Source organism: Emydura macquarii, unplaced genomic scaffold, assembly GCF_026122565.2.
Source record: "Emydura macquarii macquarii isolate MOO-44397 ecotype Brisbane River unplaced genomic scaffold, CSIRO-AGI_Emac_v2 contig_1230, whole genome shotgun sequence".
Taxonomy (NCBI): domain Eukaryota; kingdom Metazoa; phylum Chordata; order Testudines; family Chelidae; genus Emydura; species Emydura macquarii.
The window spans coordinates 14231038-14373564 of NW_027131367.1; the positions used below are offsets into that span (position 1 = coordinate 14231038).

The 142527-nt window shown below is 48.9% G+C and overlaps 3 protein-coding genes and 1 long non-coding RNA gene across 5 annotated transcripts; 1 reads left to right on the forward strand and 3 right to left on the reverse strand.

Moving 5' to 3' along the window:
* The first annotated feature begins 952 nt into the window (after positions 1–952).
* UBALD2 (UBA like domain containing 2) lies at positions 953–18281 on the forward strand. Its single transcript, XM_067547601.1, has 3 exons — positions 953–1506; positions 2936–2998; positions 14574–18281. The coding sequence occupies exons 1-3, from the start codon at positions 1387–1389 to the stop codon at positions 14892–14894; spliced, it is 504 nt and encodes a 167-aa protein (XP_067403702.1). The 5' UTR covers positions 953–1386; the 3' UTR covers positions 14895–18281.
* Positions 1741–26272, reverse strand: LOC137152728 (uncharacterized). The gene is made up of 3 exons (XR_010919576.1): positions 26192–26272; positions 2486–2677; positions 1741–2111 (listed from the first exon to the last, which is right to left on the reverse strand). It is a non-coding gene; the product is annotated as an uncharacterized lncRNA (long non-coding RNA).
* Positions 26273–40165: 13893 nt separating this feature from the next.
* On the reverse strand, positions 40166–89318 carry QRICH2 (glutamine rich 2). The gene is made up of 23 exons (XM_067547781.1): positions 89208–89318; positions 87528–88342; positions 80496–80600; positions 77001–77081; positions 76030–76146; positions 72574–72956; positions 72226–72458; positions 71846–72124; positions 69975–70069; positions 69000–69100; positions 67441–67555; positions 66261–66512; positions 63530–63652; positions 62775–62849; positions 61741–61905; positions 59477–59598; positions 56371–56436; positions 54128–54229; positions 52209–52421; positions 49075–49240; positions 46705–46792; positions 44450–44572; positions 40166–42663 (listed from the first exon to the last, which is right to left on the reverse strand). The coding sequence occupies exons 2-23, from the start codon at positions 88068–88070 to the stop codon at positions 42461–42463; spliced, it is 3750 nt and encodes a 1249-aa protein (XP_067403882.1). The 5' UTR covers positions 88071–88342; positions 89208–89318; the 3' UTR covers positions 40166–42460.
* A 5098-nt stretch (positions 89319–94416) lies between these two features.
* On the reverse strand, positions 94417–128914 carry PRPSAP1 (phosphoribosyl pyrophosphate synthetase associated protein 1). Of its 2 annotated transcripts, XM_067547603.1 has the most exons (11): positions 128776–128914; positions 127269–127380; positions 118378–118430; positions 116265–116331; positions 111018–111190; positions 110425–110540; positions 108958–109013; positions 108004–108149; positions 100447–100517; positions 99485–99631; positions 94417–98233 (listed from the first exon to the last, which is right to left on the reverse strand). In XM_067547603.1, the coding sequence occupies exons 2-11, from the start codon at positions 127349–127351 to the stop codon at positions 98075–98077; spliced, it is 1071 nt and encodes a 356-aa protein (XP_067403704.1). In that variant the 5' UTR covers positions 127352–127380; positions 128776–128914; the 3' UTR covers positions 94417–98074. The 2 variants fall into 2 exon arrangements, with proteins under 2 accessions (XP_067403704.1, XP_067403703.1); XM_067547602.1 differs by lacking the exon at positions 128776–128914 and having other exon boundaries at positions 127269–128329.
* Between the last annotated feature and the right edge of the window lie 13613 nt (positions 128915–142527).

Below are 142527 nucleotides of genomic sequence, written 5' to 3' on the forward strand. Positions count from 1 at the left end.
CTGCGCGCATCAAAAACGTTACGTCTGTGAGATAGGGATGTATCATTGCAGACAGGTAAACTGAGGCACCAAGTGGTAACGTCACTTGCTCGAGGTCACACAGTGAGCCTGTGGCAGAACCAGGAACACAGTCCAGCTTTGATGCCACAAAGACAGGGGCCTTGACTGTCTCTGCAGTTATGTGCTGAAATCAATGGGAATTCCATCTATGCAAGGGGTGGGCTAACAGGGCCTATGGAAAATCCCTGCATGCCAGAGTTAACTTTGTCTTAGAAGTGAGATTCTCAGACACATCCATCCAAGGTGCTGAATCTGAATCCGCCCCATGCCATCAAAGGTCGCCTAGGCGCTACAGAACAGAAGTGCAAAATGGTTGTGGCCTTCCAGATTTTGACCACTGTCCTTTTCCAGCGGAGAAGTTGGCTGCTATGGTTTGCCCTGTCTCAAAACTGATCAGAGATAAAGAAAGAAAAATAAATAACAAAAACTAGCAAGCCTGAAACCCGGAGTATTAAATAAACTGCAAGAATCGGAAGTTTCAAATGTGCTTTCTATTGTGAGAAGTTTGGTTCTCAGGATCACTAGTTCTGTCAAAGGAAATGAGTCAGAGCTGTTTCTGCTGCGGCTCAGGCGAGTCCTGCTTTTCCAGCTGAGCATGTTGGTTTCAATGAAGCTCCTGAATGAACTTGGCTTTACAAACATTTTTTTTTTTTCTCAACAAGAGAAAAATAGAAGAGGGCGACAGCCAATCAACAAGCCGGCTGGGCTTTCCGGCTCAGTTCGCACAAGAGCACAGCCTCACCCCGCCCCTAGAAAAACAGAGGCCAATGGTGGGCCTCCCCCCATCCAAAACACAGCAGCCAGCCAATGGGGAAAGAGCCCGATGGCTCATTCTCCCCCAATGAAGCATGAGCTAGGGGGGAAGGGAGCGAGAGAAACAGCCACAGCCTGGGGAGTTGGAAGATTCGAATCGAACATTCATAAATGTGAAGAACACGGCGGTGGCCAATCAGCGGGCTCGGAACGCCAGGAACGGAACGTTGAGACACCTCCGGCCTGTCTCCCCCCCCTTTCCTTTTCCCCACATGCTCCTCCCCTGCCCTGGCGGCTGTTGTTTGTGGTGCTCGGCAGCGCTCAAACAGCCGAGGACGGGGGGGAGCACAACACAACACAACCGGCTCGGTGCTGCCTGTGGGGGGGAGGAAGGGGTGGCTTGGCCGAGCCGAGAAGGGACGGGGGAGCCGAGTGTGGGGTGGAGGAGGAGAAGGAGGGAAGGGCCTTTGTGGATTTCTCCCCCCCACACACACACACACGCACGCCGCAGCGGCACCGTGTGTGTGTCTTCTGCCCCGCTCCCCTCGTTGTTGTGGTTTCGGTTCTCTCGCCATGTCGGTGAATATGGAGGAGCTGAGGCAGCAGGTCATGATCAACCAGTTCGTGCTGGCCGCGGGCTGCAAGGCGGACCAGGCGGAGCAGCTGCTGCAGGCGGCTCACTGGCAGTTCGAGGTGCGTGGTCTGGGGGGAGGGGAAGGGACACGACCCCCCACGGGGGAGCGGGCTTCGCAGGGCCTGGAGGAGCGTGGGAGCCTGGCGTGCTGCTCCCCGTGTCTGCCCTCCCCCTGCGATTCACCCCTTTCCTCCGTCCGCCTCATCGCGCCCCCTTTCTCGCGGAAACAGTTGGCCTTGGGAACAGTTGTGGGGGTGGAACGCGTGTGTGTGTGTACGCGGCTTTAAATAACAACAGAGCTGGGCCACACACGGCCGGCCGTGCAACACGGGGCCCTGGCGCCGCCGCTGAATGGGAAGCTAGGGAGCTCTGCACATAAACAATCACCGCTGGGTCTCTCTCCCAGTTACCCAGTGACTTCGGGGGCCAGGCATGCACGAGGCCTCGCACGTAGTGTCTGTTGCTGCTGTTGTGGGCAGAAGGGGGGAGGAGAATAAATTATATTCATCTAATTTCCAAGAGGAGGGAAGGAGAAACCGGCTTGCAGATCTCCTGGTGCCTATTTATATATTGCGCTGTAACCAAATCTGTAGCCTCCTCTGAGCGCCTGGACCGTGGCATGAAGCATAGAAACGTGGTCTGGTCTCTCTGCGCCCCGCTTTTTCTGGGGGAGGAGAGAATACATAAGGGAAGCTGCTCCAGAGCTGGGGAGAGGATTCACTCTGGGGTGAACCCCCTTCCCAGCCCCACCTGGAGTTGAGGAGTACAGAGAAAGCAGGGGTGGTGTAGCCACTCTAAAAAAATAAAGAGGGTGGGGGTTATGCAAGGTTAGGACTGCTTTAACTCCCTTCACATGGGGGGAGGAAGCGGATGACAAGGGGAGTTTTAAAAAATACTATTCACAGCAAAGGAAATAATTACACTTGGGGCTTTGTCAATTTCTTGCTGGCCTGCTGATGGCTTGTTTCTTCTTTTGTACATTCCTGGGGAGCCCTTACCACTGTGCCCCCTTTTCCCTCCCTGATTAATGTCACTCACGTTAACCAAACCGACATGGGGTCTTTTGGCCAGATTTTAATGGAGCGCTTTGGTGGTACTTCTGCCGGATTCTTCCTTGCAGGGCAGTGTTTTGTGTTTCTGGGTTAGGTAGGTGTGGGATCAGCCCAGTCCAGTTGGGGAAATCCTGGAGGTTGTGTTCTTGTTCTGGATTCCTTTAGAGCGTCATTCCTCCTTTTGCATGGGAGAAAATTAGCATTTCAAAGCCAGGCCAGGCTGGTGCGGAGATATGCAAACAGCTAGATCAATCATGTTTGTTTGTCTTAAATTATTTACTTTAAGGGAGGAAAAACAAGATCCAATCACTTTTGTTGTTTTTAAAAAAAAAACATTTTCAATCTCTTTACTAGCCCCTTTCCTGTGTGTTTGCATGTTCCCCTTTGCTGTGTCTGTCTGTCTGCTGGAATTAACTAATTGTTGTTGTTTTTGCAGCCTGCTTTGAGTGCATTTTTTCAAGACACTAACATTCCCAACAATCATCACCATCATCAAATGGTAAGTGACCCAAACTTCACAGACACATGCTGTTCCCCGTAGTATCTTCACTTCCTGTGGGCTAGAATGAAATTTACAGTGGCGTCTTTTTCCTCCCCCACCCTGTATATTCCTTAATCTCATGAGCAAATGAAATCTGAAAAGGTTATTTCTTATCTTGGAGAGCCCCATAAAAGCAGCTCCAAATGCTTCACCAGAGGCCACTCTTAACAACACCCCTGGCTGTTAAAGTTTTCTTATAAAAAGCCCTGTAAAATATGGAACGGAGGGGAGGGATTCCCTGTTTTGCACATGCAGCGTCTGCATTTTTAGACGCCACCTTTGATACCGGGGAGGGGAACCGGAGGCTGCAGGCAGAAGTGGTTGTGCATTTAAAACTGTCAGCTCTTGTGACAGCCATATTGCTCTGCAACAAGAGAAATACACAGACTGCAAACGTAAACAAGAGCCAAAATGTCTGCCAGGAAATAGTTTGTCTTCAGATTGATCTAGATAGTTAGAACAAGTAAAAGATCTAAGTGAATTGGGATGGGAAAGGAGGACAGGCCCTTTCCCTTGAAGGTTTCCTTAGAACTTGCAGCAAAACTTTACTTGACCTTGGTTGAGGACAAGTCTCTTTAGCGAAACAGAGGAAGTTTTTTTTAGGAAACTAAACCAGTGCTGTGTGTGAGGATAATAGCAGATGGAGGCTAAGCCGGAGTTTTTTCTTTTCCTCTATTTGCCATTGTTAAAACCTGCAGCCAGTTCTAAAAGATTTGAAATAAAACAGAAAAATGGCTCTCGGGAACTTCGTATGAAGTGAGGCAATAATAGCATTAAAACTTTTTTCTTTTGGCGCAAAATTTCTCCCCAATATTAGAGTATTATGGTAGCACCTAGGGGGCCCAGCAGAAACCGTTCCCCATTGTGCTAGGTGCTGTACAAACAGCCCTGCCCTGAAGAGCTTGCAGGCTAAATAGACAAGACTTCTAGTGGGAGGGGAAACTGAGGCACAGATTAAATTACTTACCCAAGGTCATGCAGCAGGCTAGCGGCAGAGCTGGGCATAGAACTCAGATATTCTGAGACTCAGTAGAACATGAGGAAAGCCTCTGAAAGGAACTAGATTTATCTTGTTCCTTTACTCCTAGGATAAATCTAGTGCTAGACCTATTTTGTATTTGTAAATTAGCCTGCCTGCAGTCAAGCCACCCAAGGACAATGCATGTGAATTTCCAAGCTATCACCAAGGCCAGAGGTTACAGTTACTAGTTTACAAACCCTGATCAAACTCTGACTTCAGAAAATTCATGGGCCTTCCATTTTCTCCAGTTCTAGTTGAAGTAAAGGAGAAGCCAAAAGAGGCCGACATGATTCAAGCTGTTTGAAATGCTTAACGCACAGCAGGGGTGATTCTTTACCAACTTGAATCGTTAATTACTGCCTGGTTGCTACAGGAAGCTTAACATGTTTTAATCAGGCTGGTTTACATCCAGTTCTTGTACTCTGGTGTATGTACTGAAGTGAAATTGACTTCTGAGCTGTTTTGTTTTGCTTTTTTAAATAAGGAAGGCCAAAACTTTAGCTGATAGGTCTGAATCACGTAAAAATTTCAAACTGAACACTTATTTCTAATGTTCTAAAAATCTTGAACCCTGATATAAGAGCGGGGAGATTGGCATGCTTGTCCCATTACTCATAAAATGGTTTCTGGCTCTCAGATCTAAGCAGATCTTCAGTTATGTGGTTGTCTCATCAAAAGAAAAGAGAGGGGAGCCTGTTCTTAAATGCTTTTTTTAGAACCTTTTTGTGCTGCCAAACTTTCACCCTCTTCATTACAAGCTTACACATTCTGGAGTCTCTAGAAGCGGCTTAATAGTATTTCCAAACAAAGGAAATCTTGGCTCACTTTGCAGGCTAGCTTCACCCTCTCCCTCTTTTTATAACCAGTTACACATTAATCAGGAAACTGGTGTACATGTCATGATCTGCAATGTGACCATTCCTTTTGCCAAAAGTTATTCATCTCTTTCCCAGATACTCGTCTGACTTCTGCGCTGCATTTTTGTTGTTTGTTTGTTTGTTTTTCCCTGCCCCAGTGTCCTGAGACTTCTGCTCAAACTTAAAGGCCATGAACAATTCGGTTCACTGAGAGACTGGAGATTAAGATGAGAGGTTTTAAAGTATCTTGATTGGTTCTGAAACAAAATTGTACCAAGTTAAAACTATGAGCAAACCACAACAAAAAAATCACACCACCTCACCATCTCATGGAGCTCATCGATACACCTGTTTCTCTTTAGATAACCGATACACCCCATATCACAGATTTTTACACATCATTAACCTTATAAATACGCCGCTCATGTTAAACTATCTCCACCCCTGTCAATACACCAGTCTGAAGTGGGATATGAACCTTCGAAGTGAAGAACTTCTTGGGACACCCCAGGGTAACTTCATCCATTTAAAAACACATTCTCGTGTACTGGAGAAAAGCCATGTAGTGAACGGAATTCTTTTTCGTGCCCAGTCCTGCAGATGGCTCCACGTGGGCCACACCCCGGTGGAGTTCTGCTGGAATGAAGGGGAGTCTGGCTGTCTGAAACCTCTTGCCAGATGGGGGCCTTTGACCTGGTCACTTAAGGTTCCATTTCCAGAACAGAAATTTGTAGCAGTCAAATTTCACTTGCTGAAGGATAGAGATGAACTCTAAAGTGTGAGCCTCCAGATTCTAAGGCGGCTCTAAATTGTTTTTAAAAAAAAAAAAAGAATAAAAAAATCAGGGATAGGTAAACTGACAGTTGAAACTACTCTAGCTCTTTCCTGGATCTGATTCGTTGCAGTAAAAGGTAGAGGATGTTGGTATTGATGTAAACCAGTGTGATAAAATGGCAAGCCCTTCACCTGCAACAATGAGGGCCTCTGTCCATGCATACAGACGCCTGTCCGTGATCATACCGCTTTGACTCCCAGTGCTGCTGTCTGTTCCTCTCCCTACCCCGTGGTGTGTTTGAAAAAATGGAGATAGCAAAATGCTGCCTGCAGGATGTAGACAAAATGTGCTTCCTGGTGTCACGTGTCGGGAGCTCGGTCTGGTCTAATAAGGATCCAAATGAGGCGGATTTGAAGGCCGCCTTCCCTTGCCCTCTGCTGTACAGAAGTCTGTCCTTAAAGCGGCAAGTGCTCCTGTGGAAGGAAGCTGATACCCCGTAAGGTTTGGGTCCTGCAATGCAAACCGGCTGGAAAAGAGGAGCCCATTTGTCCTTGTTGCTTTTTGTTTGTTCTAATCTCTTTGTTTAAAAAAGCAAAATTCTCCTTCTGCCCCCGGGGTGAAAGTTCAGCTCCAGACACCAAACATTTACCAGCAGAGTGCCTTTCTCTGGCTAATGTTATTGTTAAACACGGGGTGCCCAGCCAACACACAGAGATCCAGCAGCTCAGCTGCCCCCTCCCTCCAGGTTTTTCATGCTGTCATGTGGGGTAGTGTCTTCTGAGCACAAACAAGATTAACTTATTTATTCGACGTATCAAGTGGGCCTGTCCTGCAGACAGCTGGGCATCAAACAATAAAAGGCAATTCAAGTTATTGACGGTGTCCGAGTGAAAAGGACCCAGGGACATTTTGGGATCAAACCGATCTCTTTTCCTACATTTTTTCAGGCAGAAGTCTGAGTGGCAGCATCCTGTTACACTGGTGTACACCTGCAGTAACCACTGAAATCAGCTGGGACTGATCCTGCTGCCCCAAGTGTAGTTGAGATCAGAGTCTAACCTGTTAGGGAATAAGTGTCCCCTACACCATCTCTTGACATTCACAAACAAACTCAGGCTGTGCTGGTCCAACAGAGGAAGAGGAGTAGGGCTAGCATGGCCAGAGCCTGAGTCGTGATATTTCTCTCCTATTGCTCCTCGCAACCATCAGAGCGTCTGGTGACATGTAGCTAAGTACCGCGACTCACTTTTTGTTGTCTGTCACTTCTCCTGATAATTTCTTCTGCCTTGCTTTTAATGGAAGATTTAGGCACTCAGGCCCCTTTGCACATGATGTGGTTTGTCAGTTATTTGTACCGCCCTAAGCCAGGGTCTCATTCTTCCACCTTATATTGAATAGCGTCTTTCTCCACAAATAGCCCCATTCATTTAATTGGGACTGCTCAGTGTGGGTAACATGGCAGAATTGGGCCCGCTGTCTTTCAATTAAGATGAGATGAGTTCAACCCACCTGGATTCCTATTTTAGGGATACTTTCAAACCACATTATTGGATCACTTTCCATAATCCCAGCTCTCACCGAAATTACCAAAAGGGGTTACAGGCTTTTGTGGGAAGAAGACACATCCTGAAATTCTATTAATTAGTGTATTCACTGCATAGGAATAGCCAGACTGGATCAGACCCAAAGTCCATCTAATCAGTATTCTGTCTGTGACAGAGGCCGGTGTAAGAATCGCACAGTAGGTAGACACAAGATAACCTTCTCTCCCTCCTCCTTCCACCAATGATCTCCTTCTAGTATCTAATAGTTAGAGATTGTTTTAAACCTTGAAACATGAAGTTTTGTCTCTTCCAGAATTAATTAGCATTACCTACAACAACTGTGGATACTATTGTTGAGAGTCAAAGATTGGACACTTAAATGGATATGCTTTCAGCACCACTGACATCCTGTGGCAATGAGTTTCACAGTCTAATTAGGTAAGGTTAAATCTTTAGGCCAGGAAAATCCATTATTTTGCCTAAGTGGCAAACACTTTTTTTTTTTTTTTTTTTTTTAGTTGTTAGACAGAAGATCTTGAACACACTCATTCTTCTCCTCCCCAAAATGATTTGGACAACTGTGTATGGTGGGGGAATGAATCAGGTTTAATGCAATCTCACTGCCATGGAATTGGCACCAGTACAAAATCCTGCCCCCCATTCCTCTCTCCCAACACACGTGGCAGCTGTATGAAGGAGCCGGTTTGCAGGCCCAGATTTGGAAGGTACAAAGCAAGCGGCTCCGTAGAAATTTAGCATATAATATTTCACATAAGATGGATTTAATTAGGATAAGTTTTGAAGGACTCAGCTATCCTCGAGCTTCAATGACCTGAAGGAGGGTTATGGCAGCTCTGCCTCTCCGGATGAGTAGAACATACATGGAGAACAAGTACAAAATGTAGAAGTTAACTTAGGCCTGGTGTATTAACAAAGTTTAACACACAAAGTGTCTGAACTGATATCCTTAAACCAATGCAGTTCTGTGTGTGGACACCCCTTAGTTCAATTTGAACCTGACTTTTAGCAGTTGAGCTTGAAGCTGCAGTAAAGCAGGTGGAACATGAATTAAGAGGTTCCACACACTTTTGTACTAGACCGAACTGAATTAATTTTTAAACTGGTGCAGCTTGTGCGTGTGGACAAGGTTTTGGTGCAGAGCTTCACTTTAAGAGGAAGAAACATACAGTTCTTGTCTTTTTTTTAAATGCCCAAAACAAACAAAAACCGGGTCCTTTTAAAAATGTGCTTTCAGGATGGCTTTGATGTAGACTCTTGTGTTCTTATAAGGCTGTTTATCAAGAGGGATTTTTTCAGCGGGTTGGTAATGGATTCTCATGCTGTGCAGTGATCTTTTAGTGATTATGCCCAAGACTAAAACTAGCAACTCTGCTTCCGGTTGTTGAGCTACAGTATTAATTCCGCAGCTTTTGTTTGTTGTTGAATGGAGTGGTTAGGAAGGGGGGGGGGAGAGGGAGAGATGCAACCCCTTCCCTTATGCCTTCCCCATTCATTATTTTGGCCAGTGTTGGTATTTCTTAAGTTCTGGGCTTGCTGTTCTGCCCTGAGCCGCTAGAGGGGAGCAGCTGGGACGGACAATCTCCCCCTCTGGGTGTGTTGATCTTGTAGTAGAAGGGGCTGCCTGATTCCACTAGTAACTTCCTGAACCTTCTCTTTGAAACACGAGTGTAACTTTGTGGGCTGCGTTACTGACTTCTCTCTTTATCTAGGCGCAAATGTGCTATTCTCTATGGAGCCGGCTCACCACCCGTCTTTCCTCAACTCAGAGTTGACATGCTGATCTAGGCCCTAATTCAGCAAAGCACTCATCCACGTGCTTAAGTTGAGCATGTGGCTAAGTGCTTTGCCGAATCAGGACCCTAGTTACTATTAAACTGTCTGGAGCAAGGTACTGCATCTTATCAGCTTATTCTCCAGTCAAGTGCAGTAAAGTTGGTTGACCCCTGCAGACTTCAGAGCCTAATGATGATACAGGCTGCTGCCTGTTCCCGATACAGCCCAGACTATCTGTTTTTCTGCCTCTGATAGTTATGCTTTTCACTTCCATTCTGCTGTTCCATAGATTGTCTTGTGTGCATCTGTCTGTGCACTGGCTTTAGCTAGCTTGCTCTGTTTCTCATACGCTGGTCTCAGAGTTGGGTTTTTCTCTCTCCTTGCTGTTGCACAGGGAGGGTGTGACATTGATTATGAAAACATAAAAGGCCTATCATACGACTATGCCAGAGCCCGGGGAGGGCCTAGAACAGAGGGGAGGGTACTGGAGACTAAAATTAGAATGAATGCAGAGAACTATCATGGCTTACCAGGAAATGAAAAAAAAAAAAAAAAAGATAAGTTGCGTTTAGCAGTGACTGTGGTGTTTTTTTTTTGTTTATTGTGTATAAATCCACTTCTTCCTCACTTCCTTAGTATTGGGTGGTAAAATGTGACTTATGGGTGGGGAAGATTGTTAATGCATGTAAAGAGAGGATATCATCTAAATAGCCAAGAACAGTCTTGCAAATGACCGCTCACCCTTATCAACCCTGTCACCAAATTCACTCATCTGCCCTTCACCTGGATTATAATGGGTGGAAGCTTATTTGTATTACAGTAGCACCCGGGGCCTTAAGGGAGTTCTTCTTAGTTATCAGTCCAACATTGCTTGCTGGGGGCTGGTAGAATTTTGCAAGGATGACCTGAAAGAATTTAGATCGTGTAAAATCTTTGGTGCAAAGGCCTCTCACTGTTGGACTTTATGACGCCACCCCCAGCAGTGGCACTGGATACATAACTCGTAAAGATTTTACTGGCCTGGGTGTACAAAGATTGCTTCACTTCTGCAAACTGTTGCACAGCCAGCCAGTTTTTTTCACCTCCAGGCTTTGTCCCCTGAGATGGTTACAGTGATTGGCGTTCCCCTTACTCTTCGCTGTATCTGAGCTGTGCGTGGGGCTTGTTAGTCCTAGACTGTGCTTCTGAAGCCTCCCGTGTGCTTCCCTTCTCCCATTTTGAAGTAGCCAGCTTTCTCCCCTTGGCCCTCCCCAGCCTATAGCATATTCTGACCTTTTGAACGAATCGTTTCCCCGTCTATTAATAGTGGGTGGAAATGTCAGATGTGTGGGCTTGGGAGGCCTCTCTGCTTTTGCCTTTTAAAAAAAAACCCAAAATAAATCCCTCTGTTCCCCTTCTTAAATTATCCTTTGAAAGATTCACAGATTAAGGTGGGAGACACCGAGCCTATCAGATTGCACCAAGGGCATTTGTTTGGGTGCTGAGGGTAGAGACTGGGAATTGAGGAGGAGAGTTGCAGTAATCCAATCAGAGCAAAGTCCTCAGTGAGATGGCCGGCCCCATCCCGCAACTTCTGTTTGTTGTGGTAACGCTCCTGTCTCTGCTGCTACCCAGGGTCACAGGGATATTGTTAACATGAGGCCCTGAGGATTCCAGAGAGGGTACCCACAATTTGGACACTTGTTTAGCAGCAGGAGTAGCACCACCCACCCACACTCACACCCACACCCCTCTTCCTCCCCACCGGCCGAGACCTCTGAGCAGGCAGACTGTCGCTGCCATGTGTTCAGGATCTGCTTTATAGCTTCTGAATCGCTTATTTTCATTGGAACCTAGAACTCACAGTGAACGGGCAGAGCTTGGTTCTGAACCCTAGTCCGGGAGGATCAGAAGGGAGATCGGATCCCTTCCACACTAGCTCCACGTTTTTCATGGAAACTGTTTTTGGAGAGGGGGGTGAAGGAAGCTGTGGTTTGCAAGACAATTAGGCCTGGTCTATACTAGAGAGTTTTGTCAACAAAACAGTGCTGGTGTACGCATCACAGTCATCTCCCCGCTGACAAAATAAAACCACCACTATGAGAGGCGTAGTGCTTTTGTTGGCAGAGCTAGGGCGACACGGTGTCAGTGTAGACACTGTCCCCTTAGAGAGGTGGAGGGGCTGTCATACTTGTCAATTTCCAGTGAAATTGACAAGTGAGAGGGGTGATAGCCTGCTCCCAGCTGTGAGTGAGCTGACAGCTGGGACCAGGAAGGACAAGGGTGGCTGCTGCCCGTCTCCGAGCTGGGGTGCAGAAGGCTGCCACCCCTGTGGGAGCTTGGGATGCTGGCAAGCTGCCGGCTGCGAGCTGGGGTGTGGACTGCTGCCACCCAACTCCAAGCCAGAGCATGGGTGGCTGCTGTCCTGCTGCAAGCCGGAGACGTGCGGCGGCGGCTGTCCCCCCGGCTGCGAGCCTGGGACTCCGGCACGCCATGGACACTTGCTGCCTGGTGAGCCCAGAAATGGGCTACTGGAGCCTGCTCGCGGCTCAGCCACCGCTATGCTGAAAGTCGACATATTTTTCAAGTCGAGACAAGGCCTTAGTTCCTGTGAGAGCTGAAGTTTTCTTTCACCCTCTTCATTCCCCTGCTCTGGCAATAGGCAGACAGACACTGATTTGATATCTGCAACATTGACTTTTGGACTTAACCCAAAGCCTGTGGTTTAAGAACAGGGGCTGAAAACTCAGGTAGATCCGGCTTCTCTCATACCAGTAATGCTGTGCAAAAAAGAAGTGGTGGTGGATCAGAGGAAGAAATAATATTGGCCTGATTGCTTTGGAAATGAATGAGGAGGAAAACCAGGCTGTTAACCACAGAGCTGTTTTGGTCATGATCCTTTATAAATTACACTGACTACAATGAATGATTTGTTCTAAAACCCGGGATGATGGATCATTTGCTTGCTTTAGGTTCTAGATTTTATCATATGTCAATTGTGCCTTTTGAACATAACCTGAAACATGCAGAACAGATCAGAAAAGCAGACTAGGAAGCACCTTCTCAGAATATTGGGACAGTCTTTCAAAGGGGTCCCAGGAACTGGTTTGTCACCTTTTTCAGGACCTTCTTCTGTTTGACTTTTTTTAGGGTTTTTATATAGAAATATAGGGTTGATTTGACCCAAAACTTAGGCTTTTAAAAAAAGTGTTAGAAATATTTCTATGACTTTTAAAAATTCTGTTGCACAGGGTTGGGTTTTTAAAGTAAAAACTCCCCTGCGGTGTTTGCAATTAAAGCATAGCATGGGTGTGCTAGTGCCTGGAAATCAAGTGAGACGGCTGGTTTATTTTTACTGTCACAACACACACGTTTGAAAGAATGAATCCCCCTACAGGAAAGAGTGAACTAGACTTCAAAAATCTCTCAGTTTCAAGAATGTAAAGCGCTGTTGCTGTCAGGCTAATAGGACCCCTACCTCCAAATCAGATTTGTCGGGGTGGGGGGAGTTTTTTTATACCTACTGTTACAGTTACTCCTAGGATACTGGAACTGAACTGTTACTTGAAACAATCTTTTTTGGCTCCTTTATTCATTTGGCATCACTCTGTATATAGTATAGTCAGTTCCCCTCTTTGCCTGGATGTCTCTGTATTTTGCTGTTGTGTGAGAGGTTTTACATAGGAAAAGGGATGGACTGTATGACCACACTATTGGCTGGGGGGTTCAGGGACAGCCAGAGCATCCAAAATTACTTCTAACTCACAGTACCTCGTGCAGCAGGGCCCTGACCTTGGGGTCCCTAGGTCCTACCACCCTGCTACTAAAGCTCCTTCAGAACTGACTTGATTTCTTTTCAGTTGCATCCCTTTTAAATAGCTTTACATTGTTTAACTTGCCAGCGCCCCGTTAAGATCTTGATGCAGTAGCAGGATTAGGAAATGAAGTTCCGTGTACAGAGCTAGCACCCTTGTCAAAACAAAGCCAGGCAACACCCAAGCAGAACAGTCGGAGCCCAGGGCCCGAAGGCTGGCGGTGGGAAGGGGGAGAGTCTACGGCACCTTGAGCCTTTTGAAGACAATGTTGAGAAGAGGCTGTGCCTCCTCCCACTGCCAGGAGGGGCTGCAGCTTGTTGAGAAAATTCTGGTTGCGGCATTTCAGCAGCTCCAGGGGAGGGACAGACTGGAGAGATTCAGACGTGTGTCTGGGAGACGGGTGGAGGAGGGGTAGATTGGTGTCAGCCTGTTCCGAGACGGGATGGAGGGTAAATGCCAAGGTCTTCCAACGAGATCAGTGACTTCGGGATGTCCAAACAGAGATGCCCTAAATCTCTCTGGCATGGACACAGGAACATTCCCCCTCCCGTGCTCCCTGAAGGAGACTGTGCAGTCACAGGAAAGTTGGGCGTCACTGGGAGCATTCGTCAGAAGACGGCACCCTCCTTCCAAAGCAGAGCGGTGGGAACATTCTGCTGTTCCCGCTGCTCCGTTGGCTGGATGCTCGTGCTGTGCCGCAGCTAGACAGTGGTATTGGACGGGGCCAGCCTGGGGCAGAGTAGAGACCCTCAGAGGGATCCATGTGCTAGTGTCAGGTTCATCAAGTGCCCTAGGCCAGCCGGGGATGGGTATAAGTGGTAGAGGAATCTAAGTGCTGGGTTCCTTTAATACTGGGGTAGGACAAAGGACACAATCTTGTATTGGCCCCTGTGGGGTGGCCTGGAGGATGTAACAGCAACGGCTCTCTTCTGTCACTGATGTGAGTGATTTTACACCCCCTGTGTAGAGGTGGTCCTTTCAGGGCCGGGTGGGATATGGAACCAGGAGAGAGCTTGTGCTGCTGCTGCTGCTATTACCAGGTAACTGTAGCAATGGTGGGGAAAAGCTGTAGCAATCCACCAGGAAAAATGAGCCTGGCACGGGATTAAGAATACTGGGCAAGCGTGGCCCTTGCCAGCTTCAGACTGCTTTTGAAACTATGCCTCCCCGGTGAGGAAGCAGCATCCTCGTTAGAGGTGCAGAGTGGCTAAGTAACTTTTCCAAGGCCAAACCGAGCTGGTGTCACTAGTGGAATTAGAGCCCAGGAGATCCTGGGTCCCAGGCTTACAGTCAGACCATGGCAGCACAACCCCGTGGACAGGGAAATGGAGTGGGAGTCACACTGTAAGCATTGGTTGTGACTGTCTGTTGCCTTGTCTATAGTCACTTGCTAACAGCAGTTCAGCTCCGCCAGCATTAGCAGCCCTAGCGTCCACCAGCCGCCTTTGTGGCCACCCACATCTGTTAGAGCGGGTCTGATTAGGGCACAACGATGCGGTGCCTACAGCAGGGTAAGGTCTTCACTAGGGCGGCTGATGTTGCGATCACGGGTGGCTTTCCAAACTTCATCGCGGGAGAAGAGTCGCTGCTGATGCTGAGAAAGGGCCGATGTGGTCCTTCCTTGAGAAGGAAATGGCTTAGTCCAGGCAGTTCCCAGCTGACAATGACAGGATCTGCCTTTCTAGCTAGAACAGCCGGTGCATGGTGTTGTGCCGGTCTCTGATGCCCTCTCCTTTATCTCCTTACAGATGTGTACACCTAGAAATACTCCAGCCACTCCTCCCAACTTCCCAGACGCGCTCGCTATGTTTTCTAAACTGCGGACCTCAGAGAACCTACAGAGCAGCAACAGCCCCATCACATCCATGGCCTGCTCCCCACCGGGTAACTTCAGCCCCTTTTGGGCCTCCTCCCCTCCCAACCACCAGCCCGCCTGGATGCCACCGTCCTCTCCAACCAGTCACAACCTCCACCATCACCTCCACCATCAGCAGCCCATGTGGCCACCCGTATCTCAGCAAGGAGGCTCCCAGCAGAAAGCTATGGCTACAATGGATGGGCAGAGATAAGACTCGTTACCATTGAAGTGGGGGGAGGGGAGAACAGAGAAGAGATGCAGGAGATCAGGGCGGTGGGGGAGGGATGGAGGAGGGGGTTCCTGAAGATCGCACTGGAATATTTTATAATTCTTTTTGTAACTCTGCTGGGATGGTTGTCAGCCCGTGTGGTTTTTCCCTTCAGGAGAGTCAATAACTGGTCTTCTCTTTTTTTAATATATAACTATATAATATATAAATATCTAATGTATATAAATCCAGAGAGAATGAGAGCAATGGAAAGAGATTGGGCTATGGTGCCCCCTCCCCGCCCCTCCTGGCTGCCAGGTGGGCGATTGCAGGATGGTGACGACACCGCTTGGAAGAAGAGGACGTTGCTGGACACTAAGATCTTCCCTCGGATGGAGGGGCTCAGAAGCTGTTGCCATTGGCTGCACTCTCCCCGTCCCTTGTTCTTTGGCTGCTGCTGGGGTGCCCCTAGCAGATGAGATGGGCTTGGCCATCAGAAAGCTGTGTGACTCAACTCAAGGCCTGCCAGAAATCTGCCCTTTCAAAGTGAGGGAGGAGGGGAAGATGCATCCACTGAAATGTGGCGACTATGGGCAAGCGTCGCGAGCAGGGGCATGACATGCAACTGGAACCCAGTGCTCCCATGCGGCAGGATCATGCCTGGGGAAGATGATGTTCAGAAGCACATTCAACTTCCCTGCCGAAACACCTCAGCCCAAGAGGAGCACGGGACGTTGCCAATACCTCGCCAACTCTCCCCTCTCGCTAACGCCAGGCTGTGTTTTGGCAGGCCTGGGGAATGAGTATCTTGGAGAGTGAGACTGAGATACTAGGTAGACCAGTCAGCAGGAGCACTGGGGGGGGGGGGGGTGTGTCTGGATTTCCTGGACATCCTTGCTGGGGGTGCTAAAGCCCTCACCCTTTGGCCTCTGTTGAAACTCATCCAAGTCCATGGCACGTGCTCCCAAAAACAAGCTAGGCTGGGATTTGTACTCATTAAAATCTCACTGTGCCCAGACCCCAGGTCTCCCTTACCCTTGGGAATGGCTGGTCTCCCCCACCCTCCTGCACTGGGCCTGTTCCCACCCCAGACCATGTTCAGCGGGGGGAAGGCTGAGCTGGAAGGGCACTTGTTTAAAAGGTAAAGGATCTTCCCCCCAGCAACAGGGAGCGGGGGCTCCTTTCAGCCAGGAGAACAGGGACGGGCTGCGGCTTTTGGGTTTTAGTTTTCAAATCAGAATCTTGCTTAAACAGGTTGAAGGTTTTTTATTAATTTAAAAACTTTAAAAAAAAAAAAAAAAAAAAAAACACTTTTTTTAACCTAACCGATACCCGGCTTTTCTCTGTGCTGCTGTTGTGTAGTGAAAACCAACCCACTACCGCGTAATGGTTAGCTCTGCACTGGGGGCAATGAGGAAGGCCAGGGTGCACTTCCCCCACACCCTTTCCTGTGAATGAGAATCCAGACCAGAATTCACACCACTCGGGCAGTGTAAAGGGGTCTTGGGCGGCTGAAAATGGACGTCAGAGTTTAAGGCTGCTTTGTACTGCATCCTTCTGGCATAGTCTATGCATGGATGTTTGTACGGACTTCATGGTCTGATTTCCTGCTAAAACAGTTAAATCAGCGCAAGGCCTGGCGTGGACGCAGTTATAAAGGTGCCTTACCCCAACGGGTCATTCTCTTAATTGACTGGAATAAGCTGTACCGGTAGAATGGTGCCTCCTGCCTGTATATCAGCATGCACGGGAGGGGTTGCGCTGATTTAATGAGACTGGTTTCAAACATCTGGCTCAAGGGCTTCATGAACAGGATCTAGACAAGCCCTTTGCCTGGCTGACAGTTCTGCCCCCCTCACTTAACTCACTCCAGAGCTGCTCTTCTGTTTGTAGCTGCCAGTGGTAAGTCAGGACTTTCCTCAGCCTCCTCAGGGTAGGGCTTGAAAAATTTGTCAGCTGCCGCCTAGCCCGAGGCAGGTATGAAAGGCAACGCCCCGGTGAAGCAGACTGCCAGGAAAAGGGCTGGGACTGGGATTCGTGCCAGGGGGCCGTCTGAACCCTGTAGAGGATCCGTCTTTTGTATTAGTCTCTTGCCAGTGAGAGTGTGGAGAGAGGTTAAATCTACCCCTCTCTGGGTGACCTTTCCCACCCCACCCCCTTCTCCCTTTGCCCCAAAGCCTGGCCCTCCTCCAGACCCCTCTCCCTCAGTGCCCCCTGCCCTCACACTGGCCTCCACTGCTGCTGCTCACGGCTTTCCCCAGCCCCGGTTCAGGTTCTTGTCCCTTTGCTGGTGTCCACAGCGGTGACTCTTAGCCCCCCAGTTGCCTGCAGCCTGAGGAAACCGGCACCGTGTCAGTTTTGGCAGGGGAAGGGTCTTTGCAAACAGGCTGCTAACAGACAACTTAAATTCTGCAGAAGGGCTCGGCCCCGGGAGCCGAGCTGGGGCTTCCTCAAGGCCTGTGGTGAAGGGAGGAGATAGGGGCTGGTCACTGAGCAAGATGCTACAGCCGGTTCGGAGGCACTAGGTGGGCCTCCCCTCCCCTCCCCAGTGCCGCAGCATCTGGGAACAAGCCGTGGCAGATTAGACAAGCGAGAGCAGGGCAGCACACTCCTGAGAGCCTCTCCCCACCCTTGCCAGAGGCAGGGGGGCTGGCGGGGCTGTCTCCGGAGCTGGGCACCATGGGGCATTCAGAGCCAGAGGGATGGCTGGAGTGTAAGTGCCGGGCTGCCATCAAGGCCTCTCCCCGCCCAGGAAGCCCACACTTGAGGCTGGCCTGGGGGGAGGGACACCCGGTCCAGCGTCCCCCGTCCCCCCCCGAAACAGATGACAGGCCAGCATGTGAGCTGGTCTCAGGCCCCGGTCTGTTTCAGTGGGTCAGTGCACAGGGTGCAGGCTGACGAGGAGGAGGTGAAGGCTGGGCCTGGGGAGGAGGCACCTGTGTTGGAGCGGCCAGTCTGGGGCCTGCCGGCAGCTCCCTGGAAAGGGTGTGTGATGGGGGCCGCTAAGATCCTGCCCCAGGGGGATAGGAAGGTGGAACAGCGTATGCCAGTGGTTCCCAACCTTCTTGGCTTGAGGGCCACAGATATCGTTTTTACAGCCCCCCACCCCCACTGCAGTCAGATGGAAGGAGTCTCCCGTCCCCCTGGCTGCAGCAGGGAAACCACAGGCGTCCTGTAACCCCCTGTGCTTCAGCTGGGTCCCTGGGCAGTGGCTCCCTTCTGTAGCCAGGGGAACGGAAGATCACTGCTCCCCTCCCTCCGGCTCCAGCAGGGACCCAGCGCCTAGGGACCCAGGCAGAGCGCTTTGCCCTGCTCCCTGCTATAGCCAGGGGGAGGGGAGCGGTGATCTCCTGTCCCCTTAGCTGCAGCAAGGAGTCTGCACTGGTCTTGTAGCCCCACAGCAGTGAACTCTGCCTGGGTCCCTAGACAGCAGCTCCCTTCTGCAGCCAGTGGGAGGGGAGCCACGGGTCACTTTTGGCCCCCGAGCCATGGGCTGGGAACCACTGGCTTATGCTCTTCAGTAGAGGGGATGTGGGGGGAGGGGTGTCGTTGGGCTAGTGCTGCCCCATTTCCCTCCCCTCCCCTAAGTAATCCTTCCCCATTTCCATGGGACTCCTCCACGGACCACCCCAAACCCTCAGCAGGCCCGGCGCCCTGAGCTGAACTGTGAGAAAGCGCTGGGCGCAGACAGCCAGCTCTGGCAATGCTGGCAACACATCACAGAACGTGTGTGTCCTGAGAGCAGCCACAAGCGAGTGGGGCATGGCAGGGAAATAACCAGCAGAGGGATGGAGCCAGCTATTGTGTGCTGGGAGTTTGGCTTCTGCATTCCTGCTCTTCCTATTTAATTGGGCAAAACCTTGAAACTGATAAGCTTTTCAGGGGGGCCTTAAAACCCAACGGGGGGAGGAGGGGGAAGGTTGGAAAGTGCCAGTAAAATCCATAAGTGTGTAAATTGGATGCAAGCTTAAATTACAACCAGACTTCCGCTTCGCCGGCCCATGGCTTTGAGAATTAAGTCCCTGGTTTCCTCCACAGGTAGGATCTGAATTCAGAGCTTTGTGCATTCCCTGCAATTAAGCCTCTTCCATCAGGTGCCAGCTAGAAAGGCGGCGCTAACATCATTCTAATCACCATAGCTGAAGTTCGCCTCTTGGGAGAGGGCCAGCCCAGGGCCTATGGACTGCCCCCCTCCAACTTATTTGTCTTTCAATAGCACCTAAAGGCCCCAACCCAGACTGGGACCCCCCTCTCCCACCCCCCGTGCAGGGCCCTGTACATGTGTGTGGCGAGAGAACATCCTTCTTCCTAGAACTTACTCAAATCCATGCTAAAGGTCAAAGTAACAAATGAGCCGCCTGTTACAAAATTCCCTTTCTTTTCCCGAGGCTCTATTTCCCACTTTCCCGTAACAGTAATGCACTGAGACATTACTCACGACAAAAAACCTCCAAAAACCATGTTCATTGCAGCACAGTCTAGATGCACAAGCTCGATGCAAATTCTACAGAGTTTGTAGTGCAGGCACCTGCCATCTTAGTCAGCGCCATGCACAAACGGGAATCTGAATACACCCATTGCCCTCTCTGCTGCTCATGCCACTCTGCATGCATGTGCCTGGAGTCTGGCCCCTGCAGAGGCATTATGGGATAGCTGCCCAGTTTCCCAGAACCAGTTGGTACGACGACGACTGCCCCGACGCGTGTTTGTGTTGTGATAAAAAGCCGTGTGTGTTGTAACCAGTTCAGCTGGCACGTGACCAGCTGGGTCTAGAAACCTTGGACTTGCTGTGGCTTTGGGGTAGGGGTGGGGGGACTGGTAGGAATAGCCCTCCAGCATGTCACCCAGTGCCCCACGCCGCTAAACCCAGTGATCCCTTCACAGCTGCCACTAAATACTCTGTTTGCCACAGAAGCTCAGAAACAGAGTCCTTGTTGGCTAGACTTGCTGCCTGCCCATTCAGCCCCGCTATCCTGTGTCAAACGTCTGCTGTGTCTCCTGGAGGAGGGACTGTCCATCTTTCGATACAGGTGAAAACTGCCTTGCTGCATCTACCCTTGCCCACTTCTGCATGCTCCAGAGCAGTCAACCCCCTTGCACCAGCGGCAAACGGGTGTCCTAGGAGCTGCACATGAACCGTTCCTGCCAGGCATGAAGCACCAGACGTGTGCATGTTTGTGAAAGGTGATGGAAAATGAATTCCTGGAGCCAGGCAGAACCAAACTTTTCAGGAGAGCCCAGTGCACTGAGCTGCTTTGAAAAACTGGCTCCTGTTGTAGGTGCTGAGCCCTGCCATAATGTGTCTGCAGTTCAACCCCCAGACTGCTGTACCAACATGCCCTGAGCTGGAAGGGTCACCTCTACGGCTGTTCTATTTCAATCCTTGGCTCACTTGCGCAGATTGCCAACTGGAATTGTGGATTCCTGGCGTGGTTATAACCACGGCCATACTGGGTCAGACCAATGGTCCATTGAGCCCAGTATCTTGTCTCTGACGATGACCAGTGCCAGATGCCTCAGAGGGAATGAACAGAACAGGGCAATTTTGAGTGATCCATCCAGTCCCAACATCTGGCAGTTAGAGGTTAGGGAACACCCAGAGCAAGGGGTTGTGTCGCTGGCCATCTTGGGTAATAGCCATGGATGGATCTATCCTCCAGGAATTTACATAATGCTTTTTTGAACCCAGTTGTACTTTTGGCGTTCACAACATCCCCTGGCAATGAGTTCCACAGGCTGACTGTGCTGCGTGAAGCGGTACTTACGTTTGTTTCAAACCTGCTGACTGCTAATTCAATTGGGTGCTCCCTGGCTCTTGTGTTGTGCGAAAGGGTAAATACCACTTCCCCCTTCACTTTCTCCACGCCATTCATCATTTATAGACCTCTATCATCTCTCCCCCCACTTGTCTCTTTTCTAAGATGAAGAGTCTTTTTAATCTCTCTCTTTCATGCCTCTCTAATAATTTGTTGTGCTTGTCTGCACCTTTTCCAATTTTACCCTATCTTTTTTTGAGATGGGGTGACCAGAACCGCACATAGTATTCAAGATGGGGGCATACCATGGGTTTATATTACAATATTTTCTGTTTTATCATCTGTCTCTTTCCTAATGATTCCCAACATTCTGTTGGCTTTTTTGATTGCTGCTGCACATTGAGCAGATGGTTCCCGAGAATTATCCACAATGACTCCAAAGAATTCTTTCTTGAGTGGTAAAAACTAATTGAGACACCATTTTGTATGTGTAGTTAGGATTATTTTTCCCCACTGTGCATTACTTTGCATTTATCAACACTGAATTTCATCTGCCATTGTGTTGCCCAGTCACCCAGTTTTGTGCGCTCCCTTTGTAACTCCTCGCCATCTGCTTTGGACTTAACTATCTGCAGTAATTTTGTATCATTTGCAAATTTTGCCCCCTCCCTGTTCATCCCTTTCTCCAGATCATTTCTGAATGTGTGAAGTAGCACTGCTCCCAGTACAGATCCTTGGGGGACCCGCCATTCATCTCTTTTCACAGTGAAAACTGGCAATTTATTTCTACCCTTTGTCTCCTCTCTTTTAACCAGTTACTGATCCAAGAAAGGACCTTCCCTCTTATCCCATGACCGCTTACTTTGCTTAAGACCCTTTGGTGAGGGACCTTGTCAAAGGCTTTCTGCAAGTCCAAGTACACTATATCCACTAGATCGCCCTTCTGCACATGCTTGTTGACTCCCTCAAAAAAATTCTAGTAGATTGGTGAGGCATCATTTTCCTTTACAAAAAAGCAGCGTTAACCCTTCCCCAACATATCGTGCTTATCTGTGTGTCTGATCATTTTGTTCTTTACTATAGTTTTAACCAGTTTGCACAGTCCTGAATTGAGGCTTGCCAGGATCATCTTTGGAGCCCTTTTTAAAAATAGACTTTGCATTAGCCACCCTCCAGTCAGCTGCTACAGAGGCTGATTTAAGCAATATCTGCCCATAAGTCACTGGATAGAGACCAGCAAAGTCCTCTCACGTGATGGTAAAAACTATTGACCCAGACTGGATTTGATCCAGCGATTTAGAAGTAAAAAGTGACATCCTCTGTTATCAAGAGCCCAGCCAAGAGGATCATTTCACTACTGAATATTCCAAGCACAGGACACAGTTTTCACAGACATAAAGAGGCGAGATCAATCTGTAATTCCTTGCGGATCACTCACACTATCACTTGCTATGTTTGAGAGATTATGGCACATTTAAAACGTGACTTTACTCTGAAAAGAGACTCAGTAAAACAAAACTAAAAAGCCACCTTATCTCAACAGATCCTCTCCCTGGGTGGATCAGAATCCCAGCTGCTGACTAGAGATACTGCGATTTTACTACTTTCTGCTCCTGCTGCGTGTGCAGAACCAACACAGCTGAGAATGCAAGATGGATTCCCTTCCTTCTGATGCCTCCACAGATTTGTATATTCAATTTCAATCAGTTACATCTGTGCAAGGCTATTGATGGCAATAGAGAGGGCAGGTGTCACTGCACGCATAGTCTGAAGACAATGGGACTGCACACCGTGTCACTGAGGGCCTCATTTAGCCTGGAGAACCTCTCACAGGTGCGGGCATTTGAGAAGCAAAAAGCCCAGCTTGACTCTCAGCTCCCAGGCTGAGTTAGCAGGGCTGGTGGTTACAACCCTCTCCCCCTCCCCTCCCCCCCGGTATCTTTTTACTTGTGCACTGAGCCGTTTTGCTGGGAGTCCACAAGATGCGCCAAACACAGAACCTCACAGTGCTGTTCTTACAGAGCTTTCCTACAGTGTACATGGGGATTTACAGAACATGGGAAAAATGCAGTTCCTACCGCAAAGAACTTACAGCCCATAGACTCGCGTGCATGACAAAAGGTGTGATGTTGAGGCAAATTGCTTGCCTGGTCTGTGTGGATGAGAGCAAGCTGTGCTGGAACCACGTGACAGTTCCGTAAAGACGATTCCGTAACATGGGCCAATCCACAGAGATGGTCACTCTGCTCTTCCCCACAACCCTTTGCTTGTCTTGTCTATTTAGATTACAAGCTCTTCAGACCCTCTGTTCATCTGTACAGCACCTAACACAATGGGGCCCTGATCTTGGTTGATGTCCCTAGGTGCTATCATAATACAAACAACGCAACCAAAACAGTCCATCTTGTGCCCTGCCTCCAACAAGATAAAACACAGGGAAGGGAGGTGGAGACCAATGAATGAAGAATTCCCTGAAGAGAGGCCGCTGGGCAGCTAAGGTGTGGGGAGACGGAGCATAGAGTGGGAGATACAGGTGACATTTGTAGGGAGGGTTTCCTTTGCCCAGCCTAGCTGCGTCTGCATTGCAAGATGCAGCAGTGAGCTGGTGAACCTGAGCGCTGCAGTCCGGTAATGGGGCGGAGCAAGGGAAGGGGCATGGGGTGGGCTCTGTAGTGAAAGCTTTTGCTGGCCTCACTGCAGGGGGCCTAATGTGGCCGGGCTAGTGTTCCTCTGGCCAGAGCTGCTGGGCTCCATTTTCCCCTTCTCCCTCCAGCTCTGGAAGGCAGCGCGCTGAATGGGCCAGTCCAGAGAGCTGCTCCTGCACTGTGTATTGAAACCCTTTCAATGCTCTCTCTGTTCAGGCAGCGAAAGGGGCCGACAGTGCTGAAAACTGAAGTTCTCTGTTCATTCACAAGCCTTGTATAGCAGACAACACATTAACCTTTGCACGTCTCTGGGCTCTGCTGCGATCAGCTTTTCACTGATGCAGTGCCTAATAAGGTTGCCCAACTCTTCTCCTTATAAGACTTTTTGTTTTCAGTTGCTTATGACTTTGCCAGACTGTAACCTTTACATGCTGGGGGTCTGCCTCGGGCTTGGTCTTACCGGGACGCTTCAGCCAGAATGGTTCAGCCATTCCCAAAAACCAGCTTAGAGAAAAAATACATTGTTTTGTCCAGGGTAAAAAAATTCTGGGGACCTTTGAGAATCTTTAGTCCCTCCTCACCATGCTTTGGAGCAGGGACTTGAAACTTGGAAGGGGGGTGGCCTTTCTGTTGGGGATGTAACTTATGCCAGCCCTGTGAACATTCACCTCAGTTTGGTCAACGCTTTGAAAAATCTCAATTCACGCATGCTCGGTTGGCACCTGCTAGAGTGTTGCAGCTAAAAACTCTGAAGATTCTGTCTGCATTGAGCCCGCTCCAGCCCAGGACAGAGCCTGATGGCCGTCTGTCTGCAACTGCAGCCCTTGGCTGCTGCAGGCTGCGCCCGGCTCAGGCCTCTGGACTGAGAACAGGGCGCTCGTCTTTCCTGTGATCTCAACGACCCCTCCCTGCTGGCACCCAGGCAGCGTGGAAGTGAAGGGCCCAGATTCACAAAGGGCCAGAGGTGGTGCAACACGGAGCATTGCCGTACCTAACCTCCGGTGCCTGTAAAAATCACTTGGAACAACACCGAGATCCACGGAGCCCGGATTAGACGCCTAGGTTCCCTGTACAATGCCCAGGGAGAGAGAGGAACCTACAAATGCAACCCAGAAAAGCCAGCGCACTGGGCTGGGAGCCGCCTAAGCCAGCCCGTGGGAGATGCCGATAAAAGGGGTGTCCTAAGCCCATCCCATGAGGTTGGGTGCCTAAATTCAGGCTGCAGGGAGGCCCCTCTCTCTGCCAGTGATTCACAGCCGGGAGCCCCTCTCCGGGAGTCACCCAGCTGAGGAGCCTGAGCCACCTCTTGTGAGGCGTTAGGCAGGCCCCTCGCTCCACACAAAATGGCCACTGCCGGCCCCCCACCAACTTGGAGCCCAGTGCTGAGCGCGCTCACTCGGGACGTGGAGACCCTGGTTCGATTCCCCCCTCTGCACGAGGAGGAGAAAAGATTTGAGCAGCCGCTTCCTCGCCTCTCAGAGGAGTGCTCCTGCCCCCCCAGCGATGGGAGAGTCTAATGTGGGGCTCCCTCCATCTCTCGCCTTGAAGCTGTTCTGCTGTGGACAAGTAATGAGAGAGTCATTGAAGCAGGGGACCGGCCCCTGGGTCTCCACCTCCCAGGTGGGGGCCTAGCCACTGGCTACAGTCACCCCCTCTCTTGCCCAATGACTCTTTTCTTATTTACCCTCCTCCAGCCCAGTGGTGTACCCTGCTCTCTGGCGCCCAGGGGCCAATACGTGTATTTGCGCATCCCCCGTTAGCGGCAGCACCCCACGAGGGGGGGGGTCTGCGGGCCTGTTTCCCCCTCTCCCCCACCCGCTGTGGGGGCAGAGGGTGCGGCGGCAGTGGCATACCTAGGGGACCATGCCCCCGGATGCCAGCTTGGGGGGAGGGGAGCTGGCCAGGCCCTCCTCCTTGGAGCTTCCCCCCCCGCTGACATCACCAGCGGCCGCGCTGACCCGACCCCTCTGTCCCATCCTCCTGGCCCCTCAACCCCTCTGGGTGCAGCAAGGGAGGCATGGGCCGGGTCAGTGCGGCTACTGGGGATGTCAGCGGGGGGGCAGCTCCTCCATGGAGGGCCTGGCCAGTGCCCGCCCCCCAGGCTGGTGCCCAGGGGCATGGCCCCCTCAGTACACCACTGCTCCAGTCAGATTTTGAATGGAGATAGGCGGCCTCTGGTCCCGCAGGTGGGAGAGGCATTCTTCTGCCTGCCTACTGTCTTCCCCCAGGTCACAGCACATGCTGGGGCTTAGGTGGGAGATATACGTCCGGGCTCTTAGTGGAAGCAGCAGCTCGTGTGTAAAGCCCAGAGGTGTAAACTTAGGTCCCCAGAGAATTTTTACAGCAAAAACGTAAGCACTGAGTGAGTGAGCGAGCGAGTTTAGGTGCCTCCAGGGAAAGCTACGCTTCGCTACCTGCGTGGGTGGGAACTGGGCTCCTCAGGGAAGTGGTGGATGCCTCCTTGCATCAGATTCTTGAAACTAGTCAGGCCATAGCACTAGGAGATGAATGCAAGGACAGGCCTGCACTGGGCAGGAGACAGCCTCAGTGACCCAGGAGGTCTCTTCTCATCACTAATTGCTGGGATTATAAACACAGCTATAAACGAGCCAAGGCATGGAAAATGATGCAATACAAACAGCTGCTTTAAATACTAACAGGAAGAGGAACTAGACTGCCCAGCTGGGACCAAAAGGGGATCCAAAGCCAGAGAGAAACTAAGAAACAGAGAGCAGATCTGTCTGCAGCCCTCTGGCTAGCGCTGAAAAGGCCTTTACCAGCCACGCAGAGACAAGCAAGGACCCAAGGGCCTTTGAAAGACTCCCCAGGAGAAATGTTCCACGTCTTGAGCAATAAAAGGGAAGAGCCAGGAGAAAACAACATAAATGGACTCACTTACCAGGGAGAAAGGCTGGGCTCACAACCTGCCGCACTCTCCAGCAATCAGAGGACTACCATAGGGCTGCAGCTGGTTCGCCTGCCCAGATTTAAAGGGCGAGGCAGCAGGAGAGCATGCTGGGAAAAGCTCCTGGACAATGATAGCCAGGGGGGTGTTTGGGGCTGACCTACTGGGTAGTGAGGAAGAAGAGAATTAATGGGATTAGCTTTTCAAGTGGTCAATACCCATACCTGGGGCTAGGTTTTTCAGAGGTTCTCAGCTCCTCTTCTGGCACTTACATAAGGGCAGGGGGTTGCAAAGTTCTCTGTTTCCAGCGTGACACTAACGGGCAGGGTCCAGAAGTGCTCAGCCCCCAGTGTTCCTCTGAAAGCCCAGCCAGACACTGTGGGGTGTCCCTGGCCAATGAGCTCGCTGGGAAAGGAGGTTGATGTCTTATCTCTGGGGATCTTGGTGAAAGGTAGCCTCATGTGCTTTGCATAGGAGCTAATCATGTTGTCTTTGCTTAAGGTTTATCACCTTTTCATCACACTCCCATGCAGTGAACTACATGGCGCTGCCGCAGCTCTGATTACTGGAGTCAATTCGGGCTGGATTTGAGTTTGTGGTTCCAGAGAGTCTAGGGCTCTCACACCCCAGACTGCTAATCTGCAGGAATCAGGATCAGGAGACGAAGGCTACTTCTAGGCTGTGATTAAAAAACCTGCAGCACCCAGTCTCAGAGCCCGGGTCAGCTGACTCAGGCGCACGGGGGGCCTTGGGCTTCAGAGCTAAATATTGCAGCGTAGGTGTTCAGGCTCCAGCTGGAGCCCAGGCTCTGAGATCCTCCATGGTCTTAGAGCCCAGCAGGGTCTGTGCAAAGTAAAGTGCATGGAGATCTCGGGATAGGAAGTGCCACAAACGCTCAGTGAGCGAGGCCAGGACTAGCATCCCGTGGGAGAGTGTTATGAGATGAGATGCTGGTGTATGCTCCTGCCCCGGCTCACAGGGCTCAGCATCCCCGCCCCAAGGCCGGTTCCTCCGCTTGGCTTCCTGGAGCTTCGCCAGTCTCTTACCCAATCCCTTGAGGAGGAGGTGGACCCCAGGAACTCTGGCGAGGGAGTCTCAGAAACCCCTTCACTGGCAGAGCTCTGAAAACGTCTCCCTCCACCTGATCTCTCCTGCCCCTGTTCCTCTGGCGGGGCTGGAGGGGACCTGGGCCCACAGACACAGGTGCTGGGGAATACAGGGCACACAGCATTGCCGCGAAGAGGCCTCTTCTTCATTCCCCAGCAAGCGCGCCTCATGTCATGACCGCTTGGCCTCCCGGCTTGGGACCAGCTGCAGAATGGTCAGCTCCTGTCTCATGGCCCTGGAAAGGAGGGTAGCTAAATGTGATTATTGAGTTGTACAGTGGTAGTGTCTAGGGGGTGTCTACATTGCAATGCAAGCCCAGGGCTTGAACTCAGGCTCAAGCCTAACCTCGCTTCTGTCTACACACAAATCACGTTAACCCAGGGTCGGACCCATAGGCCCAGGATCCCACAGGGGTGGAGGGTCCGAGCTTGAGTCAAGCTGGGACCCAGGGTTCAAGCTCTATTGCTTTTCAATGCAGATGCAGCCCCACGGGATTCAGGCTCTGGGAGCCCACCAAAAGTAGCCCAGAGGTTGACTTTCTTTGTGCTCTGGACAGTCAACTTTGGTGGACAGTCAAGTTTTCCCACCTGCACCACAACCCAAGGGCTGGACAGGCCATGGTTTGGGAGGGCGCTAGGAAGACTGGGCTCTGGGTGGCTGGACTTGAGTCGCATACTGCAGTATCGCCATTGGAGCCACAGGCTGAGACCCAGGGTTCAACTCCTAACTTCGTGTTACAAATGAGTGTAGACACTCAAGCCGCAGGTTAACGAACCCAGGGTTTCCTAACTTGAATTCTACTGACCATGGGCTTACATTGCATGTAGACAGCCCCTAGGAGCCCTTGCCCTGGCCCAGAACCCCATTGTGCTAGGAGCTGTACACAGAAAGAACAAAAAGATGGTTCCCTGCCCAAACTGCTTTCACTACACTAATAAGATAAGGAACATGGGAGCATAAGAAAAGAACGCTAGGGGGATTTTGTTTTGGTGAATTGTTTTTTCATCAAAAAAAATAATGCATTTTTCGGAGCCCCAACATAGTCTTTGAATTTGGGTCACATTTGACACCTAGTTTCAGCAGAAAAAAAATGTGGAAAGAGTCAGAACATTTTAATTCAAAACAGCATTTCAATTTCAAACTTGGTCTATTTTTTTTTAGGGCCCCCCCCCCCCCCCACACACACAAGGTGAAAAACACCCCAAATGGCCAAAGGGACATGAAACGCTAACAAAAAAATTGATTTGAGACCCAAAAACATTTCAGTTGATGTGCAACAAACAAAAAATTGTTTTGCATTGACTTGAAATATGTTGAGTGCTTCAAAACCATTTATGGTTTTTTGATGCGATGAAAAATTTCATGTCAGTTCAAAGCCAACCTGAATTCCCTTTTTTAATTCATCTCCCAAGCTGAAGCGTCCATTCTTATTCCCTCAGTTCTAGTCATTTATTCAAATAGTTTATTTATATTGAATAAATATTATTCCTCGCTCACTTTGGATTTGCAGGCAACAGAGGGGGATAGGAGCCAGCTGGCTATAAGCAGCTAGCTGCAGTTTTGCATTACAGAGCATGTGTGTGAGAGGGAAAAACCTGGAAAGGGAGGTATAAAAAGACAGGAGCTAGGGATTAAAGAAAGGGTAGCTTGGGGAGAGCTTAGCTTGTAAGTGCTTTTGGGCAGGGATTTTGTGTGTGTGTGTGTCTGCGCGCACGCAGTGCCTCACACGAGTCCCTATCCAGAGGTGCTACCCCCGTGCACTTAATAATGAGAGGGACCAGACAGACAGCAAGTGAGCAAAAGGAGAGAGAGGAGCAAGTGAGTGAGGAAAAAAGGAACAAGGGGGAAAGGGACTTTTACTTCTCTCTCCCCGTCTGGCTGGAACAGGTGCCTGGGAGGCTGGATCCCAGGGTTCCTGCCCAAGTGTGTTGCTGTGACCGTGAGCAGGTCATTTATCCTATCTGTAAGGGGGGGGGGTCTGAACCTGGCTCAGGGGGGTGCTGGGCAGTTTAATGCTCTAATGTTTGCTCATAACCTAGAGGAACCGTGGTACCAACAATCCATGGCCGCAGCTGGAGGCTTGGGAGCTGACAAGCCTCGAAATCACCTCCCCCTGGGACTTGCAGGCGTGACCCAGCCTCTCGTTCCCCATTAGATGCACTGAGCTCCGTGCACTTTACTCTGCAGGAAGGTCTCTTACTTGAGACTGGGCTCTTGCAAGGACACTGACTCCTGAGGCCCCCGTTCCCTCAGGGCAGGCTTTGCCCGCCTCCTCCCCACCATGGAGGCAACTGCATTTCAGCCTGGAGCGAGAGCAAGTACCAGTCGGACTGTTCGCAAGGTGTCCAGGGGACGGACTTGCAGCGTGTCCTGGGGCCGGCGCTGGAGCTGCCCCCGGCCCGCGCACATCAGAGGAGAGGGAGATCCCCACCCCCTCGCACTGGGTTTCTGAGGTGTTCCATGGAGCACTGTCGGGTCTGGCCACAATCTCTCCCCACCCACTCAGTCCTGCCCTGCATCCACACACCCTGCCCCAGGAGAGGAGAAAACGAAACTTAACTGGCTCAGCCCCGCCCCCTTCCAGCACAGACACCTCAACGCCACCAGCTTCAGTCATCCAGCTGTGGATTCCCACCACAGGGCCATGGCCCCCACGGGGACTTGCCTCCCGGCTTCTAGAAGCCCCTCGCTCCTTCCCCGTCGATCCCCTCTTCCCAGGCATACCTCGCCAGCCCTCCCGAGGGATGTCTTCACACAGCCAGCTGACGACACCCTCTGCTTTCCAGGCCAGCTCCCCAGCAATGCTTTCTGGGCCACTAAGGGAGACTGGTCCTGTACCAGAAGGATGGTAGCCCCGGGAGGGGGAAGGAGGTTGGGTGAATACCAGGGCAGGGAGCAGCTCACAGAGGTTTCTGCATGCGCGGGGCAGCGTGTGAATGATTATTGCTGCACGGAGTTATCAGGCCTGGGGCTCCGAGGGGGTGGCCAGCGTATCTGAGACAATGGAGCTCACTATGCATGAGAGGGAGGTTGTAAGGAGGAACATGTATGTGTTTGTCGCTACACATTTCTGTGTGTGGTTAAGGCTTTGTCTGCATGGGAAAGCTGCACCATTATACCTGAATTCAGACTGATAGATTTCCAGCAGGGAACACTCTTATTTTCCTATCAGAATGGACTGTTTCGATGACAGCTAATCCACTTCAGATTAAACTGAAATCAACTTCTCTCACACCGACAGCAGAATGCCTTTTGCACCGTTTTAACACTATCCCTTTAAAAAAATCAATGTACATTACACGGGCGCAACTGTCCCATGTAGACACGCCCCAGTTCTAGGCCGTGTCGCCATGAGCACGTTTTGTCAGCATTCCTCTGCACGTGGGCATCTGCCCCAATGTGACACGGGGACTCGTCAGCCACCCGGGGCGAGCTGCCCGGGTGCCGAAAACCATTCCCCACCTGTCCTTGTGGTGAAGCATTCGCTCACACCCACGGGCTGCGGGCAGGAGTCCGGCAGCACGTTAGTGGGGCTGGCTGTGTGGGGTTGTTTATGTTGTACTCCGGCAGGCCAAGCCTCCAGGCGTGGGGCCAGCTGCCTTCTGTTCAACCCCTCCCTGCGCTTGCTGCAGCCGTCACTCCGGGGCTGTTTCTGGTCCACGCGCTGTGATCATCTTGGATTTCAGAGAAAGAGGAAGCTGAATTGACTGTGACCTCTCAGCCTCTGGAGGGGGCGGGGAGGGGAAAGCAAAACCAGGTGCTTTGCCTTTCGCAGAAGGACGCGCAACCCCTGGGGACTGGTGCGATGCCTCCCGTGCAGCTGGGACACGGGGGATATCCCCAGTGGGGGCTGCCCCTCTTTCCCACCCATTACACTGAACTCACTCACTTCGCACCTGCTGGTTATTCCCTCCCCCCTTTTGGGACTCCTCTGCAGGCTGCCCTCTTCCGCCCGGCCTAGAGCCTGTGAAAGTTTGGCTGGGCAGGTGCCAGTGGGGGTTTTGCTGCCACAGCAGCTGCCCTGGCTTCTGTGACATATACTCTCGCTCTCCCATGCATTCCCACCCCCCCAAGCCCCGTTTTGCCCTCTGCTGCCTGCCAGCTGAGGGTAGGAATTAGCTAAAGAGCCAGGTTTCAACAGAACCCAGGCGCCCCCAGCGTCCAGGGTTTTCCGACTGTCACGAGCTGCTGGGTGCTGAGCACTTGCAAAGCCGGCAGCTTCCTTCAAGTTCCATGACGGGAGCCGAGCTCCTGGCAAAGCTACCCAATGCTGGAGGAAGATTTCAGGAGCTTCTCAGCATCCCATGGTAAAAGGGAGGTCCCCCTGCCTCACCCTCGCTTCGGGTGCTATAAAATCATTTCTTCCCAGAGCTGACTCAGTTCTGGGGCTCATGAAGCCCCCAGGCCGCCTCTACACATTTCTACCCCACCACCTGCGTCCAATAAGCCAAAGCGAGGGCTGTGTCTCCTCTTGCTGTACGCACTGGGCCCAGTTTCACTTATATTTAAAGGCCCTTGTGCGAGGAGAACCAGGCCTGACTGATTTTCAAGGGTTCCCAGCACCGGGAAGCCTAGCGCTAGCACAGCTGCCTGGGAAACCTTTCAACAGACACTGGGGAAAAAATGCATGTCCAACAGAGCATCCAGGGGAATCTTTCATTTTTCCAGCACAAACCCGCCCGTTTCCTCCAGAGCTTTGTTTGCAAAACTCGTTTTCGACAAAGCCCATTTAAAAAAAAATGAACGTTCACCTAAAAGTTTGCGAGCAGCTGGAACCAGCAGGTTCTGTCCCGGGTCAGGGGTGTGGCAGCCTCCTCTTTTGGGTCTGGTTAGGAGCAAACAAATGACCGGCTCCTCCCCAACCACACCTGTTGTTAGTTGTGCTGCAGTAGCACCCATGAGCCTGAGTCAAGGACCAGGGCCCGTTGGGGGAGGGGTGGTACAAACCCAGAACAAAAAGCTAGTCCCTGCCCCTATGGGCGGCGTGTGAACTGCCCCTTCGGGGAGGTAGTTCCTAGCCCCAAGCCCCCTACTGTGGCTGGAGAAGCCCTGCCCAAGCCGGCTCAGGTCCCGGTCTGCCAGCTAGCCCAGACCCCAGCACTGGAGCGCTTAGTGTCCGGTCCCAGCTCTACTGGGCGGCCCCAGCCCTGGAGCGCTGGCCCCTACTCGCTCAGGGGAGAGGCTAAGCAGTGCCTGGGCTGGAGTCCCGGGGGGAAGAGTGGGACGCAGCAGGTGGGGCGGAGGGGCCAAACCTGGCTGGCTTTGCCTCCCCCGGCCTAACATACCCGCCGCCCATGCCTGCCGCAAAGGGTTTACAGTCTCGGTAGAGGACAAGAGACAACCGATGGATGCAGAGAGACTGGGGAGTAGAAGTGAACAGTGAGACCACACTGGTCAGCGTGATGGGAAGTGGTAACAGCGCACCACCAGTCTCACCGCAGTCACGGTTCCTGTAGGCCCCCCGGCACGGGAGAGTTTGGAGGAGGGGCCAGTAGGAGGATAAGGTCACTTTGCAGATGTTTATGGGCCGCAACGCCCGGGCCTGAGAGGCAGCCTGGGGAAAGGCACAAAGGTTGAATATTAGACAAGGGGCTGACGGAGGCGACATGGTGGCCCAGTTGGACGTGGGAGTCAACATCTCACTGGGCACCAGCAATGGGGAGATGAGTGGGGCTAGGCTGTGAAGGGCCTTGGAGAGTGAAGACAAGCCGGGCTCACGTCTGCTGTGACAGGGAAGGGGGAGCCCTTGGAGGGATTCAAAGATAGGCCCAGTGCTGAATGGCCTGGAAGCTGAGATATCACTAAAGAGGCAGCCCGGGCCCTGCTGACGTGGGATGTAGGCAGCACATGGTGGACTGGAGCTGCCCCTGGTGGAGCCGCGCCGTAGCTAAACGATCTCAGTCCACCCATGTTGCCACTTGTTCCCCACAACTCAGGTCACTTTAGAAGCCTGTGGAGAAGCGAAGTTCCCAGCAGCTCTGCACACGCTGTGGCTAGCTGGGCTGGGGGTGAGTAGCCCAGTCAGCATCCGCGTGGCCTGTCCCGCTAGCGCCGGGAGGACCGACTGCGTTCCCAAGCACTGCAGCACCCTGCTCCCAGCAGAGACAGAGACGGCGCCCCGGCAGCAAGGAGGCTGGGGGCATGGGGCAGCCGCCTCAGCCACTTAAGCTTTTCCACCAGCCCACTACAATCCCCCGGCAGTGACCCGCGCTGTACGCGCACCTGCGAACCCACGCTCCCCTGTACGCACGCCTGCCACCCCCTCCGCTCACCTGACCCCTGCTCAACGTCTGCACTGGGGGATGGGCCCAGAGGTTAAACAAATACTAGCTCTTGCATAGCCCCTTAGCGAGCAGTTTTGTACCATGCCCACATGTGCCCACTTTTAATTCAGTGAGCTCAAGGAGCTTCTCTTCCAAACGCCCTGTTTTGTTTATTGAGTAATGCAGCCCCTGCATTTCCAGCTAGCTTTCTATACCCATGCTCACCTCTGCTCATTCACACACAGCATCCTTGCACCATAACATGCCTACGTACACTCTAGTCCATTACATGGCCCTCAATCCCCGCCCTCTACCCCACTCGCACGACCCCCCCTCCCCTGCACACCCCTGCCTACGTACCCACACACACACCCGTTCCTGCGGCCACGTCTACCACCGAGCACACGTGGGTGGAAGCTTTGTCGTGGGAGGACAAGGCTATTGCCAGTCAACACCCTGTTCCTGGAAACGCCGTGCAGTGAGGAGCTGCACAAAGCTCCACTTATCACCTTTCAACCAGCCGCGAGTCAGCGCTTTGGCGCTGGCAACAGACTGGCTAATGCGGCTCTGCAGCAGGAGCGGGAAGAGAGCATTTCCTAATCCTCTGTGCTGCGTGGAGCGCGGCGCCCAGCCTTGGAATTCCTCTGGGCTGGGCAGGGCAGGGTTAGCAGAGAGAGAGAGACGGGGTGGGGAAAAACCAGAGGACTTCATTGCACTGAGTCCTGCTTGGAGGCTGTTTTCCTCTGATCCCGTCTCCTGCTGTCAATCACACAGAGACGCAGGCTATTGAACAGTGGGACTGGACCACAGTTAGTAGGTTTTGTAGGAGCGCCAGTGAAGGATCAGCGTCCGCTCTAAAGCCAAGTAACAGACAGTCCCTGCCCAAGAGAGCTCACAGTGAGGTGGAGGGATGAAGGGGGAAGACGCCAGAGGATGTGAATCTGCCTGACACGCTTGCTATTATCCCCACATGTGGAGGAGGTTGGCGCTACATTCAGATTTGAACTTTGCACCTTAACCCCCTTCTAATGCGTGCATGTATACCCCCCCACCCTAGTTATAGTCACTGACGCTGCAGGGGAAATGGAGGTTGATAGAATGTAATCACCCCAATCTGCGTTTGACCAGGATACTAGCGTTATCACCCCCTCTTCTTAGGAAAAGCAGAAAGGGTCTGTGATGGGCTGAGCTTGGTTTGACGTCCCCGCTGATCAGGGGGAAATAGTTGAAGAAGGGAAGCATTTTGACACTGCCTGTCTCCATTCGGTTGCTGAGTTTTCACCTAAAGCTTCCCCCCCCCTTGTGTTACACAGAGTGGCTGTGGTTGCCCTGTGGATGTCTTTCCGATAGTAACATGGTGTTCCCAGCTTGAGCGATGCAATAGGCCTCAGCATGCTCCACCAGAGCGCTTTCGAAATGAAGCAGGGAGGCGGCCGTTGGCAAAAGGAGCCTGGAGAGGCAAATTAGGGTGAGGGAGGATATGCAAAGTGATAGCAACAGCAAGGAAAACTAGAAAGACAATCTCATCCCCTCCACAGAACAGAGGAGGGGGTGAGTTAAGTTTCTTTTTCTGAAGACAGGAAACCACTTCGCGACAAGGCTGCAGACTCTGTGTGCTGTTCGTTACTGGTGCACTGGCTACCACCAGGCAGGATTCTGGGGCAGAGGCAAAGAACGATAAACCCTCCCCTTTCATTCCAAACCTCGCACAGCTTCCGCTTTCAGCTGGGGGAGAGGGAAGCAGCAGAGGGCATTTTGTAAGAGGCACAGAGAAAAGAAAGGGTTGACAGCTCAGAACTGCACCAGGCTTGAGGATAAGTGATAAATGGGAGGACAATTCACGGCTCTTTCTTCACCTTCTCAGGCACAGCTGCCAAAAGTTTAACATTTATGTGAAATAGATCCCCCCTCATGCTGAGAAATGCACCCCCCCACCAAAAAAAACCCCAACCTCATCTGAAACCCTCATCTTTTGCCTGGATTCAGGCTGAAACAGTGTGAAACCAGCTTCATTCTAGACCAACATCCTGCAGCTTCCTATAGCCAACCACGTGCTCAGCACCCACAGCAACAGCGAGGCTATTTTAGATAGATCGCAAGAGCAAGGCTGCCAGGATGGTCAGTGATATTCTCAGCACCTCCTACTGGAATTTACACATGTGCACGCTGCAGCCTGGGTTCCTGGAGCAGTTGATTTCCATTGATGCGTCCCATGGAGGAGCTTTACAGCTATAAGTAGTGCAGAGAGTTGAGATCGGGACAGTTATTCCAAGTTGATGGCATTATTTTTTCTCTAGGGCAGTGCCCCACCAGCAGAAGCATCAAGGTCTGGATTCCCTGAGCACTCTGCCCAGTTTATTATCCAGCTTCGGGACACACCAGCGGAGGTCTGTGGGTACAGGGTTCAAATGTTGGCTACGTAATGAAACAAGAAAGCAGGCAAGTAGCCCCTGGTTTTAGGTTTCATTTCACATTTTTGCCCAGCTTCATGGCTAGTGCTTTGGAGTTGTTCCTTAGAACCTGACTTCACGGCTCACCCGGCCCAACCACTTCTACCAGGACCAGAAGGCAGCTTAAGTTGGCAAACAGCTGGGTAAAATCTCACCTGGTATCAGTACCAGTCATTTCAGCAGGGGATGACCCAGCTCGCCCAAGTCAGACAGATGATTTAAAACCAAAATGGCAAAAATACTTAAAAAAAATTATTAGAGAAAAACAAAGTGCAGGGCATCCCCAGCGCTAGCAGTTTGAAAACCAACGTCTAAGCGAAGCTTCTGGAATGGCAAAATATCCCCACGCTTCCGCAGTGCTCCAGCACCAGCCATGATGACACATACAGTTCCTCTTGCCTTTTAAAGCATCAAATCAAAGCAGCTGTTTAGCGTTGCTTTGATTCGAGGCCAGGATTATTAGAAGGGCCCGTAAAGAAACCATGCAATGCACTGGGGCTGCCATCTCCCCACGCATGGAGAAGTGCCGCTGTCCCAGACAGTCTGCCATGTCACTCTCCCAGGGGCCGTTGGGGCAGAGTTTCCCAGCCTCTGCTTTGAGTACCAGCATGGAGACTTGGGGCTCCCATGACTGGTAACTCCAGGCTCTCGCTTCTGACCTGACCTTTAAACCTTGCTGCAGCCGTGCGGCTCATCTCTTAGGTGAGCTGGGTGTACTCTAACCCCGTGGCAAGCGTAGAGTAGGAATGGCTGACTGTGACGAGGCAGGCCTGGGCTGGGATTGCCCAGTTCTGAGTCTGGCAAACTGGTGCAATCGCCTGTGGTCCAATGGAAAAGTCCTGGGCACCTACCGCCAGTAGGTACAGTAGGAGTTCCTTAAGGGTCCCCTCCCAGTCTAGCGACCCCACAAGGTCCTCTTGCCTGGCTCTGCTCAGAAGGGCTCCCTCCTTCTTCCAATCCGAAGCCTCTATGAAAACCTTTTGAGGAAGACGTTCTGGGTTTCTGCAAGAGAGGCCTGAGGGATACAGGTGCTCATCTCTGGCTGATGCTGTTTAAATCCAGGCCCATGTTCTTCCAAAGGTTTCATGAAGGGTCGGGAACTTGGACTGTCTCAACAGCGCCTGCGCTTTCCACGCCGAGCCAGCTAGGCCATGTACGTTCTTCTTTATCTGACAGTACAATTCGCCTCCCCCTCTTCCCATCTCTGAATGTATTTACAGGACCAAAACAAAATGCAGCTGTAGCAAAAACCCCAGGGAAGCTCAGAGATTTATTACGGCAGTGCCCCATGGCTGACACCCATCACCCCGGTACGTTACAGATGGGCAGGTCCTGATTCATCAAAAGGGTTACTCTTGTTGATTTCAATGGTGCTACAATGGTGTCAGATGGAATGATGCAGAAGTGAATGTGGGCATGTGGGTGTGAATCTACACACAGAGGGCACATGGGGAGGGCAAAGTCTTTAAACATTCATCCGGTTTAAGAATTATCTGGATATTGGTGCCTACAAACCAATAAAAGCCTCTGAAAAGAGACTCCGAAATCCTCCTATGAAGGTGAATTGATATCCAATGCCTCTCCCTCCTCCAAGTATTATGATTTCTAAAGCGTTCTAACCCTTTCTTCATGCAAACTCCCCCTGGTGTATTTCTTTGTGCATCAGCCCCCGTGTGACAGAGTCCATCAATAGCAGCTTGCAGGTTCAAAACCTATTGAACACACGGAAAATGAAATGAAATGAAAATTCCACCACCCGAATGCAGGAGCATGAATGCACAAAAAATGCACAGGTAAGTGAGTGCGTGCAGAACCGTGAGCCAGCTTGAGGCCTCGCTGCTGATGTTCAGGCGCTTGGCATTTGCTTTGATGTCTGTGTAATTTTTTGCAGGCAGAACATCTAGACTGTAGAACCTGCAGCCTAATAAACAGGGCATGGGGTCAGGCCGGGCTAAAGAGATGAATCTGGGAAACCTCCATGTCTTTGACTGCAGTCACGTTTACGGGGTTTCCTGGAATTGGAACATTGACTTATAAAAAGGTGTGCACCACCCAATTAAACAGAGACCATGGCCCAATCCTGACCCCAGAGCATTTGGTGTCAAATGCTTGCTGATTTCAAAAGGATCAGCATTAAGGCCTGTGAATCTCTGGCTACAGGTATCTGGATAAGTAACTAATTGTCCGTGGCTGCTTTCAAGTCTTGGAGACTGACAGCCAGTCTAAAGCCTGGTCTATATGTAAAACTTAGGTCAAATTAACTACTTCACTCAGGGACGTGAAAAATTCATCCCCCCACAAGAGACGCAGTTAAGCCAACCTACACCATGCTATAGACACTGCTAGGTCAGATGGACCTGGCTACTGCCTCTTGGTGGGGGATGGATTAACTACAGATGGAAAAACCCTTCTGTTGCTGAAGTAAGCATCTATACTACGGTGCTACAGCCCCACAGCTGTGCCGCTGTAGCATCCGTAGCGTAGACAAGCCTTAAGTGATCACTCTCACGTTGGCTAAAACGCTTAATCCTATCCCTGGGAGCGGCCAAGGCAGGAAGCGCACCATGGAGACTCTGGATGAAGCATGCATGCGTTGCATTCTCTTTAAGATGAGGGCTTTGCAGCTTAGAGGCGGGGACGTGGGATGAAGCGTGAGTGAGTGTGTTCATGACAGAGCTGTACGGAGCAGAGCGAATCAGAACACACCGGCTGGAGCAGCCCATCACCTCAGACGTGTTCACGTCCTCCCCCTTCAAGCCAAGGACGATAAAATGATCCTAAGTTGTTTTGCACAGACATGCAGACCAATTTGCCAGTGGCGAAGCAGGCACAGCTCACTGCAGGGACCGGTTCGAGCTCAAACGATGCTAATCAAGTAGATAAATCCATCGCTTCGGACGTGTTTAACGGCGAATAAGACGACATGATTGACAAGCCAGGGAAAGGCGGGTCAGGCAAACATTGCTTGAAGTTGGTCTGCTTCGAGAGGTTCTCCCTCGGCCTGGGGACTCGTACAACGGCGGTGGAAGGGAATATTTGAATAGCCTGCTTCTATATAGCCACACTCCTGGTCCCCAGAGGGCAGTGCCCGTGTTCAGTGGCTATTTCCCACGCCCAGGATGCAGTGAGGTGTTTGCCTCTTTACAAGCGTGGCCCAAAACGATCCTCTCGGCTCCCGGCTACCCATCACAGCTGTGCTGCGGCTCTGCTTTCTGATGCTCGCCCACGGCAGTGCCGCTGCCGCGTGTGCCGCCAGTGCAGGCTGTGCAGCAGGCAGCCGTGGTGCCAACTGGGCAGAGCTGGGAAGGACTCACTGACCTAGCACCGGCATGCTCTCAGGCGTAAATCCAGCCCCGGATGCAGTGGCACTCGTGCAGTCCTGCAGCCTCTGAACGCGTGCGGAGGGGAGAAACCGGGGGTTTGGGGAAGCGTAAAAAGTCAGCACGCACCACGAGGCCTGGGGATGGGGATGCAGCAGGCCAAGGGAGGGCAGTGACAGTGGACCACTGCTCTCCACAGATCCAGAGGAGGCCGTAGAGAATTCCCCCTCCACATTCCCTGTGTAACGCCCCGTGGCCACTGGGGCTGGGGGATACACCGAGAACACGGGGCTGGGGAGGGTGTATCATTCTCTAAAATCAATTGCATTTTAAACTTTTGGACCGTGCAGGATGCTGATGTCTCCCTGCGACTGCAGGAAACCAGCAGCAAGGCCTGCAGACTCAGAGCAGGCAGCAGAGCCGGCCGCAGCCACACAGGTGCTGCCACCGGGCTTTGGACAGCACACGGCATAGAAGCGCAGCGGGCAGTGCTTGTAGCCACCCCCCATGCAACATGCACGGCCAGCACGTACGTGGCTACATCAGCGTAGGACACGCAGGTGCAGCCTGCCTACCGTACAGGGCATGTGCTTGTAGCCAGCTGCCGTGCAGCATCCACGTGTGCCAACGTGCTCTGTCGTGACAGGAGGCGTCCAGCCTGGGGTATTAACGAAAGGCAAAAACTCAGCGTATGATGGACAGATTGCACCCTGGCCGGGCTCTGGGTCGACCACACAGAACAGGCAGCGTGTCTGCACTGGGTTTACCTGCCACCCACATGTCACATGGGGTGTTACACATGCAGTAGACACGTCACATATGGGGTCAAATCCTGGCCAAGTTTAATTCGTTTGGGGTGAGAGATCTGGGCCTAGCCACCGTTTAAGTCCCACCCATGCCCTCAAAACAGAATTCACGTGGGCCCTCGCTGGAAGAGGTGCACAGGCCATGTGCAGGCTCGCTGCACGGGGTGAATCTTCTCCTGACGAAGGCCCTCCTGCTGGTTCCTCCCCTCTCAGCCAGCATCCGCTCACTACTGCACCATCGCGTCCTTCACGTTGAGTCGTTCGGCCCCCAGCCCTGTTCCCATCAAAGTCAACGCCCATTGGCTCTAGTGGGAGTAGAATCAGGCCCCTACTATGAAGTTCATTCTAGTTTTCCACCAACGTTTCCCTTGCAGAAACACCACTGCTTTAACTGTGCACTGTCAGGAGCTTTCAGAACGCAGGGACAGCTGTTCCGAACGGCCCCTCTTCACGGGACGCGTCCACCATTATCACAGGGGCCAACTCTCTGCAGTGGCAGGGTATTTACAGGTTAACTAAGATGTCACAACAAGTAGTGGCAGGATGTTTATAGGAGAATGCCAGGGGCCAGCCATTTAGTTACAGGGCAAGTGTCTTAGGCTGGGTGGGTATCGACACAGTAAGAGCTGAGAGATGACAGGGCAAATAGCATTACAGCATGTGCCATGTATTTGCTGGAAGAGTCTTGGTAATTTACAAGGTTGGTGTTACATTGCAAATCTGTGATGATTTCTGATACCAACATCCAATCACAGATGCCATCGGCCACGTGTAATGACAAAACAGTGTTGGAAGCATGCAAGGAAGTAGCTACAGGGCATGAATCAAGCAAACCCTGTGTAATTACTAAGTCAGGCAGGAGGCCTTACACAATATTTGTGCCCTGTGGCCTGTATAGCATCAGCTACACTGACACTTAATTCTCTACATACAGCCAGCTGCAATCTGCTGTCCCTTCCACCAGTGGAACCCTACTGGCTGCACTGGATTCGCAAGGGTGCGAGTGAGTGCAGAATTTGGATCAAGATGCATCAGCGCATCTTTACGGATCAGACCTTCCTTGACTACGAAATGCTACATGCCTCCTGCACTATGGACTTTGGTTTGTGTCCTTGTGCATTGAAAAGCATCTGCTGTGACCTAAGGCAGCATTAAAACAAGTGGAAAAACAGTTTCCCCTCTTACTCTCTCAATCCTATCTCCAAATGATGATCAAACAGGCACCACAGACGTGGACAGGGTGCAAATGAAAAGCATGCAGTTAGGTTAAATGCAGAAGGCACAAAGTGAACAAGAATGGATCACGGAACAGGAGACAATGGTGCAAGAACCTGGATGCAAGCCAGGAAGATTGCAGTGTGGGGTTTTCCTATCTGTGCCTCCATCTTCAGAATTATTTTTAACACTTCTTAGCTTTCCCTGGCATTTGTCCAATGCCACAGATCACGGGGTCTCAAGGTGCTTTGCAAATGAATGAATTAGGCCTTACAAGAGGGACTTTTACCGAAGGTGAAAATTAAGGCATGGAGAAATGGAGGGATCCACCCAAGATGACACACGGGGAGTCAGTGGCAGAGCTAGGAACTGAACCCGGCTTTGACATACAAGGCCACCCCCTCCTCCTCAAATCACACAGCACTAGCTCCCTCCCGCCCTCCCTCTCAAAGCCCTTCCTCCTCACCCTCGAAAGAAAACAAAGAGCTGGGAAGTTTAGATGACAGGTGTACAAAGTAGAGCAGATTGTGGCCCACCCTCATCTTCAGTACTAAGGTGCAGCTTCGGAGGACTACAGATCCCAGCAGGAAGCGTTCCAAGTAGCTACTGTTAGGGCCCGTAGCGAGAGCCACATCTCCCCACAGGCCGTGGGGGAGAACTCCCTGGCTGCATTCTGCTCTGGTGCTTTCCACTCAAATGAGTCATCAATAATCTGGTGTCAAAGCCTCCCCTTCACACACATGAGGTGCGTCGGGCTCTGGGACACGAAGGGCAGTGGGAGGGATCCCAGGAGCAGCTGGTGTCAAACCGGTTTACGCCCAAGGTCTGGTATTTGCAAAATCTATTTGGGCAAAGCCAGCAGCGGAGACGGGGGGGATCTGCAAAGGCAAGGGGCAAATTGTTTTCATGGCCGAACGTGCAGCCCACCTCCGCCTGTTAACAGCGCTGCTGTGTGGAAGAGCCCTGGGTCCTGCTGGCCGCAGGCACAATGCAAAAAGCTCCCCATTCCCATCGCAGCGACATGTACACAGCCTCCTCTCTGCCCTGCTCACTCTTTATTGGCTGGCTTCCGGCAGCGAGGGCCGCTTTCCTGCCATCGCAGTCACTGTAGCGGCGCCAGCTGCTCAGCCGATCGCCGGCGCAGGGAAACATCCAGCTGAAGCTCGAGGGTTTCTCTCTCTTGCATGGGAGAATCCTCTCTTGCCTCCTCAGGGGGCGGTGTTGTGGTTGATGGATGGTTCAGGTCCGTCCGGGATAGTCGACCCTCAGATGACACAGGCCTGTCCTTTAGCGACCTGGCTGTGCCTACAAGAAAACGCGGCAGATGATTTAACTGATGGATTATCCATCTGTCCGATTCTTTGTGCACTCATGTCTCTGTTTCTGCACTCATCACCCCTCCATCCTGCCTTCCCCATCCCACCGCTTTTCCGTCCATTACATCCAGCCACCATCCACGTGCCTACTTCGCTTCTATCCTTCAACTCAGTTTTTATGCCTCTATCCACCCATACATGCTCTTCTAGCAATCCATCCATCTCCCCTACCTTCCATCACATCCTAAGTTTTCTGCTGACATCCACTCCATGTTTGCTTACTGAGATCAAGATGAAGAGCAAATTAAGTGTGGAGCTTCAGAGAAGCAGAGAATTTGTCCCTCTGCGTGAAGTTCACCCCCATGCAATCTGTTATTTCACGTATCTATTTATGGATCTTTTCCTCCATCCTTGCTGCTTTCAATCCATTTAACCAATCAAACTTTCTTGCCTTCTTTCTTTTCATACCCAATTCTACCAAGCGAAACACCTGCACTTCCCGCTGAAGGCTAGTACATTGTCAAATGCTAGACGTCTCCGTGTTAATGGTGGGAGGAGGATGTCGCTTTCAGCTGTGCTGAGACGTTCGGTGCTTTCCCAGCAAGCTCTTCACTCAGTCCAGACTCGATTGCAGTTGTTCTAGCCAATTGCATTTTAAATCACTGGTCGGATCAGATGGTTATGCAGCATCACACAGCTCACCCTTACCAAAATGGACAGGTGGCTGGACCAACACAGGGATCACAAACAGACTGCAAATCAAGCCACCATTGGGGCGTGTTTACGAAGGACATTACTGAGCATTAGTGTAGAAGAGTCTGCACGGCTGGTTGTTTTCTCCCCAGCATCAGTAAGACGCCTGGAATCAAAAACACGTCTTCCCTTCTTGCTTTGGGCCACAGGCTGTCCTCAGCCATGCGGCGCAGAGGGGACAGCAGGAAAAGCTCTGCATTCCCCACATCCCATCTCCCTTGCTCCCATGTGCGGTCCTTTCGGGGGGAAGGGGGAGGGGCATGGAGCCAGAGAGCAGCTTCCCCGCAGGTCGGAGCGGATTGAATCAGCAGCGTCTCCCCTTCTATGCAGAGAGCACCCCCACTTGGTGGGGTGCTGGAGCAATGCCTGTGAGAAGCAGCACACGGCGCTGGATAGGTCCCACATGCAGAGCTCAGGTTCGGGGGGGGGGGGGGGCTCCTGAAAACCTTGGGGGGGCCCTGAAAACCTTGCATGGGACCGGGTAACCCAGCCACCTGCCTGCTGGAATGGCAGAGAGGAGGGAGGGAGCTTTGCATGTGGATGGAGCAAGTGTCGCAGTGATTCCCCCCCCCCCACCTCCCTTGTTTGCTTACAGAGCCCGTCGGTATCCCAGGGGGGCTTTTATTTCCTTGTTGGCTTTTGTCATCCTCGCTGACGTTCTGGCAAACAGCCTCAGCCCGGCCACGGGAAGCGGGTTCGTTCTTTAACTCGTGCCCCCTCTGCTGGCTGCCTCTGCGGCAGATGGACACAAATACTCACAGGGCCCTGTGCTAATTGGGGACCGCAGAGGCGACTGGCGTCTTTAGTCCCCTGTACAGGGTTGGGGGAGCCTCCTTCAACCCTCCTCCCTGCACAGAGCTCGGCATAACCTACCCCAGCTCCAGGTGGGGGGAAATCTCTGCTATGAATTGAGGGGGACGAGACAGGGGATTCTTCTAGGAACCGTGCTCTCAGTCACACGGTCTCAGCAGACAGCAAATTCTCAGGGGGCTCCATCTCCCACCTGGCCCCAAGCAAAGTACCTGAATTGCTGGGTGAAGACAGTTTGGCGCTGTGCGGGCGTGCTGGGAAGGTGGCTGCGTCCGTGAGGGTCGGCTGCCGTTGCGATGAAGACCGGGAGAGCTTGGGTTTGATTTTCAGAGGACCTGGTGGGAAGCACATGGATAAGTGGAGGGTTCAGTTCTTGGAGCCACAAGGTGATGGTCATTCGGCGACAGCAGAGGATTGCTCACTGGAGAGCTGCCGAGATCTGAGACGGGTGTTAGCCGTAGACATTCTGGACTACAGGCATCCCTGATGGAAACTCCTGGCCATGGCGGAACTCTGTTCAAGTCAGTGCCCTGAGAATCTGCTGTGCAAGGACCTTTCATAGCGGCGTCTCCGTGGGACCCCATTGTGTGTGGCCACACAGCAGGAAGCCACACAGAGAACAGGAAGCGGGGATGAGTGGAAAATAGCAGATCACACTATATGCAGCCAAGTACAGTGCATCCTGCAGAAAGGCATCTGGGAGAAGAAACATGCTGCCTGGTGGAGAGTTTACTAACGCTGAGCACTCAGGAGCGGCTAGTTCAGAGGCGGCTGCGTTCCCTGCTCACATGGGATTGGTGCTGCAATCCTGCTTGGTGCTCTTATACTGTTCTCTAGCCCCGGATCTCAAAGCACTTTACCTACATTCATGACTTAAGCCTCACAATCCCCCTGCCCCCACCCCATTAGGAAACTTTATTATCCTCCTCATTTTACAAATGAGGAAACTGAGGCAGTCAGTGTGCAATTTCCCCCAGCCTGTGGCAGAGGCAGGACAAGTTCCTGCCTTCACGTCCTTGGGGAAAGGTTTGACCTGACCTGTTTGCCGAGCCCCTTGGTGCGTTCCTCTCCTTTCATTCAGAAGGGCTCCTTCCGAGAGGGAACGGCCCTTATTCCTGGGGATTAGCACGCAGACCTGAACACGCCCATTCTGCTCTGCTCTACCCTGCCAAAACCACCACCCACCTCGGGCACTTTCTTACGTAACAGGGCAAAGTTGACAAGAGAACAGAGGCGCTATCAGGACCGAAAGGGAAGGACAAGTTCATTCAAGCGCCTGCTGTCACCCGGCAGTGATTCCCAAAGGGGAACAATGCACCAGAGATACAGGGACACTTGACTCGTCACAGTTTTCTCCCATTTTTAATAGTCTCAGTCACTCTGGTGTGGTGCCCTGGGTACTCTACAATACCCTCGGGGGGGATCCTGACTTCCCATGAGCCCCACTGGCTGCTCTCTGACCCCCCCTGGCGTCCCATTGCCTGCGCCCCCATACCCCCCCTTGGCAAGACACCACTGGCCCTACGCATTCTTGCATAGGCAGAAGTTTGGCCTATCTGCAGAATTTGGGGGCAGTTCCCACAGCAGCCGACAGGGGGCACATTCCTCACATCTTGCCTGTAGCTGCAGTGCGGTGCGGTGGTGCTGAGGCAGCAACATTTCAGTCCTGGACTAGAGGAACACGAAGGGTCAATGCATCACAGTGGGGCCAGACATTCTTCAACGGGCCAAAGCATTCTGGGTACTCAGTGGTGCTCCCCAGGCAGCCAGACTTGCCCTCTTGAATGGGGTATCCCAGAGCATTGGGGGGGCTCAGTCTCCCCAGTATTCCACGCCCCCTTTGGACCCAAGATGGGACCTACCCACGGTTAGGTCTGAGGCCAGCAGAGTGCTGAACCAGGCATGGGGGGAGATCATACATCCCATCTCCCAAGCTGTTGTTTTAAGGATAGCTGATTTACAGGGGTTGGGGAGAGGGCCAGAGATCACGTGAGCAGCAGATTCCTTCCAAGGAGACAAGATGAAGGACGATCCAGTGGTTAGCAGTTAGCCTGGGATTTGGGAGATCAGCGTTCAAATCCCGCCACAGACTTCCCGTGTGACCTTGGGCAAGTCACTCTGTGCCTCAGTTCCCATCCGTAAAAATGGGGAGAACAGCCCTGTCCTTTGTGAGGATAACAATACATGAAACATGTTGAGGTGCTTGGATACGGAGGTGATGGGGGACACATGATTACCTAATATAGACAGCTAAGGGCCTCACATCAGACAGCTGCCCTTTTCAGGGTGCCAAGTGGCCAGCAAATCCGTTTTGGAGGAACAGAACGAGGGAACACCCTTCTCTGCTCTAAATCCCACGTTCCTCAGCCTCTGGCCAGTATGATAAAGAAACAGCTACATTCTACCCACTACAGGACACAGGCCAACAAAGACGCCCCAAAGAAAACACAGAGGATCAGAGACTTACCATTCTTCATTGAAATTGATGGGAGCCTAGTGTCCATCCGCCCTTTGTAGATGTGTCCATCCATGCCCAGGATATCCACCTCTTCATGCTAGGAAGGAAACGCAAAGACGGAACTGGTATTGGCTCCAGTGGTTAAAGTCAGACTTGGGGACAGAGTTCTTTTAAAATGCCCAGTGCTTTTAAAAGAAAACAGTGAAAATCCCTGGGAATGAGCTGGGTGGCATTGGCTCCATCTAACATCCTCCATCGAAACACCACCATTTCAAAGTGGGGTGCAATGCAGACCAGCGATTCGGTAAGAACAGCATCACTGGGGCTCCCTGGCTGTTGCCTCTCAGTGGCTCCAGCTCAATCTGCTCAGTTTGCATGTAAAATGATAGCGTCTCTAACCACCAGCCCCTTCAAACTCAGCTTGGGGGCTGAGCGTCAAGCTGGATTCTTCCCATCCTCAGTCAGAGCTTCGGTCACTGTTGCGCTGATGAGACAAAAGAGAATCCACCGCATGCTGCCAGAACAGGGGTAACTGCAGTAACACCCTATTTCGGTCACTCAGGTCAGCAGATCTGACTCTGAATACACTGGTGGGCAGAGGCTGAGTCAGAAGGGGCTGTTTGTATGTAGCCACCTTCCAGAGTGGGGCCACACATAAACTGTCCCATCCTTGGTGTCCGCACGGTCTTCACAGTCACAGCACTGGTATTGGAGAGAGGGTGAGTGATGCCCAGACTCAATACACACCCGTATCCATTCTCTGAGCGGAGCCCTGCCACTTAAGACCAAATAACATTCTACAGAGACGTAAGCAGGGGCCAGAGACAGCATGGTCCGAAATGTACATGGAAGGAAATTACACCCAGCTGGTCAGATTCTGGCCTTGGAGCCGAAAAAGCTAATAAACACAATGGAGTTATTCTGGATTTCCACAGCTAAAACTGAGAGCTGGGGGTCTCAAGAGTGCCTAAACCACTTAGGAGCCTACATCATGTTGATTTTCAGGGAGCTTTAGGCACTTAATTCACCTAGGCGCATTTGAGAAGGTTACTCTAGATCTATTCCTTCAATCTTGTTTCCTCCACAAAGATCCTCCAAATCCCTCCGTATTCAGGAAGAACTCTGCTTGGAACAAAGGGCTGGATTTTTAACTACCTCGCTCCCATGCTCGGGGCAGGGATATGGGGGATAATCTAGCTTCATTTTCCCCTTATTCTGGGGCTGTGTGTGGGCCTGTCTGGTCTCCAGTATAAACTGGAGCAGCCTCAGGGCTCCTCCGACTTCTACTTCCCACAGCCTCTGGGAAACGGTGACCAGACAGTGCGGTGTACTCCAGCCAAGCCCGACACACTCCCTCTGCCAGTGTAGAAATGTCACACCAGCTCCCACCAGCTGGAAGGTCGCCTGTGCTGGGGTATTCTATGGGGGTGTTTCCAGCCTGTTTAAGGCCCCTTTACAGTGCCAGAGCAACACAAAAAAAGGCTTTCACGTAGCTAAGAACCGGGCCCAAAGGGTTTTCTCCCCCCCACGTTTCCTGACAGATAAAGCATCTCCTATTCCTGGAAGAGCTGGTGCTCTTAAAAAGACCCTGCTGATTCTACACAGCAGCCCTGATCCACCAGCGTTTCCATTCCGACAGCTGCAGATACACACAAGGTACTGGCTAAAGGAAGATTTTTCAAAGCCATACATTGCCAGACGATTACAAAGTTACATTGCCCAGCGGAACCCACAACAGCCCGTTTGTGTCAAGTTGGAAGGGGCCACATGTGTTTTTAGACTTAGATTAGCCACAGTCCTAGCACAGGCAGGTTGCAGCCATTTAAGCAGCGTCTCCTTTAGACCTGCTCTGAGCAGGGTAAGGTGACCTGGGACTTCACATTCTGGCTCAGCATTACTGCTACCGTGGAGCTGACGCTTAGCAACCGAGCGAGGTCTTTGCAACACTTCCCTGGTGTAGTCAAGGCTTACGAGGAGGATACATTTTATTGACTCAAACTGATTAACATGTACACAAGATCCGGACGGGCTCTGGGGCCACCCATCCTGGGATTGTATCTCAGGGACATTTAACTGCTTTTCATGTGATCCAACAGCTGGAAACGGGAGAACGGGCCAGCCCCATGTGACCAGACTGCTCTCTGCCTGGGTACCACCAGCAAGCGCCCTGCAGACTCCAGGGGGGAGCCTCTGAACCTGTTTCTCCCTTGTCTGGCATGGAGCCCAGTGCAAAGACAGCGTAGCACACATCTGGCGTGACCAGGTATTGTTTTACACCCACTTTGCACAGATGTCAATGGTCACACTAGGGCTGGGACAGTGCAGAGTGAGACCATGTTCCTGGTCTCTTCCCTTCCCCACCATCCCAGTCGCTGATACCTTCATCACCGTCAGCAGGGCAGTCTCCTCGGGGTGCACCGGCACACACTGGGCGATTTGCTGCAGCCGCGTGTAGCGCCGGTACGGGTAGGTGAGGGTGTGGTTGCCGCCGCAGCGCCGAGGCACGGACAGGTAGCCGTACTCCGCCATCTCTGCCATCTTGTCACTGTGGGGACAATGAACAGCAACGCTGGAAACTCAGCGAGGTAGCCCCTCCGACAGCCTGGCTCCAGTGCACACTGCTGGCCCCCTGGCAAAACCCAGCTGGCTTCCGGAGTCAAGGCTTTCTATCTACCACTGCAAAAGCCCCCTGCTGCCACGCCCCAACTGTTACCAGTGACCTGTGAGGGGGAAGGAACTCTGTGTGTGGCTTTCGTTGCTGCTTTAAGAGAGACAGAGAAACCTGAAAGGGGTATGGCACTAAAAAAAAAAAATTCTGCATGTTTGTAAACTAGAAATTGCTATCTTGCTTATCCTGTTTTTCCTGGGGACAACTGGAGACCTGGTAAGATCCTGACAGCTGAGACACCGTGAAAGTGATGCCTGATGGTTGAGAGAAGTGACTTTTGTGCAGCTTATTTATATGTGCACACTTTGTGAGCATCTATTTAACTCAAATCCTGACAAAGACTTGGGAGAAAAGCGGTCTTTGTTAAAGTCTGAACACCTTCCTCTCAGCCCTTCATTTATGCGCTGAGAGAGCTCCCAGTCCCTCTGAGATCCCCAAGTCCCCCAACAAAACCAGGGACTTGACATTCCCAATCTTTGTAAGGAGAAAGAACAACAATAAAAACATCTTTTCAGGCTCTTTCTATAAGAAAATAGTATAACAAGTGAACTAGCTTAAATGATTCCCCCCCTCCTTGCAGGTCACCATCAAAGGATGTTGAAAGTGACCCCACTCAGGGATTCTACCATGAGGATACTTCTCCCGGCTGCTACTACTGGACGTGGACACTGAGCTAGCTGGGAACTCCATGAAGATCACAGGGACAGAAAAAAGAAGAGACCTGGAGCGGGAGCTGAGGAAGGGACAGACAGTCTTGGGGTGGGAAAAACAACCTTTTAGCAGCAGGCTGTTCTTGCAGCTGCCTGCGCATCCATGAGGTGCTCTCATGATGAGATCCATGTTACCTGAAGCAGCTGGGACATAAGACCAGGGGTATTAGGCAAAGAGAAACGCTCTCTCCTCAGGACAGCCCATTGGACTCTTTGAGTCTCCCCTGACCTGTAGAGAGGAGTCCAAGCTGCCAAACTGGATCCAAATTCAAGACTTTCTCCAAAGTCTGGATCCAGGTTTTCGGCTCAGCCTGCTGGAGCTGGGGCTGTGAAGCTTGGCTCCAGATCCGAACTGCTCCAGAATCCAGTGTGTTCAGGGCTGGGTTTGGACCCATCATCTCTATGATTTAGGGCCCACCGCAGTGAGGGAGAAACCCGTTGGCTGGAGCCAGACGCAATGTGGGCAGGTGCCAAACAAGTCCCTCCCACACGCCTTTCACTCCAGACCCAGGCCTCCCAAGCAGACCCGACCAGTCATTCCAACCTTCGGGGAGGGCTCAGTCCTGCAATGTGCTCTGCACCCTCATTCCCACTAACTTGAATGGGAATCGGGTGCAGAAGGCCATCAGTCCTTGCCAGGATCAGGCCCTTCGCAAGGGACCCCATGTGCCGACAGGCCACGCTCAGACTCCTTTTCATTTGTGCCTGGATAACCCAGCCGGGGGTCTCCAGAGGAGACAGGCCCATTGTCCTAACCCACGGAGCCGTCGCCATTACAGCGCTGGCGTCCGCAAGGTTTGCTCCTCCGGCAGCTGAGCTGCAGGCACAGGAAAACACACGCACGCTGAGCAGCTCCAGGGTGAGGGAAACAGATGTACAGAGTGGGAAGGGGGCAGCCTGGGGACACACCCGGCTCACAGGCCCAGGCTCAATCCGGGCTGAAAGCGGGGTGCGCAGCACCAGCACAAACAGGACGGCGGAGCCCAAAGGACAGACACACAGATCAAGGGGCCCGGCAGCAGGGGACGCAGGAGGCGGAGGCCCCCCTTGCTGATGGTAACTGATGTTGCGGGCCTGCCCTGTGGTGCACCCAGTTAGAGGGGGGCAGCAGGTGTCTAAAGAGCAGCGCGGTCAATGCGGAGTGGGAGACTCTGGCCCGTCTCAAATACACCCGTTACCAGCACTGAGGCTCTCTCACAAGCGGAAGAGCCACTGGCTGATGTGAGCAGCTGCCATGACAACAGACGCAGAATGGCCTTCATCACAACTCAAGCCGAACAAAAATTCCCTCACCTGAACTCTTCTGGTGTCTAAAGGCCAGGGTGACTATGAGGAGCTGTTTCTATTGACCCCTGCCCCCCCCAATGCTTGGTGTGTTTATCAGCCCCACCCTCACATGCCAGCCCTAGGATCAGACTGGATCCCGTTTGTACCATGATGAGTAGTCACGCCAGCTAGGATAAAAGTCTGTAAGCGATATCAACGGTCATGCTTCAGGGGCAGAAGCCAACCGCTAACCATTCGGGGTTATTTAGGGAAGAACTGTCCCTATAGGCAGGTTATTCTATACCAGTCCTTTGTAGGGTTCTTGCAATTTCTTTTGGAGCATTTGGCACTTGCCACGGCTGGAGACAAGCTACTGGACTAGCTGGACCATTGGTTTGAGTAAGTCGTGTGTGCCTACGGTGTCGCAGAAGGCCTGGCCCCCGGCTGATCACGTTGTCTGCTTTGCTGAATCGCTAACCCTCTCGTGCAGGATGCCCGAGGACTCTCCTGCAGCATGGTACCCTCTCCTCGGGGTGGCCTGCAGGGGAGAGAGCTTCCTCAGCAGGTACAGGGCTGAGCCTGTCTGTATCTGAGATTTGCGCTATAGCAAAGTCAAGACACTCCAGCAAGGGAAGTGAGATACATCCAGCCGTGCTCCACGCCCCAGGAAAGCCCTCCACAGGCTCAGGCTGTGTGTTATGTAAGACCGGGGCCAGGCTGATGACTGCCGTCACCCGAGGCTCTCCTGGCAGGTATCACTTTGCCTTATCAGCATATGTGCCCGAGGCCCTTCTTGTGGGCTGGGATAAGAACCCCCTTCCCCCCCATCTCTCTGTCTGCATACTCACTACTCAGACCTGCTCTCCTACCGTTTGTTATAGTGGCCTGGGCTGAGACACTGCGACTGCATTATCTCCCTGATCATCTGACTGCTGGCCTTCGCCGAGCCCCCAAAGTGGATCTGCACCTTCTCTATGTCCATGAGCATCTTGGAGTGGATGCTGCGCAGCTTGCCGAGGCCTGCGCTCTTCTCCAGCTGGAGCACATCCAAGCGAGGATAGGAGCTGGGCCCTAACTTCAGACTGGGGTGGAGGAGGAGATGCAGTCAGAGGGGAAAGCAAAGGAGAAGTCGCAGGGTTACCCAGGGCTGGGACGCTGTCCGAGCCAATCCCCCCCAAGCCTTGCTCACACGACTAGTCCCATGGGCTCCGATGAGGGCTGCCCACAGGAGGGAGGGTGGCAGGATCGGGCTGATACAGTTGCACAAGGACCCGGAGGACAGGTGAGCCGGGCTGTACCAGCCCATTTGAATCCTGGGAAAGGCAGGTGAAGCCCAACACAAGAGCAAAGCCCTGCCCTCCTCAGGTGGGGAGGGGCCACAGCCTAGCTGAGTCCTAGGGCCCACCCCCAAATGAAAGTCCCCGCCCCCTCAGGTGAGGGCGGAGCCACAGACGGACAGTGCTGGAGACTGAACTCCTCCCATCTGCTAAGCAGGGCTAGAGCAGAGCCGGCTGGCCCCATGCAGCCCTGCAGATGAGCCGCAGCCCTGTGGAGCCGTGACCGCTCAGCGCTGAGAGTGCTTTTCACTCTCCAGGACATATTCAGCCCTTTGCCTCCCGGAGGAGACGTCTGCCAAACGGGACCACGGGTGCTGGGTTCTCTTGTGTGACTACATCTCCCCTGGGCTGAGACCCCACAAAACTCATTGTAGACCGGCCGAAATGGCTCGTTCTCTGCCCTAGAAAAGTGCTTTGGGTTTCCCTGTTGGCGTGACGTGGGTGTGGGCGCCACCCGGCAGCGAGTTTGGGGCTGCGCTCATGCCCACAACCTGCTACCGTCACAGCTGGAGGATTGTCAAAGGTTTCTTCTTCTACGGTTGTGAGGCTGAGGGGGAAAGGGCCAGTCAACCCCTTGCAAATGTCTGTAGGGCCAACGTCTGCTCTCACGGACACCAGCGCAACCCCAAGGAGATCAGGGAGGTTGATGGGTGTGAGATCCTAGGGATGCCCCCTCCCGATTCCTGACTAGGACTTTTGAACAACCAAAGCAATGGTCCCTAGAGAAACCACCCCCAAGTTTATAGTGAGCCCAGCCGGGGCTGGGACAGGACCGGACCTTGGGAGTGTAATGACCGCTGCATACATACTCATGCCGTACAGACACTTCGGTACCTCACCCGCAAGCCTCAGTGCCTCGATTTAAGGGGCAGTCCAGTAATCTGGGCCATAACACACAGGTGTCCCTGACAGCAGCCCAGGCCCATACGTAATTTACAACAGTGGGGATAAATTTGCCTCCTGCTCTCAATGACCCGCAGGGGTCGGCATTACAGCTCTGGGTTTCAGGAAGCACGAACTGAAACCGAGCTGCATCATAGCAGCAGCACAAGGGGTCAGCGCATTGGAGCCCCGGGCAGGACAGTGCAGTCGGCTCTTCTCCTAGGAAGAGGAGACGTGCAGTAGGGTGATACCTACCCCTGCCCCGTCGGGGAAAGGAGGGAGAATCACCCCCCATCCGCTCATTCCCAGACCGACAGAAATGGAAGGCAGGCCTGAGAAAGGTGTCACTTGGCCGGAAGGCGCGAGCTGCTGGCGTTCGTCAAACCTGGTTAACACCAGAAGCCTGCACTAGCACAGGAACCTCTACGCAGCCGCCGCTCCCAGTGGGGATGGAGAGCTCTTCACCTGGTCCCTCGACCCCCCCACCCGATCGTCCCGGCCCCGCCCACACACGTGAAGCCCAACACACAGGAGTAAAGGCCCCTCCCTCCCTCCCTCGGGCACCGTACTTGCGGGTGTGCTGCCGGATTTGCTCCAGTTCGTAGATGGTGTAGGGCCGGATGGAGCGGTGAGACGGTAACCCCGGCACGGAGGGGAGGGTCATGATGGTCCTGGTGAGTCAATAAGCAAAGGGGTCAGGGGAAGAAGAGGAATCAAAACGTCCCTAGTTATTAAATCCACTGCCTGGCCCGTCTGGGGCTGGCCATGTGTCCCGGGGTGGGGGGTGGATCTCATTCTCAGCCCCTCGTCTATATTTGGCACATGGTCACATCCCGCCGGAGCTGCCCTCCAGCCGGGGGCACACGCGAAGCCTGGAGAGTGAGAATCTTCCTAGGAGGGGAAGCCTGCCTGCACCGTGTCCTGGATTGAATCCTCCTCTCCCATCGCTGCTCCAGGGCCAGCGCTAGGAGGAGTTTACTGGGCCTTAAAGCATGGAGGATCAGCATCAGCACCACAGAGGCTCTAGTCCCTGCCCGTCATGAGACCTCAGTTACACCCAGGCTTCTTCATGCCCCTCGGGCAGGGTGAAGGGGTCTGAAAGTAGGCAGAAACGGCTCCCAGAGAAAATCTCTTGGAGAAAGGGCCTCCCTGACCTGTGAAGAGATTTTTTTGGGGGGAAGAGGGGGACTCTACGCCAGCCCCTGGCACAGAGGTGGGTCAGGATCACACTGGGGGCATAGCCATAGTGCACTGCACTAAAGCTAGGCCCTGCTTCCTAGGGACCACGGGAAGCGGAGCTTAAGTTAGAGCAGCCTAAGGGCTGCTCTCATTTACGATGGGCCGGGGCAGGTTTGTGCAAGGCTCCAGAATGTGGGAAGTGCAAAAGGTGTTTACATTTATCTTTGCCCCCGGCCCCTCCCACACCTAACCACCCCCGGCCAGTGCAGGAATGCAGTAACTACTATCAGGGCAACTGCATCTGAAGTTTACACTATTCTGGCGACTGTTCTTGCTTTCCCACTTCAGCGTCAATCACATTTTAGCCTCTGATATGTCAGAGTTAGTCAGGCTTTATATATTTGATCACTGCTCTTCCAAGTTTGCATGTGCTATGAAGCCTTCGTTTCTAGCACTGGGGATTGGAGCACCCCACAGTGAGTGTCTCACAGCAAGGGTCGGGGAGGATGAGCACCAGAGAATGGTTATTTTATAATCCCCTTTGTAGCACTTTCTGTTGACAAAGCTTCACATTCATTAACTTAATTAATTGACTGAGAGGTCAATATAATATCGTCACCCCCATTTTACAGCCCAGAACTAGGAGAGATTAAATGACTCTCCCAAGGTCACACACTGAGTCAGTGGCAGAGCTGGACGGGACCCAGATTTTCCATTTTGTGAGCAATTCCCCACAATCAACATTTTTTCTCCGGTTCCAAAATGGGGGGAAAATATTAGAAATCTCCCGCAAAGCAAAATTCCATTTTTTTTGGTTCTGATTTTGGTGTTTTAAATTTTATTCTTTTCCAGTACAAAAGAAACATCAGAACAAAAAGCTGTTCTGAAATCAAACCCAAAAGGTTCCCTTCCGAAACAGCCGCCATGGCACGTTCCGACATGGAAACGCTTTGCGCCGGGGGCTTTTTTAAACGGATTTTTTGTCAGCAACGACGTGTTTCACTGTCCAAGAATGGACATTTTCTGATGGAAAAACGTTCCACTGGAAAACATCCGACCAGCTCGACCAATGGCAGTGCTGGGACGCCAATACAGGAGGTTCTGGCTTCCAGCTGTAGGGTCAAACCACTGGAGCAAGGCTTTTACCCCTTGTACCAAAACCACCCCCTTTTCTCTCCTCAATGGTTTCTGCCAGTGAACCTTATTATTGCCCCTAGTTGCACTGGGGAGGTTTTCTGCACATCAAGGGCCAGAAACTTGCTTAAACTGAAACGTAAGCTCCACTAGGAACTTTGAGCGGCGCCCCCAAAAAGTAGCTTCCGATCCCATGTTTGGAATACCCTGCGAGGCTGCACAGGCCCAGCGGTGTGAAAACTAGGGGGGGGAGGTGGGGCATTCGTGCATTCGTTTCCCACCCCAACATGGGGGAAATACATCACTGCCCCTCTTCCCCACCCCATTTCTTCCCCCTAGGATTTAATCCATGTCACTGATACAACTGGGAACTAAGAGGCCACGAGCGGTGGCTGCTCGCCAGCCCCACCTATACGGGGCCGCAGCACTCTGGAGAGCCACAGTTACGCCAGTAAAACATTTGCATCCATGTCCTCAGGGAACACGGCCCAGTACTTACGGGCCCGGCACCACCATTTCCAGTGGTCTGTCGCAGGAAAGGCAGTGGAAATGAGCCATCAGTCTTCTGTGGGGATGAAACCAGACATGTGAATCATTGCAGGCTTGGGCATAGGGGCCAACCATTTCTTTGGATCTGTGCTAAGGACAATAGGACTGAATAAGAAGTGACAGAGCCCCAAGCCCAGAGGACCCCTGAGTAGCCACAGAGGGTACTAGAAACGGTGACCTGGAGCATTACATGGGCCATGAAATATTGTTTGACCATATCAGCAATACCCTGCCTAGGAAACTAATTTTATACAAGGAACTATGTAGGTATTTCTATGTACTGGGCCAGATCCTCGGCTGGTGTGAATGAGCACAGCTTCATTCCTTTCACTGCATCTCCCGACCCCAGTTCTGGATCTGGCAGGTTATTTTCAATAGATCATGACGATAATACTCTGAGTTACCCAGATGAAAGGGGCTATGCTTGTAAGCATGGGGACTCTCATTTTGTGCCGTGTTTGTCCAGCACCTAGCACAATGGAGTCGTGGGCATGACCAGGGCTCTGAGGCACTACAGTAATACAAATAATACAACAAGAAGAAGGGCAAAGTTGGCCCATTAACTCTTTCCACATCCCCTGTGAAGTGGGCCAATATCATTAGCCTCATTGCAGGGGTGGGGAAGGGACTTGCCCAAGGTCACACAGCAAATCAGTGGCAGGCTCGGCGGTCTGGACTCCAACTCTCCTGCGCTAACCACTATCTGATGTTGCCAGTGGAATTACGTTTTGTCGCACATGTAAATCTTGCCCCAATAACTGCTATAAAATCATTTTCTACCAGGCACTGTGTGTTACACATCTATCTATGGATGTGAAATTGACACCCATGTTCCTACTACTGTACACGTTGGCTTTTACACACCACACCTCGTCTGCAGTTCCATCAGCATTAAACACACCAGTAAAAATGTGCTTAAAAGCACCTATAACTTGGCATAGATCTGTGATGAAGGGGTGGAATTCTGCACCTACATAAACCTTAGGCAACCCTATTAAAACTGGGGGAGGGGGAAGAGGGCACAGAACCAGGACCCAGATCTGCACCTTCAGAGAGCAGGTAGCTAAGAATCCCAAGCCCAGAACAATCTTCCTCCTAATCACTTGTAACAATAAAGCCAGGAGAGGGTCATGAGTCAGCAACAGGCATTAATGAAAACCTGCCCTGAGTTGCTGGAAAAGCACAATCAGTCTGGCAGGGACTGAGTGGCAGATCTGAACTGGCCCGTTCATTTAAAGATCACCCTAAAGGCACAACTGATATCAATGACACGGACACCCCAGTGGCACTGGAATCATTTTTATAGTGGAGGTGCTGAAAGCCATTGAACAAAACTGTGACCCCTGTATAGGATGGAAACCACTTCAAGCTGCACCCCCAGCACCTGTAGTTCCACCAGCACCCTGGCACCCCTGTCTTCCCCCGACAGATTGCCTGATGCTAGCATCAGAGTTTGCTTTTATTTTCCACTTCTTTCAGTGGATCTGATGTTAGGGTCAATAAAGGGATAGAAAATAACAGGCAGCCCCTGGGAGAGAGCACACGTGTCTGTGTGTGGGCTGGAAATAGGACTCTGGATGTCAGATCCGATCAGTGTCTTAAACAACATGTGGGCCATACAAGACTGTTATTGTGTCATCTGGCTAACAGGGTTCAACTAGGATGACCGGATGTCCTGATTTTATAGGGACAGCCCCAATATTCAGGACGTTGTCTTATATAGGCACCTATTACCCCACACCCCTTGTCCCAATTTTTCACATTTGCTATCTGGTCACCCTAGGTTCAACAGAAACCACCAGTTTTCATTCCTATGGCAACTCCTGCAGTGTATGCACACGTCCCTTGGACCTAAACACTGAACAAGGGTGCCCTCTGGTGGCCCTATCTAGGGGACAACTCACAACTGGTGGCAAATCAATTAGTTGGTATGAAAGTTTCACTTTACTTCTTTCATCCTAGGATGGATCTCAAAGCACTTTGCGAACGTTGACGCAGCTTTAGGAGCAACCCCCTGAAGTTCTTATGTAAATATTACACAGGAGTAACCTGAGGCAGAGAGAGGCATTAAGGGGCTTCCCCCGAAGACACAATGAATCTGGCCAGAGCGAGGAAGAAAAGCCATGAGTCCCAATCTCCTTCTGTAATCACTGAACCATACATACACCTTCCTTCACATATTCCTCCAAATGGCTCTGTCTGAAGAGGCAGCTTTCTATCTTGTATCAGGGCTGTGTACAGCAGCCCATCCCCATCGTACCTGATGGCCTTCCACATAAAATCAGTAGCAACACTGACCCCCCAGTGCACTTCAAGAGCCACCAGCTCTTAGGTTTCAATTCTCAACCCTTTAGGACAGGATTTTTCAAGCCTGTGTAAGGGATTTAGGTGCCTGTTCATTTCCAGTCCCTTCGCCAGCTTTGAAAACCTCCATCATCGTCGTTAACAGCCTCCCTGTTCTGCAACAGAGCTTCTGCCTGCAACAGAATGACAGGCGCAAAGAAGCCGGTAACACCTTTAGGCAGGGGGTGCTGGAAATTTTTTTTATAGTGGGGATGCCATTGAACCAAACTGTAAAATCTGTATATAATGGAAACCACTTCAAACCAGGGGGTGTGGTAGCACCCCCAGCATCCAAGCCTTTAGGTCAGGAAAGTTGCAATAGTATTTGAATAGACTAGCACTAGAAGAATCCTAAGGCCTGGTCTACACACATTTTTTATACCCGTAGAGCTATGTTGGCTAGGAGTGTGATTTTTTTTTTACCAGCAGTGTACTAGTACAAGCTCTAGTGTGGACACAGTTATGCCAGTATAAAGTTGCCTTATACTGATATAGTTATTCCCCTTCCTGTATGGGAACAGCTGTAATGGTAGAAGCATATTTATATTGGTCTAATTACATCCACACTAGGGGGTTCTAGTGCTTTCACTATCCCAGTATGGTTACAGTGGTACAACTTCTGTGTAGATAAGCCCCAAGAGAAGTCTGAGACCAATCCCTTGCTCTGAAGTGTTGCTCTAAAGCTGTAGCTGTCTATCTCCAGATGTGCTTACCTCCTAATTCCAGCAGCATCATCTGCTTCATACTGTGGAGACCTCTCCTTCAGCTGTTTCCGGATGGTCTTCCAGCGCTCTTCCAGCTGCTGTCTGAAGGGATCTAATTCCATGCGGTCCAGCTGCAAGACAATGCACAGTTTGTAAAACAGCTCTGTGCGTATTTGTGTACAAATGGCTCACCGATGATTTACACGAGATATGAGATAATAATGAGACATGATGGTCTAACAAGGGTTCAAAGGCAGTGAATACCCAGGAGATGAGAGATGCTCTTTAAAGGGAGACTGGGAGATAGAAGCAGGAGCTGTTGGATGAAACTAGGCAAAGGAAACCATAGGCCATCAGATCTCACCCTGAGGACATTTCCCTTTCTATTCAGACTGGAATGGCGTCTCAAGAAAAGCAGTGGAAGCTCCATCACTGGGGCCATTTGGAATAAGATGGGAGGAAGTGCTAGGAAATGTACCGCAGAGAGCAATCTTGTATTGCTGGCAGTGATCTAACACAGAGGGGGACCTTTCCATCTTTACCTCCTAAGATTCATAGACCAGCTGAACATCCACAGATCACCCCTAAGCGATGAGACAGCAGCAGGGCACCAAGAGCAATGCCACAAGGGCAGCACATCAAACAAGAGGGGCAATTCTGCTCGGCCCACAGTCAGGCAGGTACCACAGTTTAGCGCAACTGAATCGGTATTACCACTTCATGGCCCAGTAAGGGCACCTGTTTGCAGGTTTCCAGATCCCCAGCTGTTGCTTCTCTTGGGTGGAGACTCGCCTCTCACTCCCTTCTGACCGGGTATTTCCAGGCTGGACATTCCCTGCCTTTGCTGCTTATTTCCCAGCACAGACAGGTTGTCCAAGGGCACCTGCTTGCTTTTCTCTTCCGAGACAGTGAACAGGTATCACTGCTACAGTTATAAGTGCCACACAGTTCTTTCCAGGCAAGCCTATTTGATTCTTAAGGTAAAAACCACGACTGAGAAAACATGTTAAAAACAAAGAACGTCTACGCACGCTAATAATCTTATCAGAGCTCACCCCAACTCTCACATGGGCTCTGACAGGAGCAGTCCTTTAAAACCCCACCCCAGGGGTTTCCTTGTGATTTCAAGTTCATCAGAACTTGGGCTCAGAACAAGCACCCCGTCTTATGGGGTCTCCCCTAAGGACTGGGGCCCACTGTGGACCAGGGGTCCTGATGGTTGGCTGGGTCAGGAAGAAGGCCCTGAACCAGTTTAAAACCAGGCTGTTTATCCAGAACTCTCTCTTTGTCTGTTGGTCCCTGGAGTTTGAACTGGTACACGCCAGCCTGCCCAGGGGGCTGGTTTCTCTGGAGATGTTACAACTTGAGTGAACTTGCCGAATCACTCGCTGCTGTTCTTCCCTTCACCTCTCCCACGGAAATACAGACAACCCCACTGCAAAACACACACAACTGCATTTTTAATACAACTGGCGCCACAGGAATTAACCCAAGTCAACGACCTTCATTCAGGATATTGCAGGGCATTGTTACAATTCCACCACAGGGGGCACAACGGACAGGCCTGGGCAATGCAGCGCCATGCGAAAGAGGGAGGGACTGGAGAGAGGAAAACAAAACGTCATGTCTGGCTTAGCACCAGCGGGCTCAGCATTGTCAAAGAATCCTTTGCCCCAAGGAGTGCCCGGTTTAAGGACTAAACACATAGGAGGCAGGACGCATTGGGGCACATCTCCTGCACCCTCCCTGAGGCCAGCAGCAGCTGGATGAGATCTGGCTCTGCAGGGCAGCTGTCGCAGACTTGGCTTGTAGCAATCTGTTCCCACAGCACTCCTAGCATGCATGACAAAGCCGCCTTGCTCATGAGCTCAGGCCTGGATCTATTACAGGAGGGAGAGGCAGAAGGAAGCGAGAGTGAAATACAAAACACTGCTGGCCGGGGTCCCATGTACACCAGGGCCCCTTTGCAATGGTCTGGCAGCATGAAGAGGCCTCAAAGTGGTTGTGAGAGCATAACTTTTGCTTTCTTTAAGGCCCCAGAGTGGTGTAAATGGGCTCTAGGGAAAACAGGACCCAGGCCCTGCATGAAAACATTGGTAAAACCCCAGCAGTTATCGCAGATACACAGTGCTTAGAGTGGCCCAAGTACAGCACCTTGCTTTGCTACAAACTGGGCAAAGTTCCTTCCGCCATCTGTCCTCCCTGTGGCTGGCAGCTGGCTAGCACACTGGGTGGGGCCGTGAGCCACCGCAGAAGGCACGTCTCCCGCTTACCTTGGAGTCCATCTCCAGCAAGATTTTGTCGAGCACTTTGTGCCAGTCCTGCTCCTGCCCGCTCATCTTATTCAGCAAATCCTGCATCATCTTATTAAGCTGCTCCGTGGTGGCATCAAACTGGGTGCGACTGACTTTGCCAGCCAGGGCGATCTTGTCTGCTTTCTGGCAAGGGGGAAAGGAAAGAGAGTGATGGGGGTGGGAGGAGGAATCTGAGCTTGATGCAGGGGCCGGGCACAAGAGAGAGACATGCCACACAGCATTCCCGCTCCACAGGGCCCCACGTGAGCATACAGCTTCCCCTCTCCACTCACCATGAAGAGACACCCCTACCTCCCTCCCTCCACAATCAAGGCTCAGGAGCTCCGAGTAAGGTCTCCATCCTTCAACTCTGTCCATCTTCTTTCTCCCCCTTCCTTTTGCTCATTTAAATCAGGATCTTCTTCATCAAAGCAGATGCCGCCACAGCATTTCAGAGCTCAGAAGAGTTTGCCGGCCTGGGACAGCTCCTCAGGGATACCCCAGGAGGACTCTAGCATGGATCCTCCTCTTGCATACTCTAGTATAGGTCACGGGAGTAGCTGCACTCAGCACCTCTGAAAGCTCAAGGTGTCTCATTCAGACACTGAGCAACTGAGGCAACCAAAATCAGGAGCCGCCCCTGACAATTCTGGCTTCTGCAGAGCTAATATAAGTGTAACAGTGTGTGTGTGAGTGACAGAGCGTCTCCTTAGGTAATGTTGCATCTAGAGGATGTAAAATGCTCTATGAATTCTAAATAATAATATTTAGCACTTTTCATCAGTAGATCTCAGAGCAATCGACAACGCGGGCGTCATTATTCCCATTTAAAACAGAGTCACAGAGAGGTGAAGGGACTTGCCCAAGTCCTACACAGCAGAGTCAGGACAGATCCCAGCCCTCTAGTCTGGGATCGCAGCCGGTGGACTACACCATCTCCCATTGAATAGAGCCTAAATGTGCCTCTCCTGTGCCTAGGCAAGAGACCATGTGCATCTGTCACACCCCCTTACCACGTCAATTTCCGTCTCCAGATGCTCTTTGTCTGCTTTTTCCTTTTCCAACTTCTCCAGTGACTGGAAGAGAAGCTTTAAAGAACACAGAAGAGGAGGAGATGAAAACCGGTCAGAGAATGGGAAGGCTGAGATTACCGTATGGTCCTTATCTCCCAGATCCTCAGCAGTACCTGGGGCTCAGATATCTTGAACCATCACTAAACACAACAGCAGGGTGGTGAACGGGCACATCTGGGCCTAGTCAGTCTAAGGACCTGTAGACCGGAAGGCTGTCTATGCGGATGTTCCCTGCCTGCCCGTCACTTCTTGCTCTCCAGAGGACGCTGACCCTAGTAGAGACTCACTGTGCATCAGGCCCCCCGGTGTCTGGCACCGAGTGTTTTAATGCCTGTGGTGGGCATCACATCTCTGGGGCCGGTCTCTGATTACAGGCTCAGTAAATCCCTGGTGTATCCTGATAGGCAGCTCAGTGGCATGATTCACGGTCTCCTCCACCACTGGACATTGGACTAGGAAAGTATGGCTCAGGGGCTAATGAGTCCAGAGCCACCTACCTACACTCTGCACTAGCTAGAGCCTCAGATGGGCTGGGTTCTCCCAGGGCAGGAGACAGGGGTCTTTGTCTCCTCTGCCCATCGCTTTGTTTTCCTTGCTAACAAGCATCCGTGATGAGGACAAATAGGATTAAGAGCAATCCTGATTACCAAGCAACCCAAACCCTTGGCACGGACAAGCCCCCTGCAGCCACTTACAGTGATGTCTTTCTCCTTTTGGCGATGGTCTTCTATGAGGTTCCCTGTGGTGGCATTGAGATTCTCGCAGTCTCCTTGCACCTGGATGATGGTGTTTTGGATGCGATTCAGCAGCTCCTCATCCTGATGCAAAGGCAACAGCAGGGGGAAGAAGAAGCTGCGTCATGGATAATGGCTGCCGGACACAAAGCCTTCGAACCACAGTGCAGGCATGGCACGGCAAGAGGCCTCACCAGAGCGCCTCGTCCCTCACGTGGAGGGCCCTCCTCTGCTGCTGGGGGAGCAGTTCTCCATGGCCCAGCCAGCGCTCGGCTTCACCGCTGAGACTGCCCGCGGCAAATGTGCTTTTGGCGACAGACACCCACTCGCCTGGACATGGAGATCTGGATCAACAACACGCGTCACACAGGCCACTCACACGCCAACCGGGGAAAAGATTCTCAGCCACTACTAGTGACCGAGAGGGGCCAGGCTCCACAGACAACTCTTCGCCAGTCTCCAGTCCCCCTTGGGCAGAATGATATTTGGGGTATCCAGGACCCATCCTTCCTGCTGGACATAGTCCAGATAAAAAGTGGCCCCCTGTGTCAGCCAAGCAAAGGGCTCCGTCAGTCTGGAGTTCTGCGCCAGCACCCACGGGTTGTCCTGGAACCGGCTAAGTAAGAATCTGTTTGATTCCCTGAGCCTTCCTTTCAGGAGTGATATTTACAGCATTCCTAGTGCTGGCTCTTGCTGTGGCAGACTGTGCTTTCACAAGAGGGTGCGTACACCAGACACGCAAAGCCAGCACCTGTCTGCACTGTCACTGGTCCCCCAGCTCTCAGATCTGTTTGTGCAAAATGAACCTGTGCCCACTTCTACGGACACAATCGGCTACCCTGACTTTTAACATGAAAGAGAGGCTCTGCAGCTGAATATTTGGCCCTAGGAATCTTTCCAGCATCTCATAGGGTCCACCCAGCCCAGTGAAGGCGCCAGCCATACCCTGCCATTCAGATCGTCTAGAAAATGACGGCTGAAACACCACCACCAACTTTCCATCTCCCAAAAACATTTTCCAAACATTGACCCACTAAGGCTCACAACTTGCCCGCCTGCCCACCAAGTATTTTTGTCTCCATTTTACAAAAGGCTATGTGCCAGAACAGTGCCAGGAACAGAACTCAGAAGTCCTGGCCCCTACTCCCACGCTTAGGTCTCTAGATAGATCCTTTCATTGCATCAGTTCATCGTAATGGAGCTCTGACACAGTGTGAGAATGTTAAGGTGTAAATGTCACGGGGCCACTGTGTTAGGAGATCAAACACCAAAGAGTAGCAGGAACGTAACTGTGCCACCCAGGACCACATGAGGACCAGGCTAGCCTCGGTTCTGCTCTGATCTCAGGTTCATCATTTAACGGCCAATATTCTGTAGGATTTACTGATGCAGCACAGGTGCAGAACAATTCCCCTTTCAGTCGAGCTGGGATATTCTTCCAGCTCTGCTATGGACAAGTGCTGATCTGAACAGCCTCAAGCCAGAGATGGGATCTTCCCTTTATGACAAACGTGCGTGGCGTAGGGGGGGCTGGACCGTCTGGCTTGCAAGTCGCCCTTATGACTGACAGCGCAACGCACGTCTGAGGCTAGGGTGGGAACCTGTGCAAAGCTAGTGCTACAGATTGCAAAGCAAACGGAGAAATGGAAACCTGGTGATTTGCAGTGGACTCAAACAGTTATGCCAAGATCCTTATTCAAACCCCCACCTCCTCCTCCTTCACCACCACTTGGGAGAAGCTGAGTGCTAACACAAGAGCTTGACGGTCAGAACTGCGCGGCTCTCAGCCTGGCCCAGGACAGCAAGTAATGAGCGAGCTGCACCACATATAGAGCTCTGCTGATCATCACCCGCAGCAGGCTCTGCTAATCCAGTCTTGGGATCCCCACACATAGCCCTGCCAGTGCCGCCCAGCCCAGCCTGCAACACCCCGTGCTATCCCAGCCCTGACGGCATACTGTTCACTCAGCTCTGGCCAGGCACCTTGGCCCTGCCCTGCAACCCCGCCTATTGCAGTCTTGGGATCTTCCCCCACAGCTCCGCCAACGAGCCTTGGTCCTGACCTCCGCCACCCCTGCCCTGCAGTTCCAGTCTGCAGCTTCTCTGGGGCAGAAGCCTTCAGTCAGGCTGAACATGGGGGTGGTTTTGTAGTGCTGGGCAGAGCCCATTGGGCAGGGAGAAGACATACAAAACTCCTTCCGACATGGGACCCTTCAAATCAGGATGTGAGACGAGGCCTCTAGAGGTGAGGGGTCAGTGCATCCAGCCACCAGGCCAGCCAGCAGGGGTAAACCACGGCGAGGTGAGAAGCCAGAACGCCTATGGGCTCAACACGGAGCCTGCTGTGATCTGCTCCGGCACAGTGTGCAGTGCAGAGAGGAGGGTTGGTCACATTCACGTGACTTGCAGCTACTGCCAGCCCCTTAGGTCTGGAGGGGTTTAGGGGGGCATTGGAAATTCCCATGTGCAGCTCTTCCTAGGGGTTCTGGACCAAGAGCAATCAGCATGCCCTGGGCTGCGCCTGCTGCTCCAGGGAGTGGATCCAGATCCCAAAAGATCCAGTCTCGGCCATCCCCTTGCAGCGCCACTTAAATCCTCCTTCCCTCGCTCCCCCCGGTACCGCACAGTATTCATGGCTTTAGTCTGGAAGCCTGGCTAATAAAGCAGGGTGTTTCTCTTTGGCTGGCCTTACCTGGCTCCTCAGCTGTGGCCTCTTTGCTGGCTTGCTTTCCGCGTGCCTCATCATGAAGCCGCTAATTAAATCCTGCAGCTGCTCGTAGCGTTTGAACAGCTGGCTAACCTGCTCGCTGACGTCTAGGCTGCAGGCCGGGCAAGTGCTATGGGGCGCTGCCTCCCCAGGCTCCGGGCTAGCGGGCATGCTCATGGACAGCAAGGTGGAGGAGGAGGCCATCATGTTCTCCATGATAGATCTAAGCTTGTCTAACTGTAGGCAGGGGAGAGAAGGAGCCGGGTTTGAAACAGGCACCTCCCAGCAGGATTTCTCTGCTGCTCAACCCCATGCAAAGGCTAGACTGTAGCAGCTCTGCGCTGAGGCTTGGCTGTCTCCCTTCTCAGAGAGGTGTCTCAGACCCCTCACTGCTGCTGGGCAGCAGGGCTATTACTAGTGCCTTAGGTAACAGATTCTGGCCAAGACTCCAAGGATTTGCCCATGGATGACTCTGGTGATTTCTAGCTACCTTCTGCACTTAGCAGGTGCTGAAGCCGTGTCCCCCTAGAGGTTAGACCTAGCTGCCTTGGAGTCTGTCATTAAGGTCCCTGTCTTGGACCAGCTGGAGCAGAGTGGGGCTCTAGAAGTATTGCAGAAGATGTCCTGGCTGGTACCTCATTGCTCCCAGATTGAGGAGTGGGCACCTACATTGCACGAGGCAGCCCACCGAACGGCTACCAGGTCAAGCTACGGAACCGTTGTGTGTCTACCCGGCTTCCCCGCAGAGAGGCAGCCAAGAGTTACCATGCAGCCAGTGTTAGCAAACCCTGCTGCGTTCTGGGAGGCGCTGACCTGCAGCAAAGTGCCAGCCTGCCTGGAGCACTACCCAGCCTGGCCAATGAAAAACGCTTCCCCGGGGAGGAGGGAGAGGACTGCTGAGCTCAGCAGCTCCTTCCTTCCCCTGTAGATCCAGGGAGGCAGTCAGCACGGCCCCCTGGTAGCCCTGCTAACAGCTTCCACCCGCTGCAGGGGGCTGGCTTCAAGAGGAGGAAGTCTGGGGAACTTTGCCTGGAGCAACTGTCCGGCAGCACAGGGGAACGGGGCCAGCAGAGACACCCAGAGCTGCCATTCCGCCAACCCCAAGGGGCAGCTGTGTGACAGGAAGCCGGCGAGCAGCCCCATCTCTCGCCTTAACCCCCCTGACCTGTTCCTGCAGGGAGAGGGCTGTGTCAGTCACCGACTGCTCCAGCTTGGCTTTGCCGCGATCCTGCTGCTCCCTCAGCTCCTGCAGCTCTTTCTCTATGTCCTGCACGGTCGATCTGGACCACAGAGCCAACAACAGAAAGGGTCACCTGCTGAGCAGGGCTGCTGCCAGGGGGCTCGGAGCCCAGAGACGAGATCCAGTCCCAGCATGGGCAGGTGCTAACCCTCCGCTGTGCCAAATGCAGCTTGGGTGCAGCTCCCCTGAAGCCAACCCATTTACCCGCGGGCTGAATTTGGCCCCTGCCCTGGCCGCTGGGAGGTAACTGTGGTTTAAATGCCACCAAGCCACACGGCAATGCAAAGCCCATACAAGGAATGCAGCCATTCTTACAGCTCTGCTCAGCTTCTTTGGCATGGCTGAGGCGGGGAGGCAGAGCCGGCCTGAGGCCCAGAGAGACAGACCGGCTGCCCAGGCCCCTCTGCTTTGAGGAGGGATGGGGTCTTGCACGGTTAGTCTCTTCCCAGCCTTCTCCTGGGAACCCCTCCCCTCAGTGTAATGCCCCCGTGTCTCCCCCACCTGCCGCTGAACTGGTGAAGAACAATCCACTCCTCAAACCAGCCAGACCTTGACAGCGGATGAGACGTTCCCTCCCCCGCCTGCTAAAACCCTCTCACAGCTCCTCAGCAAGGTACCTCCTGCTCCGCCCAAACTCCCACCCAGAGGCATGCTATTCCGGGTATAGACGTTGGCCTGGCACATCTTACTTTATGCAGACCCCTGCGAGACTTAGAATCAGGCCCGGAGCCCTTTAGTTACTACTTCTACCACAGCCCAGCTTTGAAGTCAGCTCAATGGCGTCGACTCAGATTTAACAGAAAGTCCAAGTCCCTGATCCGTCCATACGTGGCCGCTCCCTGCAGCCTATCAACCACATGGGACAGTGGCTAGATGTGACCCTGCAGGTAGTTCTGTTCCACGGACCGTGGCATGTGGGTCACCTGTTACAGAACCGGTCTACATGGACCAAGCCCTTTGGGAGGCAGGGACTGAGCCTAGCTCATTTTTAAGCCAGCCCTAGTGGGGTGCGGGCTAGTGGATGAGCCCTTTCGGTTAAGCAGTTCGGTTCTGCATCAGTCCTCTAGAAAAATCGGGCCAGACGCTGCAGCGCAGCCCCGTCCAGGGGGATGGAATAGGGATGGCAGTCTTGGTCGTGACTGGCAACTTGGGATTGTTCGTGATCAGTTAGCGGTACCTCAGTTCTGCATCAACTCAGGTACTGCCCCGTCTGAACCTTGTGGGCCAGAACTAGTTGTCACAGCTCAGGTCTACACCAGGGACACAGATCGGAAACCGTAGATAGGATGATAGCAGGACGAATGAGGCGCTGGAGCCCAGCTCTGTAGCATAGGTGTGGCGTCTGGGCCTGTAACCGAGTGTAACTGTCCGGTCACAGGCCCCTGTCCCGTAGGCGGCCAGCTCTACCGCCCGTGTGAATCCTGCCATACCAGAGCCTGCAGCATTAGCAGCAGAGACACGCACATCCACGGTTCTCTTTTTACCTGAGGTAACCTAGCTGCAGGTTAATCTGACTGGACCCCTCCACTTTCTGATCTGCTTCGGTTGCCACCTCTCCTTGAAGTACATTCTGCAGCTTCCTTACCTAGAACCATGACAACCATGAGGAGTCAGGGCACACGTCTGCCTGCAAGGACTTCCCTCCAACTGGCTGAGTAACTCCCCAGCTCCCTCCCACTGCATGTGCTGGGTTCAAATACCCACCCAAAATGGGGTAAATGCAGCCCTGGTGTAAGCAGACGACACAAATTATTGCTAAGGGTTTGCATCCATTCACACCTGAATTTAGCACAGCATAGCAAGTACAAGAGTTTAATACACACACACACAAACACCCCTACCTATGAGTGGGTCTCTGCCCTTAAGAGTCTCAATAGACAAGCCAGAGAAGGGTGGGGGGAATGAAAGGAATACAATTAACCATTGTATATAGATACTACAAGGAACAGGTGAAAGGCTGGATTCTCTAGATTGCACAAGGGGCACAAAGTGAATTTAAAGCAGCCTGTGTAGGGGCATCTCCACCAACGTAAAGCTGATGGGGGCAGTTGTGATGCCTCGTGCACTGGCCTCCCCCTCCGGGTGTATGGGAAGGGAGCAGGCGTTTTGGGGCTGGGAAGGGGACATAGCAGATGAAGGCTCTACTACACCTGATTTGTCATTGGTGCAACGTCCCTGCGGGAATCAAGCCCTAAGTGTTGGTCAAGGTCACATAGGCAGTCTGTGGCAGAGCCTGAAACTGACCTCAGGTCTCCCAAGTCTCAGTTCAGAGCCTTAACCACACGACCGAACAACGGGGACATTCACCACTAAGGCTGGTATCACAACTCCACAGCTTGCAACACTGGGTGATACAGTCTCAAAGTCCCTGTCTTGCACACCATCCCAGCCAGCCACAGCGGACTCGTTACCATCGCCATTTCCGTGGTTAGGTTACAAGATGGCACATCACTGCTCACCTTGGCCTTTACACCTTTCATGTCTTCTGCCATGGCCTTCAGGGAAGACAGCTGGTCCATGATGTCAGCAGGCATGCTGGGGAGGTTCTTAGAAACTAGATGCCACCAAGGAAACACAAAGGAACCACTTAAATGCATTGGGTACAAAAGAACATAAGATTGACCGTACTGGGTCAGACCAATGGTCCATTTAGCCCAGTATCTTGTCTTCCGACAGTGGCCAATGCCAGATGGTTCAGAAGGAATGAACAGAACAGGCCAATTATCGAGTGAGCCCCATCATCCAGTCCCAGTTTCTGGCAATCAGAGGGTTTAGGGACAGCTGGAGCATGGGGTTGCATCCCGACTATCTTGGCTAATAGCTACTGAAAGAGCTATCCTCCATGAACTTCTCTCATTCTTTTTTGAACCAAGTTATACTTTTGGCCTTCACAACATCGCTGGCAACAAGTTCCACAGGTTGACTGTGTGTTGTGTGAAGAAATACTTCATTTTGTTCATTTTAAACCTGCTGCCTATTAATTTCATTGGGTGACCCCTGGTTCCTGTGTTATGAGAAGGGGTAAACAACACTCTCCCCTATTCACTTTCTCCACACCATTCATGATTTTATAGACCTCTATCATATCCCCCTTAGTCATCTCTCTTCTAAGCTAAACAGTCCTAGTTTTCAGTCTCTCCTTGTACAGAAGCTGTTCCTTACCCCAGTCATATTTGTTGCCCTTCACTGTATATTTCCCATTCTAATATGTATTTTTTTAGGTGGGGCAACCAGAACTGCATGCAGTATTCAACATGTGGGCATGCCAAGGATTTATACAGTGGCATGATGATATTTTTGTCATTATCTATCCCTTTCCTTGGGGCTCTTAACGTTCTGTTGGCTTTTTGGATTGCTGGTGCACATTCAGCAGATGTTTTCAGAGAACTATCCACAATGTCTCCAAGATCTCTTTCTTGAGTGGGAACAGCTAATTTAAACCCCATCATTTTGTATGTATAGTTGGGATTATTTCTTCCAATGTGCACAACATTGAATTTCATCTGCCATTTTGTTGCCCAGTCACCCAGTTTTGTGAGATCCCTTTGTAACTCTTCGCAGTCTGCTTTGGACTTGAACTATCTTGAGTAGTTTTGTATCATCTGCAAATTTTACCACCTCACTGTTTGCCCCCTTTTCCTGATCATTTATGAATATGTTGAACAGCACGGGTCCCAGTACAGATCTCTGGAGCACACCACTATTTACCTCTCTCCACTGTGAAAACTGACCATTTATTCCTACCCTTTGTTTCCTATCTTTTAACCACTGGGATATATTTGGATTGTTTCAGGATGGGGGATGGAAATGCAACAAGATACTTTGAAATGAATCAGAAAATGATCTAAATGGGATAAAAGTCTCATTTTCAAAAAGGTACCTAAGGAGCAAGCCCAAGACCCCTGTCAGTGTCAGGGCAAGAGTCCCATGGCGGAATATTTATGCCCATCAAGTGGTTATTTACACCCTTCAATGATATCTCTGTCAAAGCAAGCTCACCCATTCCAGCGAGCGCCTCTCACTGGGAGGGAGAGGGGGAGCCCAAAGGGATCAGCAGCGTGCCAGTCGCTGAGAAACCATGGATGCAGGCTCCAGCCAAGAGCACTGCTGATCACCCTGGATCCAGCAGAAGGCTACAGTCAGCACCACTCAGTAGGAATCCACCTTTTCCTGTCTCCCCATTTGTGTGCAGAAGTAGGCCAGGGCTCTCGCTAGCGGCATAGGGGAAGCCATACCTGAGGAGTGTTGGTCCAGGAAGCTGCCTGCATCGCCACCCTGCCCCCCGGAGGGATGTGATGGGGACAACACTGGATGATGGGGAGGTCCCTACCTGCATCGGAGAGGAATTGCCGCAGCTTGTCGAGGTCGGCGTGGCTGCACTTGATTTGCTCCAGTTGGTTTATCTGCTCCTTCAAGGTGGCGTAGAGGTCGGTCAGATGCCCCATCTGGCGCAGTGCTTCCACGGTATCAGAGTAGCGGCTGGAGGCGCTGCTGGACCCCGAGGACTCTCGTGGGGTGGAGGAGGTTAGGAGTTTGTCCTTCTCTTGTAAAGGCGACACCGGGGATGTAATGGCAGAGTAAGGTCCTGGTGGAACTGCAAGCTGGGCTGCTAAAGCTGAGGGACCCACTGGCGGTGACGTGGGCTGGAATGTTGAAGTGACTGCCTGGGCCCCAGGGTAGCCCGCCTGGGTCCCCGGCGCTCCGGCGGGCCAGGCTCCAGGAGGCCCCGCCTGGGTCCCCGGCGCTCCGGCGGGCCAGGCTCCAGGAGGCCCCGCCTGGGTCCCCGGCGCTCCGGCGGGCCAGGCTCCAGGAGGCCCCGCCTGAGTCCCCGGCGCACCGGCGGGCCAGGCTCCAGGAGGCCCCGGCACTCCGGCGGGCCAGGCTCCAGGAGGCCCCGCCTGGGTCCCCGGCGCTCCGGCGGGCCAGGCTCCAGGAGGCCCCACCTGAGTCCCCAGCGCGCCGGCGGGCCAGGCTCCAGGAGGCCCCGCCTGGGTCCCCGGCGCTCCGGCGGGCCAGGCTCCAGGAGGCCCCGCCTGAGTCCCCGGCGCTCCGGCGGGCCAGGCTCCAGGGAAGCCTGGCTGGATTCCTGGAGCACTTGCCTGTAGACCTGGCTGGGCCGCAGGAGAGCCTGGCTGGGCTGCAGGGGAGCCCGGATGGGCCGCGGGGGAGCCTGTCCGCGCTGCGGGAGTGACTGCCCAGGCTGCTGGTGTGCCCGCCCGGGCTGCTGGCGTGCCCGCCCGGGCTGCTGGCGTGCCCGCCCTGGTCCCTGGAGTGCCTGCCTGCGTCCCTGGAGTACTAGCTCTGCCGCTGGGAGAGCCAGACTGGCTCCCTTGAGCCGCTGCCCAGGTTGCAGAGGGTTTTCTGGCTTGGGTGTCCATAACTGAAGCTGGCTGCTCGGCTGGAGAGGGCTGGCCTAGGCTGGGATCCACAGACTGGGCTTCCTGGAAACAAAGGGAATGGGAGCAATTTACTGACGGGCGCTCGTTCAAAGCAAAGGGGGTGGGAGCTGGGATAGTCAAAACCAGCCGCCTCTATTTCTGCACTTCAGCTGGAAATAATGCTACAAAGCACACGTGCCGGTTTTGACAGGACGGGCGATGGGATAGGACGTGCCCCCAAACCGGCCTTTATACTGAAAGGAAGCAGCAGTCGCAAAATGCCCTCCAAACCCCCTGCTGGTGGCTGAACCAGTTCCACTAACTGCCAAGTGTTTCCTAGGCGCCTGCTTTCTCGGGGACTCTCTGGAATTCCTAGCCAGTATCCGCCCCTCCCAACTGTGTACCCTTGCCTGTCAGTCACCCGGCCATCCCCCGCACCCCATGGAAACCACCAGCTATTCTCCACATTCTCCTTCAAGCATGTTTGACAGTTACTGTCTGCCAAGACACCCTCCAAAGGAACAACAAGGATCATGCATGTGTGCATGAAAATCACACACACCAGAACTGAAACCCTGGACCGAAGCACTCTTGGGCTAATGTGTGGGGCTAGGGTGGAGGGAGAAGTCGGTATCAGGATCCTAAGCGTAAATCTATAGGGGGCCTGCAGGCCAAACCAGAACCCCAGGAACTCAGGGGATCAAAATCCAGATCCAGCTCTAGTTCTCGTGGCTCAGGCCTATCCCATTCTGAGCAGGTACGACCACCTTCTTCTCCTCCTACCACCACAAATACATCCAAGGGAGCATCTTTGGAATGACTGATTCTGGGAATTCGCAGTCACATACCATGGACGGACATTTCATTTTTAAGGAAAGAAATGATTTCCCTGAAGCTTTGCGGTTCAGTTTTGGAGAGTTTCTGACACAGAAGCAGAACAGCGCCTGCTAGGAATATTATGTGGTGCTTACTATACATTAGCTTTGGAACAGAAGCTCCCAACTGATCAATTAACTTGTATTCCTATGGGTTGATTCGGCCTATAGGGTATCACCTCCTGTGCCGTTAGCGTCTCTGTTTGTTTACTCGGTACCCACAGAGGGATCTCAGTGGCTAATCTGGGTGATCAGAGGGCATCCAGCTGGGCTTCTTTCGTCCTGCGTTTCAGTTGTCACACACAATTTCTCTGCTTGAAAGATTCTGTGTTTGTGTTCCAGACGTCATAGTTCTTCACACTGGACCTATTTTTATTTTGAAAACTGCCAAGCTCCAGGTAGTCCTGCGAAGCTGCATGCCTGGATCTGCACCCTTCTTGAAGAGGTGTAATCTTTGCCTGGGACCTGGACAACGTGCCCACACACTTGAATGCTGGCTTGTGGGCAGGCAACTTCCGGACTAAGGAGCCACAGGGGCACATCCTGGAATGGCACAGTCACGATGGTGCTATCTTGTATGCTGCTATATGAAGTTAACTGTTTGACAGGCAGGCTATGAGCCAAGTGCTGCCCCTGAGCTTCTCTCACAGCCTGTTTGTGGATGTAGGGGTGTACTACAGACCTTCTCAGTCAGGTGCATTCCTTCGTTAGCTTGGATTTAAGATTGCTGAAGTACAACCCCCCCAAGGTGATCACTACAAGTTGAAGTCACCAGTTAAGCCAATCTTCATCCACAAACCTTACTGTGCGAACACGCTCCCAGGCTCCTCACCTCCACCACAAGCTCCCTGGCACCTCCAACGTGTACCGATCACAACACACACACGCAGCTATTCTAAACCACTCCCGAGCACATAACTGGAATTCTGACCGCAGCTAAACTGATATATTCTCTACAGATGCAAGTGCGTTGGCAAAGCGCATAATGTGCTATTTGCACATGACGACGGAGGAGGTCAAAGTGAAGGTGAGGGTGTTTGAATGTGAATTAGAGTAATGGGATGTATGCATTCTAGGAGAGAAGTGGGTGCTTGAACCGGAGGGGGAGAAGTGGAGATCTGCTCTGATGAACCTCTTGGAAAAGAGCAGGGGTTTAATCCTACGTGTGTAAGTACTCACTGTTCAGCTAGCACCATGGCTAGAGTTAGGTATGATACGCGGAAAGACTGTACAAGTTCCCCAGCACCTGCCAATGCTCGGCCATAATGCATCTCCATCCTGACCCACAACACCTTGCCTTACTCCACTCTAGCATCCTCCAGCCTGAGCACAAGCTGCCATCTGTGTTACGCTGTGGGGCTCTTTTCGAAGGTTGGCAACCATGGCAGCCATCCCGTGGCAACAGCCACCGAATTCATCTTCATTCAGGACTATCCTTATAAGACATGGTGACCTCACTACTACCTAATCATGAAGGCTCAGTCAGTGACTTCCATAGACAGTTAAATGCAACAGGAAGCTGTCCTAGGTCTGCACCATGGGGACAAGAAAAGGGAAAGAACCAGATCAGTTAGTTGATCCATAAGACATTTTTAACATGCATGGAAAGAAGGGACCAAATTGATCCACTGGCTAAAGCTTCTGGGTCAGTAGGGTTATACCAGGGGTTAATTTAGTCCCGTGAATATTGTAAAATCCTTTAAGAGCAGAAATTCCAAGGACGTGAATCCAAACGACACTAATAATGGCCCCTTCTCATATTGTGCTAGTTAGACACCGGGAAGCCCTGGGTAGGAGTCATACAAGGATTTCCAGAGCTCAGTCATGGCCCTTTGGTGTCAGGGGAATGGCAACCACAACTAGGGGTAAGGGGCTAAGGGGAGGAAAAAGGCCTCACTGTTTCTTACATCTCCATTTCCACATAGTTTTGCTCAGAAAAGGCCACTTTTAGAGAGAAGCCTTTGAAGCGAGCCTGATCACGTGGAACCTTGCCTGGCATCGGGGCCCAGAAATATGAAACGTGACGTGATCCCCCAAAGCCAGGGCCGGATACCCTGCCCCAGAGAAGAACAGGGAAAAGAGCATCACAGATCAAACACATTCACGTCAAGCCACAGGCAGGCAGGAAAAGGTCCCGATTCACAAGATCTGCCCCCCTCCCCACTCTATTACGGTGATGTCTCTGCAGAGGCAGAGGAATGGGGCAAATGTATTAAGCTTTCCTCTTCCCCCCCACCATCCCTAATTGAAGTCACACTCACAGTGGGTAGGCCTTTGCCTTTGCCGGTCACAAGGCAGTCCTCCAGAACTTCCCAGCGCACCATGTTACACATTTCTTCGGGGGTAGGATAGAGGTTTATCTTTTGTTCTAGGTTCCTCTGGAAAGAAAGAAAATCAAACCAAACACGCAGATGACTACACTTCTACGTCCTATAGAATCGGTGCCTGTCTAGGAAGGGATTTCCTTCTCTCCTCCATTAACTCTACAGAAACTAGCAAGCCAGGGATTACCCAAGAAAAGAGCTAGACAGAGAACGCACATTCCCCACACTGAACAGCAGATTTTGTCTTGAACTCATCAATAAAAATAGAGACCCCTTATGGAGAGAGCACCGAACCAGGGACCAGGAGGAGAAAAGGAATAATAGTATGAATGGTAACCTGTTCAGCACCCTTGGTTCCATGATGGAGCAGACCCTCCCCAGCTGCCCACCCCACCACTTCTGCGACCATGCAGTATCAGGGACAGACATCTAAGCCTTCCAAGGCTTTAACTCCTCCTACAGATGCACTGGCATTTCCTGCCTCTAAAGAATCCTCTAGCACGAGAGGATGCTGGATGCACTGGGGTGTTTCCTGATGTGTCAGGAGGACATCACAGAAACGTAGGAGGGGACTCACGTGCCTTGCCCCTCAATATATATGTATTTCCTGTTCCTACTGCAGGTGGTTTGGGGCACTTAATGCTACTTGGGGCCTGATGCTGAGACATGCTGAGCTCTGAAGTCACGGGAGTGAGATTTGATCAGCATCTCTCAGGATCAGGTCCTTCCTGGTCCAAGTAGTTCAGATCTTGACTCAGAGCAGAAGACCGGGGGTGGGGGTGGGGGAATAACAATGGAGGAGAAGCGAGGGACTTCAGTACAGCTCAACACCCAAAAAAGAAGAATCAAGGAATGAGAATTGGGGTGGGGAGTGCCTTGGCAATCATTCCACTCAGAGAGAGACGTACCACATCGCTTTCCAAATTCTTCTGGTCAGTGATGCAGGCCTCCAGTTGAGGGTCAATCTCCTGGGTATCTAGCTGCAAATTCTTGCAAGAGAAGAGAGTTTAGTTAATCTCCTACAGTCTGGTGTGTGTGTGATTGCCTTTGAAAAGGAAGATGGCTGACAGACCCAAATGTAAGGGATTTTTGTGTACACGCAAGTGCGTGAGCAAGCGCACACCCGCACCATGCACAATATATGGGTGCATATATATTCCCCACTCCAATATTTATCTTCCATGTTGTTTTTATTTCAAAAGGTAGTAGCATCAACTTGAAATACAGTCAATTTCAAAACCTGAGTTAATGTCGTTTTAACTCCTACACCTGCCCTTTGATGCCCCTGACAAATTGTGGGTTTACAATCATGTTTTCCTGCCTTTTAAATGCTTTTTCTCTGCTGTTGCTTTTTGAAAGTCATACAAGCAAGACAGGAAGAAACGGACTATTTGTTCTTGCAGAGGGGTAAAAATTTTGACTAGACAAAATGCTGTCAAGGTCACAAAGTAAACACTGAAGGAGAGAGCAAAAACTACGACTTTGCTCTAATCTCCTTCAATTCTGGTAATCTTGGGAGTTATTGTAACTATAAAGGGTCCAAAAAAATTCACAGGAATGTGATGCTTAAATTGATGGTGCGCCTTTAAATATTCCTCCAACTACTGGAAACTCAACACAAGCACTTTGTGCTAGTGCATCAAGCATACCATAAACAGAAAGCAAAACTGAGAAAATTAATTAAAGGGAGTGAAGTGCCAAAAATAAAGAGTGCATATTTTGAAAAACCGATTAAGAACCCAATCTGACAAAGCCTTCTTCAGAAAAGTGAAGGGGCTGATGTGAGCGAATGTTTGCAGAATCAGGTCTCTGATTTGTAAAGATCTTTCAGTTTTGATAATCTAAAGTGGTCTTAAAAACCCAGGAAAGGGTGTGATATTTATAAATAGGGTTTTCTGTCTCGGTCATATCCCTTTAAGCACAGCATAGAAATAAAACACCACTTGAAACTACCTCTTCTCTCAATTCGCTGCATTGTATATGATGGGGATTAGGGGTGGGCACCAATTAAATGGAAAACATCACCATGAAAAAACCCTCAAAGCCCAGCACACTATGGATCTGAGCCACAGCTCACTGAAGACAACGGAAAGATCCCCATGGATCAGTTTCCTGCTCACCACAGGCAAGTGGATTTTTCAAGCCCCACTTGTTGGCGCTGAAGAAGTCAGTGTTTGGAAGGGACTGGACCGGCCAGAGGCCGGGCTAGAGGAGCGGAACAGGGAGGATGTTCCATTCCTGGGTGGCGGGGGACATTGCGGCTGGCATGAGTGGCAAAGCAGAGGGTGTCATAAGGGACTAGGTCAGAGATGTAGGCTGGGCCCCAGTCCTGCAGGGTCCGGGAGGCGAGCGCCAATTCACTTTGTGGGAGAGCAGGCTTTTGGGGCTGACCACACGCAGTAAAAGCTCAGCCTTGGCATCCACTTAGCTTTTGTTTCCCTGTGCTCTAGGAAACGAGATGTTTACTGCTTCCCCACAGCGCCCCTCCCTTCCCCCAAGGCTCATGGGACACGGCGGCGATCTGCTAAGCTGCAAAAAGAATGAGCTCTTGCGGCTGGCTGGCCGCTCAGGGAGAACGAGCGTGTTTTGCAAGAGTTCCTGAAGGTACAAGGAGCGAGCTGGGCACTGCCACGCTCTGCTGCCTCCCAGGCTCAGACTCTCCCGCAGCTGGCAAGAACGCCTCGGTTGCCAGAGACCTATGGCCGGCGCCAGTCAGCTGGAAGCTCCCCCAGGTCTTGCTAGAATGATTTACCTGCTGAGAGTGCTCGCTCCCCGTTGACGCTGGACCATGGCTCCCCATCTCAGTCTTTCAAGGGGTGGGGAGAGGTCCCCTGTGCTGGATGCCACGCTGGGCTCCTTTATCTATGTACGGAGCGCTTGCTCCTCCAGCCGAGAGCCGGGCGCTGGCACCTCCTCACCCCTTCACTGTGCTAAGCACCCTCTGGCTGCATCCGCGTCGAATTCCAGTGTCCTTGATCAGCCCCTCTGCCCGTGGGGCCCCTACTGATCTGGATTCAAAAGCTGCCCCGCCCCGATGGAATGGGCAGGAGAAGGCAGCAGTGATACAAGGGTGAATCCTTCTCTGTCCCACCTGCCCCGTGCGCACATGGGGACGGGAAGTCCGGAGACTCCCATCACCGCAGGAGTATTTGTCACCTAGCTGGAATCCCTACGAGCAGCACTTCAGCCCTGGCCTGCAGCCTCCCCGGCTATTCCCTTCCTAGACCCTACACACAGCCCTGCCAATGCATCTCAGCCCCGGCAAGCAGATCCGATGCCTCCTGCTATCCCTGGCCAGCTTAGCTATCCCCTTTCTTGCACACTGGGAGCATCTGTCCTCTGCAGCATCTCCTGCTCCACCCCCTTGGGTCCCAACTGTCCCATGCCACGCACACCACATGGGCATTTTAATTTAGGAGGCCAATGTACAAGAAAAGGGAGACATTTTACCTGGTGAACTATGGATTTTCCCTCCTCTCTCCCCAGAGTAACCCCCTGCCTGCCCTTTCCTGGTGTTAGAGCAACAGGCTGTTTCTCACCCACTTTCCCCAGCCATCAGCGCCCCCCTCACCACTCCTCTGACATCAAAGCAGTGGCTCCCCCAGGTATTAGGCTGGTCCATGAAGGATCGAAAGGGGGCAGCGATACAAACTGATTGATCATCGGTGCAATTCCCAAAGGAGAGAAGAGGTCAAACTGTCCCCTCTGTTTGCTTTGACCAGCACTATTGGCATGCGCCTGCAGACAGACAAACCCAGAGGGAGGGAGTGGAGACATTCTCCCCTACAAGCACTGGGAGTGTTCTTATCCGTCACTGACATTAGAGCACACTGCTCAAGGTACACACAGCGCACCCAAGCGGATCAGCCTGCAAGCAAAGCTCCCCCCAAAACACACAAGGGGTGGGGAACAGCAGACTCTAAAGGCTTGGGCAGTAGCAAGAGAAATCAAGGAGACAGGGACTGGGAGAGAAGGCTCCTCAATCTCTTTGCTGCTGTTTGCAGCCCAACCGCTCATGCTATGTTAACTCCCCTTGGGGTTAGGGTGACTAGATGTCCCGATTTTATAGGGATGCTCCCGACAGTCAGGGCTTTTTCTTACATGGGCACCTATTACCACCACCACCACCCCGTCCCCTGTCCCGATTTTTCACACTTGCTATCTGGTCACCCTACATGGGGTTGAGTGCTGCTCAGGGCAGGAGGGAGCGGCCAGCTACGGGTACGTGGCACAAACCTAGCCCAAGCAGTGGGTGACGGAGGAGAGGGAGGGCTCGACACACACGGCAAAAGGGACCAGGGGGATGTCAGTGCCTTAGGGAATAGAAGGAGACCGGGTGGCTCTCCCCTCACCAGGGAGGGTGAACAGCCTGGCCCTGCTCTGTGGGTGAGGGCCACACTCACCTGGTCAGGCAACTCCTTGATCTTCTGCAAGTTCTCTTTCATGTGGAAATGAGCCGCCTTCACTCCATTGACCTCATTCAGCAGATCCTGGAACAAGGCCATGGCCTGGAACCGACAGGGGAGTGAATTCAGGGCCAAAAGAACACCCGGGACACCACAGCAAGGATGCTCCAAGGGGCAGCGGGGCCCTAGCGAATCGCGTCGGGACAGGGAGCCATTCTTCCTGGCTCTACCACTGACCGGCTGCGTGTCCCGGGGCAAGGCATTGCACCTGTCTGCCTCAGTTTCCTTAGATTTATTATCAGCAAGAAAAATGAGACCCACCTAACTGACTGAAAGCCAAGAGATGGACCCAGTTAGAAAGGCTCCAGCTGCCAACAGTGTGTGGATGGTGGCGAGGGACTGGCCGGGGAGCCAGCTTAAACAGCGGGGAGCTAGGACAAAACAGCAGCTCCAACCACAGCTTCCTTCCCAACAGGGAGTTAGACACGGGGAGGGGCTCAGCAAGGACAGAGCTTCTCCTTTTACTTCCCAGGTCAATAACAGTTAAATAATGAATTCAGTCTGCCGTAAGCCAGGCAGCTCCCCACCTCCAGGCAGGCCAAGCATCTGTTAGACTAACCGAATGGGTTAAATGAAAATGCCAGCCTGGGCTCCCCAGCACCAGCGCATGTGCAGACGGGGTAAATATCAGTGCACTGGGTAGCTAACGGAGTGTGAAGAGATCAAGTGCAGACATGCCCTGAGAGCTATGCCAGGACACCTTGCTGTGTGAGCATTCACTGATCATTAGCCAGCCGCCTTCCCATTTTGCTTGGGCTCTGCAGACGTCTCCTTCTAGTTCTGGGCATTATCCTACCCGCCTCCCTCTGGCACTGCTTTCCTGCCCGTACGTATCCTTATTCTATAGCTTTTCCCACAAAACCTCTGATCCACAAATACTGTGATCACAGACTCCACTCACGCTGCGCTCAACAACTGGTGCCAAACACCAGCGAGGGGATTTAGCTATCAATTGGCTGGACTTGTCACACTGTGCACATGACCATAGCATAGACTCAAACCAGGACCCTCATGGTAAACAGGCAAGGTCTGTCTCATGGTTCAAGCAGGGGAGGAAGGAGATCAGGGCTGTGCCACTGACCCGCCGCGGGGCTTGCCAAAGGCCACGCAACTCTCCTTGTGCCTGAGTTTCTTCATCTGTAAAAGGGGGATCGTGAGATTTGCCGCGAGGCACTGATGTTCAGAAGGCCCTTTGAGATCAGACTGAAGCTGCTGGGATGTGGCAAAGTTTAGAAGCTGATTGTGCTAAGCTGCTCGCCGCTGGAAGCTGTTCTTGGCACAAGAATTGCCAAGATGCCTGAGCTGCCCTCACATCACCACCTCCTGTCCCGGAGAATAAATGACTCAGGCCACAGTGTTATTGGCATTGTCCCGCTTTCCCTCTGCAGGTGGACTGGACGCATGCCTCTCCTTGCAACGCCAGTGTTAGAGGGTTGTTCCCTTTGAATCTCATCAACAGAGGCTCTCGGCTGTGCTGATCTCTAGTAGAAAATTGATCAGGGCTCAACCACTCCACGGGCCAGGTTATTAATAAGGAATGTCATTATCAATGGTCAGCTGTCATAAGCCTACAATAACACTGTGCACCCACATAGCACTGTTCAGTGCAGGTCTCCCAGTGATTTACAAACAGCCTCATCTCATCCTTGCCAAGCGCAGAGGGTATTCTTCTCCATTTTACAGACCGGCAAAGTGAAGCACAGAGAGGTCAAATGACATGCCCAAGGCCACATGACAATGCAGTGCCCAAAGCAGGAATGGAACCCAGGTGTTTTGACACATGTTCTAACCATTAGAGCCCCTTGTCGCCCAAGTAATGCTGAGTGCTTCTGAAGATTAGAATGGCCAAGTATTAGATATGCACCAATCACCAAAATGCTGATTAAACAGCGGGAGCACCTGGACAGTTACAGTCACTAAGGGCTGATGAGTAGTTACCCACATGAGTAGCCAATTCACCCAGGGCTGAGACCCAGCACAAGACCTATGCATCCTTTGCAGTCCCATGTAAGGCCTCAAAATAAGATGCAGCTTTTGCCGGGTCCCCTGCCGGGTAGCGAGTCGTTGTCGTCGTTCCCCTCCTCCCCCCATTCTATGTGGCTTACATACTGGCCTCACGACAGCTGGAAATTCCAATCTCTTGACCAGAAAGTTTGTTTTTGTTTATCCTGGGGCTCTGTGCTTTCACCCATCACCACCGTTTCCTCAGCATCTCCCACGGATCGTCACCCTGCTGTTTTGCTTCCGCTAACTCAGCTCAAGAAAGACGAAGCCACAAAGCCATTTAAAGAAAGAAAAAAGCCAGGCCCACTCCGGTGAGGTGCTGAGCTTTCTCAACTCCCACCGGCTTCCCTGAGGATGCTCGCCCACAGCCAGCGCAGGCTCCCTCTGCCTCACAGAATGAGGCCCTTATTTCCTAGCTGAAATGCTGCTCTTGGATCAAACCCCGGTTTACACTCAGATGGCTGAAGGTCTCAGCACTGTACTCCACCTGATGGGGAGAATCGACTCCCTCACAGATGTTAGATCATTCAGGAGGCTACTTGGGAACCAGAGTCCAGCTCCCACAGATCACAATGGGAACGCTTTGGGCTTTGTATTTAACATTATCCTTATGAAACAGCACTGGCAAATAATTCAGCATTTACAGCCTGCCATCACGGGTTGCAGTAACTGTGCCACATGAACCCAGGTGTGGATATAAATGCTCTGAGAAGGAGCTGTTCATCAACCTCGGAAAAGGCTCATGATCTCGTCAAAGCAGCTTCTTTTTCCTCCCAATACGCTACATGAAGGGATGAATAATTCAGCCACGACTTGCTTTAATCTTGTGGCTCTATTCTTCCCCTAGCACCGCTGCAATTGCTCCTTCTTTGGGCATGATGTTCCCTTTCCCCACATTTGATCATTACCCTACAGACAGCCAGCTAGCTCCAGAAGCACAGCTCACTAGGCTATGCTGTGCTGGGCACGCACAAGATCCATGCTGGCTGGTCTCTATGACCAGATCCGCTCCACACACCGGTCTAAAGCGTCAGCTTCCGAGACAGCCAATGTCATCCAACCATTCCGTCTGCAAACTCTGCTAACAAAGAGGGGCGACGTTCCCCTCCCCAGACCTAAACATCACCTAAGTCCCACTTAAGTCCTCAGTGTGGGGCATAAGAGATGCTAGACCCTCTACACAGGGCGAGTTTCACCCTAAGAGCATGTTCATAATGTTCTCCATCAGGGAACAGCTGCTAGGCTTAGATCACACAAGCGGAGGAGATGTATATAAAATGAGCTACTAATTTTGCATGGCAGGGAACAGAGAAAGGGAGGTTCGCCTGTCACAATATGTTACCCTTGCGGACACGCTATCCCACACCACGAGCGCTCTCTCTGCGGCAAACACTCGCAGTTCTGACAGACAGACAGAACGTCTGGGAGACCCTCAGCCCATGAGAGACCCTCCTCTTCATCTGCGCCAGAGTTTGTTTAGACCCGGGAACTCCACAGCCCAGCGGGCTCCCCAATTCAGTGCGGGGCTTAGAAGAGTCCCAATGTTGAGGACCGGACCTAGGGACAACGGCCATCCAAGTGCATCTATCTGGTCCCCAGGCAGAACCAGCAGAGCACAGAACGGGTAGGGCCCTGTTGACCTGCTCTGGGATGAGACCTGGCTACCAGGTCTTCCTCCTCCTCCCAACCACCCTATGTACAAAAGCACAGACTCACACATGCTTCAGATTTCTAAGAGGATGGCAGGCAGAAACACTCACACATTTTCACCCCCTCCCCTCCCCCTCAACTCCAACCTTTCAGTTCTTCTTTACCCATATTAAGGAAGCAAAGCAGGACCCAACACCCCCCCATCTCCCTCCTCCATTTGACTATTACCTCCCCTTTGTCACCAATCCACACATATTTAATTATCACTTGGCCAACCTATCCATTTAGCTCTATACCTCTTTCTTTTGAGTCAGCTCCTCCAGGCCACTGCTCAGTTTTTTGTTCTCCCAATTCCCTCTGGTCTGTGACGGTCCTTCTGGGAATAAGGTCCCCAAAGTTGATGCCAGCATCTCAGGGGTGGTTGTGCTAGAGCTGCCCAGGGAAGGAATATTACACCTCCGTTCCATGGTGCCTTAGCCCATGCAGCCCATTGGCCTTTCTACAGCCACGTCCCGCTGACTGGTCCAGGCTGCGCTGTCAGTGCATCCCATGAGTTAGAATGTGCAGAGGCCACTTTTCTCCCCCCTCATCCCAATTTTGGATCACAGTATAGACCTCCCCCTCCAGTGGGGAAAATCCTCAGGGCTTTCCCCTAATGGGTCTATAGCCTTAAAACAGAACAGCACACCAGTTCAGCTCCATAGCCAGCATCCCGCCGCCTGGAATGGCAGGAATTAACTTGGCAACATTACAACTTGCCCTGACTGAGTAGGGAAGGAAGGAACCAAGCTAGAATCTGAACTCCGATCCCTTTCAGGGTGCCCCCGGGGATGATGGGGGACAGCAGACATCATGGATGTGAGGCTATTCACCTATAGGAGGAAGGGTACAAATGACAGTCTTTCACAGAGCAGCTATATTGTGTCAGAGGCAGCCCCCTGGGGCATCTCTGGATCTGCCACTAATGCACATAGAGTGGGGAAAGGATCCAAAGGCAGGTATGTCAGGAGTTAGGGGACAGAGATGGGGGAAATATTACTCCCACCCATATAAACCCACACACGTCACATGGCTCTAACTTTGTCAGGCAAGAGCGTATCTGGCAATACTTCTGCCATGATTTCCAATGCAACCCTCCCTTCCCTCCTCCCCAACGTCAATGGAAATTCCTGTGTGAGGTCTGACTGCAGGATCTGACCCCTCGGAGAGACCCAGGTCCATTTTCTTTGAACACCACTGGAACCCTGGTGTAGAAAAAGCCCCTCGCGCCAGGGGCGGCAGAAATGGGGCTGGAGGTGCAAGACCCTTGGCTGCAATGGAAATACTGGGCTGGCTCCACCCCTGTGTAAACTCACACATCCCTGGGTGGGGGGGGGAGTGACAGTGGGACCCCAGGGGGGGCTGGAGCAGCTGCCATGAGGCCTGGAATCAGGCCGGGGAGCCAGGACGCAGGGAGTGGGACCCATACGGGCTGGAGTGGGTCAGGGTGCAGGTAGGATCCCCTGGAACCCTCCTTCCCAGTTTAGAGCCAGCTGCCCACCCCCACCCTGCCAAGTCTCAGTACCTCTTCTCACTCCCCCTTGTATCTCTCTGCCCCCCCATTTGCAGGGAGTTTCTCTCCCTACCCTCCGCTTCGCACCTCTATAGTTTCCCTGTGCCCAAGGACCGCAAAGTGTTTCACTACATTAAATCCAGCATCCCAACTACCCGTAAAGTAGGCAAGTGATATCCTCCACAAGTTCTGGATGGGAAAACTGAGGCACAGAGCAGCAACGGGCTGGATTTTTAGTGGTGCTGTGAACCCACAGCTTGAACTGAAGCGAAGACGAGCTGCGGGTGCTCGGCATTTCTGAAAGCATCTGGTCTTTGATGATTTGCTAGAGGTCACAGAGAAAGACGGCAGCAGAACTGGAAACCGAGCACTGAGGCACCACCTCTCCGTGCACAAAACCATTCTGCTCCTTAAAAACATACAGTGCAACTTGCAAACAAGGCTGACAAAAGGGAGGGAAAGGGGAACAATTGTACCAGGGGGCTCCAAACTCAGAGCCCCCCCCCCAAATGTTTAATGTCTGTATAAATAAAACAGGGAGAGCTCTGTGGCACCTTGAAGACTAACAAATGTATTTGGGCATAAGCTTTCGGGGGCAGAAACCCCTCTCTGGAACTGTATAAATAAAGAAACGGGAGGGGTGGGGCCCTAACAAATGTAATGTACCAGGGTCCCAAATGTCTCTCAATGGCCCTGCACGCAATTCAGGAATAGCTCATTTGTCAACACCATCTAACAGCGGTCTCCACTGATCACTGACGAAGGTCACAGAGAAGAACAAAGACTCTAAGTTCCCTAGACGGAAGATAAGTTGAATAAACACAAGAATACACCCTTTGTTAAAAGTACAGCATGCGTTAGATGAGCAACCCCCTGATCATCCCGATTCATCATTTTAATTCATGGGGATCAGCAATCAGGACTTTTTTTCTCTTGCAATCTTAGAGGAATCAGTGCAGAGACGCTCTTGTGAAATTCATGCAACAAGTCACGGTTGTAATAAGAACCATATAACACCTGGTTGTGGTTTTCCCCATTATCTAGCGCTGGCAATACATGCCAAGTCAAATCCCCCATAACAACATAAATAACACTAGATGAAGCATGTAAAAGATAATTGGAGGCTGGCCCTGGCGAGTCAGAAAATATTTCCCTTCTTATAGTTTAGCTCTAATCCTAATGAACACTGACAATCTTAAAATGACTGATTTCCACAGGAGAGACAAGGTGGGGAAGGTAATACCTTTTATTGGACCCACATCTGTTGGTGAAAGAGACAAGCTTTCTAGCTCCACAGAGTTCTTCTTCAGGCCATGATTTTCATGTGTCTTTCATATGTCCAGAGACCTCTCAATGTCCTTCACTTTAGACCCTAATTGACCATCATTTTGCACAAATTTGGAGCCTCGTTGCTTATTATTGGACATTATTTATATCAAACTATAAAATAAATAAAATAACACCACCAAGCACTTATGCAGAACACAGATACCACAGTACTGAGTGCTATATAAGGAACTTAAACTGACCAATTATATATCCCTATTCATCCAAATATCTCAGAACCCTTTAGAAGGGTGGATATTATCCCAGTTTTATAGGTGGGGGACACTGAAGCACAAGGGGGTGAAGTGACTTGCCCAAATCGCACAGCTAGTCAGTGGCAGAGGCGAGGCTATAGCAAGAGGCTCCTGATTCTCAGATGTGGGTTCTCACCACTGGACATGCTGCCCCTTCACAATTTAAGGAATGGAAAGAATTACCTTGGAGATCCCGTTCTCATTAGCTTCTATCTTTTTCTTCATCTGCATCATTTGCCACATGTCAGCCACAGCAGATCCATTCGGAGAGCCGCTCTTGGTCCTCTCCAGCAAATCTGTCCCAGAAGGCAATTTTTCCAAGGCAGCCATTTGCTTCTCAAGCCCTTGAACCTGTTCCCCTATCCCATGGACCTGAGACTTCACCCCGTGCACCTGAGTCTCGACTCCATGGACCTGAGTCTCGACTCCACGGACCTGAGCCTTGACTCCATGCACCTGAGCCTCCACCCCATGCACCTTCTTCTCTAAGTCAGCATAGAGCAAGTCTTCGGTCTCATAGCGCTGGTCCTTCATCTCTTTCTCCGGCAGAGGCACAGGTTCGGGAGGCTTTGGTTTCTCATCGAGCATCTCGGTTTTGACGTCCTGGAGGTTGAGTTGTTTAATGATGGCATGGAGCAAAGTGTGGAGGGCGTTAAAATTGACCGCCCCAATCTCTGGCGTCCCTATGGATAGGTCGGCCAATTCCATCAAGCTGATAAGAGCCATTTCTCCCCCTGCCCAGTATCCGATGCCTTTACCTTCTCATTCAAATATAAAGCCACTTTCTTTCTTTTTTTTTTTTTTTTTTTTTTTTAAAAGAAATACAATTACTTGAGCCCAAGGACTCAGAGAAGTTTCTCTTCTTCACGCTGCAAGTTCCTTGGCAAACAATGACAATCCCCAGTTGCCAGATCTTCCCACAAGCTCAGCTCAGTTGCTCCGTCCATCGACCAGCAACCTCCCAAGGAATTTTCCCTTCCAGAGATTTTTCCACCAGCCTGTTAAAAGTTATTTATTTCTTGACTTAAATTTCTCTCCACCTGGCTAGGCCGGATCCTCTTGGCTGCCCCACCCCGCCCCGCCCCTCCCTCCTGGGCTAATGCACCGGTCTCAGTCACCTGCCACTGCCATGCCTGGCTATGGGGACAAGCCAGGCTCAGGCTGCTGGCAGACCTGCCTAGCCATCTCCACTGGGGCACACCAGCCCCTCTGGCTCTGACCCGCCCCTTCCGCCCTTCCATTGGCTACATACCACCCCGCCCCACCCCTGGATTGGCCACAGCGGCTGCCCATGTGCCTTTGTTTACATCAGCAGGTTCTGATGGCTACATTGTAGCATCTAGGGTTGCTATGCAGGGACGCAGCGCCCCCTGGAGGTTCTGTGGCTCATTACGCCTGGAGAACTAGTCCCCCCCCCTCCAAGCACATGGCCATGCCTCCTTCCAAGGCTGAGCTAAAGAGGCCCTGCAAGCCAGGGAGGGCTGGGTCCGGGCTTACGTCCTGGCTGGCTTTGCAAAGCTAGGGGGCTGCAGGTCACCCTACACCTCTGTGCGCGCCCCCCCCCCCCCGTGCCTCCAGCCACCCGTGGGCAGGGAAGAAGTTAGTCTGGGTTATGGGATGACCTGATGAGGCTGGCTGGGCTGTGGAGGCAGCAGCACAGAGGCTGAGCTGCGGAGAATGGGCCCCGGCTGGTGGAAGGGGAGCTGGGTAGGCTGTGGAGAGGCTCAGGGGGCTGGGCCTTGGCTGGTTTAGCTGCACCGCCAGCCCTTGGTAAAACTCATCAGTCGCTCCCCCTTTTAGGGCTAGCGCAGGCCAAGGGTGACCTTTACTGCTGCTGAAATTGCTGAGCGCGTCAGGCATTACCCACGGTACTGAGCTGCTTCTCCATCAGTGGCGGATCACCGGGGGGGGCACAGCGCAGCTGGAGTCAGACCTGCGGGACGCTCCAGCACAGGGGAGGGCGATGCCTCACTCACTCACTCTGCAAATGTAAATCCAACGAATGAAAACCAGGTTTAACATAGGAATTGCCAGAGTGGGTCAGACCAGCAGTTCGTCTAGGCCAACACACTGTCTCCCATGGGGGCTAGTACCAGCTACTTGACAGGAAGTAGCCCTACAGTTGGGGAGTTAGAGGTTAACTTTTCCCCAGAGAAAATTCCCTCCGAGTGCCCCAGAGGCTGAGTTATGCCCCCAAATTCACGTGTTTAGATCTCCTTCAAACAGCCTGTCTCGCTGGTTTTTGTTTTTTAGTACTGCAACTCTGGCATGCCACCTGCAGGCCTAGTCCTTTCTTGAGTTTTGCTGAGCTCTTGGCCGTTATGAGCTCTCGTGGCAGAGAGTCCCACAGCACTGAGGGAATACTGTATTAACAGAAAATAGCCGAGGAGAGTTTCTCCAGTATGACATGCATAGAGGATGCACGGCTTCACATCAGTCTCCCTTCTTCAAACTTGTGTATTTTGTCCCAAACTGTTTTCTACACTAGGTACAGGCATCACTTCATCCACTATTAGGGTACCCGCCCCTCTGCACTGGATCACATCAGCTGTCTAGCAGTGCAGAGCAATTTAGGACAGGAAGTACATACTGTAACTGTATCCATTTGAAATCACCAAAATTAGAATTTGGCCAGGACAGTGGGGTTAATACCATTACCCTTATGAGACAAGCCAGGGCCTCCCTCACAGAACACTGAGAGACTGTGTATTGTTCTGTATAATCTACAATTTAGCACCTTTTTAGGATAGTGCCCCACACCTGTCAGTGGTAGAGTTCCTATACTTGTATCTCAAGCACAATTTACTCCAGCATGATGTTTTGCCCTGGAGGGGAATTCGCCAAGGAAAGAGGCCTGCTCCTATACCCTTGGAAGTCAATTAAAGTTTTACCATTGATTTCCCTGAGCGTTGGCTCAGGCCCTTCCCAAACAAGGCCAGATAATGTAGTTCAGTTTCTTCCCACGGGGCTGTTCTCTTCGAAAGTGAAAATGATGCATTTAGTGATGTGATGGTGAAAATATTTTCAGAGACATTCCAGCTCTTTTCCTGGCTCCAAACCCACTTGTCATTTTAACCTTATGACAGTCTTCCATGCCTCCATCTCTTTGGGTTGCTATGTAAGAGCAAGGCTGAGGGGAGAGCTGAGTGACAGGATGTGCGTTTTTACAACAGCTCAACCCAGGCCCAAGGGAGTGAAGAGTTATTCTGTGCACACATGGATTAACAGAGCTGGGGACATAAATATGGATAGGAAAGGGGCTTCCATGGTCAATTTTCCCCAAGACTAGAACCCACTAGTTTCAACACCAAATGAAAGATGCACAGATCCCAGCCCCACTTACATGGGGTATTAAGAAATGGATGCAAGTCAAATATTCTGGCTCTACTGCACAGGCAAGGAGCTGACCAGATTACGTGAGAACAGCCATACGGGATCAGACCAATGGTCCATCTAGCCCAGTATCTTGTCATCCGACAGCAGCTAATGCCAGGTGCATTAAGAAATTCCCTTGCATAAAAGTGTTACATGAAGTGCTCTGTAAATCATATTTCCATTTTGTATCAAGGCACTACAGGCTAAGATAGATCCCAGCTGGGTTATTATTTTCAATGCATTAAAAAAAAAAAAAAAAAAAAATCAGCCAGTGGTTTTATCAGGGCAGAGCCAGTTGGTGAAGACTGCACAAGCACGTCAGATTCCTCAACATCCAGCAGATGTCAGCACACCACATGAAATGGAGGAGAACATCTCCCCCTGATGGTCTACACTCTGAGAGAAAGCACTTACTCCTGGGTAGAACGGTAATATTGAGTTCAGACAGCCCCTCTCTTGTAGCCCTCCCAAAGCAGGGGCGGGGGCTGGGAAAGGAAGCAGAGGCTTCTGTGTTTTCTGTTCTTCTAACAAGACTGGCCATCAATAGCACAGAGAGGTAGCAGAAAAGTAGAAGGGGGAAACGAACATCTTTTCTACAAATGAGACTATATTAAGGAAACTTAAAAAAACAAACCAACCAATCTCATGTAGTCATCAGTACAGAAATGCCAGAGCCACAACTGAAATGTAATGGGGAGGATGTGAGGGGCAGGCCTTATTCACTTCAAACTGATGGGTAGGTTCGTAACAAGCTGAGCCAAAAACTCCCACTCCTACAAACCAAACTTTTCTAGGTTCAAACATTTGATCGGAATTCACGGTCGCAGTGGATATGTGGCCTCTGTCAAGATAGTATCTGAGCACCACCTAATGCTAATTACTTGGTTCTCACAGAAGTCACAGGTAAGGAAATCCCCATTTTACCGAAGAGGAATGAAGGTACAGAGATGAAATAGCTTGCCCAAGGTCACACAGGAAGTCTGTGGCAGGGCTGAGAACAGAACCCAGGTCCCCTAAGCCCCAGGCCAGGCCAGGGCCATAAACCTCAAGGTGAACCTCTTTTAACCTGCTTTACAGAAGTAAAAAAAATAAAATGCTTTGGGGCAGGGACCACATAACATTCAGTCATTAGTGCATAAACTCAGGGTGTTCAGATAGGGAAAAGTTCCTCAAGGCAGATACCGCCACTTAGGAGATAATCTCATGTTTTTAAATGATTATGCTTTCATTAGAAGGGGTTTTTTTTTAGGCATTGCTGTTTGTAGAAAACTTTCCAGTCATCCAATACTAGGTCTTCTTCCGAAGATGGAAGCCAGCCTGACCCAACGATCACTTGGAAGATGCGATTGACTTCAGAGTCCCTTCTGCCATGACGAACACTGCCACTTGACTGTGCCTTAGCACAAGGTAACGTTCAGCATAGTGGTGTTTTTTCTGCATGAACATACCCAAAGGCATCCCCCATGCAACAGATAAACAGGCACATGCAGTCAGGCAAAGAACTGCATTGTGGGCACAGCTGGTCATGCTCATATAATTGCCTCATCCTCCTGTACTCCACGCACCTCAATTTGTTTCATGAACTTGTGCATCTTGTCATTAACCAAGACAGCACTTCAGGACAGTCTCTTTGCTACTTATATGGTGCTTAACATAACAAAACCATGACTCCTGACTGGGGCCCCTCGGTGCAGTTATGTATAGAAATAAGTAGCACCCCCAGAGTATTGATTCTGTAGCTTAATGACAACAATTTGAGGTCAACATCACCCTCGTTGATTATGATAATTTTAGCAGAAACAGGTGCTCAGGGACCGCATGCAGAGCCTGTGTAGATAAATACTGCTTTCATCACCTCCCCAAAAAATCTGACTGTTTTAAGCACCACTATCACCATGCCTTAACAAAACCTAAAGTAAGTTGAGTTTCCTCTCCCACATTTTAAGGCTCACCACTTCCACATACTGCAGAGGCTGGGGAGACACTCCACTGCTGCCCTGCCGCACTCATTTAAACAAAGCACCTTTTATAACAGGGAAGAATCACTGCAATGAAATCCTTCCCTCTTCCCCTTCATGGTCTTGGTATTTGCTTAGGCCCTGAACTGAAAGTTCTCGAGTGTGACAATTAGCAGGCGAGAGCAGTAGCCAAGTCTCGTCCAAAAGAAAGCGGAGACCCCTCTTTAAAAACGGAAAAGGCTTAAGGCTCCTAACCCCAGTGTGCCAACAAACGCAGGATCATGCTGCGTAGCTCTACAGCAGGAAGCCCTCTGGGGGGTTACACAAGCCGTAGAATAAGGTAAAGTATAAACCATACGTATTCACCCTAATGAGTTTTTTTCCCCCTGCATATATTTATGGAAATTACTCAAAGCCACATTCCTTTCCAATAGACATGCAGGCACAGGAAAGGCTTCTTACAAGCAATGAAATCAAAATAAAGCTGCAGAAGTGATTGTCAACATTAGGGTGACGTTTAACCAAGTGTAAAAAGCTGCCCAAGGCCCTTTGCACCACATAGCATCTGTATTAAGAGTTTAAGTGGAGTTTATTCTCTGGGGTAAATTAACTCTTATGTTTTGTCTACATGGTAGTCAGTGCACAGCCAGCCAGGGTGTGAATCTACAGCAAGCAGAACTCCCCGGCAGGAAGTCTCAGAGACAGATCACCAGACTCCGGCTCATGCTAGGGGCTTCAGAGCCCAGGTGTCTACACAGCTATTTTTACACCGTAGCGCAAGGCTGAGTGCATAGCCCCAGGCTCCGAATTGCTGCTGCAGGTTTCTGCTTGCCATGCTGATGTACCCTGAAAGGCCCTGTCCTGCAATCCATTATGTATACTGAACGTCTGAATGGCCCCCAAGTCAAGTCCTGGGGACTACTGCTTGAGTAAGCACTACTCGATGCAAGCAAAGGTTCGAATCATGCCCACATGACTCAGCCAAGCTGATCTGCACAGACATATGTAGTGATTCAAATTAGCAGCTTTTGTCAGAGATGAGGGAGATGACAAACCCTGAACAGTAACTCTCTACACTAATGCTGCAGCAGAGGCCCATCTCCGTCTCAGGCAGCTCATCCAGCATCAAAACTAAGAGGCTGGATTGTGAAATAGTGGTTTGAGACTCAAACCTCAGGTGGGATTCCCTCCTCTAGATCAAAAAGAAAAGCCATGACAGAAATAAATTCAGTCATCTGACATCTTGACAGGCATTACAGCTGCTCGCACAGATGACTTAATGCAGTCACCATCTGCAATGAAGGCAGTACAATCCTTTGCAAAGGCACAAAAGATGTAGAAAATATTTTCCACCCTATGGGCTTAAAAAAAAGTTAGCTGGACTTTGATCCTGTAGAGGATTAGACTGCTGTGACCATGAAATTTAGTGCAGGATCTATGCTATGATCTTCCTGCATTCGACCTGTTATTGAATGTTTAGCTTTGTAAGAGTCGTCCCTCAATGCTTCACACTATGATGCGCCTTTAACAGGAACAGAAGCTCCAAGGAGCTCCAAAGGTGTTAGAATGTCATCATAGGCATCCAAACCTTATGGTGATCATAAGCTTCTTGTGTCACGGAGCTAAAGGACTAAGAAACATGCGATGGAACCAGTGCAAACAGTGACACTACGCATGCTTGGCAGACTTGTGTCTGGGCCATTGGAGTGCTTTTTGCAATAAATTTCAGAGAAATGCTCAACAGAGAATTTAGAGTTTATTAGCATCCACACTTAGAGTTTCTCTACAGCTTTCTAACAGACACTTCAGCACTCATGTCACTTTCTCCAAAGAAATTAGTTAACAGCATATTCTAGATCAAGCAGATTTTATTAACTCTATACATTTATGCCAACCATACAGCTGTCTTCACTCTGCCCTGGATAGGAAAAACGCATGAACTTAAACACATCTGCAAGAAAGAGGTGCCATGGGGCTTTCATTACCTTCTCCCGTGTCCTTTACTCACTTCAATATAGATTGCAACAAATACATTGTAAGTATAGTTTTAAAGCAGCTTGATGTGGCCTGCACATAGAGAGATTCAACTTTAAAAGGCTCTTCTTCCTTAGAGAGAGATTATCAAACTACAACTCTAAAGGAGAATTAAGCCATGTGCAGAAAGCAGACATTTATAAGCCGCCAAGACCATTTTGAAAGTTTGAATTTGGGAGATAATGGAAGCTCAGTTTAAATTGCTTCCTCTCCAGTACTGTGCAATTTAAACTGAGTTTTTGTCTTTTTTTTTTTTTAAAAAGACATCAAACAAGAGCATGAAGGGTCTTCACTCTTCTCATGGCCTCAGAAAGTGGATGATAATACATTACTAAATGGATTTTTAGGAGTTCCATGACATCCTGAAGTAAAAAGTTAAGTCAACATGGTAAAATGTAAGAGGGAACATAAATGCAGATATTTACACATGCTGCTAAATAATTTTCAAAAGTAAAATACTCAAAGAATCTTGGGAAGACTGTTTAGAACCTGAGGGATCCATCAGCAAACTGAAATAAATGAGAACTTTCCCCCTTTAAAATCAACTCACAAAGTAATGCCATCCTGTAGCTATTTAGATCATTAACCTCTCTGTCCAGTCAGGCACTTGCAGCCAAGATAATTTCTGAGAAAGGTGGCAGGCAGATGGTTGATTCAGAAAAGAATAGGCCAATTTGCTGTTTTGCCATACTAGAATGTTTATATTTTCAGGAGTTAAAAGCAATACATTTAGATGCCCCGTTCTGGTTTTAAATATCAGGATTGTGTTTGAGAGAGAGAACACAGGGAATGGAAGATTAGGTGGGAATAAAGATGACATAGGCAGATAAACCAAGACTTTCTGAATAGCACCATTGTTATAGAAGAAAATTAAATCCTATAGGCACCCAAACCCCCAACTATGATAACTGGCAAAGCCCTATATTCAGAAGGTCTGAGCCTGTGTTTACAGGATATTCAAGCCTCCCAAAAGGCAGAGGAGACTGGGTGGGAGAGGCCTTCCTCTCAAAAAAACGACAAGGCCGATCACCTCAGAGAGAATGCATCAGCACACCCTGTAATGATAGCAGCCACAAGACCTGGATGCCACGAAAGAAAAAGAACTAAGTTAGTTTAACGCCAGGCCAGATGTAGTACAGTGACATGCAATGCAAGCCTGCACATAGCTCTTCTGATGCATTTCAATCCTGATTTGCAATCCTTTTCATTGCAGTTAGGGGCCTTGAGAGCACAGGCCGAACAGGTAGGGGATTTTGTGATGTGAATGATTTATGACTATGGCTCGACCAAATTCATTCTGACCTGTGTCCCAGGACAAGATGTGAACAGAGACCAATGTGAGGTGATAGGGCAGCCCACTAATGAACTGGGCCACCTCACTCAGGGTAGGGTCTAAAAGGCAATAGTTAAAAGGGGCTAAGAGAAAATGTTTTCATATTTTTAAAACTGGCTATCACTATGACCAGATGTAGCCAAGAAAAAGGGGACACAACTATTTGTGATTTCTTCACGTCAGTCCCTTCAATAATATTTAAAAGTACAATACCATGTTAAAATACAACTGTCAGTAGCCGTGAGGAGCCACATCCAAGTTGCGGTAATGGAGTATAGCTCTGACTTTTTCTAATACTTAGTGAACAGAGTCACTAAATTAAGAACAGTCCTATGTATTGCTTACAAGGAGATTCAGTTTGAAGGTACCGATCAGCAGCTGGATGCCAGAAAGAAGCAAGGTGTTCTTAAATCTGTAGTTCCACACATGCTCAGTGGCTATGATATGGGAAATTAGTTCTATAACATACATTTCACTCTACTGAGGACCTTTTGTTTGCTGAACAATCAAGGCTATTCCTGGACTCAAAGCATCAGCATTTGCTCTTTGAAACTGTTATAATTTGTTGTACACATTGGAGTGGGAATGAAATATGTAGGTAGAAGTTGAAGGGCAAATAATATTATAAACAAACTCCTGCTGGACAAAGCAATGAATCTGCACCGTCCTCTCCCAAACAATCGCCTCAAACTATTGATCCCAGAACCGAGTAAAAAATATTCGGAGTTTTAGTGGAGTGCGTATTGACCTGATCCCTAAATGGTAGATGTTTTTTGAATATGCCCTTGGTCTTATTACAGCCCAGAAAGCCCATCACAATTCACTAGAGACTTGCATTGCTTTCCCAGCCCTATATTCCTTTCCAACAGACAAAGGCTTTTGTTACTTGGGAAAGGAGCAAGCAACAAGGCCTCTCTCTCTAGAGGCAGAAGGAATTCAATGGGTGTTTCAGAAAATAGGTTTAAAGCATCCATATTTTCTTTCATTTTATAAGACTGCCCCATGAATGTATTTAACATATTTACAGTAACAGACCAAATGACAGCTGTCCACAGGGAAAAGGTCAAAAATAAATATCCTATGCTTTTCAGCTGTTTTGACTTTAGAGTTTCAAAAGGTTTAGTCATATTAGAGGCAGACATGCAAAGTTTCCCCCATACAATTCTGCCAGTATATATCAATCCCAGGCAACTTCTAAGCCAACACCCAGAATCACAAGTTGTGCTTGATTTTCCAATATAGTCAAGAGTACCAGTAGGGATCAAACTCACATTACTTGCCACTGAGTTGTGATAAGAATCCAAGGCTCTAGAGAATAAGATTAGCATATCCTACTATTATGTTCCCACTCCTCCCGAGATAAATATATTTATTTGTTACAAACACCTACATATCTAGTTTATTTAAGGATTTGACTGTTACTGCCAATGGGTCATTCTAGACTGCCACTGCTGAATGTACTTACAGCCAATAATTTCATAAAAATAAACCTATACTGAATAAATGAAATTAGAAAAGGCTACAAGTTGGCACACGGGTATTCTGCACATTTCACTACAGGCAGCACCCTACTGGCCCAGGCAGCTTAAATGAAATGTTCCCTTCCATATTCTATAGTCAATTCATAGACTACAAGCAGCATCAAAATCTTTACTCCATCAGTCCATGCGCAACAACAAGACTTCCAGAGTCTCCTCTCATAAAACTACAGCTTTGTTTTAAAGGGTGAGAGGCAGACACCAAGAGCTTTCAGGCAACTTTTACTTACACTTCAAAGCCTCTCCATTTCCTGATCTTAACTAAAATGTAATCCTCCCTGTAAGAGATGAACAGAAGAGGCTGCAGGTATCAGGGCTATTCATTTTTACTTTTGCTATTCAATCTCATGGCTCCAGGTCTTTAAACACCATAACCCTCCCCCTAACAGAAGAAACAGTTGCGTTATGTCTAAAATTTATGGCATTGCCTTTTCATGCATATTTCCATCTCCTTTCTCTTCAGGAAACCCAGGACAAGGGCAACGTTGCAATCTAGTCATCCACAGTGATGTTTCGGAAGAGATAAGCCATAGACTCCCCATTGTGGATTCGTCGGATGGCTTCAGAGAGGATCAAACTGATATCCACAGTCTTTATCTTGGGGCACTGCAGCTTCTGAACTTCATGAGGAACTGTGTTGGTCACCACCACCTGCAACAAGACAGATAGGAAAGAACATTAGAAGTGCTACCAACACATCAGTTCAGATTTAACAGCTACCTAAGAATAACTCCTAAAATCATTTATATCTGAATGTTCTCCGAGCAGTTAGAGGATTTAGGGTAGCTGTAAGTATCACTAACATTACATGATTGTAATGACAGATCTTCCCAGATTGATAATCTGAAGGGACCAACATCTGTAACGCTCTGCATGAAGCTCCTCCACAGGGATTAGCAAATCTGATTACGCCACAGGTTCTTGACCATGGAGGGTGGAATATTTGATGGTTTGATCCAATAACGTTCTACATTGTCCACGGCCAAACAGGAGCGGCAGAGAAAAGTAAAATGAAGGACTGTATTACAGGAAAGCAAGCACATGCAATGTTCTAGAGAAGCACCCATGTGAATGGTTTTGTCATTTGCTATCCTGTAGCGCAGACGTAATCCCACCTCACCTCATCAATAAAGTAGGTGAAATCTGTCCTTTGGAGAAGTGTGGCGATTAAAACTAATTGCCATAAAATTCAGAGAGGAATTGTTCCCTAAACACAGAGTTTCTCTCCCTGAGTGTCTGGTGCCAAGGGCTCCTTTACTAAGATAACAGCATAATTTCCAGTGGTGGTTGTACGTTAGCCCCTTCATTCAGATAGGTAGTAAGTTTGTGTGTAAACGGGAAATCTACGCAGAGGACAGACTTTTACAGTGCCATATGCTTCTGAATTAAACTAAATTAAATTTTCCATTCTCATCTTCTAAAAAATGGATAACAGCCCATTTTGATATCTATAATAAATGAGGCTTCTAATGTGTAGGTGTCAGGTCCCCATTACCCTCAGTTCTGGATCTTGGTCATCTAGCATAGAGCAGCTTTATTTTCCTCTCATAAGTGTAGGTATATTTGATTAACTGTTTCACCCTTACAAAAATAAACATTAGTTTCTGCTAACAGCTATTCAGTGCAAGCAGAGGCTAAACTGAACCCAAATAAAGCTTTGAAAAATCATCCCAAACCCTGTCCCAGTCAGAATAGGTACTGTTAGTTGCATGTTAAATTTTGTGTTGGTTTTGTGATACAATTTCTACTAGGTAACAGTCTGTAATAAAAAGTCATTTTACAACTGTGACCTAAACAGATTATTTGCCTCTGGACAGCAAGGTTCCAGTAGTGCATTAATCCATCTGGCCACCATCCAACTTTTTCTAATCTTCACAAGACAAGCAGCAATGAGTGACACACCTCATCGACCGCGGATTCCTCGATTAGACGGGGTGCATCGGCAGATAAGATCCCATGAGTGGCCATCACAAAAATCTTGTAAGCACCACGCTCTTTGAGGATTTCTGCAGCTGCCACAAAGCTTTCCACATCATCAATAATATCATCCTGAGAAAAAAAACAAACAAACCCCACAATCAGAACCAGGAAGTTACCATGTGGAAGAGGAAGGCTAAGACTCTGATCTCTTCACTTCTATAGCACCAGAGTCCTTATATATTTGAAGAAGTTACAGTGTCTACTTTTACTACTGCTGAAGAATCTTTATACATCCAGGCAGAATACACCAGCTCTGCTAATTCATGTGATTTTATTTATTTGCAGGTATTTCTATAGTGCTTACCACTGTAGTATCTGAGTGTCTCTCAAACAATTATTTAAATCTCAGTGCCTACGTGAGTCAGAGAAATAGCCCCATTTTAATGAAAGGGAAATGTGAGGCATTGAGCGATTCTGACTTACTCAAGGTCACACAGGAAGTTTGTGGCAGAAATGGGAGAAGAACCCAGTCTTTTAACTAAAACAGAAGACTACCCACACTCCCAATGATACAAAAACCCAAGGCCACCCATCTCAACAGCAGTTCAGCAGGGTGAATGGAGACCAGAAGCAAGAGATTTCCATTCTGAGGTATTCATTTTTAGGTTCTAGTGTAACTGGGCAGGAAAATTTCAGGATCCACATCCCCATGTTTTAACAAAGGGCTGAACGCTGGATACCAACAGGGTCTGACTTTCCTATTTAGATAAACAGGAAAGCTGGAGAGAGTTGAGGAGGGGATCGAATGTGATCATTCATGTTCTGACACTAGAATGATCTCCAGTTTCTATTCCAGAACAGAAATCCCAGTTACATGAAGACAAATATTTAAAGAGATGAGACAGAGAAAAAGATTCCACCCCACTGCCCTTTCAGTCTCATACCACTATGATGGCGATTCTTCCCCCAACATCTCCGACTACAGTTATTGGTGGCTTCTCTTTGGCCATCATCACTAAAAATAAAGCAAAGCCCAGTTAGATTCCAGACATGGCTGTATTACTGCATGCATATCCATTTATTGCACTGCAGGAGAGGCTCCCACTTTTTTTCAATTAAACCTTGGTGCATCAGGTTTAATATACATGTCCAACACTTCTAGCAATTTATATATATTAATTACCATACCCCATAAGACCCACAACTTGAATTTTAGCAATCACTTTATAAAGGGAGCAGTAGAGGAGCTTAACAACAAATTAAAAACATTATTCCCAGAGGCATCAAGCACCTGCATCTCTCTCTGACTTCAACTGAGCCAGCTGCTGCTTAGGTTCTCTCCCCTCCCCCTTTAAGGCCCTAAGTGTATTAAAAATTCCTCATGTCAAGGCAGCTATGATGCAGCTGTTGGTCCAAATGCAGCTCATGCAGTGCTGCTGCTCTCATCTTAAAGTGCTCTTCTGCTCCAAAAAGTGTCTCTAAAAATGTTGTTGTGGGCTTCCACATTTAGTTTCTTTAAATTATACTATCAAACGTGAAGAGTTTGCATGGGGTAGTTTTCTAATTATTAGCCATGCAAACTCATCTGGGAATGAGACACTCCATCTGGGTTCTTTCCTTCTCATACACTATCCCCAATAAAGTGTCCTGCAGACCAGAAAAGGCCCTTAATGACACCTGCGTATGTTCATTGCCTTCAGTGACATAGGTGGCTGGAATTTTGTAACTGGTGTTCGAAAGAAGGATAAATAGAATCCAGCTCAATCTTAGCACTACAAACCCAACACAGGAGTAAAAAGCAGTAAATACATTTATTGCTAAGTTCTAGAGATGACAACATATAAAAGGATCAGATCTGTTGAGTAAGAAGGTTCCTCCACACCCCAGTCTCTGACACTTCAAAGAGCTGCACTTTCAAATAGATCTGTTGCATGCAGAAACTACATCTACCAACAGGAAACACTCCCTCTTGAGGCAAGCAGTGTCAATATCAAGGTGGAACATCATATGCGGATATATACTGTCTACTTTGCACTTATACCTTTGGATTTAAAGACGAGTCAACCAGCCAGCTCCACAAACTGTATGGTTGGCCTCAGACTGCTGGCAGATTGTTAATAAATCCCTCACTTGGGCAAGCACTGGCCACCCTTGAGCCAAGTACATTTAAGAAGTCCCTCCAGTGACAACAAACATTTTGCTTTATAAAATGTACACAACACAAAAGTCTCTGGGCACGTATATGATGCAAAGAGAATATCTAAGGGTATGGTATATGTTTTAAATGGTGTGAATCTGGGGTGAATCTTGTTGCTCAAATATCAGCCATCATGAAAACTTTCATATTACCCATTCAGGATTCTACATGAAACACTTTTTACATAACTCCTCTAGAAATAGTCAAGGGGATTACAGTATTTTAAAATAAAACTTCACAGATACTTTTCCATAGCCTCCCACTGTAAAGATAGGTGCTTCAATTACTATGATTCAACAGTATAGGTTTGATCATGTTGTTACAAAATGTATGCACTTGTCTGATATCTAGCATTCTACTAGGGCAGAAAGAAAAGCCATATCCCATTACCAAAACAAGGAATTTTAGGCTAATGGTAAGGAAATCATTTTTAGCCCTACTCTGTCAAGAGATCTCACCTTAACTGACTGACAATGCCCCCCTTGCGCAGACTAATATAATACTCTTAAAATGACATCTAAGCTACTCTGTGATTTGGACTGTTAGCAGCTTCAGCAGAGATGGATATGTGATCAGAGTGTGGGGGAGGCAGATTTAGGTGTACAATAAATGTGATTTATGGGGACTACAGTTTCAAATGTATACCACTAATACATAAAGCATGTAAAACAGCACACTATAATAAATCATACATAAAGGGAACAGTTTTCCTTTAAACCTTACTCAAATTTAACAAAAGTCAAAGAATTGTGTTTTGAACAAAGTGAGTCAGTGCTGAATTTTAGTTTAAAATCTCAGGCAGCTAGCTTGAGTCCCGACCGAAGTGCTCCTTGAAGCTCCTCCGTCACTCTAGAGTTATCTACAGTTTACTTGCCAGTAAGACAGGGAAAAAAGTTCTCATGCAATAGGGGAGGGCAGGAGGAAGGGTACTTTTAATAAACCAGGATTAAGCTTCACAAGAGATAAGGAGACTAAAATATTTCAACTGCAGGCACTACCTGTCAGTTTTGATTAACGATTAATCTAGTTTAGATAGCAATAAACTCTTGGCAGGAAGGACTGAGTTATCAAATACACAAAGGATTACATCGGGCTCCCATCCCACCCTTAATATATATTCTGCAGATGAAGAGGCTTCTGCTTACAGCAGGCAGGCCAGGCAGAATTCCTTTCAGAACGACGGTGAATGGATCTGCGAGTTGAAATTCAGCACTATTTTACTGGCAAACATGTGACCCTTCATCTGGCGTTTGCACCTTCACATTCCATAACTGAAATAAAATATTCCTTACCAGTAATTTCATCTCCAAACTATGCCCAGAGTTTTGAAAGTCAGCCACCAATACAAGCAGCTATTAGTGTCCTTCCTTCCTCCTCTATATTTAAAATGGTTTTTAAAATGGTATTTAAAGTGGTTTTTTTGTTTTGTTTTGTTTTTTCTTTTTTAAAGTAGGGTAGGCGGCATGTAGACCTACCCGATTCCTAAAGAGCTGTTCTCCCTTTTTCTTGATCAATTATCTCTGTAAAGAAAAGAAAAAAAAAATTGCAAGCCAATATCCACCCATAACCACATCAAATCTCAAAAGAACTTTGATTGCTCCATTGTGAGGTAAAACATGCCGGAGTCATTGTGGTCAGTTTCTCTCCAAGAACTTCATATTGACATTTGCAAGTCAGAACTGCTGGGAGGTGGTGGCTTGAAAAATTGCTCTAAATACTAAATGAACATTTCCCTCCCAGGTACAAAATCTCTTTGTTTCTATGTAGATGAAAGAGGCAAACAAAGTCAAGATAATAGGCCAGACTTGGATCTCAGTTACCCTGGGGTAAACCCAGAGTCACTCCAATTAATTGTATTTACAATGATGTAACCAAGATCAAAATCTGGTCCAAAGATTGCAACTGCTTCTAAAGAGTCAAGAAGCTGTTTATAGTGTTTCTAGTATCTTTTTTTTAAAAAAGGTCATATACCAAATGAAAAGAAGTCATTTTTATAAATAGGAACAATAAAAATGTATTAGAGGATATGTGGAAAAACCCAATTCCTCAGCAAAAAGTGCTAATCCTTGTAAAGATTCCACTGATTTAAGTGCTGGATAGTTACCACACTTCATTAAGAGTTAAAAATCATTTCACCTGGCATAAGGAAATGGCATTCTCCAGTGCTCACACTTGCTGTTCTCGTTCAGTGGTCAATATTTTTAAGGAATATTGAGGTGGCTTCAGTTCAGAGGCGACAAAAAGTTACCACAGTTTGTGTGTGTTAAATTCACCAAGTAAAATAATGCTGCATTTACAACAGGACAACAGAAAAAAAACTAACAACAAACAGTTATGCAAAGTGATAAACCTAGATAAGGACATCTTTTTTTTTTTTTAATGCCCCCATCCTGAATACAAGAGAGGAAAATCCCTACAAGTACATTCAGTTTTTTTACCCTAGTCCCTTTGCTTATGAGAGCCTACTTGGTTATGGGTTTAAATGGCATATTGTTTATGTACATCTGATAAGAAGCCAAAATGCTACCTGAATGATTGATTGTTACATACGTTTTCAGAAGGGAGAGTCAGCAAGCAAAGTTTATGTGCATTTGTTAAAGCACAACATAGCCAGCTGCAAGCCTGGATACAAAGACTCCATAAACAGATACAAATATAAAACAAAACAGCCTTAGAGGGAGGGGCTGTATTAAGGACTCAAAGATTTCTGTTTTTTTGAATGTGGTGAGCCTTTTTATAGCAGAGCAATTTAAGAAGTGCAGTCGAAAGTGTCTGACTATGGCACTTTGATACAATATGCCTTTCCCATTTGTCACTAAGTCAAACACACAGCGGGCCTGGGTTACTCTCTGGCAGGAGAGTAAAACATGAACCCATGCTCCAGGGGCAGAACCCATGAATTAAAGGCACATAATCTCATAGGAGGTGGTGTTTGGGCCAAGAGTAGAATGTGGCTAAGGCCAGTGGCCCAACAGGAAGCTCGCGCAAGTGCATGGACCATAGTCTATCTTTGCATAAGGCCATCCATCTCCATGTAAGTCTCTGGTTCCTATTCCCACTTAGGTCACATCTACACTGCAGCTGAGAGGTGTAATTCCCATCTTGGGCACATTCACATGCTAGCTCTGTTTGAGCTCACACAGGCGGTGGCTCGGGCTAGCCACCTGAGTATATATCTAAGATCTCGGATGGGGTTGTACTTGGGCAGCTAGCCTGAGCTGCAGTGGTCACACTGCTATTTTTACTGCACTGGCGAATGCATGTTTACCTGAACTGGGAATTACACCTCCCAGCCGCAGTGTAGACATAGCCTTACACAGACACCTCTTTGTCTGGTTAACCACCATTCTAGCTCAGAAAACTGGAAGTTCTGCACAGACTTCTGCTGGGAAATCCACACTCTAAAGAAAAGTTCCAGAGGGGTAGCCGTGTTAGTCTGTATACAGCAAAAACAACGAGAGTTCTGTAGCATTTTAAAGACTAACAAATGTAATTTCAAGTGCTACAGGACTCTCGCTGTTTTTACTCTAAAGAAAGAAGCAGCTCCTTCCCAGGAATACCCCACCTTTCTTATGCCTAACATATGCAGAGGGGCTTCTACAGAATCAGAGGTGTAATTGTGGAGACTTTGCTCCCCCCCATTGGCAGCTGAGGACTTCTCTGTCCTTTTTTGTTCAAGTGAGCCCACAGTTCTACATGAGTAGTGTATGCTACATTTTATAATGCTATGGGAGAGCTACTTAGATTCTATTCTGCTTCATCATCAAAACTAGCAGGAAGCTTCCAGTTATTTTTGTTACTAATCATGGTGCCAGAGGAAGAAAGAACCCAGCAAAACTCAAATCCCAAGGATTTTGCTTAAGTGGCATTTTGGAAAAATATCTTGACTTGCAAACTGAACTAACCGGATCAGGAAGAGCGAGAATATCAATACAGGACCTCACAATGTCACTTTTCCTAACCCCAACTGCACTTTAATTTTAGCACAATGAAGAGCAAATACATGGTAATCACGACAAATTACAGAGTTCATGGATTTTTCTTGAACCAGATACTTCTTTGGTATTTTGTAGCCTAGGTAACAGAGTCCAGCACTTGCTTGAAACCAAGTAGAAGTAAGACTCAAAGGTTTCAGAGAATCAACAAATAATGTACATAGAAGTACTACCGGTAAGGAGCAAGGCTCAACTGAGAACTTTACCCCTCCCTGTTTTTCCATTTTTAGTCAACTGCAGAGTAGCATAATTTGACTGTTTTACAATTTGTGTTTCAGGCACTGAGGACTGCAATGTAATTAGTCAGAGGTCAAATTTCTAGGAATGATAAATAAAGAGGAAGGTGACAGACTCTAGTTGAGCTCATGTCTGGATAACCAAGGACTGAAAACATTTTATCCCTGAAATCATAACTAGATTCGATAGGTTTGTCCAATGTGCATGCTACCTGAAGGGGCACTCAATCAATTTAAGCCCAAAATGTGATCTATCCTATTACTTATTATAGAATCATAAATGTAGGGCTGGAAGGGACCCCAAGAGGTTATCTAATCCAGCCCCCTGCATTGAGGCAGGACCAAGTAAATCTAAACCATCCCTGACAGGTATGTCCAATCTGTTCTTAAAAACCTCCAATGACAGGTATTCCATTACCTCCACTGGAAGTCTATTCCAGAGTTTAAATACCTTTATAGATAGAAAGTTATTCCTAATATCTAACCTAAATCTCCCTTGCTGCAGATTACATCCACTACTTCCTGTCCTACCTTTAGAGGACATGGAGAAGAAATTATCACAGTCCTGTTTATAAGAGCCCTTAATGTATTTGAAGACTTATTACATGAAAGGATCTCTTGTGGATTTTCAAGGACTTGAAAATCTGCAATCACAATCAATGTAAGCCTTGATGTAAGACCTACATGCTCTAGTTACACAAAAGAGCAACAAAACTCTGTTCATGCCATGGTATTAAGGAAACAGACCAAAGCAGCTATGTTAAATTTAATTTTTTCTTACAAACAGGAGGGAAAAATGCTTGCCAGAAAAAGGACAAAAATCACAGATTAACATTTGCTGTCAGAAGCCAAGAAGAGACGCCTGTTAGCTTTGATTTGCCAAGCTAGGGTCCTTTAAGTGTGCACTTGTTATGCTAACATTTGTGACAATGACAATTTCCTTTGTATCAACCTTGTCTCAGCATCGTAACTAGCTAATGCATGAGGGATGCTGATCTCTAGACATCCCATCAAGGACAAGAGAGGAACACACACATGGTTACATGCTTATTATAATTCTGAAGCACTGGGCCACCTGTACTAATGGTAACATCTACAGAGACAGATATTACTGAGTTAATGTGCTTGATGAACAGGTACTTCACAGCTGCAGAAAGCAACATTTCATGTCCCCCTTGCTCTATTCTAAACACACAAACACAATGCATCCATGACGCTAAACCCTGACCTTAGGACTAAAAACGTGTACCGGGATAGCTAAGACGACAGAGAAACAGTTGGATTTTTTCCTTCTCTGTACTGCTACCACTGCTTGAATCTTGATGTTGCTAGCAAGGTAGCAGCACAGTTCCTTAGAACAGTTTTTTTGATTGTTGAGTTTTTTGGCCTAAACACATTATAAAACTATGCTGCAGGCTACGGCATGGATGGTAATAGTGAGAAAGCATACAATGTAGTAGTCTGAATCGCAAGAGTCTTAGATCTTACTTACACTGACCAAACAAATCACATTAGAATGCTCCCAGAAACAATATCGAAATGAGACTAACTAGTACGGTTTTGTTCCCATTACGTTCAAGGACTATTGTAAAGGGTGTAGTTCTAGGGCACAGCCTCCCCATTCAGATGACAGCAGACAAAAAACTAAAAAAAAGACTGCAGTACAAAAGAAAGGACTACCCACCCAACAGTCTCTCTGCTCAATGGCTATTCCCTTGTAAGTTTCCTTTAGTTATTTCACTAAGATGGTTAGAAGACGCATTTATTTCGTTAACATGAATATTGTGCGACTCAGTGTTGCATAAATGCTATCTATGCACTGACATTTGTAAAATTCTCCCAACAGCACTCAGACACTAGCCCCAGTGCAGCTTCAACGGGTAACACTGGAAGAGTTTGACAAAAAATCTCAGCATAGACAGGGTCTTCAGATCTAACTTCAACCCTGTCTACGTGAGAAGTTGCACTGGTATAGTTTATATAAATACAACTAAGCAGAGAGCGAACTCCCATCACCATGCTTCCCAGCCCCAGTTGATCAAAAGTTAAATGGAGACAGAGTGCTAATCTTACAGGGCAGTTCCAGGCCAGAGTGCACGGTGGCATTTTTGACAGTTGGGGGAGAGTGGCGCCCATCATCCATGTCCTGCTCCGTACACTGAGCCTCTCCGTGGATCACCGCTAGTCCCAGACGCAGTCTCTCAGCATAAGACTGGGCCCTGCATGAAAACCAGAGCGGGTTAGGCAATGCACGAGAACTGGAAAGGACCTCTAGCTTGGCATTCTTTTTAATCACACCCGTTTAATCCTTGCCTACAATAAATAGGGGAATTTAGGACTCTAGCTCTGTGCCACTAAACTTTCAAACAAGTCCCTTCCATTTCCTATCAAAATGTGTAAGATTGGGTCTTGGGAAGAATTGCCTTTTTGAACCTACCCTCTTCAAATACCCCAATGCACAGTCCCTCCCCGCTTCTCTGCCCTTCCACTACATCACCAGGAGGTTCTTGGTGTTCCTCGTCTTATGAGGAACTCATCGCCACTGCCATTCTCAGGCCTGGTGATTCAAACACAGACCCTTACTGAAACCACCACTTTATAAGGGGATGTGCCATGGGCTAGGTGCCATTTCTTTCTTATGGCAATCTCCACATTAGCCCTGGATAGAGGCAATAGGTGCAGCTATGTATTCTGACTGTACCTAGTACTGGCTCTATGTCCCCTTAAGCATGTGAGAAGCTCAGACATCCTCTAACACCCAGGTAAATAGAAACGGCTCACTACTGCAGTTGCTGGGAGCTCTAAGACTGGGCCTCCCCCACCACAGGTGCAAGGGTCAGTAGTGAGACAATCCAGACCCTTGCTCCTCACAGGTTGGCAGCATTAAGTGTGAATCCGACATTTTACTGCAAAGCAGTTTAACAGACAAGTTTATTGTCTCAGTTAGGAGACTCTGCATTTCGACATACCAGATCACAGCAGGTTTTATAAAAAGTACACCCAGACAGCCAAGAAGAGTCTATTTACCTTTTCGCTGCATCAGGGGATTTGGCTACAATAACAGCATTTCTGTAATCTGGAATCTGGATTAAAAAAAGGTTACTAAGATTTAAGTATTAAGGTACAGTACTTGTTCCTAACTCGTTACAATTTGGGTGAACAACAATTGTGTCTACATCTTTACAATCAAAAGAACCTTATGCTGTAATACTAATAAAAGAAGATAGTTCCGTTTTAACACCAGTGATATAAAGAAAGGCAGTCAGGCATTTGCATATAACCTACCCCAGAATACAATAGTACTCAAATTAAAATTTAATATGCAAAATATTTCATGCAGTACAATGAGGTCATGGAATTCACTACCGAAAAGACTTTTGCAGTTCTACACCATCTTTCATTATTGGCTTCTCCAACTATAAAAGACGTTAACTGCTGAACAGTCACTTCTTTGGATACATCTATATTGGAGCTGGAAGTGTAACTTCTATTTCTGGCAGACATACCCATGCTAGCTCTGATCAAACTAGTGCACTAGAAATAGAAGCGTAACTGCTTGCGCTGGGATGGGTTTGCCACCCTTAAGTACTCAAGCAGTTTGTGCATCTCGTCACTTGTGCTGCAGTGGTTACACTTCTGCTTTTAGCATGCTAACTCGATCAGAGCTAGCATGGGTATGTCTGCCAAAGATATAAATTACAAATTCCATGTAGATATACACTGAGATGGTGGGCAGGAGCCAAGTGGTTCACAGCATATACTGCATGAGAACTTGGGGAAGAGATGGCAAAAGTTTTTTTGTCCAAAGATAACTGGGATCAACCCCACTTTTTAAGGAAAGGGCTATGGGATCTGTAGAGTACACACAGAGCTGACAGGACTCATCAAAAAGGGCCAGACTGGGAAGATTCACTGTACTCTATCTTGAATGAAGAGCTGAGTTGATTCTGTCAGTATTTAAATGTGCTGTTCCAGAGATTCTGGGCTCTCTACCAAAAAGCATCACTCTTGCATTTTGCATGATTTTGTTGGGATCCAAATCATACTTTTTGAACATACAAGTAAAACAAATGGCCTTCCCACTTTTGCATAGCACTGGCAAAAACAGCAGAGCATAAAGTTCAGCTATAATTTAGATCACCAAAACATCCACTCTGCATTGAGGGAAACAGCTTAATAGGATTTTAAAATGATTAAAGGCATGAGTAAGAAGATCATCTTAAATGACAATGACATTCATACTTCAGAGCTTGGCCTGATCTCCTGTTTGGATCAGAAAGTAGTTTCCAACCTGCTACAATATTGCACAATTTGGTCTATTTCACACTTTCCTGGAAAGCAATTGTTCTCTGTCAGACAGACTACAGGAACAGACTGACCATCAGTCTAGCCCAATAAACTCATTCCTGTGTAAGCAACCGAATGAAGAGTGCTATATCATGTCAGATACAGGTTAAATGCAAACTAGTATGAATAAAACAAGAGTAACCTTACTTCTTCCTGTATATACTGAAGCAAGAAAGGGGATGCCCTTAAGTTGTCTACTGGAAAGCTGAAGAAGCCTTGTATTTCCTTTTGATGAAGATCCATAGTGATAATGTGTGTTAAACCTAAACACAAGAAAAAAAAAAAAAAAAAAGAGTGACTCACCTAATAGCCTCTCCTATCCTCTGATACAATTTCTGGAATGTATTATCTTGGTGTGTCCAAATGTCATGGTCTCTAAATTAGCCTATGCCTATATATTTTATGTCACATTTTAACAGATGTATAAGCTGGTAGAAGAAAAGGCTTTGAAGCGAGTACTGACAACCAGCCACACTATTATAAAAACACAGCACCAGAGAGCATAGTATAGCTCAACACAGCATTTCTAATCAGATATTTCTGGATCATCCACAGATACAATTGTAAAAGACAGCTGAACAAGTGTCAGTTCCCCCAAGGTGGGCCAAGGACTTGGGACTTGTGCCTAAGGGTGGGGGGATGGGGAGGTAGGGAAGGGCAGTTGATTCCTAGGGGTGCATGGTAGTTGAACAAGTTATGGAGGCTAAAATTCTTGCTGCCTCCTTGCATGACACACTCACCTGCTTTGGCCAGCATAGAAGCCAGCAGTTTGCAGACTATGGAGCCCCTCTTCCTCATTTTGCTTTGTTTGCTATAGGGGAAGTAAGGGATGACCCCAATAATATTCCTGGCGCAGGAAGTCTTCAGCGCATAAGCCATTATCAACAATTCCATTACAGCAGTGTTCACATCTCTAAGAGAGGTTTGAAAACCATTCCAAATATTAGTGTAGCAGAATTCTGATAACAATTCCCTCCCACAGTCTCTAGCTTATTTACCTAGTGTTTAAAAGTAATTGGCTTTGAGCTTCTTTTAGATAAAGCATCAATCTTTGCTGCTATGAGTGTCATATGGGATTTGATAAAGTTAAACAGGCTTGCTTGTAGTTTATAGCTTCGGTAGCTACTGAACTACCAAAAGGCAAACTGACAGCTACCACTCCCCACACTTAACTCTTACCCCTTCCTTTCTCTTGTTTACAACCTTCCACACCTTTTACTGGTCAGGTTGTCAGCTATAGAGAAAATGGGGTTCTGCTTCTGTAGCATTTGCTGAGTGAAATCTACTTAAAACCATAGACCTTTCAATCAACTTTAACAACAGATCAAGCTCTTTTATGCAGAAGTTTGTTACTATTTATGCTATGGAACTTAGTGGCACTATAATTCAATACTCCAAAATGAGGGAATTTGTTCAACATGTGGCAATTGGTTTTACATGGAAACAAAGTATCTTAGATCAACATACCCTGCTGCAACTTTGTCTGCAAGGAAGAGTTTCTTCCAGAAAGTATCAAAGTGATATCTTTCTCCAATACTGAATTAATCTCTATGGTAGTATTTTGTTTTGCTTATTGTTAGAAGTAAAAATGTAAATGAGCTTTTTTTGTGAGAAACTGGAAGCTCTGAAGGCCCAAACTGGAAGCTCTGAAGGCCCAAACTGCATCAGAGAACCATGATAAGGATTTTGGGTCTTCTGGCTAGAGCAATGTTTATAGATCCCATGACCCAGTGCCTCTTGAGACTGACACCCTGAAAGAACAGAGATTAGGTCTTAGGCCACAAGACCAAATGTTCTATTCTATCCTGGCAATAAGCTTTGACTCAGCTATTCAGGACTGAAAGACAATTTAGAGCCTTGTGGAGAATATATGCATGAGGGATGGCAAAATCCAATAATATCCTCAGAACAAAAACATCCTCGCCCGTGCTATTATACCAGCTAACCTGGGCAAAATTCTCAAATTATAAATCAGTCCTACAATAAGTACCAATCCACACCGATAAGTCAATGTAACCCCATGTACGCCTGCTTTTGTGATGGACAGCACAGTTGTGTAGTCATTTGGTGCCAGAGCCAAAACAAATAGAGCTAAATGAGCCAGACGTCTAGGCTCAGACTTTAATGTCAGAAGAGACCATCTTAATCATCTAGTATAACCTCCTGTACATTGTAGCTATGCTGGAGAAAAGGAATGAATATCATGGCATAACGTCAACTCAGACTCCAATGAAGTTCTGTTTTCCACAAGTACAATGCAGCTCCTTAGAAGCCACTGCAGGCATCTCAAGCTACTAATTACTGCCCTTCATCCAGTCACAGCATTCTGACCACACTGGGTTCTACTTTCTCCCTGAACAACAGGGTAACGTCCCTGAGAGCTCGGAGACCAAGAGTTATCAAAGTGACATTCCATTCAACTTCCGATTTGTTTCTTGCTTGTCAAGTGTTACACAACTAGCTAGTCCCATTCCTCTATCTTCATTATTTCCCCTGTTCTCTGGAAATGAACCTCTATCTATCTGTGTTTCTTCGTGAACATTCTGAGTGTTTGTTAGCCTGCTGGCTCCATCAGCCTGCATACACAATGGTATTTACACACAAGAAAGCTTTGTTTGCGATGAAACTCCCAGCCAAGAATTATATAAAACAACTCCCTGCCTCTCAGGAAGGAAAACTAACAAAGAACCATTTATTTCCTTCAGTGGCATAGCCATGGCAGTGGGGCCAGGTGGTGAGAGAAAGATGCTACTATCAGTGTTACATTTTTGGCTTTAAAAAAAACTGTTTAAAGGTCACGTTGGAACTTTTTGTTTTATATCACCTTTTCTTGAATTATACTTTTACATCACAAAAAAAAAAAAAAAAAAAACCACAGATGAGGGTTGAGTATCACTGATTTTAAAGGCTTCCACAACAGCAGCTATGTTCTCCTTTTCAAGAAACCAACTCACATGACAACCATAATAGAAGAGAAACTACAGTGGTGAGTGCATAATTTAGCAGATTGCATAAAAGCGATAAACTAGTTTACATGGTTTGTCACCTTTTTATGTCTGTCCCATCCCTCCTTTCTGGAGGAAGTACTGCACTACTACTCATTCCCCAAGGGCCTGCACCAAAGTTGTTCTACAAACTATATTACGCCAGAATTGTTTGATTATTACCCTGAATCATATCTACACACAACTCTCACACCTTAGTCTACTTACCCGTTCCTGAATGGCCTCTCTGCAGCTATAAACAGTTTCTCTGTCTACAGTGTCTTATCTCTCATCCTTATTCCTGCAATCTGGAGCCTTTGCAATTTTCCAACCTTTCCTTGTGAAATTCACAGAGACTTTTTTATTCTAGTGCTTTGTGATGGGGTGTCCACCCCACACAAAGCCTGAAGAGGTTAAACTGGGCCAATTAACTGCAGAGGCTGCACCTGGAGGAGGAGCCAGGAAGCAATTAGGATTAATTAAAGAGGAAGTTCAGCAGGAGGGAAACAGAAGGACCTGTATAAAACTCAATAGCTGAGAGTAAAAGGGGGATGCAGAGAGAGGGTGCAGTCATTCCGAGGGCAAGAGAAGGCAAGGCAGGAAGCAACGTAGGGATACAGCAGTAAGGTTTAGGATTGTGCAGACCTTGACTGCTTGTTGCAGAGTCACTGGGCTGGAACCCAGTGTAGATGGTGGGCCTGGCTTCCCCTGCCAGCCACTGGGGAAGTGGCACCATTAAGGGGCTATGAAAGAGAAGATTGCCTGGGACAGTGGGTCTAAAGAGACTTTGAGAACACAATCCACCTTGGAAGGGAAAACTACAGGGACCTAGCCAGCAGGCCAAGCCAAGAAGCAGGAGCAGCTGAGCCCCGAAAACACAAGTCACAGAGTGATAGAGTGAGCTAATCCCCAGATGCTGCCAGAAGGTGCTCCAGCAGCAAGTAGAGCACCCTGTGACATGGTTAAACAACTGGCTCAACAGAACAGAGAAGCTACTATGCAACATCTATTAACACTCCTGGAGACAGGCAGCTTATTCTATTCGCACCCCACTACCGCCCCCTTAGCTTCTGGTATCTCAATTTACCACCTACTCTTCCATCTTTACTACATATTATGATTCCATAGTATTTGAAAATCTTTTAATATAAAGTTTTGTGCTGCTGAAACATCTGTCAAGAGGGGAAGTTGCAAAACAATAATCCATATGCTTCCTCTCCTCACACTCCTGATTGACAGACTTAAAATCTACTGCAGAATGGAGACAACCTTCGGCATGTCCTCTCTAAGCAAGAGCAGTGGGCAGTGAAACACACATGGGGCTGAAGAATAAAGATCCTTGTCTGCATCACAGTGGCTGCTTATTTGGAGGACAAGCCCTTTCAACACTCATTCAAAGATAAAAGAGCAGAGATTTCTTCAATAGAAATGATCAAGTCAGGTCTGGTAAAAGACAAAAGTCTTGACAAGCTGACAACAATTAGTGAGACACTTGTGCTTTCTCCTAAGTTTACTGCCTGCCCAAGTTCTGATTTATCATTTCTCTGCCTAAAATATCCCATCTGTATCAGATTTACAATATCTTTACTACAGCATATTTGAGAGCTATCTAATTATGTATTTTTAACAGCACAGCAGCATTTGCCTCAAACATCCCATTCTATTAGCAGGTTTTGATCCTGCTGGGAAAAAATAGTGGGTTCTGTTAATTAATCGGGACTCATTTCCTCACCCGGAGGTAAGTGATGAGAGAGTGGCTTCTCCGGGAATAGTTGATTTAGGGTATGGGCTGAATAGTTTTGAGAAAGGAACCCTAAGAGCAGCCAACCCTGGGCAAAAGATTCAAGCTGATCTTATATTGTCACTGATGTTTTTGTTAATAAAGCCAAGCCTTTCGAAGGGGATGAGTTTGGATTTGTTTAGTACACGGATTGTAGTTCACAGAGCAGATTGGAAAAGGCTTCTGTTCATAGGATGTGCCATCATTGACTTGTTCCTGAGTGCTGGTGAGCTGTGCAATAACAACGGAATGTGCAACTTGGGGACAGAGCCCTGAAAGCACATGAGTTTTTTTACTTTGCTAGCCAGTACCATGCAATATTCACCCCTGGCAATTTTGCACCTTTAAGAATAGTATGAGACCTAGCCGCAACTACATTTTTTTATAATATTTGTATACGGATAACTCCAGCACTGATTTTCAACTTGGCAAGAAACCAGCAGAATCACTGCATATCTTCAAACTCAGCTCTTTGTCTTCCCAGACACTTCATCTAACCACCTATTCTACCAGTCAAGCAAGATTCTCAGGGTGGTGGATGGTTTTCTAAGCCCATCATGACTTTCAGTGTTTCTTTGCCTTCCTAACCCAAAGCCAGTACAGCCCAAACTAGAGAACAAGTAGACCCACCAGAGGAGGAATGCCCCAGGGTCTAGCTAAGAGCCAGAATGGAATGGTACAATGCTGTAGACACACAGAAAGCAGTCAGGGCTTCAGCATGAATTCTGTTTCATACCATTACAATCAAAGAAAAGGAGAAAGTAATTCAACCTATAATGAAAGCAACAGCTCCTGTGGCTGCTAGCTCTGTTGCTTGGTAATTGGAAGGCAGAGGAAATTACACATCCTGAAATGGAAGTGCCAATCAAAATCACTGAGCAACAGAATCTGCAAGGACAACATAGCACAGTACAGAGAAGTTTTCATTTATAGCCATCGATTTTATTTGTTGTTGCTTAAAGTGGCACAGACAAGCCATCTGATGAAACGTTTCTAAACTGACTGTGGTGCAATCAGCTGATCCACTGGGAATACTGACAGCTAAATGCACCCCTCCCAACAGAAATGGACATCAAGGCAGCAGCACTGATAAAAACACACTGTTACAGTGGCAAGTAGAGCGGAAACCTCAGAACAAATATACTGAGCTGGAAATGTAAAGCTCACTCCAGAGGACAGGGTCCTCATTATCACAGATTTAAATTAAGTCATAAAGTACATACCTGGGTATTGTCTGTATAATGAAGATATCTTGACCCCGGACAGATTCTTTTATTTCAACTCTTGTTTCTGAAGACAGAAAAAATAGTCAGCCCTAAGCTACTGCTTGGGAATAAAGCAGCTAATGCAGCACATTAATAGCAGCTTTTTCCAGCAGGTCAGGAATAAGGGCCAGATACAGCAATGGACTTTTAAAATCCACCCAACCTTCCCAGAGAAAATGTACATATCAGATCATAAACAACCAAGCCAGCTGGATTTTGCAGAAGGCTGCTCTCAGGAACCAAGGAGTTTGCATGATGTAGCAATGAGATATTTGTAGTTATGATGGGATTTACTAAAGGAAGAATTAGGCTGAACTGCAATAACCTTACATGGAGTGGGGGGAAAGAGAAATACTCAACTCCTACAGGTGGTTTCACCTGCAAAGGAGTAAAGCTGTGTGGAGGTTTTCTATTTCCTTTCTCCTGTTGATGATAGCTGTCAGTGCCACACTAAGAGAACAAAAATATCAAACATGCCTATAGCATTTTCTGAACAGGGAAATAAGCCCTTCTATATCTTAGGACGAGGTAAGCTCGATGCTTACTGGCTAGTACAGAATAACATCTAGTGCAGAGTTCAAAGTGGGACTGTATCTTTTTTGTTTGCTTTTGAAAGCAGACACTCTCCCCCACCCTGCCCCCGTCAGAGAGAAACAGTTTCAGGTCAGGAATCAAAGTCTCCATATCTCTCCCTGCTGCTTAAACTGCAAGTTACAATAAGCCAACTAGTGAACCAGCTCTGCAACCCATAACAAGAAAATTAGGGCATGAAGACTTTTCAACCATTAATTTTCCATACATTCATGATAAAACAAGAGGATAAGTTGGTGTGAAGGAGAGAGAAAGAGGGGGCATGTTTAGCAGGTTGTGAAATTCAAAGTCCAATTATTTGGGTAATCATGACAACTTAAAGGCATTTACTTGAAAGATTAATGATTTGTAGTGCAGTGATGAAGGCTGAATTGGTACTCTGAAGCAAATGCGCCAATGTAAAGGTTATATCATGGTAAACTCCAAAGGCAGCAAGCATGAGCCAAGATGAATGCTCATGCAGAAAGATTCAATCAATTACCATCAATTAGAATGGAAGCCTACACAGATTTAAGAGCAAAACCTGAAAGCAAAAGGAGTAACTCTATGCTGCTCTATAACTGTACAAGGGCAACAACTAAAATCCCAACAGCTTAGAACATCCATATTTTGACTGCTCAGGGCTGAATCAACACCCAGAGATAACCTCTTCTTGAGGCTCTTCAATGCAAAGCTGGATGAACGTTCCTCACTGTTGTGACAAATAAGCAAGCCAACAGAGACACTGTAAGGTCTTACTGGTGACATATAAACACTTAATTGTCCTAGAACAGGAGGTACTTATAACACTGTACATCATTCTACGTACCACAAGGCAACAGAGGTCAACTGGGTGGTCTCTGCTCCATTGCAAGAGTCAATCTGGTTTGGGCCAGGTTCTCTCACAGATGGGGAATTCTTCAGATGGGATCCTTTTTGTAACTGTCCATCAGAGTCCGTCTCCAGTTTTTAAACTCACTGTTTAGACTTCCACTTCAATCATTCCTCCTGTTTCTACTTATTCCTCTCTTCAAATGGCAGTGGAGGATTTAAATGCTGAATTGCAGCAAGACCACTCGGCTCTGTTTTTGGCTAATAAGCGCATTTATTTCAACAAAGCACTCAGATGTCTGAAGACGGTGCCCAAATACATTTAAATAAGAGAGAAAGCTGAACTTCTAGGGCACTCTTTATTCAGTAACTCTTTGAATATGCATTCTGTCTAAACTGACAGGACAACACTGGTAGAAATATCATCCAGCCTTTTATGGATGAGGAAACTGAGGCACAGACCAATTAATTGGCTTGCCTGAGCTCATACGGGAAGTTTAGCAGAGTCAGGAATAGGACTGATCAACTTAGAAACACAAGATCATCTTTCCTATAATGTTTCTCTGTTACCTGCTTCCTTATTACACAACTCTGGTCAGCAGATTTACCACTAGTAAATTTCCAAATTTAATAGTGAGACAGGCTTGCAAGCACAATAACACTGACTCACCTCCATTGGTTTCCTGGTACACCACAGATTTTCCCAACTCAGCACCAAGACGCCTGATGAAAAAGAGGGAGCAGAGGATTAAAAATAGATTAAATTAGTTTGTTTTCTAAAGCAGTGGTTCTCAACCACGGATACGTGTACCCATGGGGGTAGGCAAAGGTCTTCCAGGGGATACATCAATTCATCTAGATATTTGCCTAGTTTTACATCAGGCTACATAAAAAGCACTAGCGAAGTCAGTACAAACTAAAATTTCATACCGACAAAATGAGAAAGTAAGCAATTTTTCAGTAATGTGCTGTGACACCTTTGTATTTTTACGTCTGATTTTGTAAGTAAGTAGTTTTAAAGTAAGGTGAAACTTAGGGTACGCAGACAAATCAGACTCGTGAAAGGGGTACAGTAGTCTGGAAAGGTTGAGAACCACTGTTCTAAAGCATTGGTGTTCTGAAGCATTAAATACCTCACCATATGAAGTCTAGCCTTATGTACAAGGTTAATATTCTGTCAGGGTATTTTTTAGTAAAAGTCACAGACAGGTTGCAGGCAATAAACAAAAATTCACGGAAGCCTGCAACCTATCCCTGACTTTTACTAAAAATAATCCGGAGGGGAGGGGGGGCTATGCAAAGAGTGCTGCCAGAGCTTGCAGCTGCTCCAGCCCCACCACCATAAAGATTCTTTTTAACAAGCTTCTTAGGTCTAGGTCTACACTGCAATAAAAGACTTGCAGCTGGGCCAGGATTAGCTGCCCCAGGCTAGTGGGACTCTGGTTGTGGGGCTAGAAAACTGGACCATAGATGTTCAGGCTTGGGCTACAGCCCAGGCCCTGGGACCCTCTCCCTCACAGGGTCTTAGAGCCTAGACTCCAGCTTGAACCCAAATGTCTACACTGCAATTTTACAGCCTCACAGCCCAAGGCAGCTGACCCAGGCCAGCAGCGCCTATGCGGCAGGTCTTTTATTGCAGTACATCTGTACCCTTAAAGGACTCCATTGTTTTATGAAGTAGGTTTCATTACACACAAAATGTATTTAAATATTTCCAGATTAATTTGCTGTATTTAAAATGTAACTGTACCAAAAGATAATTTGTTTGAAAAGACATATGGTTTCAGGTGTAATTCACCTAGAAAGCTCAGCTAAGATCTCTCAATGACATACAGATTCTGTATTCTAGACAAGTGTTCGTTTCAGCTCAGTTGATGCACAAGGTAGTTAGATTGAGCCCTGATTATTCATGGCCTTTTTAGGCTTCTCAGTGAAAAGGATTATTCACTGAATCATGGCTTGTAGTTTTGTGCCTAGTAAATACATTACTTTAACACAGTTTTGCTGTTAGTATCATGGATATTTACACACTGTATTATTTATGTGGGCACATGCATAAATACTGCAGTTAGGAAACAAACCTTAAAATAAAGCTTATTTTAGAGAGAACATAATTATCCTCATGCTTGCGTCATAAACCTATTATAGCCACACTTTTTGTAGCCACTGGCATACAGCCAGAAAAGATTCCATAATTAACAACCTCATCCTACCAGCTAAGATGGTGAAGACATTCACTTATAAGGTGCTCAAGTATCTAAAAATGGCAGAGTCTGCAAAAGGTCACGTACTGAAAAGGAGCTGGTGGCTAGAATTCTGGGGTTCTCTCTTCCACTGCGGGAGTCATTTGGATTTTGACGTGCCACGTGCATTGGGCACAAGGGAGTTCTGTTTACGGTCTCATTTGAAGGACAACACTAGATGGTACACAGAACTCTCATTTTCTACCACTCTGTGGTATTATTAAAGGGTAGGACAGGAAGGTGAATGTACCACTATTTGTCCAGTTTTTACTACCACCTGGGGTCCATACAGATTGCTATTATATTGCTTTTCAACCACACACTGAATATATAAAGCAAAATATCCTAATCCCTGTTTTACAGATTAGGAAACCAAGGCAGGGAATTTAAGTAACTTTCCCACTGCACTCTTAGTACTTGTCCACTGAAGAAGCCGGAACAGAATCTAGAGATGAATCCCAGTCCCGTGCTGTAACCAGTGGGGCATGCTAACTGCTGAACAGTGCAGGCAGACAAGACAAGACTCGGAGCTGAAGGGACACAGCAGCCTGCAGACATCTAGCAAAATCTGTCACCAAAAACAAGATGGCTCCCTTTTAAGTATCTCTGCTTCAAACTAAAGCGGGCAGCTTGCTATGCACAGCCAAGGTCTGATAAACCTGAACTGAGAGCTGTTAGACTTGCATTTGCTGTGACAGAGCCTTTCAGCTGAAAGACCTGGGGAGCATTAGCTTTCATTTTGTAGCCTAATGGGATTTTGCAGCCCTCCTGACAAAGCCAGAAACTTAAAGCCATGGAAGTTTGGCCTAAATGCCTCAGAGATTCGAATTAAAACAATTTAGAGACCCACAAAAATCAAAGCATTGGAAAAAGCTGTCTAAAAATGCAAGCTTTTTCCTCCATAAGTGCACAGAAACGCACACAACAATTTTTTGGAGATACATGCATTCTGATTTCGTGAACAGGCAATTTATTCCGCTTTCTCCATTTGGAAAAGATGTTCTGCTAAAGAGACTGTCACCCAGACACTTGCAGCCAACCACTGATCCAAGGACAGTAAGCAATCTAAGCATACAGGAAGCCTTTAAAATAGACTAGCTGTAAAGATCTTAGCAAAATGCCATTTGAAAAGTGGCAGGTTCAACACTGCATAGTGTAAGATAAATAAAGAGAAGGTTTGCAATGCTTTGAGAGGTTGCACTGGCAAGTGCCCAGTTACGCAGAGCAGGAAACAAGATCCTGATGCTTCAGAATTAATAGAGTAGATTATACAAGCTAGGTTCTATGCTGCTTAAATAAAAGGCAGGTTAGTCCCCTGAACAAGGGCGGGCCAGAGAGTCAGCTTTCAGTTTAACTGAACTAGTGCAGCTTGGATTTAGATAACAGGACAAGAGAAAGTGAAAGTATTGAGAACACACTTGTGGATACTGGGATGACGTCATCAGCCCACAAACCCTAAAATCTGCTCTAAGCATTGAGCGCTGGGAAACACTGGAGGAGGCAAGAGTTGCATTTCCAAGTTCTCTCTTTTTTTTTTTTTTTTTTTTTTTTAAAAACACATGGAATTTTATTTGTTACAGCTTTTTTCCCCCAATAGTTAAGACACCTGAGTTGTACTGATTGCCCACCAACTAATGGTCTCATAAAATCCAAGCAGTTCAGACAGATTCAGGCTTTTATTACTTAAATTAGCTGATATAAAGTACTCTAAATGGGTTTAAGTGTTTCTACACAAAGGAGCTAAAAAAAATCAGTTTCTGAACATTTGTTGATAAAACCTCAATTTTCACCTTGCCCTTTCTTTCTAAATTAGGCTGAAGATATTTTAAACTAACAGCATGATGGGCTCCTGTCCCCACATCTCCTACAACCTGTCATTTTTATTTGTTGTGTCCTATTTACAATTCAGATTTTAAACTCTTTCAGGCAGGGGTCGTGTCTGTCTTCTGTGAAGCACCTCGCACCATTTTGTGCCCTATAAAACAGTAACGCCTAAGACAAAACAATACAGCTCCTGCCTGATGGCACTTTATCTATATGGCCGGCAAAATATAGATGCTTACCACCCCGAAGGACCAGCAACTGGTTAGTTTGGGAGTTTTCTTCATTTTTTATAATTAGGTGCACAAAGACTCTTCACACAGATGAGTTAGTATGGGAGAATTACACCTACTGCATTTGCTTCTTCCACTCTGAGACAGATCTTAGATGCAGTTGCAAAATTATCTCTACATAATTTACAGTCAAGCCTCAATGATTTAACACTGACATTAAACAGAAAATGCTGTTTATTTTTGTAGTTGAAACCTCCCAATCTGGATATAATTTCATCCTGGCATTGACCTCTTGGTGACAACACCCTTCCTTAGCCTCTACTCTGTGAAAAACACTTAGAAAAGCAAGTTTGTTCAAAACTGCCTGAAGTGCTACGGATTGTAGACCATGCTTGGACTGACTGAATGGGAGTGACTGTGACTTGGATAGCAGAGGGCAAAGAAATCCATAACCTGAGTAGGAGCTGCCTCCTCTAAAACTGAACTTTTAAATACAGTCTACAGTTAGCCATGCTTTCTAGTGCAACAGCAACCCTGCCTCAAGTCTAGTCTGATTTCTCTTGATTCTGAATGGATGAAAGGGGAAGGACAACTAGTAAATACTTTTCCCCACTGTACACACAGTGATTGGGTTTCATGTGATTAGCTCAAATATCTGAGTAAGTCCTCGTATCTCAAGGATACAAACCTGGCTTTTCCCCCTCACATAACAGATTTAAGAAGTGATCCAGAAAGAAGCTAAGCACCTGCAATTTCCACTCAAATCATCAGAAGCTGCTGGTGCTCAGCACCTCTCAGGATGAAGCCTTTTGGGGGCATCATTTGTTCTAGTGAGGATGACAGCCAACAGTTGAACCATTAGCATATGTTATGCAGATTCTCCCTTGCCCTTTCCAGTCTATTACTCATGAGTGAAGTTCCCCTAACCTGAGAGCAAGCAAGCCTAGAGACATTAAGCAAAATAAATTCCTGTTTGGTAAGGCTACTAACTCCATCCAAATAATCCAGAAACTCCTACTCAGTGTGCCCCAAAATTGTATACTCCAGGCTGTTAAGTGACAACATTCCAGCAAAGAACAATGCTGCACTAATTTTACATTCTTTCCTCACACTGCCTGCCATCCTGCAGTTATCTGTTTACCTCCTTTTGTCCAGGGCTTCAATGTAGTTTTATTCTCCAAAGTTTGGTAGCTTCCTGCAGTGAGTCTTCGTGCTCTAGCATGAAGGAGAGTGGGCACTGTTCCCAATTCCTTCTACTCCTCCCGCCCCAGACAGAGACAGAAGGAACACAGAGGACAGGGAGTGGGAAACCAAAAGCGCTGTGGGTCTGTATTCTGAATCCCCCACATCCTCCATGCTTTTACTCTTGTCTTCGCCAAGAGATCCCAGCAAGAAGGGCTAGACACAGCTTTTTCCTGGAACCCAATAGTACTGCCTCCTTCTTCAGCAAGAGAGAGTTGCTCACTAGCTAGGAGCTCTTCTCTGGTTTAAAGGGGTTGTGTAGAGGGCTCACTATGATCACACTGAAAGATCAGAACTCCATTTTTAATCCTATACTTATTAGTCCGTTCTGTTTATGCTCACAATTTTCTTTCCATTTTTCGATACCCATCATTTTCCATACTTAAAGCCAAATAAATGCTTATATACACACACATCTGCAGTATGCAAAGGATTCATGGTAACACCTCGCTCTAGAACCCTGGCATGCTCGAGCATTTGGTAGGCATTAGCAGACTTCAACTCCTCCTGTAAAAACTAAGAGCGGTACATAGCACTTGTATCCTCTGCATGAAATACATTCTACAGTCAGAAATACGATCCAAGTGCATCTGTGGTGCTCCTATATTTAAATTGTTTTGTTGGCAGAGCAGATGTTACTACCTCTGAATGCAGTAACATCTACAGCTTCAATGGTCAAGGAACCATCTGTCTCTTGCAAAAATACTATTTTCCAAAGGAGGCTTATAATCAGGCTATAAGGGTCCTCCTAGCTACAATGTGACACGCAAGCCATCAGTCTGGGAAAGGGATTTAAAAAAACCAGTAAAATAAACCCCACAAGTTAATCTGAGATTCAGGAGAGTCTATGGGGTAGTGAGGGGTGGGGGAATGAAGTTGTATTGCTGTTCCTGAAGAGTGTCTTCGTTGTTTAAAAAGGAAGTTTTGCAAGGTATTAAGTCATTCATAATATAGTGTATGCGCATCTCTAGCAGGGTCAAACATAAGCCAACGAAAAGCTATGGAAATTCAAAGTGAAAGCTAAATCTGTCATTTACTCATCCATCATACATTAGTAATGTAGGTGTCAGTAGCAGAATATCTTATTCTAAATTTGCTAAGAGTGCATAAAGGGGGCGTTTGAACCTTATGTTAGTTTCATTCTTGGGATAATACAAAAGCCAGATGCTTAATATTTAGTCTTTTGACATACTCCTACCATTCTCTAAATTGCAAGAGAATAAAGTGAGAATACATGTGTATTAATCATATCTTAGTGGAAGAGATAAAATGGAGATCCTTATGTTAATATTTGCAGGTTAAGCACAGCTTAATTTGTAGACTGGGTACTGAATGTCCTCAAGCAGATTCAAGGGATATTTCACCATATTTCTAAAGTTCACTTACCTCCTGCTTTCAGCAGTTGCAATGTGCCGATTCCACACTCTTCCCAGCCCATCCCCTCCAACTTTAATTGCTGGCTCCGACTCAGTGCAATGACCCAGCATAATAATCAATTTTGCTGGGATCATCCTATGCACAAATGAACAGCAACAGAGCCCGCATATGGGGAGTACATTTAAGTAACTCTTTCCTAATATTGTGTATTGTTTTACAGTTCTTTTAAATCTTATTTTAAATGGTAACAGAAAAACCCCCACACAATATTAGATGACAGCCTCACCCTTATCAGCTTGCTCCAACCCTATTCAAAGGTGCGACTGACATCCCCAGCAGACTGCCTGCTGGGATATCATGAGTGGGAAGCTAGCAATCATGCATCTTTTGCAAACTGAAAAAACAAGGTAAATGTTACAAGTACACTGAAGTGATCCTGTGAACTACTGGTGGAAGTCAGTACACAACACTTGCAAATTGCCTTTGAAAATTATTACTTAACTTGTGCAGGTCTTTGCCATCGCTAACTGCTCTGAGTCTATTTCCTCGGAAGGTTACATATATGTTTTGGGATTGTCACTTTAAACAATGGATGCATAAAAGAATATTAATTTATACCACCAACAGCTCAACCTTTGTAATTTAATATAGTTAAGCTGAGGCACAAAAGGATGGGTGTTTTTTGTTTTTTTTTTTTTAAAAGGAAAACCTAACTTTAAAAAGTTTCTCTTATGAAGGAGGACAGCCAGCAGATCACTCCCTGGATTCTGTTAACCTTTATCAACAAAAGGTCACTGGAAGCCATCCAGTGGATTTTGATTAATTTTCTGGGGACAGCTGTGTTCCTATATGCAAGGATGAAGTTCCAGACATCTTTAAATCCTCACATCCATCTCTGCCTGATCAAAGAAGATAGAAAAGCCCCTGAAAGTGATTTTGATAAGCGTGTGTTACATACACAGCTATGCTTTCTGACTTTTGGAAGCCATAATCCCGCAAGGGGGAAAGGTCCTATATAATCCCCCACTACATCTTTCAACAGAATTGGAGTCATTTTAAAAAAAAAACAACCAAGCCCCAAGAACTTGTGAAGAAAGATCAGCCATTTACTATGCAAATACTGAAGTCTTCAAAAGTTGCTACCTCAGCCTACAGAAGCTGTTTGCAGAATACTGTGTTCAAGAGGTAGATTTTTAAGGTAAAAGAATAGGCCTGGGTGAAAGCCGGATCCATTTGTCGCACTAAAATGAAGTTTGTAAGGATAAAAAATATTCAGAATTTTTGTACTCAGAATTGTACAACTACGTGCTTGAGAATATTGGAAACCGTTTTGTGGAGAGAAAATTAAGCAGTTTGCCCTTTCCTTTTAAAAAGGTACTCTGTACCCGCAAATATACACAAGCCAACATCTCCTCCCATCCCTGGAACATCCTGGTCTTTATTAACAGGAAAGTATGTGCCACTGACCCCAAACAAACTACACATCCAGTTTAAAAGAGATTATTTGTGTTAAATACAGAACAAGGTTTATTTAACAAGCTACACAAGCCACTCAAGTAGGCAAGCTGTCATGTTTGTGTCAGTAATCCAAGTTCCCAACACACCTGCATTCAGCAACAACTCTGTTATATATCCCCTAGAGATAAGCTCTGGTGTACCAGCTGCCTCTGAGCATAAGTGAAGACACTCTTACTGAAAAACAAGTACAGGGTCCCTCCCTCTCCCCCCGGCCACCAATTCTGAATTTATTATGAATTACAAAATGGAACCTAAAGATAAGTGGAGAAGAGACCAAAAGCAATTTGATGATGGCATCTGCACACTGCTCAACTTTAAGCAGACACCGACTCCTTAGGTAAGGCCCTTTGACATCAAAAAACTCCTGTGCACTGTGTCCCATTTCAAGTCAATTTAACTTTAAAGTATTAAAGTTAAATGTAAAATATTGAAGTTACTTAAAATATTTCTCCACTAGATCAAGGTCAAATTCTGCCTAGAAAGTGGGCTTAAGGAACAAGCACACACCTGTCCTTAAACTTTTTTTTTTTTTTTTTTTTGGGTAGCACACATTGCCACCTCCTCCTCTCCTTGTAATAACTGGCCATAGCTGACTTTTTATTGGTATATACTTGTGTCACACTGGGTTTAGTAAAAAAAATAGTAATGAGCACAGAGCATGCTGCTCATTCTAGTAAATGCTGCAGCTTTCAAATAGCAAAATCATAATTATGCATCTGAAGAGAATTAAGCAGATATTTTTTTAAAATAGTCCCCCAAACCACTTAAACACACTGCTAATTTCAATTAAGTCTAAACAAAATTCTCAGTATCTCTGGGGTGATACTATATAGGAACCTGAAAGTGACATTAACTACAAGGAGTTAAACCAACTGTTCTACTTTCATTATTTAATCTGAATTAGATGTTAGCAGTGAACAGCCAGCATCAATAGGGAAAAGTAAATTAGATTTTAAAATGATCTCAGTGTTAATCACATAAGACAGTGTTAGTAACATAGTTAAGGAAGGGAATTTTTTGTAATATGATTTTTTAACAAGATACCCTTTTGAACTAATGTGAAAACAAGCCTCTCCCAACTAATGGCGAGCACTAGGGGAAAAAGAAAGCTGAAATAGGAGACTTACTCTGTGATCTTCTTTGCCAGCTCAGTGCAGGCTGCTGTGGAATTTGCCGAGAAGACCCGGTAGCCACTTCTGGCTGCATTCATTGCCAAGGAATCATGCAAACCCCTTGGAACTCGAAAGTGAGAAAAAACAGATTTATAAGGCAACAACAGCTTTCTTGGCATCCTTTTCTGCCTCTCCACCACGATCACCGCCCCTTAACGGGGTGGGAGGAGAGAAGACGAGCCTTCAGCAAGCCAGGATCTCCACAACCCACTGCTATTCCAACGCATAAAAGCAAGGAAAAAATAAAATAAAAAAGCAGCGGTTGCAGCAGGCTCTGATGGGACACCTGGCAGTCTCCAAAGGGAGTTCAAAAGGGACAAGCCAACCCACGGTTAACTCTTTGTCTACCACCCCTAAAACACACCACCTGTGGAAGAAGAAATAATTCCTCCCTTCAAGGGAGGAAACTCAACACGCCGGGGGAAGTCAAATACTTGGCCTTTAGCTTTTATTTTTGGTTGGGGGGATGTAGCTAGAAATCTATGGATCAAACAAGAAGGGGGTGGGGGGGAACCACAATAATCCTGGAAAGGGGCTGCAGGTTAGGAGTTTGCAAAGCAGCAGCTCCTGGGATTTTAAATCCAAGTTAGAGGGAAAGAGGAGATGCTGAGTGCCACTGGGGAAAGCGCAGAGAAAATGATGCAAGGGGGAAAGCTGCAGCAGGGGGGAACAGGAAGCAAGTTTAAACACAAGAAAGAAGGGCGGGGAGAGAGACTAGGAGAGTCTCAGGTAAGACAGCAGAGGGCCCCCCCAGAAAACAGAGCCTGGTCACCCCAAGCTGGAAGCCACAGGACCTGGGGGGGAGGGGAACACAGCCCACGGGAGGCACAAACACCCCCCGAAGGGGGCAGGAAAGAACAAGAGCCCCCCCCCAAGCTGAGAAAGGGGCAGAGAGTGGGCAGGCAGGCCGCCAGGCCCCGGGGCAGAGCGGGGCAACACGGCGAGGCACCGCTTAGGCCAAGAGGGGCGTGGGAAGGGGACAACAGTGAGGCGGCCCCTAGGCCGGGGGCAGGAGGGGGGGGGGGGCCTTTACTCCTAAGCGTAGGAAGGAGCGGGAGGGGCAAGAAAGCCCCTAGGCCGGGGGGGGGCAGTAAGGGGAGGGTGCTATAAGGAGCTGAGGGCAGTATGAGGGAGGGGGAGGGGCCCAGGCTAAGGGGGCAATGGGGGGGCAGTAAGGGAGGGAGCTAGGAGCTGAGGGCAGTATGGAGGAGGGGGGCTAGGCTAAGGGGGGCAATGGGGGGGCGGCCCCTAGGCCGGGCGGGGCAGTAAGGGAGGGAGCTAGGAGCTGAGGGCAGTATGGAGGAGGGGGGCTAGGCTAAGGAGGCTGCCGAGGGGAGTCCGGCGAGTGAGTCCCTTTAAGATCACGCTTTGAGGGTCCCCTCAGGCAGGTCCGACGCTGCTGCTGCTGCTGCTGCTGCTACCGCCACCCACCCGAGGATCATCACGTCCGCCCCCGACTCACTGCGCCCGCCCGCTCCGCTCCCCCTCAGCCCGAGCCAACGTGCTGGCACGATCACCGAGCTGCCAGGCTAGAGCGCCGCTCGGCGGCCATTTTCTAGGTAGACCTCCAGCCCAGTCCGTCCTCCTCCCCTTCCGCGCAGCCATCTTGAGTGCGGGCACGAAACTCACGATCGATACCGAGGCAGGTGGACATCTGTTATCCTCCACGTGGCCAGCACCTAAGGAGGGAATAAGATGGGGAGAACCCCGGGATGAGTTCTGCCCGCATGCGGCGCCGTTTATTTCCCCGCCCGGTGCTTATGGCTTCACTTCCCATATCCAAGATGGCCGCCGAGCTGGAGGCCCAACGGAAGGGAGGAAGCGGGCGCTCTTGCGAGCACGCTCACCGCGGCCTCTATGGTAGAGGGAGCGTACTGTGTCCCCCAGGGTGGGCGGAGCCGCCTGGGCTAGGGGCGTGGCCCTTTGCTGGTGCCCTGTCCTAGCCAGACCTGCCCTGCCCTAGGGATCCCCCTGGTCTCACTGTCCCTGGCTGGGGGCTGGCAGCTGACACTGCCAGCGGGAGGGACTGGCCTGAGACCCATCAAACTCATCACACCCCATGCCCCGACTTATCTAGCGTTGCCAGGTGGTGCCTTCCGCTCTTCCACAGCATCCACCCATGTTCAGCTACTCGCTACACTCAAACCTCTGGCAACCAGGACCTGCAAAGTTAAACCGGCCACGTCACCGCCAGGGCACAAACTGAACTCCCAGGAAGTGGCAGGGCCACTGAGAAAGGTTCTCTCCATCACGGTGCTCCCTCAGGGTGTTCGATCCAGTTGTCCTCACACTGCACTTGAAGTAGGGCAACGCTATCCCCCTTTTACAGATGGGGAATTGAGGCACAGAGAGACTAAAGTTATGTCTACACTGCACTTGTGGCTGGCCTGTGCCCGCTGACTCTGGCTTCTGGGACTCAGGCCATGGGGCTGTTTCACTGCAGTGTATACGTTTGGGCTTGGGCTGCAGCCTGAGCTCTGGGATCCTCCCACCTCGCAGGGTCCTAGAGCAACCACAGCTTGGACGTCTATTTGGCAATGAAACAGCCCCTTAGCCCAAGCAGCAGGGGTGTCTAATTGCAGTGCAGACATACCCTTAGTGCTTTGCCCAAAAATCACACACAAAGTCTATGCTACAGCAGGGAATTGAACCCAGGTCTCCCAATTCCAAAGCAAGGCCCCTAACCATTGGCCCTCCTTCCTCCCCAGGGTCACTAAGGGGGTTGCCATAATAAGCAGACATGATCATTGACTAAGCCATTGTTTGTCCAGTGTTCCAGAGATCTGAATTCCAGCACCTGCCTGCATGTGTTCCAACTGCCATTAGGTGGAAGGCTAAGTTGGAGCAGACTGGCCGAGTTGTTACAGTGAATGATGAGAGCTGTTCTTGCAGGGATTGCCATCAGTCTGGTGGCATAAAGGCTCCAGGGTTCAGTGACTGTGAGTAAGTGAAAGAAACGTCTCAGAAGAAATCCTCAGGGCGAGGGTGAAGGGGGTTGCCTGGTGAAGCAGTTGTGGGGTGAAATTGTTGAGAGATCAGGGGCATTTGTAAGGGGAGGGGAGATGCAGGTGGTTTCAGGTCCCTTCACCCTCCCACTCTGCAAATCTGTAGTGGTCTGTGTGGCGTAGACTCAGCATTTGCTATGCCTGCCCTAAACCCAAGTTTTGCTTCAGTAAAGAGAAGGGACTTTGTCCTACAATGCTCGGCTCTCTTCCCAGAATGGGCTGTAGCATGCGTAAGGGCAGAGTGTTAATATGGGTGTTACTGGCATAGTGGGGCACGGCTTGGTGAGGGCAGAGTCAAGGTTACATTGCCGGGCTGATGTGTACCTTAACTCTGTATTTCCTGATTTTCAGGGGTGTACATCTGTGTTACCTGAACTCTTCAGTGTCAGGGGTTTGAGTTTTGCTGAACTCAGTGGGGCCGAGGCCCCATCAGGCAGCCTTAACGCTGCCTTACAAAGTTCTGGGGCAGTTAATTTCCTTGGGGTTGTTTTGGTTTTTTGTTTCAGATAATTTCTCACCACCCTCATTGACCACAGACCCGCTGTCCCGCTCCACTGTCTCTGGCTCCTTGATAATGACTGAACTGGCCCCAGAAGGCATTGGATGCACGTTAGCGCTTTCACTGCCTCTGCCTTACCCCTTCACCTCCCATCTCTGTCTGGCCAGCACAGCTGGAGCCTTCCTTCCCAGCCCTCCTCCCTCATGAGACTGAGGAGGTGGGCAGAGACTGCAGGGACTTACATGGAATCAGTGGAGGTATGATTTGAAGAGGAACAAAAATTGGGGAATATAGATATGGGGAGGGGCTTGTAGAGGCACAGCTGAATCCCACCCTTTCCTCCCACACCACACAGCTTTGACACCTCCTTTCCGCCCCACACTGTCTTGCACTGCTCTGATGTCCCCTTTTTCTTTAGAAGCAGTAGCGTGGTTGGGACAGGGACAGGGACAGAGACCCGGCGTTCCTTCCTCTGAGCAAGGAGGAACTGTTGGGAGCTAGAGAAGGCAGGAATGAGGACATGTACAGGTAGCTCCATGTTCCCCCTCCTCTCCAAATAGGTTACTGCAGGAGGCATGCCCAACTCCCCCTCCTCCCTATGGCTTCTGCGCTATCAGCACTACTAAGTTCCCACTGAGCAAATGTCCCTTTGCTGAGGAAGCAGCAAAGGGCACTGACCTTATTTCTTTAAATCCTTTGCAGGTGACTTTAATTATGAGTCTCTGAGACTGTGGTAGCAAAAGAGTCTAGTAATTGCTCTTTACAAATCTCTCTCCAGCTTTCTCTGAATTTACCAGCCACCGTTGCTCTCACTCTCTGCCTCAGATAAATTAAGAACTCTTCACCCATTCAAGGTTAGGAATCGCCCATTCTTGACTCCTTCAACTCCACCCCTTTTTCCAAACTCTGAGAGAATAGCTAGGCTGTGCGATATGCCTGGCAGGTCAACAGACCCAGGCTCTGTCAAACTGAAAGTGAGGAGATGAGTTCCAGAGTTGAAGCTCGTCTCCACCCCTCTGACAACACCCTTGCATTTAAAGCCCGGGTCTGCCAGTTTGAGTGCTTCTGCTGCTGGGGTGTCACACAGGAGGCAAAGAGACAGATCATGGAGCTGGGGCCCTGGAGTACTATTTGCAGCTCTGCCAGTGACCTGCTGTGAGCTTGGGTTTACTGTTGGGCCTGCTGTGTGAGCTTCCTTTAAAACTCTTTGAGATCTACTGCTGAATAGCACCCTATGAAAGCGAGGTATTGTTATTGCCCAGGTAGATGTGCAGAAGTCATCCACATGGACTGATGAAAAGCAGTGTCAGAGCTAGTTGTTAATATTCACACCAGGAGAGAGTCGCTCCCACAGGAAGCTGGGTCTCACACCGTTTAGATATATACAAAACTCTCTTCTACACTGGAGTCTGTGCGGCTCTTTTTTCGCATGCTCATGCACACAGGATGCGGACCAGCAGCGAGGCTGTCCTGATGCATTTGCATATGTGGTCCCAGGAGAGCTGGTTCAGTTTGCAAGCCCAAAATAAAGAGTTCCGCCGCAGTCACGCCACATGTTTGTTTGTTGTGAAACTACATCAGGCCTCCGGTTTCACTCAGCTACAGGGAGTGAGTGCAAAGTCCATGTTAATTATTGCTATGTTAGTATGAATGAGAGCAGAGGGACCCCTGGGGAAGGTGATGTCTGAAACTGGTCACTGGCTGGCATTCAGAAGCCGAGGTGACTCTGCAAGGCTGGAAATAGCAAGATAATTTGTCCTGGCAAACAAAGTTGATCTGACTGAGCCAGTCTGGATGGTGAAGTCCTGCCACAAAGTGTCAGACTGGACCCCCAGGAAAGACTTCCCTATTGTTGATGGTTGTTTATTGTCCATAACGTGGTTGGTGCTATACAAGACACAAAGACCAACCCTTCTCCGAAGAGCTCAGCCATGTTGAGGGTTGTACCTAGTAGGGCTTTTGGGATCTTCCTTATACAGCAATGAGCTGATTGCTGTGGGCTTTGTGTGGAAGAAGTGGGTTTTTTAAATGAAACTGAGTGAAGAGTGGTCTTAGTGGCCTTGAACAGGGATGGTATTCCACCTCTGGGCTATCGCATGGTAAAATGCATGGAGATAGGAATGGGACCAGGGAAAGAGCAGGGATCCAGGACGGGTATTATCATCCCATGAAATCTTGTGAGGGGTTGAACTGAAACTGTGTTCAGACTGCTGTTTGAACAAGCTCTTCATTTAAGATAGGTCTAAGAGACAGTTAAGGGGACCACACCTAAAACAAAACCTAACAGAGCCTGCCCAGAAACTAGCACCATGTGGTTGGGGTTCCACTAGGTATTGTGACCAGGTGTGAGTGTGTGTGACAGAGGATGACACAAACTGAGAAGGGCAAGAACAGAAAGAGAGGCTGAGGCAGAAAGCAAGGATGGTGGCTAGCTCTGAAACTCACCTCCCCACTTTTGATCTGATAGATCTGGGACCTTCAGGGCACGCTGCAAAGTCTGTCTCCTCGCCCAGGCTTTGGAGAAAGGGGTGGATTAGTCTAGGAGCACAAGGTAGTAAAGTCTCATTACGTGGGCCAGTTAGTGCCAGAAAGGTAATGGAGGTGTCATTGCTAAAAAAAATACAGAATCACAATTTCAGTGGTGTCACCCTCAGTGGGGGTGGCGAGGGGAGACTCACTGACCCACACCCAGCTCCCACTTCCAGGTCTTTTGGTTGGTGGACGTTTTGATAGTAGAATGTTGTCAGAAATGGTTCAAAGTTGGGCATCATCCGAAAGCCCTTTCTCCCATGAACACAATGATATAAACCCAGAACAGTTATATAGATATATTCAAGAAAATGTTTACCCCTCCAGAAAATCAACATTTTTAAATTACACTTTAACACAGGGATGCCTTGCTTACATAAAGAGACATTGATCTCAGCTAATCCTGCGGAAGTTAGCCTTGACATGTAGGACCGAAAACATTTCTTCATCAAAGCCATCATCAGTGTCATCTCTGTAGGGCACCACTGCTCGACAAATTTGTCCCCCTCGGTGGTCCAGCTAGGACACCTGTTCTTGACTTTCAGCTCCCTCACTGTTGCCTCTCTTGGCTGGAGACACACCTCTCTCCCTCCTCTGACTGGGGTATTCCTAGGCTGGACAGTCCCCTGCGTTCACTGCCATTCCCAGCCCAGACAGGTTCCTCGCTAATAATGCTTACTAATAATATTAGCGCATGCTAACGATCCCTGCTCTCACATGGACTCTGGCAGGTGCAGTCTTTTAATACTGCACTCCAGGGGCATCCTTGTGGTTACAAGTTCATCAGAGCTTCAGGTCTGAACAAGCACATTCATAATATGTTCCGTTTCCTTCTGTTCAGGCCACGGTCTCTGAAGTAGTTTCCCAAAGCAGGTAGTTCGTATACAAAGGGTCTCTCTCCCCAGGATGTATTTGCAAAGCGTTGGCTTGGGAGGAGGAGAATTTGCATTCCCCTCACCTCAAGGTATTTCCTAAGGAAATCCACTTCACACCTATTATTCCTCATACCTTCCAGAGATTGCATTCATCTTGTCTTTCTACTACAGACATTCTGTACAATCTCACAATAGTACATAAACATTTGTAATACAATGAACTCCAAAAGGTGTTAATCCTAATTCAATAAGGTTTAATTTGCATCTCTGGGCAAGGCAGGCTGCTGGCCAGATGTTTGCAGGGTGGTGAGCATCTGGTCTTTGCACACAAGTAGAAGAATTGATTTGTGAGCACATGGTGGTATTTCATACATAACTGATGTGATCAGTTCATCCTCCAAGACCCATCCATGCCCAATAGGGGAAGGAAGTTTTGAATGCACTTGATCATCCTGGAGTCATTCAATTGCTTGATAATTTGCCCTCCTGGTATAAATGCACCCCTCATCACTAGTGGCAATTTTTCTGAGCAAACTGAAAGCGATCAGCAGAGCTAGCTGGTAAGATTGGCAGAATGCATACCCGGGTCATTCGCTCTGGCACCTTGTGTAGTGCCGAGTTAAAAGGCTGACCATGTTGGAATGTATCTTTCTCCTAAAATGGTATGGTACGGCATGTCCTGGGTATCCTGATCATTTGAGGGTACATCTATCTCTTCAGCTAAAGCTGTACTCCATTATTTTACACCTCTGGATTGCATCTCATTTTTGCACAATAACCAAGTGAGATCAAGATTCATGAATGTACAAAGTTCTACTGTAGTCAATCTAACTGCAGCTTCATTGAAAACTGGACTTCTGGGCTTCAGAATGTTTGGATCTTGGTAGGAAAGTGAGTGAGTCAGGAAGCGCCTTCAAGGAACAGTTCTTTGCTGGTCTGACAGCATTTGAGGGTGGAACTGGTCCCCATTAATACACTCCTGATAGCAGATCATAACAGTAGTTTGAAGGGTATCTGTGCCATCTGCTGTATCTTCAAGGAAGTCTAGACAGCGCAAAATATAACTCTACTCTTGACAAGGTCTGGGGAGGAAGTACAGCCCTTCATTCAGTGCCATGCAGCAAATAACCTCATTTGCAATTGCAGTCTCCAAGCACATTATTGAACAGTAGTCAGTGGAGGAGCCAGTGCTGTGCATAAGCTGCACGAAGGACTTGCTATGGGTTTTGGACTGAATTGTTACCAACAGCCACTTGTAATGGTAGTTAATACATATGCCACACAGCTGTCATGTAGGGGTTGGAAAACTGCCTTGCACCCAAGCCCTCATACATGCGACTTTGCAGTAAAATGGCATTGTTGTTGGTGCTGAAGTCACTGTGATCGCTGGTGCACCACTTAAAGTGGTAGTATGGTAACACAGTGTTTTTTCAGGTTTGGCGTCAGCTATGGATCCCTGGAATTCACCCCTACTGCAGGGCAAAATGCTTTTCCGTAAAAATGTAGCAGCTGCAGAGTCCAAATTACTGTTGACTCAGCGCTTTCTTCCTCTTTTAATAGTGCCACAGCTTTTGCAGCTTTTAAGGCTGTGTGCTGTGGTGCATTTCTGAGGATAGAATCACTAACAACGACATCCATAACACACCGTTCACCTTCTGCTACACATTTGTTCCTCTTCAGTCCCATTCAAACCACAGATTTATCTTTCCTTAGCTTCTGCATCAGCCATCACCACCACTTTCCCATCCAAGGCAATTTATTAACTCCAGCTGAGTTTCACAGTTTGCACTAGTAAAATCCATATTTGTTCTCTGGTTTTTTGCCCTTTGATGTAACACATTACATACATTTTTCATGCAGGATTTGCCATGATACAGAGTGGTGTATGCGTGAGCATCTTTTGGTTCAATGCATTCACTTTATTTTCCATGCAACATTCTCACTAAGAGTTCTCATTTAGTTTCTCACCTGTCTCAACTGTGTCTAGTGGGTGCTTTGGGGTGTCCGGCTCACTGCAGAAGCAGTAGGTGTTCTTCTCAAAATGCATGCCATGGGACCTAGTAGAAGATGAGTCTTGTCCACAGCTGGCACTTGTCCTGGCATCTTCAATTTTTTCCTGATGCTTGATATACTTTTCAACCTTGCCAAAAATCAGTTGATGAACGCCCTTCTTACAGCATGTAAGGTACCACCGAGCGTTGTGTTTAATCGGGTCGTCCGGAATGGTATTCTCCAAAGATTCTGCTCCCAGTCAGTGTTGTTCATCTCCCCGTTGGTCTTGACCATTTTTTAGGCATCAAAGTAAAAACTAGGATTTTATAATAAATTACAATCCCAAAGTAATTAATTATGTTATGTAATGTAGATTGTGTAACTGTGTGCATGCCGTTTGTGGATGGATTCCAGTAATTTCAGCCTGAATGCTGATATCTTAACCAGTGACTCTCAACAACTCTTTTGGCATAATAAATAAAGCTAATTATCAATGCCATTGAACTGCTTCTTTTTTGCCAATGATGGCAAATCACCTTGAAGCCCATTTATAGTAATCTGTAACATTTAAAAAAATTAATCAGGCCTCATGTTCTGAGCATTAACTGATAATACAGCACTGCCACCGTTTAACTTTGTGAGGGATGCATGTTTGACATGCCTGTATTCAAGTATAATTATAAAAAGTTGATTTTTCAAGCTTTTCTCAAATATATCTCTACAGAATTGTGCTAGATTTGTCAAGTTCAGAATCACTGTGTTCATGGGAGACAGGGCTTTCAAATGATGCCCAACTCAACCCATTTCTGACGACATTATCGAAATCACCACCACCGAGAGGACCCAGTATGTGATGGGGGAGCGAGTCCCCTCTGCCATACCACAGAGGGGGACACCACTGAAATTATGATTCTGTAGATTTTTACAGATCAATGACACCTCCCTGACCTTTCTATCATTAACGTGCCCATGGAATTACACATGCCCTAAGACTAAGATGAAGTAATCAAGAGTGGCCGACTCCTAGCCCTGACCAAATGAAGAGTTCTTTATTCACCGGATGCACAGAGAATGGTGGTGGGTGGAAAGTGCACACAAAGCTGTGCCAAACCATCACCAGAGAGAGAGCATCTGGCGTGCTTTGGTTAAAGAAACTTGGGAGCTATAAGCTAAGAAACTCCTCCTTGTGTTGCTGGTTCCTTCGGCATCCACAGGCACAGGACTTTGTACATTCCTTGTAACGAAACAAGATTGTATCGAAGGAATAGCTGGAGAAACTGGTGACACTCAGCTAACGGGACCATGCCGCAGGGCCCCAGCTTTGACTAGCAGCGCAGGTTGAAAAGGAGCAGCTCTGGCAGGAACAAAGGGATCAAGGGCGAGATGGAATTGGAGACATATCCAAGATACAGCCATGCAGCGTTTGTGGGCTTTGAGGAATTTAAATGTGATGCCATGCTTAATTGGCAGGCAGTAAAGGAATTCAGGGGGTTGGAGTCCGGTGCAGATTGGCCTGTGCTATTGGGATGATTTGTTTGTTCCTTTAAATCACTTTTCTGTGAGAGATGAGTCCTGTGACAGGCACGAGATGACAGCCCTGGAGGTTGCCACTCTCATGTCCCTATACCACCTCTCTCTATCCTTGACTTTTGCCCTCGCTGGCCTGCCTCAATCCTGACCTGCAGGCTCCAAAACCAAACAATACAGCAGGTCTCTGTACCAGTCTCCATGTCTCTTTCAATCCTTGGCCTCTGTGTCAAGGCTGCCAACAATGATGCAAGCTACTGCCAGTTGGAGCACTGGTTTCTAGGCCATGTATGTTTCGCTCTCAGGACTTGGCCTGAGAAACACCAGATGTTGCAAAGTTCCAGGCACCCCCAGTTCTCCTGGGGGCAGATCAGGGTGCTCAGCCTCTCACAGGATTGGGATTACCCTGAAGGATAATTAAGTATGCATAGTAAATTTGCTATTACAGTAGAGCCTTGAAAAACTCTACTCACCCACATCTCCCGGGCAAGTAATTATTTTTCAATTGATGGGCAAGTAAAATAGCATTCATTTTATTATCCTCATGGCAGGGGTCGCTCCAAGTATTTTTTTTTTCCCTGGGTGATAGGTTTTCCTCACAGTTTTCTAAGACAGCCCATTATGTAAGTTCATTATTATACAACTGGGCTTATTAGCTACCGGCCTATTTTTCTGGCCAACATGCAGATAATTAAAACACAGTGTTGCAGCTACACAGTAACTGAAAAGAGAGGTCACATTGCGGACCTACCAGCCTTGCCAGTACTCCTTTAAGAGACTCTTTGGAGAATGCAGATCCTCATTATACTTCACCGTCCTCCTACATATTCAGGCAGCAGGAAGTGTGGAAAGTGCTGGCAGTTTAAGGGTTAAGATGCAGAACAGCATCTGTTCTCTCAGACAATGGCTTAAAACGTCACACCAGAGAAGAACCTCAGGCTTAAGTTCACTGCAGGTGTGACAAGTTTGATCCTCCACCTGCAAAGGTGACCACACCTGCCTCTAACTGCCAGACTTTGGTTCAGGCGAAGGTTTTGTGTACTCGCCACACTACATGAGCTTGGGAAGGGTTAGATTGTAAGCAGTCAGTTTCTCTCTCCACCTAAAACCCTACTGGGGAGAAGGGAATCCAACGGTTAAATCAAATATCACAGAGAGGGGAAGCTTGTTTTTTTTTAAAAAAAAACAAAAAACCACACTCACTGCCCGTGGGCTAACAGAGGATGACATTAACCCTGGGCAGAGAAGCAACACAAGGCCCAGGGACAGAAGTGGTGCCAACTCAGGCCTATTTTGGAATTTGCATGTGTGCAGTGAATTTTCCCCAGTGAAACTGTTTCTGGAGTTTGTTCAAAGCTGTAGTCACTGGAGGAGTTGAGACACAGAAATAGTCAGATTTTACAATGCGTGTGGTGTTGTTGTAGCCTACTGGTCCCAGGATAATAGCGAGACAAGGTGAGAGAGGTAATAATTTTATTGAACTAACTTCTGTTGTTGAGAGAGAAAAGCTTTCAAGCTTACACAGAGCTTCACCTTGAGTGGTCCCTTGAAATATGCACTAACTATTTATGCTAATCAATCTGTCCCACCTTGTATTTAGCTGTGACATGCAGGGTACGTTTCCCACACCCGAAGATAGCGCTCTGTGTAGCTCGAAAGCTTGTCTCTCTCAGTAGGTCCAATCAAAGACGTTACCTCACCCACTTTGTCTCTCTAGATTTTACAATATTCTCTGTCAGATCCAGACAAATGAATTTCTAGCCAGTGGGTCTACAATATTTACTAGATTAGATGGTTTTCATTTTCTGATCATTCAAGAGTGTCAGATGATAGAAATCAAAGGAAATATTGGCAACAAATGTCAACGGGGTCCTTTGAAATTCATTTGTCAATGGATCATTGCAAGCCACGCGATGGGCCTCGTTCTGCATGACGCTGAGCGCTCTCCACCCCGCTAAGTCTAGGGGGGTTGAGGCTATTCAGCCATATCTAGGCCTTTGGCCTGGTGCTCAGTTATTTGATGGGCCATCCGTCCTGGGATTTGAACCTCCTAGAATGAGAGGTCAACCCCTCGGGGCCTCATGCTCCAAGGAGACCTGCACATTTCTTGGCACAAATCTCCTGCTAATACATGTTATGTGCAATTCCCTGTAGGGTTTGTGGAGCATCCCCTTCTCCCCAATTCAGCATAAGACCATGTGGGGGGTTTGGTTCAGTCGTTGATCCAGACGACGTTTGATCTTCCTTTGGCTCTAGTTTTACAAAGTGCTGGTCCCTCGCTCCCCCTGCGGGTTTCGAACAGAGCGTTGCAGGGGGTAGTCGGCCAGCCATCAGCCTGGGCTTGGCGGTAGTCTTGTTGAGTCTATTGCCCTCCTGGACAATTTTGCTGTTCCCCCGCAGGAGTTCAGCTGACTCCAGGGTCTTTTCAGAGGCCAATTACAGCTCACTTTCCTGTCGTCCCTGGGGGCACTCCCCAAGTCCCGCTACAGGTCACTGGCGGGAAGCAGCCCTCCTGGGCCTTCCCACGTGAAGCTCGTAGTGTCTGTCTGCCCCATCCAAAGTGGGGACAGGGAGGACATTGCCTCAGGCTAGGCTCCCCTTGCTACTGCAGCTCCCTAGCAGCCTCCCTCCCCCTAGGCAAATTCCCCCTTTCTGGGCCAGTTTCACCTTTTTATGCTCCCCTCCTCCAGGTGGTGCATGTCCAGCAGGGATACCTCAGGGTGCTGCCCGAGTGCAGGAACACTCGTTAACCTTCCCATCAGTGGGATGGGGGCACGTCCCATCACACAGGGGCCCACACCACCCCTAAAAACCACCTCGACTAAGTAAGGTACTCACACATGACAATGAGGAGCGCAGTATAGAAACCTGTATAGAATAGAGTGTTCTGTGCCCTGATCATCTCCATTTTCTGCTGCCCCATTTTGTCCCCTCAACCTTTAGTGCAGGGACCTTACAATAATGTAACCCCATGATAGCTAATCACCACTGAAATATCCCTGATAATGAGAGAGGGACTAACGATAAACCCCTCCTCAAAACTCTCCTTTGAGGATTTTTTGGCAGATAGGATCATGGCAACTGTTAGGTTGTTGGTGTGCAGAGACCACTGCCGGCCATGCTAACCTATATTATCCACTTGTTCTCCCCCGTCTGTCTATAGCCATCTGCTATCTCTTGTCATAGTTCGATTGAAAGCTCCAAAGGGGCAGAGACCGTCTTTTTGTACAGCACCTAGCACAATGGGGTCCCAGTCCAGGACTGGGGCTTCTAGGTGCTCTGATAATGCACATAATAAAGAATATAATTCTCTGTTAGCATTGCAACTCTCGTTTTGCCCACATTCTCCCCCTTTTGTCTATTGCCATTCCTCAGTCTGCTATTCCTGAACCGAGCTGCAGACTCTTCAGGGCAGGGACCTGCTTTAGCCTCATGAAGCTCTGAGGGCTGGATTCCCTTGGTCATCTGTCAACACTCTTTAGTCACCTGGAAGGGTTTATGGCCGAACAATCCCTCCTCCAGAGCGTGAGCGCTCAGTCCCCTGTTGCAGGCTTTATGGAGCATTTTAAAGTCCACATTGAGAGGTGCCGAGTCTTCCTTGGAAATAACGTGAATACGTTACACAAGGAGGAGGCCCCATATTTTCCTGCCTTCCCTGATCCCAAGGGGAGGATAAAGCGGCTCCATATGGTGCCAGCCATAGGTCTGAACAATGCATAGAGGCTTGAAAACCCCCCCCAGGGCCCTACACACTGGACTGCAATTGATCAGATGCGGTAAGCCTTACTACTGAGTAAGGTGATTCGCTAATGGGGCCAGCACTCCAGAAGGGTGTCTAGACTGAGCGGGAAAAGCAAGGCAGATCTTTCCCCACTTCTCCCTGCCCCAGGTAATGGGATTAGGGGCTCTGGGGCAATGACATCATGTTTCTCCTCTTTGTGACATCTGGTGGAATTTAGCAGTAACTACAACACCAGTCCAAGCTCTCCCCCTTCCCCCCCCCAGCTCACTATGTCCCAGCCAGCTCTGTACGGTACTGCATCATCATGATTTGCTGCATCATCGCCCATTCCCATCCCGCAGATGTTGTGATGGCGAGGAAATCCCTCCTGTCATTTCAGGAAGGGCATCCAAGGTCTCTTTAAAGAGCTGCTTAGATGATTAATTTACAGGGAAAGGAACGTGACCTGGGAGACAGTGAAGTTTAAAGGGCCACTAGATGAGGTCCTGGCGCAGTTCTTCCGCCCAGTTTAGAAGTGTAGAATCGATCTGGAAATGACTATGCACGGGAGGCCTGATCCTGCAGCACTGACTCACATGAATGACAGCTGCGGGATCAGGCCCGTTTGTAGATTCTTGCCTATCTGCTGTCACTATTTAAGCCCAACAGTTCTCTGCCCGCTCTCCCTTTCTGTAACAAAAGAATCTCCCTTTTTTACTGTGTCCCACCCAAAACTCTCCTCCTCCCGTGTAGTTCGATGGGTTAAAAGGTCTCTCCCTGTTCTCCTCTCCCCATGCCCTATTTGTAGCTTTGTAATGTTGGCCAATCTATCGGTGAATCGAATTAGCCGGGCTGCCCGTGTGGCAGCTAGACTCGGTGCATTTGCCTTACCACCGCAGACTGGCAGGGCCCGTGGGCTGCTGCTTGCCCAGCTTGGCTTGTATCGCCGTCAGCTGCACTTCGGATACTTTGACCTCCCCTTTGCAAGGAACTCAGTGCGGGTTGTAGGTGCTCATTTCTCAGGATCAGGCCTTAATGGCTCAAACCATCTCAGAGATGATGGGTG

Excerpts from the sequence above, each read along its gene's own strand:
- PRPSAP1 (XM_067547602.1), bottom strand. The coding sequence starts at position 127,432 with ATGCCAAGAAAGCTGTTGTTGCCTTATAAATCTGTTTTTTCTCACTTT. Across the intron at positions 116,332-118,377 it reads GTACCAGGAAACCAATGGAG|AAACAAGAGTTGAAATAAAA; the intron begins GTGAGTCAGTGT and ends TTCTGTCTTCAG. Across the intron at positions 109,014-110,424 it reads TTCAGTATATACAGGAAGAA|ATTCCAGATTACAGAAATGC; the intron begins GTAAGGTTACTC and ends TTTTTAATCCAG.
- UBALD2 (XM_067547601.1), top strand. The coding sequence starts at position 1,387 with ATGTCGGTGAATATGGAGGAGCTGAGGCAGCAGGTCATGATCAACCAG. Across the intron at positions 1,507-2,935 it reads CGGCTCACTGGCAGTTCGAG|CCTGCTTTGAGTGCATTTTT; the intron begins GTGCGTGGTCTG and ends TTGTTTTTGCAG. Across the intron at positions 2,999-14,573 it reads ATCATCACCATCATCAAATG|ATGTGTACACCTAGAAATAC; the intron begins GTAAGTGACCCA and ends ATCTCCTTACAG.
- QRICH2 (XM_067547781.1), bottom strand. The coding sequence starts at position 88,070 with ATGGCTCTTATCAGCTTGATGGAATTGGCCGACCTATCCATAGGGACG. Across the intron at positions 62,850-63,529 it reads AAAAGGAGAAAGACATCACT|CTTCTCTTCCAGTCACTGGA; the intron begins GTAAGTGGCTGC and ends TGTTCTTTAAAG. Across the intron at positions 49,241-52,208 it reads CCAGGCCACTATAACAAACG|TGACAAGATGGCAGAGATGG; the intron begins GTAGGAGAGCAG and ends TTGTCCCCACAG.